The sequence below is a fragment of the Amphibalanus amphitrite genome, unplaced genomic scaffold, assembly GCF_019059575.1.
Source record: "Amphibalanus amphitrite isolate SeventyFive unplaced genomic scaffold, NRLGWU_Aamphi_draft 000264F_arrow, whole genome shotgun sequence".
Taxonomy (NCBI): domain Eukaryota; kingdom Metazoa; phylum Arthropoda; class Thecostraca; order Balanomorpha; family Balanidae; genus Amphibalanus; species Amphibalanus amphitrite.
Window position 1 is genome coordinate 241,572 of NW_024881759.1, and position 126,670 is coordinate 368,241.

Sequence of the window (126,670 nt, forward strand, 5' to 3'; positions counted from 1 at the left end):
TCCGCACTGTTCGAATTAACACTCTAGAAATTAGGCAAAACAACTATCCTCTGCACTCTCGTCTAAATATAGGCAATCCTTTTGTGACCTTGGGTCAACCTTGATCACGATCTGAGGACCAAAGTTTAAAAAATTGCACAGGGACTTCAGAGCCAATGACTCATTCCGTATGCAGACTCGTCTCCTTACCCCTTCTCTGCAGCCCATCATCTACTCTGTCGGAATGACTCCCACCAGTCTGATTTCCGTCACAGACCTCTCCGCCAGTCCGACTCACAGACCCAGAGCTGCAATTCCAGGACACGGCGCGGCCGGCTGGCGGGCGGTGACACAGCCGCTGCCGTGGACGCCCGTTTACAGAACTCCGGGAGAAGCACGCCTCAAGGCCCTGCTCGACCCTCCATCTCGAAGGGCGCGCTGGATTAATTTCAAACGGTCGCGTCGGTGAGGCCGGCGAGCGGCGTGGCTCCGACACCCGCCTCCGGCGACCGCCAGCTGGCCGCGTCGGTCCCAGTCGATCCCCAGTCGGTGGGGAGGGGTTCGGCAGAGGCATGGCACGGCCGGCAGCCGGGTACCCGAGCGGTGACGCGACGCTGACCGCACGGGCAGGGAGAGAGAGAGGGGGCGGCGCACCAGACGGGACGGCCCGCCGGCCACAGGCGGCCCCAGACGACGTGCTCTGCCCGAGTCGCCGCCAGTGGTGCGCTCAAAAACGGCCGTTGAAACGTAAACAGAACGCGGGCCATCTGGGCGCGTCGCGTCGTCCGGCGCTGGGGTGCCGGCCGGCCGGCCGGGCGCAGCGGTCCCGGCCGGCCGGCCGCTCGGAGGGACAGCCCGCGCTGCAGACTGCACCGGGTGGAACGGCAAGGGTAGATTCTCGACGAACAGAGCTCCTACCTACCAGAGCGCGGAGTGAACACGCAAGGAGAGGGGCTCAGTCAAGCAGGAAACTCAGCTAGTTGGTGACCTGGTGACATGTTTTACTTCCTCTGAAGGGATATGAAACAGATGCTCTCTGGTCTAAAGTCGAATGATTTGAATTTCAACTCCTGCAGAACTTCACTGGTTACGTCCCGTGCTTTCCACAAAAAAGCAGACGGATATACATAAACAGATAAGCGGCAACATACAAAGAAGGAGACTAGGCAGAGACGAGACTGAGGTCAATGTGACTTGTCATATTGAAACCCCTGATTGAAACGTAACGTAAGGACGGACCGTGAGAGACAAGGGCAAACGGACAGACGGACGAACAAACGGACGAAAGAAAGGGCCAACGGACGGACGAAAGGCCAACAGACGGACAAAGGGACGAACAGACGGACGAACAAACGAGAGGACGAAGGGCAAACGGACGGACGACGGGACGGACAGACGGACGAACAGACAGACGGACAGACGGACGGACGGACGGACGGGCGGGCCGACCGAGGCAGACGAATAGGCGGATAGACGGACAGAAGGACAGATGAAGGGTTTGGCATTCAAAAAGGGACAGACACACGGACGGATGAACAAACATCACAAGGACCAACGGACGGACCAACGGCTGAACGGTCGGACGGACGGACGAACGAACGAACGAGCGGTGGGAGTGAAGAACTGCCCCAGATCTACATGCTACGGCGGAGCTGACGAACAAACAGACAGTTCGTCTATGGCCCGACATACAGAGATACAGAATTACAGATGGAAAGAAAGACGATGCGTGTCCAGTCGAGGGAAAATACAAATGCCATTAGAACTTAAGTTCAGATTACGATTAAGCCCCGACCTTATCATTCGCAAGACATTTAAAACCGAAAATTGATGCAACTTCGGCAACTAAAGCAATGGTGGTGGAGCATTGGTATTTCAAAATTAACTCTCAAGATAGTCTCACTTACCTCCGATCGGCGAAGATCTTGTTCAGAGTGAAGACCTCATTGCCCAACAGTTGGTCGGCGGTTTCGCACCCCTCAGCGGAGGGGATGCCGGATATCTGTGTGCTGGAGATGCTGGAGAGGCCCTGCAGGCCACGTGGTGGTCTTCGGGCGCCGTCTTTCCTGGTGCTGCGGACGCCGCTCGGCCGGACGTGGCAGATAGAGGCCGGCCAGCCATCCGGCGCCGCCGACCCGAGGGTGACCGGCGCCGGCCGCCGCCGACTGGACCGGCGCCGGACGCACCACGCCGTCCACGACTGACCCGACATCTAGTGACGGCGTTTGGAGGATGTCTACCCTCCACCGAGCCACATCTCATACCGACGACTGGCGTGGCAGTAGCGTTTACACAGAGCACAGCGCAGTTTAATTTTGAAAAAGAGTAACGCTGAATGCACCATTTTGGTTAGATCGCCTTGCATCAATTTAATGCAAACTGCAAGACGTCGGCGGTCGGCACTGCATAATGTGTTAGGTATTTAGAATCCCACCCTCAGAGCTATCCAGATTTAGTCATAGTAGAGGCCGCACAGTGGAATTCATTGTTAGAACGCTCTTCAATAAAAAATAGTCGGTCCTCATGATATTCAGGATCAGTCCATTGTCATCTTTGAGATTTCTCGCTAAGTTAGCCTGAGTGCCATGTCATCCTACCAGGCAGCCGGTAAAACCGGTGAACATTAATATCCACGAAGTTAGGAAAAAAGTGTAAAATGTAGGTAGAGTTAATCAAGAATAACTCCTCGAAAGAGCCCACGTTAATGGCTACTTAACCTGATATATTTTCAAGTGGATATTATCGAATGGAATGGAATCGCATGACGCAACTTAACCCTCGCCCTGGCAGGGCATTTTTCATAACACGGCCTGGCAGGGGGGGTCGATGCGACCCCCCTCGCGATTGGCTCCTATGGCACCTAGAAACACCAAATTTGGTAGGTAGGTGGGCCCCCTGAAGTTCTCGCCCCTGTGCCAATTTGGTTGCTCTAGGTCAATATCTAGGGGGGTTTTGGGGGGTATAAATGTAAAAATTTCGCTAAAAACAGGTCAAAAGTTTTTCGCTTATAACTTTTGATCTAATTAAGATAGAGTAAAAAGAAAAGCACCAGTGAACTCAGCACGTCAAGGCGCGTCGAATGATATACTTTTTAGCTTGCTTAAGTGTACTTAAAGTTTTTCTTAAGTTTTAAGTAAACTTTAATTAGTTAATTAAGTTCAAGTTAACCAAATTGCATCATATCGCATCTCATTCGATTCGGCTGATCACCAGGAACACAATGATACCATTTTTAAGCTCTAGCGTCATTATGTGCCAAGTTATTGGCAAAAACGTCATTTGACCTCAGTTGACCTCATTTGACCTGACCCATGGATAAGTACACCAAACAAAGAAGCACCAAGTGACCTGCTGTTAAGTACTGTGGTTTCAAAGCACAAAAGTGATAGAACGAAGCGGATATCTCCAGTATTTTCCGAATTTAGTATTTTCCCATAGGCTTAACATTACGACGTAATGACCTCTAACTGACCTCAGGTCAGTGCCCTCAAAAAACCGAACTATATGTTATACAACTCGGTGAACTTAGCACATCCTGAAAGTTTGAAGGAAATCAGTCAAAAACTGTGAGTTGGACAAATGCAAAAATAAAATTGAAATTTGACCATGACCTTGTACCGGTTTTTCTGACCTGGTGACCTGACCCAAGGTCACCCGGACCTGAAATTTTCAGGTAATATGTAAAAAGGTTGCCCCATAGGTTGTGCCAAATTTGGCGGCGCTGCGCGCCGCCGTTTTTACGCTATCTTCGAAAAACCTTAGGGGGGGTCGCATCGACCCCCCTGCCAGGGCGAGGGTTAACCCTCGCATGTGTGCGGCGTTTGCAAGCTTCTAATGCATAGGCGTCGCCAGACATTTTCGGTTGGGGGGGCAAAATCAATTTTTGTGTTAAATCTTGCCTTTCCCCGGCCGTTATTCACTCGTTTTCCATATCATTCGACGCGCAATGGTGCGAGGAATCCGATGGTGACAGAGTTTTCCTTCTAGCTATGACATGTAATTTTATTAAACAAAAAAAAATCGAAATTTTGAAATTTCTGGACTAAAACGACCGGTAGAATTACAGTGGCTGCAATTGCCGACGCACTGCAGAGGGCCCCTGTGCAGACGCTCGTCGCTCATGATCATCACCCAGAAAAAGGTGAAAAACGCTCCATTTAATCGGATCACCCTGCTAAAACCTCCATTCACACATGCATGAAGAGGTTTTACATGAAATGCATGGGGCTTATTCCAGCCGCCGATTGTAGCTGATGTTGGGCATTCGGCGGAGAATGAATGTCGGAAGTGTGAATCGGAAGTAATTCATTTTTGCTCCAGTGAGAGGAAGTGTTTTGTTCACTCGAGTGTGAACAAAAAAAAAGTTTCTCGTTTTTCGTGTGAAGGGAAGCGCTGCAAACGCGACCAAAACATGTTTAACGGAACCAAAAGTTACGCACGAGATAGCGGCAAGGGATCCCTTAGAGATAGGCTTGGGACTTTCGGACCATTTCAGGCCACTCAGGGTCAATGTAGTCTCAGAAGCCTGCTTAGGATCCCGGAGATCGGCGTGGGTCACCCCAAATTTTTACGTGTATGTGGTGCTTTAGGGCATTCCGAGCCCAAGATGGGCCCTCGCAGAAGCCAGTGTGGGTGGCGGGCGCTAAGAGACTAGGCCCAGGGTGAGCCTGGAGCCCTCGGATAACAGCGTGAACCATCGGAGTCTGTTCCGAATCCCTAAGGACCTTACGTAAAGACAAAGAAACATGTGTTGCGGCCCTCAGAGGGACACGTGAGTTGTGACCCCTCAGATGCCGGCTTGGGGTTAGCAAGGTCTGTCGCCTCAAAAGTTCAGCTGGACTATCAGAGGCCAGTTGGTTCTCAGAAATTTTCTGAGGCATCCTCAAAGATTTGTGTGGCCCTTCAGAGGCCTAAGTATATATAAGGTCCTCAAAGGTTCCTGTATTGGCCCTCAGAGAACATGGACACCAGTGGGACTCTCAGAGGCCGGTTTGGGCCCTCTAAAAGCTTCTTAGAGCTCCGTGGAGCTCCTCAGGAGTCTGTGTGAAAAGCAAGCTCATGAGCCCTGCGACACTTGAACGGTACTTAGCCTGTCGCAGACATTTGACGAGAGTTGAGAAAGGCCCCGAAGATTTCGTGTCGCGCTTTGAACGAAAACTATGTGTCAGCACTCCAAAACTTATGAAAATCAGCTATAAAATGTAATAGTGAACCAACTGGGAACAGGGAATGAATCACAGTATTGACATTTCCGAGTCTGGAGTCGGAGTGTTTAAGATTTTGGCGACTGTGACTCCGACTCTGGTTTGAACGACACGCTCCAACCGAGTCTGACCTCACAGGCATTCTCAGAAAGGTACCCCCATTTTTTGCCGACCCCTAAATCTCATCGGATCTGTATCGATCTCAGGAGGTGCCCGGTCCGAGGTTGGGGGGGGGCAAGCTGCCCCGCTTGCCCCCCCCCCCCTGGCGACGCTAATGTTCTAATGTGTAGGGTGGGTCGGTTGGACCCCCCCCCCTTGCCGTTTGGCCCCTGATCGAGCTAGAGCTTCGCGGAAAAAAACGAGCGTGTTGCCCGTGACGAGAGGAAGCCGATGATACCCAATTTTAGCCCGCGCCCCAGTGGTGGTCTCAGCCAACTTCGCCCTAGTGGGGGGGGGGGGGGGGGGGGGCATATGTTACCACCCACCTCTAACTCAAAAACTAAGAGGGCTAGAAAGACGCAGTAAAAAGCAGTCGATAGCTCTTAATGCGTACGTTTGAAAGTATTTCAGTCATTTTTCACCTTAGAGCAATATTGGGGTCACCAGAGGTCATCAAAGGTCAAAATTTGCCAATTGTCATTATATTTTTCAGAAAACATGCCGCTATCCCAGGAACTATGGTGGCTAGAAAAACGCATCGAAAAGCAATCGATAGTTTTTTAACTCTTCTTTTGAAAAGGTCATTATCAATAATGACCTCAGGTCAACGGTTTGGCCTCCAGAGGGCAAAAACTCCAAAAATAGCTGTTTTTACGAAAAGTGTTTTTCGACAATAACTTTCGACTTCAAAAAGCCACGACATTTCTATTGCCAGAATCGTGTTCCCCTCGCCGAGACGCGTCGAATGAACTATAATTTGACCTGGAAAGGTCAACTTGAAAATTTGACCTCAGGTCAAGGTCATGACCTGACCGGAAAAGGTCATGTTGCATATCGGTCGATGCGTCTCAACAAGACAAACACAATGAGACCATCCCCAGCGTTCTATCTCTTTCCAATCGCGAGTTATTGGCAAAAAACTGTTTGTAGCCTCAAATGACCTCGGATGACCTTTCTAGAGACTATCAGCAAAAATGACACCCTGGTCATCACGAGTGGACTAAATCATTGTGATTCTGAAATATTTGGACTGTTCCTATGCGTACACACGGATCTAGAGGCATTTTCATTTTTCTCCATTGACTTGTAATGGAAAGGTCACGCCACTGACCTGACCTTAGGTCACGGATATAAAAAATCCGAGATATACAAATTGTAGGCGCCCATAACAGCATGCAATCCACCAAGTTTAAAACCTTTCTGACAAACACTGCAGGCTGGACATGATTGCAAACTTTTTTAGGCTTGGTCAGTTAACTTGACCTGGTGACCTGACCTGACATGACCTGGGGTCAAAAATTTCACACATTGTCCAAAATTGATGTACCAAAAGTTACCACAAGCGGCGCGGCGCTACGCGCCGCGGTTTTTTATTCACACGCAAAAAACGCGACAGGGTGGTAACATATGCCCCCCCCCCACTGGGGCGAAGGTTAAGGTCCTAGGTCATTGGTTGACCTTCCAGGTCAGGTCAATGACCCAAAGTCGGGAAAATCGGGACCTGTTAGAAAGTCGTAAAGTGTGGCTGCTAAGGAGTTTTTCGGGGTGCTGATCACGAATATCATTGTTAGCGAGCAAATAGGCATTTTTGATATCTTCGCAAAGACGGCCGGCGCTCGGAGCGCGGCGGTCGGTCCGCCGCGCCACGCCGCTCACATATGTGTCATCTGGCCCCTGTCCTGGTTCTCATGCCCACGTGTTGTGCGTACCACGAGGGCTGAGACGGGACGGGGGCCTGACAGTCTTCGACGGGACTCCACCGGTGCGCGACGGCCCGGTGCACGACGTGGCCGACGTGGCCTTACGTACGACGCGGCCGACGTGGCCCTACGAGAACGATTCAGTGAACCGCATTTGTGACCGCCGTATTTTGTGCATTTTAATCGTTTCCGTTTCATTCAATAATAGACTTTTACTTATATGAACAATAACTTTATGGTCCTCCGGGTGACGAAAGAGAACGAGTGAACGATCACGAGCACGCACGAACATTTCCGTATCGAACGGGTGAACTGAACGATTCTCACGAACATTCTGGTCCTCCGGGCCGGATATCAGTGAACTAGTGTGATGGTTTTACAGTGACGACGCGGTGTTGTGAACTGTGAGTACAATGTCTGACAAGCGGTCACGACATGCCAGTGATGCGAAATCACATCAAAGCCGCCGAAGCTCGTATCACACGAGGAGCGAGGCGAGCTTCAGCACGGCGTCCTCCGGTCTCAGTGAAGCCCGCCGCCGGGCTGCACTTAGCCAGCTCCAGGCGGAACAGGCCCAGCGCGCCGCCGCCGCCAAGGCTGAGCTGGCCCGGCGTCTGGCGGAGGCGGACGCGGAGCAGGCCCGACGACAGGCGGAGCAGGCCCGGCGTCAGGCGGAGGCGCAGGCGGAGCAAGCCCGACAACAGGCGGAGGCGCAGGCAGAGCAGTCCCGGCGGCAGGCGGAACAGGCGGAGGCGCAGGCAGCGCTGGAAGCTCAGGCGGCGAAGGATGAAGCAGAATGCCGCCAGCTGGAGTTGGAGCTGCTGGAGCAGGAGGAGCGGGGTTCGCAGCTCGCTCGTTCTTACGCTGCACCATCCGTCGCCGGCCTCCCGGTGGTTGCAACAGAGCCTCCGGTGCAGGTATGCGTGTCTCGACAGACGGACGAGTCGGTCACGCGCACCCGACAGTGGCTGACTCAGTCTCAGCTACACGTGCCACCAGTGGATACGGCTCCCGTCAGCGCTGTGCCTCCACCTGCAATGCGTCTGCAGCGCCCGTCCAGTGACGACACGCGAGCGGTCCCGCATCTGCCGCGCATTACGCTGGAGAAGTTCGGCGGCTCTGCCATCGAGTGGCCGCGGTGGATAGCCCTCTTCAAAGCGCTGGTGCACGACCGCGCTGATCTCACCGATGTGGAACGGCTAACCTACCTGCAGACTCACCTGACGGGGCCGGCGAAGGAGTCTGTGCGCGGCATGCTCTGCGACGCCAGTCTCTACAGCACCGCCCTGGGTGAGCTGGAACGAGAGTTTGGTGACCCGTCCGGTGTGATACACGCCACGATGAAAAGACTGCTCACAGCGCGGCCGGTGAAAGATGGCGACCTGTCAGCGCTGACAGAGCTGTCTCGTGAGCTCCACACCGCGGTGAACGTCCTACAGTGTCTGCACTACGAGCACGACCTCGCTGCCGCCACGAACGTCACCGCTGTGACTGGGAAGCTACCAGCCTCCCTCGCCTGGAGGTGGGGCGAACACATGGTGGAAAACGGCATCACTCGTCCGACGCTCGTCGATCTCGACGAATGGCTTCGCCGTCATGTGTCAGCTGGTCGGTTGGCCTTGAACGTGACCACCAAGCAGCTGATGAAGGTCGAGGCTAATGACTCTGAGTGCCGCCCGAGACGCGTGTTTACCACCGCGTCGGCGCGGCCCACGCCGGTGGCTGTAAAGCGGGAGAGGACAGCTGCCATAAAGTCATCAGCGGACGGACGCAGTGACTGGTGTACCATGTGTCAGCAAACACACGAGCTCCAGCACTGTGACGAATTTCTCGCGCTGACTGTGAGTGAGAAGGCAGAGTTCGTCGGCAGAAACGGACTGTGCTTTAACTGCCTGGGTCGCGATCACATCAGCGCCACGTGTCCCAGTGATGCACGATGTGACGCGGAGCACTGCGGCAGGCGTCATCACACGCTGTTACACAATGGAGGACGAGTGTTTCCGCTGCGCGATTCCGATGATAGTACGCCGTCATCTGCCAAACATGTCGGCACCGCATCGGCCGAGCCTCGCAGTGATATTCTCCTGCAGGTGGTGCCCATCACCGTAAATGGGCCGGCAGGTAGCCGCACCACGAACGCGCTCCTGGATCTCGGGAGTCAGATCACACTGATCACCGACGACCTGTGTGACCGACTCGGCATCTCGGGGCCCACCGACAAATTGGTGCTGAGTACGCTGAGTGGGACCCAAACGACGACGTCACGACGCGTATCCCTCGCCGTCGAGGCTGTGGGCGGCGACGGCAGGGCACATCGTATACGAAACGCCCAAACGACGCCGACGTTAAACGTGTCAGCCAAGGCCATGGTCTGCACAGTAGCAAAGGAGAAATGGCCGCACCTTGCCGATCTGGATCTCCCCAGCGCCACCCACGGCCCAGTGGAGGTGCTCCTGGGAACCGACGTCATCGAACTTATTGTGCCGCGGGAAGTGATTGAGGGACCGACGGGAACGCCGTGCGCCGTAAGAACGCTGTTGGGATGGACGGTGACCGGGCGGGCGTCGGAACGCTCGGTGCTCGATGGTGAACACGTTGTCAATCACGTTCGTGTCAGTGATAAAACGAGTGCAGTCGCTGACCTTCACACCCAGAAATCATCAGAGACGACCCAGTGGTGTCACGCAGCCGAGCCGCGGGGCCCGGCCGATATCTTCAGCAGAGGCGGCCCGGGGACGGACCTCGCCCCCGGCGGACCGTGGATACGAGGTCCAGCTGCGCGGTCCGGCCCGGCCGCCCTCTCCGACGACGAGACGAGGGTGACGGCGTGCGTCACCGAGCGAGCGGAGCCGGTCGTAAACGGCAGTGACTTCTCGTCCTGCCTCATGGACTCCGGCGGCCTGCTCAGAGTATGTGGCCGTCGCTGGAAGCGGAAGAACACGCAGCCGCAGGATCGCTCCTGGCGACGCCGGCGGCGAGAGTGTCTCCCCGCGCACGCCGACCGCACACTGCATGTCGATCATGGACCCGACCGAGGTCAGGGTTGGCGAACTAGTGCGACTGACCGACGTAAACGTACCACGGGGACATTGGTCGGTGAGATGAGCGGAGTGTGTGACCCTGGTGTGGGCGGTCTTATTCCCGCCGTTGACGTGACGACTGATACCGGCCAATACAGGCGGCCTGTCTCTCGTCTCTGCCGTCTTGAGTGCGACGGCGACGGACAGTAAATGGACTCGGAGAGATAATATGCGCGCACGTGGGACGGCTAAAGTGAGTCGTCTACGACCGCACTGTGCCGCCGACGAGCAGTGTGGAGATCGGAGCGTTTATTAGTGTTTCCTGCGCCCACCATTCGCGATGCCAACGTGTGTGTGTGTGCGTGTGAGAGTGAGCCGCTCACTCTGTCCGCGGTCAATGGTCATTTGTGTTTAGTGATCAGCCATTAGCTATCAACTGTGAGCCGTGTGACGATGCTACGCGTTCACTGTGACAGTGTCCCTCCCTGCCCACTTGGCCGGTCGGTCTACGAATGAGCTAGTTTACGACCTTAGAGTGCGCAGTGTTAGATTAGTCTATGGTACCACGCCCATGTTAGCGCTATAGTTCGTTTTTTTTCAAAAGGACGCTGGCTCCAAGTGCATTATCGAAGCACTCACGTGAGTTTTGGCAGCTTCAGCGTCTGGCCAAGAATTTCTTACCGAAAAAATATCCGATTTCAAATTGTGCAAGGTAAGTACCCGGAAATTGTGTCTTGAAAAATTAGCATACTATGATGACGTCACTGGTGGCAGCAGGCACCCAATGTCCGTACGATGGGACAAAGTTTTGACGAATTTGGGGGAGACTTCGTTTTTCACTGTTGCCGAGGTTATAATCGAGTAAGCGGTTTCGTCCATGATCGTTTACGTTACATTGCAATACAAGTTCGACAGCATGACGTCACATGTCTGGCTCCAAAACGAACGTATGGAAATTATCGGGAATACTTCACATGTTAAAATAAGGCGACGTTTGAGTTTCTCAGGTTCAGTTTTTGAACGTTTTGCTCGCTAAAACGCGTGCTTTTTCGGAAAACATACTTGGAGCCAGAGTCCTTTTGAAAAAAAAACGAACTATAGTTTCTGTTCGCGTCCGCTCCGTTCGGTAATGCAATGTGTGTTATGTGTTGTACGCTGGGTGCTGGGTGTTTGTGTGTCGGCAATGTGACGGCACTGTCACTGCCGCCAGTGCCTCTCGAGCGAGTGTTCGTAGTTAACGACATGCGTCAGTGCGTGACAACGGTGACAGTGACCGGCGGCCGGGACCGCGCCGTCGTATAGTTTTACGACTGGGCGCGTGATTGTTGTCAGGAATGACCTCCGCCCGGCCAGACTCTGTAGTGCGTAATGCGTATTGTATGTGAGTGTATGTATATCGCGCATGTTGAACGGATCGTTACGAGTGTGTGCGTGCGTACGAGACGCTTGAACGATTGCTCGCTAGTTGTTGGATTTTCCGCGGATGATCGCGAAAAACCGGGCCGGCTATGTTAGCGAGCAAATAGGCATTTTTGATATCTTCGCAAAGACGGCCGGCGCTCGGAGCGCGGCGGTCGGTCCGCCGCGCCACGCCGCTCACATATGTGTCATCTGGCCCCTGTCCTGGTTCTCATGCCCACGTGTTGTGCGTACCACGAGGGCTGAGACGGGACGGGGGCCTGACAGTCTTCGACGGGAATCCACCGGTGCGCGACGGCCCGGTGCACGACGTGGCCGACGTGGCCTTACGTACGACGCGGCCGACGTGGCCCTACGAGAACGATTCAGTGAACCGCATTTGTGACCGCCGTATTTTGTGCATTTTAATCGTTTCCGTTTCATTCAAGAATAGACTTTTACTTATATGAACAATAACTTTATGGTCCTCCGGGTGACGAAAGAGAACGAGTGAACGATCACGAGCACGCACGAACATTTCCGTATCGAACGGGTGAACTGAACGATTCTCACGAACAATCATGTTAGTTTTGATCACAGATGATGTCTTTAAGCATTTAGACCAGGTCGGGTCAGGTCAGGTCAGGTCAGCCAGTAGGGGTCGTGACGGGTATTCGTAGTACGTGTCAACCGCCTCTGACAGCTTCGTAACATGTTACGAAGTCACCAAAACTACTTCGTAAATGTTCAAATGGTTGCTAAATTCGAATTCAGCTCCAAAAACTAGCCTAGAAACATGTAAAACTCGAAAAAGTGAACCGAGGTCACCAAAGGTCAAAGACCTGACCTGACCTTCAGGTGACCTTGACACCCACCCTAATGCATGGGATCAAATCACATGTCTGAACGTTTGAAACCACGAAAAGCTGGCAAACGCGCGGCTAATGCGAGCCGACATACGCGGAATCGCGATTCCGGCCAAACATGGTCCCGCAAAAGAGGTCACAGGTCAAAGGTCATTTGGGTCAGGGTCATGAAATTTTCAGCGTAGGTGTAAAATTGAGCAATGCGAGGGTACTGAAAGTTTCGTCGCGATCGGCCGCTTTTTACGCGAGTTATTCGCGAAAAACCATGGGGGGTCCATCCCCCCTACACATGCGAGGGTTAAAGGTAATGAAGACATTGCTTTATAAATGATAACAATAACAAGTCAAATGTATTGTTATCATTTATATTATCATTATTATTTATATATTATAACAATATTACATTATTGTTATTGTTATCATTTATCCTAACTGTCGTGGATAAGTTACATTGCCTTATGATGACGTTCTGAGAACTTATACGGAGTTGCTGCTGAAATGTCAATAACATTTGGGCAAATAAATGTTCTTCTTACTAACTTGCTTCAAGCATGTTCGCTGTATATGTAGCTTTGACAAATAAAGCCGCAAATGAACACTAAAAGCATACTTTGTATTTCTGCATAAATAAGTTGTACAGTGAACACACTTCTCATGATCAGAGTCAAAAGCTCCGAGCAATGGCTGCTAATATTCGGCGAGAGCACGTGTCAGAGTGTCCAGCAGCCAGGGCGCCACCGCTGCCACCAGCAGCGGCACCAGCAGCGGCAGCAGCAGCACGCCCAGCAGCGCCACCAGCAGGCCGAACGCCGTGTCCAGCGTGCGCGAGTAGTGCGCCAGGTCGTTCCGCACGTTAGAGTAGTCGTACACGGCCAGCTGGTCGGCGCTGGTGCCGTCGGCGAACGCCGGAGCGCCGTAGACGGGCACGGCGGCCGGCGGCGGTGGAGGTGGTGGGGACAGACCCAGAAACCGGCCGGTCCGACCACCGAGACTGGCGGGCTGTCTGCGGGACGCCGCAGCGCTCCGTTCAGCTGGGTTAGCGCAGGTCACTGCCGGCACCAACAGTAGCAGCGCAGACAGGAGCAGGGGGGACTGCTGGGGCCGCATTCTGAAACAAACCGCCACACGTCGACCGCGTCACGCTACAAGTAACAGGATGAATCGTGACATCAGCTCAAGATTGAACCTAATTGGAACTGCATGAATGGCTAGATACCATAGGCGACGGAACGGGGAGGGCACCGGGGCACCGTGCCCCCTTTGTTTGGTATTTTAACATTAGCCCTATGGGCGTTGCATGGAAGGAATGGGACCAAAAGTCGGCAGTGCCCCCCCCCCCCCCCCTTAATTGAACGTGTTCCGCCGCTACTGCTAGATACTGTGAGCACGATGTGATAAACTACGCGCGTTATTGCAGAGTCAGAACCGTGTAGTGGTATTATCTACATGTCCATTGTTTATGCCATGAGACGAGATAGGCCATAGCGGGCTATACCAATAGGTATAAACCCAAATTTCAGGCTTCAGCTACCCAAAATAAACGGATTTGTGTCATATCATTTTTACCTATATCATAAAATAAAGCGTTGCAGCTTGCCGTGCGGCCGCTTCCATTCTTGTTATTAAATTCACGTTCACACGTATCATATCACAACAGTCTCAAGTCACGCCCTCGGTACAACTCCTGACCCCTCTCCGGTCCCTGATTCAGCAGCTCACCCTTCCAGAACTTCCCAGCATTCCCTGTTGAACCAAACCAGCAACTCACCCCTCGCGAGCTCCAGCCACTGCACCAAACCAGCAGCTCAGCCCTCGAGAGCTCCAAACACTCCCTGGTGCACCAAACTGCAGCAGCTCACCTGAACGGTCTTCTCAGCTCTCCTCCTCGACTGAAGCATCACGCCGTTCGTCCGTGTTGTTATTCCTGCGCGACCCCCGCACGCCGGTCTGTATTTGGGTCATCTAGAGGGACCGGATGGGGGGGGGGGACGGGGACGGTTTAGGGGGCTGGTGGAAGATTGACAGGACCAGGATGTCAATAAGGACGGGAACTGGGCGAGATTTTTATCTTCTTAGGCACGGTGTCTTCTCTGCCCATATATGCACCGCCGGGCCCAGTCGGGGCCGGGCCCCTCGCACTTATGGGGAAGGAGGGGACGAACCCCCCACGGTTTGTCGCGAATAACTCGCGCATAAAGCGGCCGATCGTGACAAAACTCTTAGATCCTTCGATTTCTATAACATTAACTTCACACCTACCCTGAAAATTTCATGACCCTGAGCCTGACTATAATGACCTGTGCGGCCTATTTCTTCTCGAAACCATGTTCGGCCGGAATCGCGATTCGTCGTCGGCTCGTATTATCCGCGTGTTTGCAGTCTTTTTGTGGTTTTAAGCATTCAAACATGTGAAATGATGTTGGTCCCATCACAATTGCATAATGGTGGGTGTCAAGGTCACGTGGAGGTCAGGTTAGGCCATTAACCTTTGATGACCTTGGTTCATTTTTTAGTCTTACATGTTTCTAGGCTAGTTTTGAAGCTGATTTCGAATTTATCAGCCATTTGAACATTTAAGAAGTAGTTTTAACCCGCGACCGCCTGGGGGTCGGATCCGACCCCCCCTCCGTTTTTCTTGAATAACTCAAGAACCGCTTACGCTATCAACTTGAAACGTGGCATACCTTCTCCCCCATCGATTTGACGTCTTCTGTGTAATTTTTAAGAAAAAAATTCCAATTTTTTTTTAGATATATCGATTTTAGTGATGTAACTACATGGCGTTTTTAGTCAAAAAGTGGTAAATGTTTAAAAAATCGCCAAAAATCAGGTTTTAAAGCAAATTGCAAATTAAGGACATGAATAGACGCAGCTGAACGAGTTCTTTAAAATAGCTATCTCGGATTTTCAATAAAATGCGTTTTTCACCCCTAAAAATTCAAAAAACTACATTTTTTGGAAAACAGCTAATAAAATCCAAAATTTTGAGAATTTCCAAAAAACCGGAATATATGTTATAGAGCTCTATTAGAACATTAGATGTCCCAAATTTCAACTTTCTATCTTGATTTTTGACCCCCAAATTGTAAAAAATAGCTCCAACATGCATAGGGCATGGTGACGTCATAAGCATTTTTGTGAATTAGAGGCACTTCTGAACATCGCATGTGAAAACAAATGGCACCACTAGATTCCTGGGACAAAGCTCGTCTAGAAAAGTGCATTTTTATGTCAAAAATAAAAAGTTGAAAAATTGACCTTTTTTTCTCAGCCCTCGTTTAGTTATGTATGGTAGGTATAAACGATTTTTATGCTTTCAATGCACACTTATCACCAGCACAGTGACTTGGGGTCACTTATAACCACTACCATCGGATTCGGCGTGAAAAATAAGCCATAAAACATGTGTCGCACGCCCATGTAGCAGAAAGTGAAAACCGTTTACCTTTCGTGACCTGACCAGTGACCTGACCTTGACCCGTACTTAGTATGACCCCTATACGCACATGGTACCTTCACTAGGCCTTTGAGGTCATTTTTGGTGAGTTTCGAGCAGCAGCTATCAATTCCGCTGTCCGTAAGCCTAATCATGCAAAACCCCAGAATTTGACCTTTGACCTGACCTTGACCCGAAAGTTGACCTCAATCTTAAAATCTTAAGAGTGCTTTGGGAAGGTCTCGTAGAGACCTTTCGAACGTCGCCTCGCGGGGCTCGATGAGACCATTGGTTCTCGAGATAACGGGGGGGGGGGTTGGATCCGACCCCCCCCCCCCAGGCTGTCGTGGCTACGGAAATAGCCCAGGCGGTGCCGGGTTAATGCCTTCGTAGCATATTATGAAGCTCTCAGCGGTGTTTGACACCTACTATGAATACCCGGCAGGACGCCTATTGGTTGACCGGACCTGATCTGACCCGACCTGGCCTAAATGCATGAAGACATCATGCATGATCAAAATTAACATTAAATTCGTGATCAGCGCCCCGAAAACCCAATGAAGCCTCACTACGAACTACGAAGTTCTGACAGGTCCGGATTTCCCCGACTTTTATGTCATGGACCTGACCTGGAAGGTCAACCAACCGGCCTTAAAATTGGGTATCATCGGCTTTCTGTCATCACGGGCAGCACGCTCGTTTTTTCCGCGAAGCTTTAGTTCGACCACAGGCCGAACGGCAAAGGTGTGGGGGGGGGGGGGGAGGGTCCAACGGACCCCCTCGGCCCTCCCCCTATACGTTCGCGGCTGGCAAAACATCAACACGGACGAGGGCAAGGGGAGGAGACAACCGCGAGAAGTTGGTCAGGTGTTCGCGGACTAGAACTGTAGGCAACCGGAACATTTATTCGCAAGATGATTGGAAATATATTTGTTTGAAAGGGGTCCTTTTCCAGACTCCCTATCACTCCCGATTGCAGGTATGTGTTGGTAGTCTATCACGTTTATGCCGTGACCCAAGCTGTCCATCACATTGTAGCAGATTATATAAATTAACTTTTAAGTATTTTTAAAGAACTTTTGTTGTGGAACAATGGCTTGTTGTTTTTATTTTTGGCATTACACTAGCTTTGAAAGGCACTGTTTTATATTGTTGAACACGTACTTTATTTTTGTGGTCGTGTTTTAATTGGTTTGCTGCAGTAAATTTGCGGCAGTTATTGTGAGACCGAGACAAAAGTGGTGAGCGAGGACAATGTAATTTCTGTATATTGCTATGCGCCCTAACCCAAACCCAACAAGTACAAGTAAGTAATTTCTGTATATTCTTTACTTTTTCGTAAGCTTTTCACATAAAACAATGGATACATAATTTATGAGTCGCACTGTAACGCATTTTCTGCATTAGGCACACATTTATTCACTGCCTGCCGCCTGGTCCTGATATCAATATTGATATGACAATTCAAATTGCAATGGGCAAGGACACCTAATGTGGATCGAGCCTCATCGAGGAGAAGGTAGGTAATATTTGGAAATACTGGATTGGGTTGTTATTTGTGCATTGCAAAATAATGGTAAGTAATTTTAATTTTCATTGTCTGTGTGAATCAGGTGTGTCTCATTTGCAACTTTTACTCTTCTGATGTTTTATTGAAAAAGGAAATAGGTATTGTTTAAGCCTGTCTTATTGTTTCAACTGCTTAAATGGTACATGAAGTCTCAATAGCTTTTATCCTGGCCAGCTGAAAATTGAACCGTGTCCTACTTTTCAGAAATACTACACAAAGAAACTAAGAAAGCTGAAAGAAGTTAACTCTGCCAAGCTAGATTTATTGTGTAATCATGATGTTCAATTTCGGTAAGTCCTATACACCAACACTAGAATGGATTCAAAAGTTAGCCAGGGCCCTGTTTCACCGGTTATAGCAGCACGCTGCTATCAAATTTCGCGAGCTGACGTAATGTGATGACGCCGCACTAATGATGTTTCATGTAATCCATGAGCTTTTTCATAGCTACTCACCTGGTTCACTCACCTGGTGGGGTTCCCAATCTCACGTCTGCAGACAGGAAGGAGTAGGCAAGGATACAGTAGGAACCCGCAGACACAAGGCGCACCAGTAGTTGCTGCTACCGGAGTGGAGCGCCTGCACATATGTTTGCGCGAAAACAGGCATGGTTCAAGATGCAAACAAGAGTAGTTATGTTGTACATAATTGATGCAGGAGAAAGACAAAGATGAAGACAATGCTACTTTAAATGTGTCCATGGTACAGTACATTTCGCAAGACGGAGAACAAAACAAGGCGGTTAGTGAAAGTCATACAGAGCATCGCCTAGGGCTTCCGCCAGCAAACCCTTAAAGGTTTTGTAGTTAGGTTCCATTACGACGTGCTCCGGGAGGGAGTTCCATAGTCTCACACCGCGCACCGAGAATGACCTACGCCTGACATCAGTCTGCGAACGGGAATGGAAAATCTTAAAGCAATGTCCGCGCATGCCTAACTGAGGAGGTAGAGTGAACAAGTCAGCGGGGGACACCGCACATTTGTCATGGAACACCTTCCAGTACTGAATCATATCAATCAGCCCTTAGCAGTCTGCCTTGACTCTTGAGTTGAGTACAAGTTCAGCGATGAGAGCCGGGACTGATAATCCAGACTCGACAGGCCAGCGATATGCTTGGTCCTGCGACGCTGGACCGACTCCAGAGCGCGCAGGTCCCCCAGGTACCCAGTGTGCCACACACACGAGCAGTACTCGATAACTGGTCTTATGTGAGTACGGAAAAGTGTCAGCATAAAGTCCGGAGATCGGCACACCGTGCTCCTCAGGAGGTTTTGAGAAAGACCTGCGGCCTTGTGGACAGTAGCGGATATGTGGTCGTGGAATTTGAGGCTCGAGTCCACCAGTACTCCGAGATCCGGATGGGAGGGGACAACTCGAATCGGGGAATTATCGATGTCATACACTGGAGGTGGAAGAGATTGAGATTGAGCCTTGCTCTGAAAACGTATGACCACACATTTGTCACGGTTCAGACGAAGGTCCCATGACGAAGAAATACGGTGCAGGGCAGTGATGTCCTGTTGACATAGCGAGGAGGCATGGTCATATGCGTCTGCTGAGCTGTGGGCAACTTTCATGTAAAGCTTCAGATCGTCAGCGAAAATCTTGTGACTAGATGCGAGACTGCTACCAATATGGTTAATGAAAACTAAAAACAAAATCGGACCAAGGACCGAGCCCTGTGGGACCCCACTGGACACGGGACGAGTTTTGCTCAGTACACCTTTCACTGACACAGACAGAGATCGACCAATCAGAAAATCTTCAATCCATTAGATGAGGGGCTCTGCAATGCCGATCATGCGAAGCTTGCGAAGAAGGATAGAGTGAGAGACAACATCAAATGCTTTGGCAAAGTCAACCATCACGAGGTCAGTAACACAGCCATCATCAAGCCACTTAGACACCTCGTCATATACAAGGATCAGCTGATCCTGAGTGGATCTCCCGGCTCTGAAACCAAATTGGTTATTTGTCAGCATAGAGTTCTCTCCCAGGCAGACATGTGCTTGGATCCGGAAAAATGGATCTGAGATCCAATCCCATGGATCCCGATCCGAGATCCATTCAGATCATAGATCCAACCCCTCAATTTTGTCGAGAGATCTACTGGGATCATAGATCTGACCCTTCAATTTTGTCGCTAGATACACTCGGATCATAGATCTGGCTCCCCAATTTTGTCGTGAGATCCATGGGGATCATAGCTCATAGGTGCTCAAAATGTTAACAACTTTCTTTCATAAGAAGTTATGAATACCCAAGTATGGTTAGAAACAAAAATTCTTATACAAAGGCCATATTAGTAAAGGCATCCAGTTACATTATACAGAATACAAAATAAAGGAGGCTCATGACGGCACAACTTGAGAGAATTGAGTGACATGAACATTGTTCACATACCAACAGAAAAGTTTGCATTAACAGTTAACATAGAGGTAAGTCAAAGTGATGACTAATGAACAATACATTACTAGGTACCTACCGGCTACCACATCACAATTCATGTTAGAATCTACATAATGATATTGATAAGACAATCTCAATCTTGCATTTGACAACCATGAGGCTTTCCAGTTTCCAGCTAACACAATTGATTGATAAACAATAAAAGATGATAGTGATACTGACACATGTGGCTTGGTTAGGTAAAGGTATTTCAATCTATTGAAAAGGAATATTTGATAAAATAAACTGAGATATAAACAAAAGTATAAAAATACTCAACAGCCTGCGGAAGCGATGGGAAGCGAAATATCAATTGTAATGGCCTTGGATATTTACCGTAAAATGATTATTCAGTATTTAAATAGAACTCGTGACGTCATTTCAAATAACAAATGAGCTAAGCGTTCTACCTTCGAGTATAATGAAAATAAATTAAAAATCAAACTGGAAATTCAAAAGTCTGGAGTTTTTTCAAAAGAATGTTCATTTTTTTCTGCCTCACGTAATTTCACGATACGATTGTTTGTGAATATCATCTTTGTAGCGTTGAATTTAATGACGTAAACGTAATCTGAAACGGTATTACATGGCCCTGACCCGGGTGTGCGACTTGCATCTTTATTTTATTCACTTTTCACAAGAATTACAATATCTTACGTCATTAGTTTGAAAGGCCTATTACGGGGAATCTTTTGGAATCATTGCGGTTTTAGTCAAATTGAGATTTTTCATTGGTCAAACGATAATGACGTAATAAAACAATATTACCAAAACGTGAGCTGTGAATTTCGTTTGTCTTTTTGAGAGGCTCTTTCATAACGAAAGCACAGCATGGCACCACACGCACCACACGTGTCATGATCACGGACGTATAAGTAAACTGGACTGACAATCCCAATGGACCTCCTATGGAAGATAGTGAAGCCGACAAGGCGCCATTTTACGTTGCCAAAAAACCGTGCTGTGAAAGGTCATCGAGCCAATACAATTGAAATTGCGTCTAAACGGATGATCGGATCAAGATGCTGGTGGTACCGTTCGACGCGTAATGCCTTGAGGAAGGTGATGATGCACGTCACAGGTCACCCGGTGTCACATGGCGCGTGCCACGTGCCGACAAACTTACAAAGGGCAAAAATCTTTAAGCGACGCTCCAAATCAAACGAAGGGCGGCACAGGTGCCAAACTCACAGGTCACATGTCCCAGTGTTCGACCACTAACATATGGTATGCTCGGCATCAGGGGGTGCGGAATGCACGCGCTAGGGGCGAAAAACATGTTTTGAGGAGGCATCCTCCGATTCCGGAGAACCTTTACCTAGGCACACCAAATTTGGCACACTGACACTACTGGACACGCGCTTTAAGGTGCTGTACAAATAGGTGTGCTGGGGAACACGGTGCACGTGCTGTGCACGTGCAAACCTTTTGATGTTGCACTCTGTTTCACATATGCGGGTAGGGCGGGTAGTGCTGGCAAGCTCAAAGTGCCAAATTTACACAGGCCACCCAGAATGCATTCCACCATAGTTATGAGCATATCCATCTCCTGGTGGACCTCAAAGTGCGCTCTGCACGTGCAAAAAAATTGTCCGCGCCGGGCGGTGGGGATGCTTGGACAATGGACACCCCGTGTGGATTTATGTAAATATCTCGAAAACGGCGTTGTGGAGCGCCGCCGTTTTTGGCACATCTTTTCATACATCCTTTTCACAAATGCTTCATAACTTTCAGACTTAGGTCGCTCAAGGTTAGGTCACCAGGTTATGTCCAAGTGGCCTTACCTTAGGAAAAATTATAATGCACGTCATAGCTACACAGACTAAACAATCGGTTTAAAATAGAGATGTCAATCGGATACCAACTTTTTGGTATACCGATACCAAACCGATACCAACTTGGTATTTGGTATTTCAATCGTAATGTGTTTGGTATTTTGTTGGTATCATAAGCCCTCACTAATGTATAAGAGGCTAATAAATCGGTAAAAAGTTGGTATTTCCCTCAGTTTCCCAAGTTGGTTTGGTTTCGGTATTTTCCCGTGGTTTTGGTTGGTATTTGGTTTGGTATCGGTATTCCGATTTTCCGTAATTGACATCACTAGTTTAAAAGGTGCAGCGATTGATAAGATCAACAGTATATACGTAGAGTACCTACCTCTACCTCGAAATTTCAATATCACTGACCTAGGGCTCTTTTGATTTTGCGACCTCAGACCACCAGCACGGCGAATCATTTATTTTGTCAAATTCGGGATCCTAAACTTTTTGCTACCCAGCAAGGCAAATTTACGCCTCAATCGCCGGCCAGCGCAGCATAGGCATCTTTGTTATCCACGTTGTTTGCGCCTGCAGTGATACTGTACCGCAATAACCATTATCTTCATCTTTCGCCCATAGATGGCAGTAGCCAAGCGCCTGCATCTATGCTGTGCCGCAGTGCTCTTACAATACGAGCTGAGCATTGAGCAAGCGCGGTGTAATACGATTACCTATGTGGTGGCCTGGACCGGTGACCGCGGCCAAGAAATGGTTCGAACTTGACTGAGCAGTGCACTGAGTAGCGGTAAATCAGTATTTGATATCTCACGAGACCGTGTTGGGTCAGAATCGTGATTCGGCGTAAGTCAGCCCACATTATCCGCGCGTTTCCAGTCTTTTTGTGGTTGTACGTTCGAACATGTGGAATGTTGTTGGTCCCATGCAATATGGTAGGTGTCAAGGTCACGTGAAGGGTAGGTGAAGGTCACTGACCTTTGATGACCTTGGTTCACCCTAGGAACTAACCCTAGGACATAAAGATAGGTCACAGGTGCAATTTCCCGATTAAGTTCGTCACGTTTCTCTGCCACCCGTGTCCAGTTATTTGAGTGCATTGTTTAGTATGTTTATATGAGTTTCGTGCACAGAAGCGCAGTTCAATTGTCCCCCATTGACAATTGACTGTAATAGAAAAATCGCGAAATCAACAGAACCCTAGGTCAGCGATATTGAAATTCCGAGGTAGAGGTACTCTACGTATATGCCTACTGTTGCTCTTATCAATCGCTGCACGTTTTAAACCGATTGTTCAGTCTGTGTAGCTATGACGGGCACTATAACTTTTCCTAAGGTAAGGTCACTTCTTGGACGTAACCTGATGACCTAACCTTGAGTGACCTAAGTCTGAAAGTTACGCAGCATGTGTGAAAAAGATGTATGAAAAGGTGTGTCAAAAAACGGCGGCGCTGCACAACGCCGTTTTCCAGATATTTACATAAATCCACATGGGGTGTCCATTGTCCAAGCATCCCCACCGCCCGGCGCGGACAATTTTTTTGCACGTGCAGAGCGCACCTTTGAGGTCCACCAGGAGATGGATATGCTCATAACTATGGTGGAATGCATTCTGGGTGGCCTGTGTAAATTTGGCACTTTGAGCTTGCCAGCACTACCCGCCCTACCCGCATATGTGACACAGAGTGCAACATCAAAAGGTTTGCACGTGCACAGCACGTGCACCGTGTTCCCCAGCACACCTATTTGTACAGCACCTTAAAGCGCGTGTCCAGTAGTGTCAGTGTGCCAAATTTGGTGTGCCTAGGTAAAGGTTCTCCGGAATTGGAGGATGCCTCCTCAAAACATGTTTTTCGCCCCTAGCGCGTGCATTCCGCACCCCCTGATGCCGAGCATACCATATGTTAGTGGTCGAACACTGGGACATGTGACCTGTGAGTTTGGCACCTGTGCCGCCCTTCGTTTGATTTGGAGCGTCGCTTAAAGATTTTTGCCCTTTGTAAGTTTGTCGGCACGTGGCACGCGCCATGTGACACCGGGTGACCTGTGACATGCATCATCACCTTCCTCAAGGCATTACGCGTCGAACGGTACCACCAGCATCTTGATCCGATCATCCGTTTAGACGCAATTTCAATTGTATTGGCTCAATGACCTTTCACAGCACGGTTTTTTGGCAACGTAAAATGGCGCCTTGTCGGCTTCACCTGAATGGAGGTGGTTGCTGGTCCAGTTTATTTATACGTCCGTGGTCATGATGCCAAAAGTAGGTAAGGTAATCTGAAGAAGTTGGTGCCATTTTTGAACTTGTAATTTTATTAGGAAAGTATTAGAGGTTGGTTGCTATTCTTACTAAATCGAAATTGTGTTGCACATACTAATAGCTCATACGAACATTCTGGATTGGAATTTCATACCTGGCAGAAGTGGATTGCTGGATTATTTTTTAACAAAACTGACCTATTTGGCTTCCAGGTTTGATTTCCTGACATCTGTCCATAGGTGGCGGAACAGGGGGGGGGGGGGGGGGAGTGGCACCAGGGTACAGTGCCCCCCCATAGATTTTGGCATTTTAACATTAGCCCTACTGGCGTTGCATGGAAAGAATGGGACCAAAATGAAAATCTGCAGTGCCCCGCTGCCACTGCATCTGTCTGTACTGTTTGTTCATTGAATTAACCCTATTAGTGGCAGGCTCCTGGCTACCCCTATTAGTGGCAGGGGGGGGGGGCTGTTTACGACCCCCCCTTGATATCTCGAGATCTAACGGGCCGATTTTCAAAATTCAAACGGCATTCGATTTCGCTCAACGTGATCTACATTTCTAAAAAATAAAAATTAAAAAATGTCAATGGGGGGGGGTAGAGGGGGGTAAAAACGGGCAAATTGCAGATACATTTTAGACTGTTTATCACGGCCAGGTTTCTGAACCAATCTTAACGCAACTTTTGCCGATCGATAGAGAATGAACCAGGAATTCACATGGATCCTAAAAATATGCATTTTCAAAAATCATAGGCGGATACAGATCATTGAGATTGGGGGTACACAAAAAGTATAGTACCTAAATAAGGTTTTTGTTGGTACTGTTTCTAAAAAGGGTGGTAATGGTCTTGTTATGTTACAATTTTCTTATGAGAGAACGACTACAATTGTATTGGTCATGCATAGGCGGTGTCAGGTCACCTATGTTGGGAGGTAAAACATAACCCCCCTTTTTGGACGCCTGGATCCGCCTATTATAGCAAAAACGTGTCAAAAAAGGATGCACAATAACTGTATATGGTATCACATGATACCTTTCATTCACCGTTCGTAAAACTGGTGCAGCATCGTGATCTTCGCCCAAATGACTCGCTTCACGAATAGGACCCCCAATTCCCAGTGCTCTGGAGCCGCCCCTGGTAAAGTTATGAACTTGAAATTTTCAGGGAATGTGCCCAATTTAGTTTTAGGAAAAGTCAGAAAATTTCAGCATCGTAGCTTCAGCGGTTTCGGAGATATTCCCGAAAAACCTGAGGGGTGGATGAAAACAACCCCCCCTGCCACTAATAGGGTTAAAGTGGCTGTAGCTTGTTGATAAGATTGTCATCAGTGCTGTAATGAAATTGTTACAATTGGTCACAAAAAGTAGCAATGTGCATGTTCTTGGTTTATTTTAAATGTACCGTAAAGTGGGGCTATTTGAGACAGTGGGGCTATTTGAGACAGTACGGCAGTGGCTTAGTAAAATTGCTGTAAAATTAAAACCGTTTGATATTTTTGATTAATTTTTGCTCAAGCTGATGTGGAATTTAACAATGAATTCCATGGATAGGGTTTTTTGAAAATTTTGAAAATTTTTGAAAGAAATTTGGCATTAAATGAGAAATACAGAAAAACCACAATTTAAGGTTTACGAAAAGCACCTCTACCTGGAGCTTAACATGGTTAAAGTTTTAAAAACTTTGCAACCGAATCTATCGTTACTATCGTTTTACTTATGGGCTAAGCACATTTTACATGAATACATTATATATTGTTAGCGATAGTGACAATTGTGTAACCCGGTGTCTCAGAATCCCGATGATACCCACCTCGTCAAACCTCAACGTATACCAAATGCAGCTGATGATTGTGATCCCAAGGCCCTAAAACAGGTGATATGATGCATCCTAAAGACTTACCGCATATGCCTAAGGTGTATCAAACGTTCGACCTAAGGAACACCGATGAATCGGCCATGGGTTCATGGTGCTTTTAGCAGCAAGCAATATTTACACATTGTAACTTAATACGACCATGTGACGATATTAGTCACCTTTATCATGAATATGTGCAGTGTGCATAAAATATGTTTCATCAGTCACTGACGTGGTCGGTAGTCGACCCATGTCTACTCTGGTTGACCATAAGCACCATTGAAGGTTATTTAACATACATACTTACTGTTAGGTGAGCCTTCAGTACACGTACGGTTCTCCAGGGTATTAGTCGTTGGTCGCTCAGCGAGCGGGAGGGCAACCAGTTCCGCCTCTGTATCGCGTGACCCTTTGCTCCGCCCAGTTACGCACGAGCGTACTCCACGCCGCGTAGTAGCGTGGGGAGGGGAGGGCTAGAGTGGTGGCATGTGTAGAGGCTAGAACCGGTTTCCACCGCCACGCCACCGCCCAGCGACATGGAGCGGGGTCAGTGAGCAGGGCACGGGGAAAGGTGATAGGTCAGATACAACGTAGAGCGCTGTGTCTTCCTCCCCTCCGCGTGTAACGATCGCACGACAGCGGCCGGCGGCCAATCCAGGCTTGACATGTCAAGGTCACCCGCAGTCACTGGGCTCAGAGGGTTGGTAGAGAGCGCGTCCGTGGCGAACGACAGTCTCGACCATGTGTTATGGTGCCGATAGACTAGCGCGGGTAACAAGTTTTTGTTCAATGCACAAGACTGTTCGGTTGCGTCATTTGTTTAAATGCCTTGTAATGTGCATTTAACCCAATTTAAACCTCGCCGGCCGAGAGGGGAAGAGGGGTGGGGGGAGGCGGTTGCCTCCTCCACATGTTTATATTTGTGATAGCTGCGAGAGCTGAAATTTGGAAAACCTGGCCTTTAATTCAAGCCGAATCTTGTAACAGCAACTGAATTTCAACCCTCGCCCTTCGTGGTGCTTTGCCAGCATCTAGCGTTTGTATAGAGGGATGGGGTCCTTTAGACCCCTCTTGCCGTTTGGCTCCTGATCGAGTTAGAGTTTTGCGAAAAAAACGAGCGTGTTTCCCTTGACGAGAGGAAGTCGATGATACCCAATTTTTAAGTTTTAGGTCATTAGTTGACAGGTCAATGACCCAAAAGTCGGGAAAAATTTGGACCTGCTAGAACTTTATAAAGTGAAGCTATTATGGACTTAGGGGGTGCTGATCACGAATTTCATGTTAGTTTTAATCACAGGAGATGTTTCCGTGAATTTAGGCCAGGTCGGGTCAGGTCAGGTTAAGTCAACCAGTAAGCGTCCTGTCAGCTCTATCCATTGTAGATGTCATTGTCAACCACCACAAACAACTTCGTAATATGTCACGAAGGAACCAAAACTGCTTGGTAAATGTTCATATGGTAGCTAAATGCAAAATCAACTCCAAGATCTACCCTAAGAAACATGTAAAACTCGAGAAAGTGAACCAAGGTTATCAAAGGTCAATGGCCTGACCTGACCTTCACGTTGCCTTGACACCCACCATAATCCATGGGATCAAAATTATTCCACATGTTTGAAGGTTTAAAGCAACGACAAGACTAGATACCCGCGCTTAATGTGAGCCAACATACGCCGAATCACGATTCTGGCCAAACATGGTGTCGAAAAAGATTAAAGGTCATTTGGGTCAAGGTCATTAAAGTTTTTATAGCAGGTGTAAAGTTGATTGACTCGAGGGTACTGAGAGTTCTGTCGCGATCAGCCGCTTTTTGCGCGAGTTATTCGCGAAAAAAACTGGGGGCTGGGGCATGGGGTCCGTCCGACACCCCACTCTGGGTGTCAAGGTTAAGGTCAGGTCAATGACATTTAACGTCAAAAGTGAGCCTCGGTAGGATCCTAAATTGTCGCGACTTCGCAACGCCCTTCGTTCCAAACACCTCCGGGGAATGAAGCTTATAGGATCTAGCACTATCTTCCAGAGGTCTCACAACTTGTGTGTGGTTATCTCGTATTTTTTTTTCTGAAGAGTCGCCTGGCGTCAGGTCGGTCGCGCGACCTCACAATTATTTATCAATGGAGAAATATGAAAATTGATTTTTTGGCGCCGGGAGAGATCTAAAACTGTCTAAAGTGCATTTATTTGTGATTTTTTACAATCCTTGCAAGCCCCAGTATTCACTTTTGCATTGTTGATCTTAGGCGACTTCATTCAAGATATCTCTAAGATCATAGGAGTTTTCACCAAAAAGTCCCGACCGAATTAAGGTAGCGAGTCGGGTAGCCACCAGTGGACTTACGAGGACCTACCGAATCGAATGATAAGCGGTATGACCTTGGACCAGCTTCGTGGCCTGAGTGGCTCTGCCCTGACCATGTCCTGAGGTGAACACCTTAACCTTTGACCGAGTGGGGGGAGGGGGACGTTTTTGGCTACACCTGCCAGTTTTTTGCGCATGTAAGGAAAACCGCGCCGTGAAACTTGGTATAGCCAAGTCATACATCAATATCGCATCGTATTTGAAATTTTTGACCCGTGGCGCGGGCATCACTTTCCGAAATTAATTGGTAGGGCTTTAAAAGTTAATTTTGGGACACAAAAGCCATTTTTACCATGCATCGCAATACGGTTAATGATAAAATAATGAAATCATTGGTAGGGCTCGGGCCCGACCAAGCCTATACAAAACGACACCCATGAACTTTTCCCAGGTCACATAAGGTCATGTCACTAGGTCAAGTTAAGTAACCATACCTCTAAAAAAACTTTGTGATTCTGTCACATCCCAGAAGTTTGAAACTCTGGCTTTTGCATGAGAAAGTTAGCATGAACAATTTGTTTATCTCGGAGTTTTCATATCTAAGTCATTAGGATGAAATTGAAATGCTCTTCTTTTGGCCGAAAATACCCTTAAATATCGTGATAGAAGTAAACATGACACACTGAACCGGAACTTGCACCTGTGACCCCTTTTATGCCGCTGAGGTCATCTCAGGTCATGAAACGTCTCCAACTGTTTTTACCATAGCCTTAGACAGAAACATGCTAGAGCGCTGAAAACACCATGAATGTGTTCAGCTCAACAATACGAATCGAATGACATGCAAACATGACCTTCTAAGTGACCTTGACCTGAGGTCAATTTTTTCATTTTACTTTTTAAAGTCAATTATAGTTTATTCGACGCGTCTCGACGAGACAAACGCAATACCGGTAAAATCAGCGTCATACAAGCTTGGAACAAAAAAAATATGATGCAAAAACCTTTCCCACAAAAACGTCAAATTTTGATAGTTCTTACACTCTGAAGGCTGAGCCGTTGACCTTAGGTCAAATCTGAGAACAATATTCAGAAAGGCCTTTAAAAGAGCTATCGAATTTACATTTCCGCAGCGCTGTAGCTCTATTGGTTCGCGGCTGATGCGCCGCTTTGTGAAAAGTTGTCAAAATCGGGAACAAAAGTTCGTGAAAATTTTACCTTTGGTGAACTCCAGTGACCTCAGCGATGACCTGATCAAAAAAATAACCTAGATGATTCTGAAAGATCTTGTATCGAGTTATCTATTTCTTTTTATCACGTCTTTATAGCTTGCTTACTTTCCGAGATAATCTGGTGTGGCCAAAAAGCCCCCCCCCCCACCATGACGAAACTGGCTGAGAGGCACACCCGGGCGCGGAGTAAGCTGACCTCAACGAAACAAAACGCATTCCATTCGACGCACTTGAGCATGAAGAACTTGATAGTGCCAATATCTTGGCTCTGTGACCATTTGTGGTGAAGTTATTAAAAAAAAACGATCCCGCGACATAGGGCACTTAGCCTGACCTCAGAATTTATCGGTTGACCTGAGACAATAAACTCGGGTGCCAGTTGCTGCACCTCATAACGATGCGCACGCTCATTCTTATCCGCAAGACGCTAAGGCTGGGGGGATCCGTGCTATCGTAAGATATATCGGACGTGGCTGCGAAACTTCTCTCGGTACGAAACTTCTCTTGGTCGGAAGAAAATCGGAGGGATGAAAAAGAAAGAGCGGCCCATCGGAGCTACGTTGTACGTAAGTTGTTTCGCAGCGTTTAAATGCCAGTTTTACTACGATTTAAATGCCAAGCAGATCAGCTGACCTCGTAGTACCATGTCGATAAGGTCGAATTCCCCATACGTCTATAGTGTAAAAGTGACCCCTATTGCAAATGGGCTGTCAGGGACATCTCCTCCTCTGTAAATTTGGAGGGATCATGTGTCGGCATTCCCACGTCCGTTTCGGAGTCCATCTGTTCCATTTGGAGCCCGTCAGTTGGCGTCAAGAGTTGGCGCAGCGAGCGCCCCGAAGACTGCGTCTGCGCACGAGGCTTCGCGATGGAGGAGTATTTTGACGAAATCGCCCTCGCTGCAGAAGAAATAGAGGGACTTGTTGAGAAAGAGGAGGCCGCAGTGTGCCGACGACTTTAAACTGTACGCCAACGCCAAGACCAAGGCAATCAGGGGGCGCTCAGATGATCGGGAGGTTTCAATTGATCAGGGACCCACCAGGTGACCAGGGAACCCTCTGATAACCAGGGGCCCTTCCAGTAACCAGGGACTCCTTCAATAACCAGGGGCCCCTCAGTAAACGTGGGCCACTCAGGTTACTGCAAGAGACAGGAGTCCCTTATAACCAGGGACCGGCAAGGTCTCTCAGGTCCGTTTTTGACAAAGCTGTTTTTGACGTCATATGCGAGCCCTTTGCCACCAGCAGAGGGCCCTTTCAAGCCTTTTTAGGGCCGTTTAACGTCTCTTGAGTTTCCTTTGAGGCTAAGGGCCTCTTCAGCAGCCGAGGGGTCTTTGAGGCCTTTTTGAGGGCCTCTTAACGTCAGCTGAGGACCGTTGGACGCCATCTGAGGACCGTTTGGGGCCTTCTGATGGCCAGTAGATGCCAACTGAGGGCTCTCTGACACCAGCTGAGGGCACGCTGACACCAACTGGGGGCCTCCTGACACCAGCTAAGGGCGCTTTTATATTTGACACGAGCTCAGGGCCCTTTGACGCCCTTCTGACCTGACCTTCTGAGGTCCGTTTGACGCCAGCAGAGGACCCTTTGGGGTCATATGAGGGCCTCTGAGGTCCGTTTGAAGCCAGCAGAGGACCCTTTGGGGTCATATGAGGGCCCTTTGCTGCCTTCTAAGCGGCCTTTGAGGCTTTTTGAGGGCCGCTTGACGCCACCTGAGGACCGTTGCGGCTGGACTCCAGTTACGGACCGTTTGAGGCCTTCTGATGGCCATTTTGCGCCAACTGAGGGCCCTCTGACACTAGCTGGGGGCCCTCTGACACCAGATAAGGGCCCTTTAAGGCCTTCTGAAGTCCGGTTAACGCTAGTGGAGGGCCTTTTGAGGCCAAATGAGGGCCCTTTGAGACCTTATAAGGGCTCCTTGAGGCTTTTGAGGGCCGCGTGACGGCATCTGAGGACCGTTGTACTCCAGCTGACGACCGTTTGATGCCTTCAGATGGACTTTTGGCGCCAGCTGAGGAGGGCTCACTGACACCAGCTGGGGGCCCTCTGACACAAGCTAAGGACTCTTTAAGGCCTTCGGAGGGTCGTTTGACGCGAGCTCAGGGCCCTCTGACGCAGGTTTAGGGCCCTTTGACGCCCTTTAAGGTCTTCTGAGGTAGGTTTAACGTTGGCTGAGAGCCCTTTGAACCCATCTGAGGGCCCTTTGAGGCCATCTTGTGACCCTTCATTTGGCCATCTGAGGGCCCTTTGACACCAGATGAGGGCCATTTGACGCTAACCGAGGGCCCTTCGAGACCATCTGAGGACCCGGTGACCCCATCTGTGGGCCCTTTGAGGTCTATTGAGGGCCATTGAAATTTCACCACAATACCCCTGGCTGCGCTACTGGGCATTTATGGACTCGTATGGGCCTGCTGGGGAACGAGATGGGCCCTCCCGGTCTTTTCAATCATTATTTCAGTTCATTTTACATGGTCTTCGGCGGTCTAAAGATTAGGGGCCCCAACTCGAATGGGGGGGGGGGGCGTGTGCCCTCTCCTGTGTGCGGCCTTGCCGACACTACACCGCTTCCCCTCCCTCCGCCATAAACGCACCGCTGCACTGTTAGGCGCCGACAAATACGGACCGGCGCCGCAACCGGCTCCCCCGCGGCCTGCCTCGCGTTGACATAGCCATTCCCGAACACCAGTGTAACTCCCACGCGGCCTAGGTATCGCCGTGCCCACCTGTCCGCGGCGCGGCCTCTGATGGCGTATCGGATCATTGATGGTGCGATACATGTTTTGGTCAGATTTTCGCAATTAACGCGAAAAATTGCCCAAAACACTTTTTAAATTTCATAATTGAAAAAAAAATAATTACAAAAATGACGTAAAAGTGACCGTTTTCAACGTGTAAATTTAAAACGCTCTAGCGCAGCCATTTTTGAAGAAATCGACTTCAAATTTTGCACACGTGTTCATCAACCATATTTGTTTAACAAATATTTCGGTTTTGTGAAAATTTTGAAAATTTCTTATATTTTTCTCTTGAGAAAGAGGTAAAGCTTCGCTACGATCGGCCTTCCGATCGACCGAGAAGATTCGTAAAGTTAGTTCGTATCTTCACCATTTGCGATACAACTTGCGTATCTACTTAGCCTACGATGTGATGGATCCCTCCAATATCTGTTCCGATTCAACTTACGTTTGATCGCAACTGCGAGGTGCCTTGCGATCACATGGATCCCCCCAGCCTAATAACTCAAATTGGAGCGATAAGTATATGCAGAAAACCAAAAGCAGGTCGAGGGTTAAGCATTGAAGCTATATATTATGATACGAGCAGGTAAGGTCAAAGCAGCATGCACACGAGCGGGTGTGAATAAAAATGTTAATGAAGCATGCCTTTTTTGTTATATATTATTATTCGATTTTCTATAGTTATTGGTAAGATCAAAGGCACAGGTAGAGCGCCCCTGAAGAAAACGTGACGCACCCGACGGGTACCCGATTTTAGGGTCTAAGGTCAATCAGAGCCGATCTCTAAGTTCAGGTCAAGTGACCTGAATGTTATGGGTGAAAAATGGTTGTAGGCTGCAGCGCCCAGATATTGACAGCATCGTGCTCGTCATGGTGTGTCACGGCACCCATCCACTCCCTAGGCCGAAAGTAAATTCAATTTTTTATGAGTTCTGGCATAATCCCGCACATTATACTGCATGCTGTTTCCAGCATTCCAGCAGCTGAAGATGCAATGCATCTTCAGCTGCGTTCTACGCGCCAACCTGATCACCGTCCCACCATCCACCAGCCCACCATCCCGTTCTGTGCTCCCCTTCCACTTCAAACGAATAAGCCGAGCTACTAGTCAGTCGGCTAGCGCTATCCTCCGTTCCTTCCTGGCTGCACAGCGCTAAAACCCAGAGCCGAGACTTCCCGAGTGCGACCTCTGACCCCACGCGGTCCGAAGGGTCAGCCGATGCCTAAGGGCGCGCCGCGCGCCGGCCACCCGGATAGCCTCTGCCGAGTCTTCCTTTCATTTGCCGGTTACTACGCGCTCGATTCATTCATGATTCTGTGTTTCCGCGTCCCTCTCGGTAGATGGCTCCACTTATGTCATAGGCGATCCCAGGAAGATTGCGGCCAGAATGCCCCAAACGGCTCAAAATGAGGCTTTTGTTCAATATCTCTGAAGGTATTTGGCACACAACGTTGCAATTTCACAGTCTCGTGGTAAATGTGCATACACATAATTCAGGTTGGTACTTATGGATCTGAACATTATATAGGACCAGATATATCCGAAAAAGCAAAACCAACAAGACTTTTACTGGAGAACCGTACTTGATGCAGTGCGGTAACCGGCCATTCGATACAGCATGCAGTGATCTAGCAAAATCGGTATAAAATCAAAACCATTTGACCTTTTTCTGTTATTTCTTGACAGGTAGATGTGCAATGGAGCAATCGATCATGCATATCATTCATTCAACCATTTTGGAAACTGCTTTCCCTTTTTTAATGCATTACGGTGCGTTTAATGCAGTAGCGAGCCTGTCTCAAATAGCCCCACCAACTTTCGGCCTATATGTTTTACGCCGCCAGATATAAACACAACAACTTTATTTGAAAATTTCACTATCGTTTGCTTAGAAATTATCCTAGATAATCATCCTGTGATTTTTAGAGCTTAGGATCACATCATATTATGACAGTCCTAGCATAAAGTAATGCAATTTTTAGCAGACCGAAATGGTATGTCCAACGAAAAACGAAAAATTTGATTACTAGGGTTATATAACTGTAGTTGAAAGAAATACTTTTTGCCATAAGTATCAAAATTTAATTTCCAATCGCATGGCTTTTAAAGAATTATCCCTAGCTTGACCAATTTTCTTCAATTTCCTTGCAACTAAAACTGTCTCAAATAGCCCCACACTATGGGGCTATTTGAAACAGGCTTCCATTAAAAAAATAAATTTATGCATGGTTACTAGCTGAACCAAAATTGACCTATCTGAAAGCGGTTACAGAGAACTACGTTTTTCCAATTTACATGCTCTGGGAAATATCAACCGTTTTGAAGGGAGAGGCCAAAAACAGTAAAATCCGTTTCAAATAGCCCCACTTTACGGTAGTACAAATGTTGTTGATTTAAATTCAAATTTAATGATGATACCTAATGATTACAACTGGTCTTAACCATGTCCACAAGTGACAATTCTCAATTGTATTGCACTGTAAGGTGTACAATTATGTAGGATAAGGGTTTCATTGGCTACATGTTGTCGTGAGATCCATACAGGTCATAGGTCCTCCACAAATTTTTGCCCGCTGGATCCACAGAGATCATAGATCCGACCCCTAAATTTTGTCGAGAGATCCATTCGGATCATAGATCCAACCCCTGAATTTTGTCGAGAGATCCACTCGGATCATAGATCCAACCCCTCTATTTTGTCGAGAGATCCACTGAGATCATAGATCCAGCTCTCGGATCCATGCACATGTCTGCTTCCAGGTAGGTTGTAAGCTGGTGGCAGATCAGGCGCTCTAGACATTTGCAAGACGTTTGGAACAGAATTGCTGTCTTGTTGAATGCGTTTGATACATTTGTTTGATCGCACGGCTGTGAAGATGTTAGCAGCAATATTTGATGACATCACACAGATTGAAGATGTAATGGTTTATTGATGTTTCCGTGGAAACCCAAATTGACACGTGTAATAGCAGCATGCTGCTATCACCGCTGAAACAGGGCCCAGGAAGGAGAGTCAACCAGCCAATATGAGTTGTGGATCAGCTGATTGTGAACCATCTGCTAGACAGGGAGGTCAGTTGGTTGGTTTGGGTTAGGCTCATATCCAGTGGACCAGGTGCTAACCAGAATGGCGGCAATGCCACATGCATTGCCCAGCAGGACAAGGGGGCACTGGCATTTGGTGTGAAATACTGAAGTTATTTAAGACTAGATTTTGCGATATACCTACCTATCATTGTAGTTCAACTTTTGCTACCATTTCAAAATTTATAGGCAAATTGTGCCCGCTATCTACTTTGATGGTAAACACTAAAGTAAACAGTCCATGAAAACTTGATTTATAGGTCTATTTTTTAAGCATAACTGTTTCTAACATAGATTCCTGTTTACTTTACAGTGCATTGAGGTCTATGCTGCCAAATATCAGAGTTTACATATCTTAGATAGGGACTGTCTTCAAAGATAGGTATAAGCCTTTAGCTACATGTGAGATAGGATGAAATAAGTAGGTACGCAATGCTCTTGTTCCTTTTTTACGTGTTTGTAGCTCGTTGATACTTTTGAGCGTACCTACAGACTAAGGTGTGCTTTTTAAATTGTGTGCTAATGAACTTTCCACGTTGATAGTGTTTGTTGCTGTTCACATGTTCGACCCATACATTATGTCCCGTTGACGTGCTATGTGTGATTTTATGTTCGAGGCTCGCGGTTCACTGTGCGGTTGTGCTGGCTGTATTTGTTACATTCCAGCACATAAACGAAACAAAGGATCGCAAGTTACTAGCGATTGTACAAATTGTTACCACTTTCCTTATTTGCAGCTTCGAGAAGTGTTTCTAGGAAGATGTTCTGCCACTACCAGCGGTCGTTGGAAGCCATCTCTGAGCTTCAACCTCTGCAACATTTGATGCAACGGTCGCCACTACCTGCGGCCGCCTCTACAAGTACTGACTGTACTTCACAAGTACTCCCCCCGATGGCTGCCCGACGACATACGCCTTCACCAATCGACAGCTGCGCCGGCGCCAGCAGCAAAGAGCGCTCCGGCCGCTGGCCTCGTCTACCGGTGCTGGCCACCGGCCTTCTGGCCAGCGTCTGGGCAGTTATGGACGACGAGTCCAGACTATTTATGGCAGCTCGTTTTGGTGACGCGCAGGAGATCCGACAGCTAGTGGCGGCGGGCGAGGACGTGAACCAGCGCCACCCACTGGGCTGGACGGCCCTGCACGTGGCTGCCGTCCGCGGTCACCTGGAGGCGGTCCAGGCGCTCCTCGACGTCGGCGCTCAGGTCGACAGTGGCGACGAATTCTGCAGTGTCTTCTCGACGGCCCGCGAGAAGAGAATCAACTCGTTGAACGTATTAGTACGCCGCGAAGACGAGTTCAGCGACCGACTCAACAACCGCGTGTCGTTCCGCGGATGCACGCCATTGCACTACGCCGTGCTGATGGATCGGCACGATGTGGCGGCGGTCCTCCTGCGCGCTGGCGCCTCACCGGTCGCGCGCAACGACAGCGGGCATTCACCGATCGACTACGCCAGAGATGAAGAAATGCGGCAGTTGTTGACCATTGCAGAGCAGAAACTAGTGGCCGAGCAGAAAGCCCGCGAAGCTGAGGAGCGGCGCCGCTTTCCGCTAGAGAAACGCATCAAGGAGAAGATTGTGGGCCAGGACGGTGCCATCGCCACTGTAGCGTCCGCTATTCGCCGCAAAGAAAATGGGTGGTACGACGAAGAACACCCGCTCGTGTTCCTCTTCCTCGGCTCGTCCGGTATCGGCAAAACAGAGCTAGCTAAACAGATAGCCGCATATCTCCACAAAAACAACAACAAGGGTTTTATCAGACTGGACATGTCCGAGTACCAGGAGAAACACGAGGTAGCCAAGCTGATCGGCTCGCCTCCCGGCTACATTGGACATGATGACGGCGGGCAGCTGACCAAGCGACTACGCAGCTGCCCTAACGCCGTGGTCCTATTTGACGAGGTTGACAAGGCGCATGCCGACGTTTTGACGGTCCTGCTACAGCTGTTTGACGAGGGCCGCCTCACTGACGGCAAGGGCCGCACCATCGAATGCAAAGACGCCATCTTCGTGATGACGTCAAACTTGGCCAGTAACGAGATCGCAGACCACGCCATGGAACTGCGCCGTGAGGCCGAGCGGCTCGCACGGGAACGCTACGAGGGCAAAATTGACGACGTGGAGTTCACAGAACGAGTCAACATCTCGCGGTGCTTCAAGGATTCTGTGGTGCAGCCGATCTTAAAGCGTCACTTTTTGCGTGATGAGTTCCTAGGTCGCATCAACGAGGTGGTATATTTTCTTCCGTTTTCGCGGCCCGAGCTGCGTCAGCTAGTCACCCGCGAGCTGCAATTCTGGGCGGACCGTGCCAAGAAGAAGCACGACATCGAGCTGAAATGGGACCGGCGCGTGCTGGACGTGCTGGTGGATGGCTACAACGTCTACTACGGCGCCAGATCGATCAAGCACGAGGTGGAGAGACAGGTGAGCTGCCAGGTATAACTCCTACGCAGAGCACGTTTGTTATAGGCATGAGCACCCAAGCCAGTGTAGACGTCAAACTGTTCGATGCCTCCTTTCGCACTTATCTTTGAATACGCTTACACAAGTCTATAAAAATTAGCTTGCCTTTTATAGAGTCCCTTTATAGTCATTGAGTCCCCCTTGTAGCATTTATCATTCTCGAAAAGGAATGTGCCGGACATACATTTTCTTGTGGTCCCTTATTCTGTCGAAAGGTTTGCTGAATTCATTCCTTCATAGTTTTGTTAAATGGCTGTTTAGCGACCCAACCAGTACGTTCCTCCTGATTTGTTCAGTTGTCGCTGATGAGATTGCAACTCAGTGGAATACCCGCAGTGATAGTTTTCGATACAAGTTCGAATATGTGAAAAGACGATTAAAGACATTGTCTGGTAGGATGCAGCTGTTCATGTACACCTTGCCGGAATTTCGCATGTCCGCCATCCTGGCATGTTCTGTCCAACCCGTTGAGACTGCCCCGTGTTCGGCCGTGTTCAGGTGGTGAACCAGCTGGCCGAGGCCCACGAACAGCAGAAGCTGCCTCCGGGCTGTGCCGTGTTTGTCACCGTCTCTGACCGGGCGGCCGAGCCCGGCGGCGGACGCTCCGTCAAAATCCAGCTGGGCTCCGGCACAGACCTGGAAGACTACGTTTCGCCCCTCAGATGAACAGGGGACTAGGGAAAGGGAACACGCCAAGTTGGTGGTGACTGGCGATACGTGAAAACGCGGAGTCGACCAATGTGATAAACAGCGCTGCTGTCTAAGACTAGCTTTGATGTAGTCTCAGGCTGCCTAGTGCATACAGTCTTCTTGTTGATTTGACACAATGTTGATGGGAAGGGCCGTTCGTGTTTCCATGGGCGCCAATGTCACCGTACAGCAGACACCAACCGGGGCCAACTGCAGGACTATGTTGGTTGCGATTTGGTGGCCAGTGTTCCGACCACGGTGTCAGCGATGTCTGGGTCGGTGTTCGAGTTTTTCACTCATATTGTAGTGGGTACTGGGTATCGTGCAGCATCATGTCTTTCCTTGTTGTTACGGTCATTGATTGCAACATCGTCGTTGCTGTTTAAACGGTGCTGTATTTATTGTGCCAGGACCCAAGTCGTTTTAACGCATAGGGTATCGTTTGGTTCTGCGCATGCTATTACGTTTGCATGTTTTACCCCATTCCCACAGTTGATAATAAATACAGAACGAAGTGTATACCGCTTTATGTTTGCATTTTTAATGCTTTTGAATATCTTTAAAAGGCATGGAGTTATTCTGTTTAGTTGCCCGAGGCACGCTGAGACTCGACACAGAACCAAGGGCTGGGAGGTGTCAGTCACGTGGCATATATTCACCGGTCGCCTGCCTCCATCTACGCAAAGGAAATAAACTTAGCACAACAGTAGCTGTTTGTGTTACTCTCGGCCATCACGGACTGCTGAGTGCACGGATCCATCTCGTTGTCCAGTTCCAGAAGAGGTCGCCTCGTTGCCTGGCTGTTCCCCATTCCGTCCATATGCCAATAGGCGATGGCTGATGATTACTGAAAAGCCTGTTGAGCATCGATCAACCAGCTATTTGTGAGGCGGAAGTGTGATCGCCTTCAAAATCAGCTAAAGAAACAAGAAACATAGTGCAATGCTTTATTCGTGACATTCAAAATAGATAACATATTCATAGGCATTTAATGACAAAATAAATAGTTGTACGAGAGAATCAATAAATTAACCCTCGCCCGTATAGAGGGGGGGTCGAACGAACCCCCCCCCCCATGGTTTTTCGCGAATAACTCGCGTAAATAGCGGCCGATCGCAACGAAACTTTCAGTACCCTCGCGCGTTCATCAATTTCACACCTACCCTGAAAATTTCATGACCCTGACCCAAATGACCTTTGACCTGTGACCTACTTTTCGAGACCATGTTTGGCTGGAATCGCGATTCGGCGTATGTCGGCTCGCATTAGCCGCGCGTTTGCAGTCTTTTCGTGGTTACAAGCGTTCAAACATGTGATATGATGTTGCCCCCATGCATTAGGGTGGGTGTCAAGGTCACCTGAAGGTCAGGTCAGGTCATTGACCTTTAATGACCTCGGTTCACTTTTTCGAGTTTTACATGTTTCTAGGTCAGTTTTTGGAGCTGAATTCGAATTTAGCAACCATATGAACATTTACGAAGTAGTTTTGGTGCCTTCGTAACATGTTACGAAGCTGTCAGAGGCGGTTGCCACCTACTACGAATACCCTTACTGGTTGACCTGACCTGACCTGACCCGACCTGGCCTAAATACATGAAGACATCATCTGTGGTCAAAACTAACATGATATTCGTGATCAGCACCCCGAAAAACCCCATAGCAGCCACACTTTACGACGTTCTAACAGGTCCCGATTTTCCCGCCTTTGGGGTCATTGACCTGACCTGCAAGGTCAACCAATGACCTAGGACCTTAAAATTGGGTATCATCGGCTTCCTCTCGTCACGGGCAACACGCTCGTTTTTTCCGCGAAGCTCTAGCTCGATCAGGGGCGAAACGGCAAGGGGGGGGTCCAACGGACCCCCCCCCCCCCCCCCTTATACGTTCGCGGCTGGAAAAACACCAATACGGGCGAGGGTTATGGCACAAAAAGTACACGGGCTTGCATATCCGCATGCACACGCGTACATAAACACACGGTTCGTCATATCCTGAGCATGTCCTGAGTCTGCATGATCGGTAGGCGTCAGCGTGAGGATCTCATATTCTGGCCACCTGCTCCTACTCATCAGATCGCTCCTGCGGGCGGTGCGACTTATGATCGTCACTGGATCCCTGGAAAAGAGAATGTCATAAGCATTGTGAAAAGGATTAACCCGCGCCCTGCTGGGGGGGGGTGTTTGAACACCCCCCCCCCCTGTGGTTTTTCGCGGATATCTCAAAAACGGCGGCGCGGAGCGCCGCCGTTTTTAGTACACCTTATCATACATCAATTCTACACATGTTGTGAAAATTTCAGACCAAGGTCATTCAAGGTCAGGTCACCAGGTCACTTGAAGTGACCTCACCTCATAAAAAGTTTCAATGTCTGCCATAGCTACACCGAGTGACCGATCGCTTTGAAACTTTCAGCGATTACTAAGAGCAATAGCATGTACAAAATGTATATCTCAGAATTTTTATATCGATGACCTAAGGTCAGGTCAATTTTGCGACCTCCCCATTATAAGTCAATGGGAGAAAATTGAAATGCGCCTCTTTTGGACGAAAAGCATTATAAACACTCCCAAACACTGAATTACAAGTGGTTTAGACACACTGAACATGAAAATGGTGTCCGTGACCCCTGGTTATGCCCCTGAGGTCATCTTAGGTCACGAATGGTATCTAACAGTTTTTCGCAAATAACTTTTGATAGAGGCATGCTAGAACGATGAAAACGCCTTAGATGTGTTCAGCTCGACGATACGAATCGACTGATATGCAACATGACCCTTTCCGGTCAGGTCATGACCTTGACCTGAGGTCAAATTTTGAAGTTGACCTTTCAAGGTCAAGTTATAGTTCATTCGATGCGTCTTGACGAGAGGAACACGATGCCGGTAAAAGTAAGCTCGCACAAGGTTTGGGTCAAAAGTTATTGCAGAAAAACTGTTTCCGAAAAAATCGGTTATTTTTGCAGTTTTTACCCCCTGCAGGCAAAACCGTTGACGCTAGGTCAAATCTGAGAGAATTACTCAGAAAGAGCGTTAATAGGGCTATCGAATGCACTTTTCCGCAGCGCTGTAGCTCTATTGGTTCCCGAGTTATGCGTTGGCTTCTTGGAAATTGTCGACATTCGACCTGGAAATCGGCGAAATTTTGCCTTCAATGACCTCTGGTGACCTGACCTTTGACCTGACCAAAAAATTGACCGAAGTGATTTCGTCATTATTTTTTACGCTCTTTCGAACGCCGCCTTTCGCGTATCGCTACGTGGCCCAGGAGCCGAGTTAGAAGGGGGGGTGTTTGAACACCCCCCCCCCCCCCCAGCAGGGCGTGGAAATCCAGGACCCCCAGCAGGGCGCGGGTTAAGAAATAGAAATGGGTCCAAAGAGGGGAGAACCATAATCTCCAAATATAGGTCAGGCATAAACTGAGGTCAGTAGACGTCATTAAAGCCCGTTATGCTGTGATCCTAACAGTTTTACAGAGTCCCGACAATGCGCGCAATGACTACCTGCATCCACCTGCCCACCTGCCTGCAACTACAAAGAGGCCAGAGGGCGTCTCGAAATCAAAACGTTCTCTGTACATCGATCAATGTCATGTGTGATTTTATTTCAAACGAGCGTTTTGGTCTGCTATGATCATATGCAAGACAGGTAAGTATTTCCATTACGGTTCGCAAGTTTTCATTATATTGACCAATACACTGGACCGAGGCTCCTCTGCGCTCAGTGGAGACTGCTTACCGAGAGCGTCTTCTTCAGCCAGGTCTTGTTGTTGAAGTTCATCTTGCCGTCGAAGTAGAAGTCGTTGACGTGGTTGAGTAGCTGGTCCACCTTCTCAGGAAACTGGGCCGATGGATCCTTGCCCTGCAAAATGGTAGATGAATTAGGCAGGATCACCTGACAGCTAGGATCCTTAAACGCTGACGGAGCGATCCGGAGAGGACATGACGATCGACTGAGTCACTGATCAGGCTCGACCTCAGACACTTTAGCTCCTCATGATCGCCGTACTCACCGCGTCTCCATCGCCGTCCGTTGCCGACAGCGGTCCGATGGCGTTGATTTTCGGCTTGCCGATGCCGGTCATCAGCTTCATACGGTTGACTAAGAAGTCGATGACCTCGTACTCGTTGCCCTGCTTCATCAGGTCGTTCTTCACCTGTGAACAGTCCATAACCATGTCGCCGTCTGGTCTGTGGTGTTTGAAGGGATCAGTAGGTAGTCGAGTTTGTGATGAGAATAACGTTGGCGGCTAGAAGATCCAAGTTAGTTATTCAAGTATCGTTGCCGCTGTTTGCTACTGAAGCATTTTACCGCGTTCGCGGTTCGCAAAGGAATAGGTACTGTGCGGAGTAGCCTTCTTACATTCCAAAGCCGGTAACTAATTGGGATTTTGCGACCTTTTCCAGCTAATATCATATTGTGGATTTTCTAGCAAATAGGTATCAGCAAAGACCATGCTCCTCTCATCCTCTGTAGTAATTAGGAGGCCAATCTTTCAACGCACGCGACATAATCCCGATAGAATTGTGGTTGATCGCTTGAGGCATTATGCAAGTGAAAACTCCATAATAGATGGCTACCGACACTCTACACACGCAACTACGCAGATAATTCATGTTGCATAATAACTCACGGCCTGGAAGCTCTTGATAATGATGGTGAGGAAGATGTTGATGAAGATGCATGTCATAGAAATGGTGAACGTGAAGAACATTACGGGTCCGAACACCGCATTCGCCTGCTGTATCTCCGCGAACTTGAACTTCCCTGAAATATTGTCCAATCAGTCAGAACTATCTTCGCAATATCAGTTATGGTATAGCGTGCATTGATCTGTCCCCATAAGTCATATCATGCAACAATGTTGCATTCTAACTAGATGGGATATAAGTACCTATGTCGTCGCCGATTAACGATAAGTAGTGCTGAGAAGTTAAAGTGCACGCACACTCACCTAGCATCATAGCGAAGGATGACTCAATGCTTATGATGACGTTCGCAAAATCTTCTGTGGCGAAGCCGAACAGGAGGAAGAATGTAAAGCTGAACGATGCAAACAGCTGCAAAGAAAAGTTGACAATGAAATGAAACGGTTGCAGGTAGGTGCATACAGCACTAAGTATACGTACTTGGGCCTACTTTATGGGTTTTTAGGATAGTAGTTTTAACGTCTTCGTGAAGAATGTGTGGGACATGAATTGCAAACGTCAGCGGCTATTTTTTTCTTTTAGCTTACCACAAAGAAGATAATGATGAATCCCCAGAGATCGCCAGCGCATTGTTTCAGTGTCGATGTCAGGAATCCCATTCGCTTGTTGAAGCGGAGCAGCTTGATGAACTTCAGTGTGCCGAAGAACACTAAGAAGCCGATGATGTAGCCGAAAGTCTATAACACAAACGGGCAGAGGTGTCAGTGTTGTGTGAAAAGATGCCGTCCTTCGCGCCATTTCGTGCTTTATGTTTCATGGAATCCGTGAAAGAGGTTTTATGATCACTTAGCGTTTTTTTTTTTGCTAATTAAATTTGGACGAATGTTCGTGAAAATGCTGGTTCCAACGCAATGATAGCACGAGCAGAAGAAAGGGATCAAAATAGGTCATCCCAAAGTGATAAAATGTCCTCAACGGTTTTCTCGTTTTCTAGATAACTTTGATCGAGGCCAAGTCCGAGACTTCGGTCCCGGCTTATCCGGGTAACAGTAGGTTAAAACTTTCCGTTCTGTGTCCACGTAGAAGAAATCCGTAAACATGTGTTCCTAATCACTTCATTTGTACCTCTTTTTGGGGAGTAAAAATGTAAATGAGGACAGCGAAATAATTACAATTTTTTCATCGCAAATTTCAACCAAACAGTTCAAAGAGAGACGTTTATAAATTAAGTTCTAAAGAGCTCGAGAGCCGGGAGCTCAAGCATAGCAAAGTGATATTGGCGTTTGTCATTGACATCCGATGGCATCTGTGAGTACGAAGCAGTCTTCAGCAAAAGACCTCGCCGGTGATCGTGATGATACAGTTGTCGACATGGGCAAGAGTTCTGGACAAGTGCGGCCGGCGGCCTCTGATCCTCCCCCAAACGTCGTCGGCAGCGACTCGGACGACCCGTTCACGATGGTGGTCGTTCTGGTGGCCTGGGTGCTGATCGTGGCCACGCTGCCCGTCTCCGTGTGGTTCTGCATCCACGTGGTGCAGGAGTACGAGCGGGCCGTGGTGTTCCGGCTGGGCCGGTTGCGCTCCGGCGGCGCCCTCGGGCCCGGCTGGTTCTTCCTCATCCCCTGGGTCGAAAGATACCGACTGGTGGACCTGCGCGTCGTCTCGTTCGACGTGCCGCCGCAGGAGCTGCTCACCCGGGACTCGGTCACCGTTTCCGTGGACGCCGTCGTCTTCTACCGCGTCTCCAAGCCAGTGATGGCTGTGGCCAACGTCACCGACTTCTCGCTGTCGACCCGTTTCCTGGCGGCCTCCACGCTGCGGAACACGCTGGGCACGCGCGCGCTGGCCAACATCCTCAGCGACCGGGAGGCGATCGCCGCTCACATGCAGGAGAGCTTGGACACGGCCACCGATCCGTGGGGCGTCAAGGTGGACCGGGTCGAGATCAAGGACGTGCGGCTGCCCGTGCAGCTGCAGCGCGCCATGGCTGCCGAGGCCGAGGCGGCCCGCGAGGCGCGCGCTAAGGTGATCGCCGCAGAGGGCGAGCTGACCGCGTCCCGAGCCCTGAAGGAGGCTGCCGAGGTGATGTCCAATAGCCCCAGTGCGCTTCAGCTGCGCTACCTGCAGACGCTAAACGCCATCGCTGCTGAAAAGAACTCTACAATAATTTTCCCGCTACCCATCGACATTGTCCAACATTTTGTCAAGAGGTGAATCACGAATGCGTGCCTTATCACCTTTGAAGAGTTGCAAACATAATCTCCAAACGATGAAAAGACGGGAAGTTGATAGAAATTTGAGGAAAGGTCGACAAAGGATAGAATTCGATTGTGCGGCAAGAGCGACAAGGATGACGGAATGAAAGCCTGAAGTAGAGAACTAGTGAGCGGAGCTATAACAGACCTATATGACCTGATATACGGTATGAGGCCTATGAGAGCGATGATGCTGAAAAGTGAAAGGCACTAGTTCAGTTTGCGTTAAGTTTGTTCAGTTTGTTTGCGTCTTGTTAAGTTGTTTTAAACATTCAATCACTCACATTGAAATATACATTTAACGCGGAGCTCGTACTGACATGAATCACTAGGCATTAATTCATCTGCATCGCTGTTTTCCCAGTACCAAAAAATATAAGGCAAGCCTGTATGGTTATAATTATAAGTATCGTTGAGTACCAATTACCATGTCCACGGTTCATCGACCTTACACGTTCCTCAATTTCAAACAGCAACTCTCACTAATTCTCACCTCGTCAAGATACGACACTTGCTGCAGCTTGATGTAGCCTCTTCCTTTCGTTTTATCGTAGGTGTCCACGATTCCGTTCGCAAGGAACATCCTGAAAATCAAATTATGCTGGTAAGATGTACAGTGGGTCTATTTAAGATCTCCAGAGCCACCACGTGGCGCTACGGTCGGGGTAGGGCGAGTCCAAATCCCGAGGGAAGTGAGGTCACCGGTCATTGTGGGGGAAGGAGGGAGGGGGAGTGACGCGGTATCACGGCGCATGGGGCGTGCGTAGCGCCGGGAGTGGACCGCCCAGGGCCGCCCGCCACTGCGCCGAGGCTGAGGGGAGGGGATGATGGTTGCGGGTGCGTTCACTCCGGTATGGTGGTATCCTGTTCATGTGGAACCGGCAAGAACGCGACTGAAGGGAATCATTATCTCAAACAAACGGGCAAGCCAGAGGCAGCGTCAGTTCCAGCCAAAATGTTGAACAATGATAATTGAAATCTAGGACGTATTCATAGCATGCAACTTTTCAGTCGATAGTTGCATGATGCTTTTCATGATGCATGATGAGGCTTTTCTAAACTGTTATTTGAGTTCGATATTTTTCATTTGGCACGTTCAGTTTTGGTGGGTTTTATCGGGTCGAAAGAATCAGAAAAGAAAAAAGAGTTGAAATGGCTCCAGACAAATGACCAAAAATATTTTCCTGAAAAATGAAACTTAGCTAAACGTTTATAAGCGATAATTTTGACTTTTGGGGAGGATATTGGGGAAAGATGTCATCGTGCTTAGCTGTGTTGCAGTAGAAGGAAAGGGTTTGGTTGTGTCTAGATAAAACCAGACCCGGGAGTGGGGCTCGAACTCACGACATCGCGTTCAGCTCACAGGTTACCCAACCTCAACGCTACGAGCACCTATCGCCCTGCGCAGCTTGCTCAGTATTTCGGCTAAAGTTCGGCCAAAGTGTCTGACGTCTGTCAATGTCACGAGGCGAAACCCCGAGGTAAATGTCCGTCCCGGTAGCTCGGTCGGTAGAGCGTTGGACTCCATGTGCCATGTGGTGAAGGCGCACGTCCCGGTTGCAAAAGTCCGGGTTCGAAACACGACGTGTGCTTGACGTTTTTTTTTAGCCTCCTGACGGGTATGGTTGTGGTTGGTGACATGCCGCTGCCAGGCGACGTCAGTGAGGGGACCGGCCGCGCGCGGCTTTGTGCGCACGTTAAAATTTGAACTCTAAACCATAGACCATTTTGCCATAGACTAAACCTCAAAACCATAGTCTGCAATAGACCAGGAATTGCTTGATCGGAGGGTAGATGGCAGGGTCAACGCTTAACAAGCTCAGCTTAGCGGGGACTCTGTCCTTGTGATTCCTTCCATTCAAAAGGTTCGGGCCAAATTTATATTAAAAAGGGGGGAGCCGAACCAGGTTGGGCCGAGTTGAACCAGGCTGGACCGGGGTCATACATGCAATCATGGTCAGACAATACAGAAGTTTATTTCGGGTCAAATATTTTTATTAACTGATCTTATTGTTTTTTTAGCTTACACGTATAATAACTTTTAGCTTTTTATAACTCGAGACTTCATGCACAGAAATGTGGCGTTCGTCCACTTTTCCTCATCGTCTCTTAGCGACTTGATTTCATGTGGTGGCGGAACGGTGGGGGGGGGGGGGGGGGCATCGGGGCACCGTGCCCCCGTTTGATTTTTGGCATTTTAACATTAGCCCTATGGGCGTTGCTTGGAAAGAATGGGACCAAAAGTCGGCAGTGCCCCCACTTCATTAAAGGTGTTCCGCCGCCACTGCTTGATTTGACCCTAAAGGCGTCTTACCAGCAAAAAAAAAAAAAATCACCTGCGTTATACCTAAATATTTGCCCAAGGGCGCTCTACGCAAGAAACGCCAGCCGGTCAAAAAACTGGCGAACGAATACGATCTTTCTAGTGCTTTAATTATATTCAATGAAAATTTCAGGAGACATAGATAATATTAATCCTTATTCCTTATAGCTAGGCGCTCGGAGCATTCGCTAGCATTCCATTGCCAGCTGCATTATCAACGCCACATTTGCATTACTCTGGGTGCATCATAAGTAACAGTAGGTGAACCGGCCACAGCAAAACCATGCCTCATTATCCTTTCCTTCCAAGCTGCCAAGCTAACCGGCCGCCCGGCCCACCACCGCGATATGGAACAACACTGGAGCGCGCCATTTGCCTACGGCAGTGCCCCACCGCGCCGGGGCTGTTTGACAGGTCACCCGCACCGTGACCTCGCCACCCCCCCCCCCCCCTCCCCGCCCACCTCCCCATCGGGCCCAGCTCGGTAGTGACCTCTCCTTGAATTTGACATGGACTCGACTAAGGCTCAACGCCATCTAGTTACGTCTGGAGATCCTAATAAGATCCACTGTACATACACATGCGAAACAATTTGTTAACAAATATGTTTAGTTCAGTCGAACAGTGACTTTTATAAACATTGATACTTTCTTAAAAATGATTATTTCAGTCAAACAGCGACTTTTATAAATATTGATACTTTCTTAAAAATGATTATTTGTGAAGAACGAATACGTGCAATTTATGTCAGGGTGATTAAGCGCTCTCATTTTCTTCCATGGGGAATGCCTTATAGTTGAGGTTATCTTTTCTGCCCTTACCTACATATATAGTAAAAATGCTGGAAACCATTTACCTGTACAGGTAGAATACGATAGCCGTGTAGCCCAGAACTGTAACCGTCAGCTCTAGGTAGTTCCACGGGTCGTTCAGATACTCGCCCTTCTGCTTTTTAGCCCTCTTCACTTCACGCACCGTGTAGTATATGATGAAGATAACAAACGACACCTAGAACGACAGGTGGCGGTTATCACACATCCGTGACCCAAGATGCATAGGTAATGGAAATTACCGTGAATATGAGATAAGATTTAAAAAGCGACGTAAAGATACTAAAACAATTTATGGTGATTAATGCGATAAGAGTGCATAATTACAAGTCGCTACTTGGGAAGCGTGAGTCATACAAGAGTGCAACTTGGAGCCTTCAGAATTGACTTACGTCGCAGATTAGGACAAAGAGACCGAAGCCGGAGTTGTAATTCAGCAGTCTCAGTGGCTTGAACTTGAAGAAGGGAGTTATTCCACCTGAAATCGGCAAGTCATAAATGTCAAAGAAATACTGTCCTCGTCATTGAAATTAGTAAGTATATCAATTTCATAATCTATCAGGGAACTGACAAATGGCTCGATTACTCCAGGATGGGGTCACATCGCAGGTCATGTCTTCCTGTTGCGGAACCGTAAACCACTGGCTTGCTAGTGAGTATGAAATATCCCTCGCCCTGGTTGGGCCCGCGTTCTGCGCACGTACCGTCCGGGCTGAACTCGGCCACGATGGTGCAGTCCACGAACAGGTTGACCTGCGGGTTGAATAGCGAGAACTCGATGAACACGGCGCGCGTCTTCTCGTCGATCCAGCGCTGCTCCTGGAGACGCCACATCTCGCTGATGAGACGAGCTCGGCTGCCCTTCAGGTCCACCACGTATCTGAAAACACACATTTGCACACACAGTGAGATGTGCTGCTTTTGAATTTCATTACGCCGTAAAACACATTCCCTCTGCTGCTTCCTCTGTAACACGGAGTCGCACGGCTAAGGAGAATCTATCCATATTTCATAGTCCCTCTTCGTACCCCTGTCCAGTCTGCTTCAGAGTACTTACCCTCCTCCGCCGTACCAGCCGAGGTCGCCCCAGAACGGGTACGAGTCCAGGCTGGAGGCGCTCCTGTGACGGTACTCCTTCAGGTTGAACGGCCGCTTTTTGGCCAGAGAGGCGTTCCAGCCGAGGCCGAAGTCTCCGCTCTCCTCATATAATAAGTTGCTGAACTTGTGGCAGTCGCGGGTAACGTTTCGCATCACTTTGGGCACACGGCATGTATCTGAAATCATGGGAGTAGTCGTGAGACAGAGTTTGCTGACTCAAGCTTCTGCCATCATGGAAAAATCCCGTTTTACATGCCCGTTTCTAACACTCGGGCATTACCGTAGCATTAATGGCACACTCTCGGATTATCTGTCCGTGGAATGAGCCTGATAGAACGTCCGACAGTACTTACTCTTCTCTCTGATGCGGACCTGGCGCATCACGCCATTACCGAGCAGAAGATGCACCCTATCGCTGATGAGTTTCTTCTCTTTGCCCTTCGGCTTTCCTCCAGCATAGTCGACATCGATTTTCAGCTCTGGAACCATCACTGAACGCGTCCAGTTCCAGAAACGTGTCTCATTACGGACCTGAAAGGGAAAAATGTTTTGTTTTTTAACTACATAGGCAACCGGTTTAACCGATACGGTCGCTTTTCCCTTTCCACAGGAGCGCACGCAAATTCCGGTAGATGCGCACATACCTCCCGTCCCGGTAATATCGTTCATCCTCCCGATAGGAGTTTACATACCTCGTGTGAACTCGAAAGGAGTACACATGCCTCGCATATGCTCCTCGTCAGGCTTTCTGTTCCCTCCCGATAGGAGCACTCATATTTACCTTGCTAAAGTTCACATATCTACGGGTAAGAGCACACGTACCATCCGGTAGGAGAGCCACGGATCCGCCGGCTGCAGGAAGTGGTTCTCCAGCGACTCGCGGATCAGGTAGCAGTTGGGGTCGCGCGAGCCGTAGCTGATGGTGAGCAGAATCCACAGGAAGAAGGCGTAGGCGGCCATCTCTTGCAGGATGTCCCACATCTTCACCTCCTTCTGACGCTCGCGCTTGGCCGCCTCGATTTTGGCTGGATCCACCGGCTTGTATTCAATCTTTCGTTCCTTCTTCTTTTTGCCAGTTGCTGCGGGTCATGGAAGGATGAGAGATCCTGATCATAATAATATATAACATTGTTAAATTTTCGATGGACCATTGAGATATTTATATGTGCCATGTGGTTTGTGCTAACGCGCAATATGACTGATAAAGACCAACGTAAGTATTTGACCATCTGCCTGTTTGCAGCCCTCTGACTTGTGGTTAACACAACTCACGTGCGGCGTGCAGCCATTCCTCGTCGTTGCTCAGCGCTGGCTCCTGTTCGTCGTCGTCCAGGTCGTCGTGGCCGTCATCCAGTTTCTTACAGACGGCCGAGACCAGAACAGCCGTGAGCAGCACCTGGGGGTGGATAGGAATCGGTGAAGTCCTTCCGAGAGACGGACGGTCAATATGTCCCGTCGGCAGTGCCATATATTTAGCAGTTGGCCCATTCTCGCATTGCTCATTATATATTTGTCCGTAGTACTTAACGCTGAGATCAATTTAAAACAAACCTTATGAATTGGGAGTCAAGTACTCAGATGCATACCTTGATTGGCTGCGTGAGTAGAACCGACGAGAAGAAAGAGATGATCAGTGAGGTCAGCCACTTGGTGGTCTTCTCGTTGCCAAAGGTGATGCCGTACGCCCACAGGAAGAAGATGGAGGCGCCCATGCTGGCGAACGTCAGGAACCAGGCGAAGAACACGCACCACCTGACGAGGAGAGCGACAGTTCAGCATCGTCGTTCAGAATCGTCTAATCGTCGTTTGCTTATATTGATGTTTGGGAACCCAGGGAGTTAAGTTGGCTTGGCTCTATGGACTGTGGTCTGTGGTAAACCTTTTTCAGCAGTTATCTTTGGAGATCTTTTTTTTGAAAATCTCAAACCGCTATAATGCACCTCAAATCAACTGTAAACCTACAATCGTCGATTTTATCAAGCAGATTTAAGAGACTCCTGTCGTCGCCATTTCGCGCTCAAGAGGAGACTGTTGACTACTGCTGACCATGGCAGGGTGAAGGGCTTCTTTTTCTTGGCGGCGGTGTCGGCCAGAGACTCGCTGCCCACACTGCGCGTGTCGCTGTCTGTGCTGCGAGCCGCGCTGCGGGGCGTTCCAGTCGACTCCGGCGCGTCCGGGAACTTGCCCGACTCGCGCTGCTCTTTTCCTGCGGTATAGGAAGGGCGGTTGAGTAACTGGTAGGGAAGGGTGCTATGAGGCGCAAAGGGGCGACTAAGTCGCTAGGGCGGAATACAGTGGGACAACTGTGTCGCTGCAGCGAAGTGCAATACGGCTAGGGACAGCGGTGCTTAGTTGAAAGCACCGGAAAACAGCATGCATCCTGAGTAGTATAGAAACAGAATGCAAAGGTGGTAGAAGAACGGAAATCAAGGAGGCTCTCAACAAGCTCAAAACGGAAGAAATGTCATAGGTAAATCAATGGTTCGTGCAGGCTCAACATCGAGATACGGCTATAGTACAGCTCTACAAAACTAGCTGCAACATCGAGATCGAACGTTATAGTTTATGAATACTCACGCTGACTTTCGATGGCCTTCTCGATTCGGTTCTCTTTGAGGTGGCGCGGGCGTGACTTTCTGAAGAGCAGAATAATTAGGAAGGACGGCGGGAACACGATCAGGTTGGACATGACGCCGACTCCAATCTGCTCCGGACTGAGCGAGAACGGTCCGAACGAGATGGAGCCGGTGCCCGGCTGCTGCGGCACCAGGCCGTACCACATGGCGTTCACCAGCATCGACAGGTACAGCAGCGCCATGCAGGCCGAGACGCGCTGCACGCGCGTGAACCGGCTGCGCGGCGGCCGCATGAAGACCGAGAACCACAGGTGGCCGTCAGAGAGGTTCCTGCGAGAGGTCGTGTTGAAGAGGTGCTGGAACTGCAGCATCTGCTCCCGGCCGGCCACCGGCAGCAGGCGGTCGATCTGGAACGGAACCACAGTCCCAGTGACAGGATGCGCCCATAGCTGCGGCTTGTCTGACGTTAAATCCATGTCATGATTATTCCGCTGAAATTATTTCCACCTAGTCAGTAAGCGGTGGCGCCAATTGTAAGCCCACAAAGCCTCCGCGCAAATTTGTAATTTGTCGCCCTCCTCCACCATACATCCACTCCTTAGTCCCACAGTTAACTTACCACACCCTCCCCTGCTCACCTGACCGTCTCCCTCCTCCACGGCGAACCACTTGTTGGCGATGAACTGCCACTTCTCTCCGGTCTGCACGTCGCGCACCACCATGAAGTTGAGGTACCAGGAGGCGGCCCCGCCCTTGCCCGAGTTGTCGTGCCAGATGCGCAGGTAGCTGAGCTGGCCCAGCGGACGCGCCGTAGCCATCACGAAACTGTCGGTGGCCGAGCGGCGCAGGATCGGTCGCTGCGGGTCGGCCAGCGTGCGCACGTCCGTCTCGTCCCGCTCGCCGGACAGAATGAACTGCACCTTGCTGTCACACTCCGAGTTGGTCTTGTTGCCGGTAATGATGAGTATCTCGTACAGGTACTGCCAAAGTAAAAGAGCATCAGACCCAGACCAGATAGTTATTATCAAGGTCAGTTTTCCCGTAACTGCTCTTTCCGTACGAACAAGACACTGCTTCACTATGATATCAGTCGTACTTTGCCGTCCAGCGATAAATATGAAGTTCCAGCAACGCTTTTAGCCAGATAAAATCGGCGTGAAAGTGACCAGTTAGTTCAACGAATCTAACCACGTCCACTGCCCCACGAGAGGCACGACTTTCAACGTTCGTCACGTTAGGTAACGGACAATTCTATTATGTGCTGCATTGATCTTGAGATGCCAATGACTCATGTTAGCAAATTGGTTATTGGCGGCCGCTTTGTCGGTATGCCGTGCTCACCTTGTGGTTAGGGTTATTATCAGGCAGTGGTGTGGCGCCGACCTGCTGAACATCCTTCTTATCTTTCCATCTCGCCCAGAACATCAGAATCAGGTAGATGGCGAACGATATAATCAGAGTGAGATAAATTGAAAGATTGTCGGCGAAACCTGTAAGAGAGAAAAGCGTCACGATAAGCGTCTTAGCAAACATCGACAGCATGATCGTCATCTGTCCTGCTGAAAGACGCAGCTCATAGCGCACTAGACTCACGAGAATACAACAAAAACTTACTGGCGTTGGCGAACACGTAGTCGAAGTCAATGGCGTTAGGCATGACGAAGAAGCCTGATCCGAACGAAGTCAGATGGTTGCAGGAGCACATAGTCGCCTTGTGGTTGGCGTCGGTTACCTGGCGACACGAAGGCTAAGATTGCAACCACAGACATAGGCGAGGCACCACAAACGACGCGCAACGTCAGTTTGTTAGCCCTTTTCGTCCTCCAATTATTCATTCATTAATTCATTCATTCATTCATTTATTCATTCATTGAATCATTTTTAGCTACGGGTCATAAAAATACATAGTCGATACCTTGATTTTCTTAGAGGCGCTTAGCAATTAACAACGAGCATCGGAACCTCCAGCGTAATGTGTGTAATTGTATCTGCCCGCGTTTGGCACACTATCTCACCGTGCATCCGTCGCTATCCCATGTGTCGCTGAGCGTGTTGTAGAACAGGCAGCCCGAGGTGTACACCCGTACCGTGTAGTTGGTCGAGTAGATGTGCGTCATGTTGGACATGGTCAGGTTCACCGAGGTCGGGTCGTCGAAGAACATCTGAGGACAGTCGTGCGACATTGATTAGGCATACGATAAATGCTGATGATATTAGCGGGTTAGGATACGCCCAGTCTGCTGCTTATCTCAGCGTCTTTTTATCTTTACGTTTTCGTAAGAGAGATAACTAAATGCAATCAGATCACAGCAAGTAATGTCATCCACCGTTATAGTGTTTTCATGTCATCGCAGTTCCTCAGAGCTCGTGTGTCATGCAGAGATCCCTCCTCACCACTCCGTACTTCCCGATTTAATGTGTTTTTTGCGTAGGGCTCCGCGACTTCAGGCTGCCGTGCCTTGGTCCGATGTTCCATTCCTCACTCCCATGTTGTGCCGCTGAACTCACCTCGTCGTCTGTGGTGTTGGAGAACTCTGCCACGCCGATCCAGTATTCACCAGTCATGTTGTCCACGTACCAGTCCGGTACGAATATGTCGTACAGCGGGAACGAGTAAAGCAGCGAGTCGTTACCGTACGGGTCGTACGGCTCCAGCGCGCGGTTCGGCACTGAGGACGAGCGCAAGACGGATCGTTAACAAAGGGGTCACACGGGTCGGCTTGGTTCCGAAAATGAATATATTAGCGAGTTGTAAATGTTTCAGTCACTTGACTTCATAACCCGGTTCAGCGCAGTCAACTCTGCCACTTGGAGTTCAGCAGATGCAACACTGTTAAAAAAGATTAGCAGTTTAGTGCTAAATCGTGCGCTATTCATTTGCTATTCAGGTTGTATTTGCACCCTAATGAGAGACTATAAGAGCGCTAGGAGGACCTTAAATGAACGCTTAGGGTGCACGTAACATGTTTACATCCTCTTTTGAGATGGGTATTGCGACTATCCACCTTGCTCCCAACACCTTGGTACCAATTGCTGGCCGTGCCGGCCACTACCGGGTCCGCAGGTTGACTCACCGACCCGCAGCCGGACGTATTCCGAGATGTAGTTGGTGGGCTCCACCGGCTCTGCGTCGGGCAGCGATCCGTCAGTGGGTGTGGGCGTCACCAGCACGGGCGTGCACTGCGCGTCCGTCTGCTGCGTGGTCGGGTCCTCCGTGGTGGACGTGACGTCCTGACTGCCGCCTCCATTCCCCTGCCCTTGTCCGTTTCCCCGCATACGGGCCAGCATGGGCTCGGCTGTGGTCGTCGGCGCCGGTGTGGTGGAGCCGACCGTGATGAGGTCCTCCTCACACATCACAGAGGCTGGAGGGATACCGACACAGTTTATACATCACTGACGATCGAGAGGCGACGTCAAAGCTCACACAGCTGACCATAGATAGATACCGACACAGTTCAAACAAAACGGACACTGGAGACTGAAGAGGCGGCACATTTCGCACATCACTGACGGCGGAGAGACACCAACATCGACACTGGAGAAGCAGGGATGCGAGCTCACAGTTCAGCGCATCTAACTGCAGCAAATCATTAATCCATCGTTTAACGTTCTAAATATTCGATGTGCCAGGGCTGGTTGGTGTACGTACGCTCGGTGACCGCTCCGGGAATGCAGGTCTGGTTGGTACCCCGTGTGGCGTTCACACCCTCCAGTTCCTCACAGGTGGGCACTGTGAACAACCAAAGATCCACATCAGTTAGTAAGCGTGGAGTATAAGCGCAAAGTTGGGTTATAAATAGGTGCTTTTAATAATCCTGTTTTTTTTTCGGGTAGATTTGCCTGGAAGCACACGTTATACATATATAGAAAGACAATATTTTGCTAATTTATCTAACCAAACACATACCTACAAGTGCCGGATATAAAATACTGAATGAAAATGTCTATTTATTCTGCAATTGTATTGCAACATTTCGACAGCCATTATTTATGGGGGGCCGGGGCGTTGTACATTCCCTATCTGAACAGATAATTTTTGAACGGAGACGGAAGCATAACGGCATACGAAGTCTCTCAAAATCTTAATTGAAAAGATTTTCTTAATAAACTTAAATGCTTATAATCTGTATTGTGTTCAAGCTCGGCGACAGCTGTAACTTCGCTAGAAGTGGCAGAAGTGGCCAACGCCTGAAGGTATACTGCACCGCATGATGGTGCAGCTTAAAACTCCCGTTAGATGGCAGCAGTGATATGCGCCTGCTGTTACTTGAACCCGGTTTACATAGCATTTTTGACGAGGCTCTAGCTCGTTAATTTGGCGATAATTTCGATGCAGTGGTCTTCAAATATTTAGAGGGGATCATTTTGTAAATTGTTAAGCACCATTGGCATCTTTTGCAACATCACGGACGGAGATATAAGCTTGCAACAAACCCTATGTAAACACGTCTATTGTGCCGCATAATGCAGTTTCAAACTCTCCCGCTAGATGGCAGTAACACTCTACGCATGAAGTTATGCTTTACCGCATGGCGCATAGCAGACTACACCTTTGATCTTTCCCGCCAGATGGCAGCAGGGGTATGCGCCTGCAGAGTTGGCCTACGTTACGTTATTTTGAAGTTTTCGGTAACCCGTAGCTGTCAGTACCGTTTCGTAGCTTAATTGGGATGTTTCGGTAGCGTAGTACGGAAAATAATAGAATAACGTAGGAACTACGAAATGGATTCCGTAGCAATTACAGGTCAGCTGTATTTGTATAAGGTACATAATTTTTTTTCGGTTTACTCATATCGTATATGCCTGATACGCGACGCAATGATGAATTCACTGGCCCAATCAAAATTGTGCGCGTGTATGACTGACTACACTATTATATATATATATATATATATATATATATATATATATATATATATATATATATATATGAATGCAGAATGGGTATATAATTGTCAAAGAATAGATTAAGGTGATGATGCATACAATATATATTGGTGTCCCAAGATCCGGTTTGAATCAAAGGTCAGGTATGTCAAGTTTCAGCTCTATCACCAGCGTATTCGGAGCTATCGCGAAAAAAAAACCTTAGGGGGCGCGGCACTCCCCCCGGCCGGCGAGGGTTGAGAGACGATTGATGGATAAAGGAGGGGAGCTACTGGGTAGTGGATGATGACATATTGCATAACGTAGTACGATAAAATAATTTGCTGCGTTAATTAACAAATACCGTAATTCAGTAACGTAGCAATATATAACGTATCGTAATTCGGTATCGTAGTTTTGGCCAAAAAAGCAAACGTAGCGTAACGTAGTGCGTAACGTAACGTAGCGCAGGCCAACTCTGTGCGCCTGCACCTATGCTGCACCGCACACGGCACAGCACACTGTAGATTCGAAACTTTCCGCTAGATGGCAGGAGGTAACTACGCCTGAAGTTAGATTGCACCGCATGACATACTGCTTCTAAAACCTCCCGCTAGATGGCAGGAATGGTCAACGCCTAAAGCTGCACTGCACCGCACAACAGAATACAGCTTTGAACGCTCTCGCTAGATGGCAGCAGTGGACTGCGCCTGAAGCTATGCTGCGACGCAATGTCGCATACTGGCCGCCCGGTCGTTAGATGCGCGTAAACAGAAAATATGCAACACCGCATTGTATTTGATATGTATCATGGAATGTCGGTGCTGTTTAAGTGTTTACACAAAGCTAGGCTTATCTGTATACCTACAACGGTGACCTATCTTCGCTACGTCTGTCGCAAGGAGGTAGTGCAAAAAAAAGAGCAGTAGCGGCATCAACTCCCCTTTGGCTGATGGACGAGTCAGCACATACCTCTTATGGTGGTCATTGGAACTGCTGTCGTGATTGGAATCGGCTCTTCCATTGGCTCCTGGGAAACTGAAAAAGAAAAATATTGATATAGTTGATTCATGAAAGCAGTCGGCTGTGATCAGTAAATTATAATTTGTCAGACTTACAACTTGCATTTTGCTAAATCAGGAAAATAGAAGCATAGGAATGAGGACTGCTGCGCCACGGCTCCTCACTCTCCAGGACAGAACTTTTTTCATCCATTCCCAGAGGCAATATTAAAAGTGTTATTCAATTAAGACCTGCAAGGAGAATGTTGTTGTAAGTTTTATAAGTTTAAAGCGCATACCATGTTACACTTGCGTTACTCAGTCAGAGAGACCCGAGCCAGCCCAGGGAGGAGTCGAGCACTGATCAATGACCATTGCCTACAAAGTTGATGGGCAGCTGTCCATTACCGTGCCGTTTGAACCCATCCTCACTACTCACTGTCCACGGTGAAGTTGATGGGCAGCTGCCCATTCCCGTGCCGTTTGAACCCATCCTCACTACTCACTGTCCACGGTGAAGTTGATGGGCAGCTGCCCATTCCCGTGCTGTTTGAACCCATCCTCACTACTCACTATCCACGGTGAAGTTGATAAGTAGCTGTCCATTACCGTGCCGTTTGAACCCATCCTCACTACTCACTATCCACGGTGAAGTTGACGGGCAGCTGCACCTTCCAGACCCAGTCGTAGTGCGTCAGGTTGGGCTTGTTGCCGCGCTTCATGAAGACGACTAACTGCGCGTCCGGCCGCGACACGGACACCTCCACGTTGATGGCCACGTACGGGTGGGTGACGTTGAACGAGTGATATACCATGATCTCCTTGGGGTTCGGCTGCGGCTCCACGAACGTCGGGTCTGCCGATACATGACACAAATGTAGGATGAACATAATGGTGAGATCGTCTGATGGCAAACTTGTTGGATAAAATATTGCTTCAGGTGTCAATTATTATGAATAATCTTTCATGAACAAGACGTTTGATGATCCTTTGATATGCGCCACTTGCGTAGCTAGTGACAGCCACCATAGCATTTATTGCTAGTGTGCACTGTGCAAGGAACGTTATAAAAATCTATCAGCATGAATGCTCTTTTCTAAACTTCACGCTCACACCGGCTCCATTTCTAGTGAAAATAATTAATGCTGTCACGCATATTGGTGAGAACTGAAAAATCTAGTGCAACGGCACCGGTCCGTGCCGGTCGTCACTCACCTGGCAGCACGGGTTTCTCGCCCTTCTTCCCTCGCGGCACGGTGATGCGCACCCGCTGGTGGCTGGGCAGATCGTACACGGGCACCTGCTCCAGGTCCGTGGTGCCCGGCAGCTGCTGCACCAGCTTCAGCTGCAGGTTCGACGAGTCCTTGCTGACGGCGTCCGTTCCATCGCCGTACGACTGGCGGCGTAGGGAACCGAGGTCAACAGGGTCAACTCAGGTCAATCGACCTCAACTGGGTTTCCTCACCAAGTAAAGTCACCGTTTCGTTCCCCATACCATCATACTGAGCAAGTAAACAGCGCTGGTATATCTGCATTTTGCTTTATTTGTGGTAGATAGTTAGAAAAGACGATTGCTCCACTAACGGGAAAGATGGGGATTTGCAGACCAAATAATTCAAACAAGTAAGTGATTGGGAACGGTCAACTCCGATATGACGAACGGCTTCCACTCACATAGAGTAGTGTGGGCCAGTTGATGGCTTGCAGGCCGACGGTCATGTTGTAGGCAGCGCTGCAGTTGGCCTCCTCGTGCAGGACGGCGCACAGGCTGGGGAACTGATACTCGGCCTCTCCCAGACGCATACGGTAGCCGGCCAGCGCCCAGCCCTCCATCCTGAGGACGCACCATGCCACACGTGAGAATTGGGATGGTCAGTACTCGACAGTGGTAGGCATATTCTTTTGCTTTACAAAACAGGCAGGAGCAATACGAAGTGCCTGCAACGTCCGGTCGGATACGTCAGTAGCGTTTGACGGAAACTCCGATAGAAGACAGAAGAAACATCTTCGGCAGAGGCCGCGGTGCAGCGGCTTCTGTTATCGTCTCTGAGCGCAGTGGCTACTCACATGACCAGAGTCATCTCCAGACCGTCCGGGGTCTTCAGCGTGAACGGGTCTTCGCCAGGCAGCGCGATCGACATCAGCTTGTCCTGCATCTGCTTCACCGACTCCAGCATCGTCGGCACCTGGCTCGCCGCTTTGCGTTTCTGGTCCTGTAGGTGGAGTAATATGAAGGGTCAGCGCTGCGCTCGTGCTTCTTTCACTGCTCAAGTACAAACGAATTATGAAATTAAATTGGCGCGAATAGTTACAAAGTTTTTCAAGCAAAACCATTAACCAAGCGAAAAACAAGTAGGAAAAAGGTGCAGGCAGACAACAAATATCAACAACAGAGCTTTAACAGATTCATCGCCAATAAACGATACGGAAGCGCCATCCGCTCCACCACCTCTTCTATCTTCCCCGCTACCACCGGTTCGCTAGCAAACTGGCGAGTGGCGTTACACATCCCCTTACCAGCAGCGCCAGTTCTTTGGCCGTCTTGCAGGGCAGGGCGTCAGGGTCGTCCGGGTCGGGCGTGGTGGGTTCCGCCTCCTCGTCCTCCTCACAGAGCGGGTAGTCGGGAATGTCGAGACTGCGCCGACGCCGCGCCGCCGCCATGTCCGACGGCACCAGCTCGCCGTTCAGGTTCGTGTTGTCGATACCCTGAGGTGGAAGGCGGGGAGGTCTGAACAGTGACTCGCGACGACCCTGGTATGCGTCGTTGTGTGCGTAACTCCTAAAGGGAGTAATTAGGTAAAATAATCCATTGCGCAGCTTTGCATGGCAACGCAAATAATTTTTCGAAAGCTGTATATGGAAGCAACTAGCAGAGTCATAACTAGGCATATTTGCCAATTACTTCACTAGAACCTTTTTCTTCATGAAAGTTACATTTTCGGCGTTTCGAGTCAACAAGCGGGCTCACATGCACTAAACGGTTTCCGTGTGTTAACTAGCGGAGGACACATACCTTGCCCACGGCGGTGACACTGCCCAGGCTGCTGGTGACCATGCCTCCCGCCTGCTGCGGGTCGTTCAGCGTGCCGTTCAGCAGCACCGACTGCAGGCACGTGCCACCGATCGCTCCGATGGCCGCGTCCTTACCTGTGGCACGGGTGACAGCGAACGGGCTAACGTCTCTGACACAGACTGGTGACAGTAGAGTGCGTATTTATAACATTGCATCCGAGATATAACGGAAATTACATCGAACGACGATATCAGGCTGAGCAGTGAGCATGGGATTGCAAAAAATATAGGCATTGTCTTCCAATGAACAGGAAAATAAAACCGATCAAATATTGGGAGTAAGATGTATGTACACAGTTACAAAGTTGAAACTTGCACCGCGCAAAAAGCTCATCGGAGGCACCGAGGTACCAGCGCCCAATTTCAGGATTCACGCAATGCACTCTTCCCGCCCGTGGTATTTATAATGTGTATCACCGTCAAATATCCCAAAATGCTCGCCACTTCGAGCCTCACCAGCCGAGTCGAGGGCCTTCCCGTCACCGACGATGGCTCCGGTGGTGCCCAGCACCATGGTGCAGTCATCCAGCGTGTTCTGGTTCAGGTTGTCCAGCTGACTCAGCATCTCACGGTTCTCCTGCACACAGAAAAATCCACACAATCAACATTTGATGATCAGTTCACCCTGCTTATGAAAACGGCATCCATATATCATAATCGTTATGTGCACACTTTTCTGCTTGTGTAGACGTCATACTGAGCAACGCATTTCTTCTAGCCCACGACTTCCCTACTCACATTGGGATCGTTCTTAGCGCCTCACTATAATCGCTCTTACTTGACCAGTAATCCCAGCACCTACAAAAATGTCATTCTTACATGGCGGCTTTATAAACGGGGTCACCGATAGAATAATTAGGTAAAATTACAATCCCTGCACAAGGTTTGGACCGAATGGGATGGCAGGTCTGGAACGATAGAGTTGGTCCGAAATGGTCATATGGTCAAATGGTCCGAAATGGTCCTAGACAGTATTCAGTAGTCCACTATCCTAGTCAGTGGACTGTTATCACCACGCCCCGTGTGGATTGTCCATGATGGTAATACAATACAATACATACATACATACATACATATACTGAATTGTACATACAGCCGGGGCTGTTTAGGATAGTCCGGACCGGTCGAGTTTTTTTATCCAATGCTCTACATCTCTCGACGCATCTTACCAATGCCTTGTTGTCGAGTGCCTCGAGCCGTTTCCGCTCCTGTTCGGCCTGTATCTCCAGAAGCTCTTCGGGATCCATGGTCTCCGTCTCGACCGACTCGTCGTAGTAGTCATAGGCCGGAGTGGTGGTGGCCTCCGTCTGTCAGCCACGGCCAGGGATCATCGTTTTCATTTCATTTAGTTGAGAAGGTGCTTCGGCCCTTACGGACCATTGCGCACTGTATGTGTTCATTGCCAGGGATCGGTCAGGCTTTTGTAGACACAGTTCTACAGGGTCTCAAAGAAAATACTATCAACAGACAGCAGTGCTCCAGGATTTACAATATAGAGCTTTTATAGCTCGTTGCAGTTACTACCATTACCCAACATTCGATTGTAAAATGTCAGCACTATGCAGTGAGGAGCCCCTCCCGGCCCCCTGCCAGTCAGGTGCCGCTCCCGGCACCCACCGGGTCGTCAGGCAGCTCGATATCGGCCAGAGACGTGCGGGCCTGCAGCAACTGGCTCAGTCGCGGCTGGTCGCCCTCGCCCATGGCCCGAGGCACGTCCTTTTTCAGCTCCCAGGTGGCGTACTCGCCCTTAGTCGGCAGCGAGGTCTGGGGAGAGGGGCGAGAAGTAGGACTTCGACCACATTTCAACGTGTGAGGAAATAATATCAGCGCAATCCTAACTAAAATTCAGAGCATCAAACAAATTATTGTGATGATCAAAGTAAGCTTACTTTTGTTAATTGCATTATCTGATCTTACCGTTATATGATCGATGAAGATGTCACGGGAAGCGTCATAGTTATCAGATATGGTCATCCATAACTCCCAATCGCCATATGGAAAGACGAACTTGCCCTTCCGGTCTTTTCCGAACTTCATGATGATAATATATCCTTCGATCGGATGTTTAACTAGAAAGAAACAGACGAAAAAAAGTAAGAAAATGCTTACAAATAATGTTGAAATATTGACATTCGCTAACCTGAATTCTTGGCCACATAATGACATACGGACAAAATTAGAGCTCACATAATTAGTTAGCATAATTAAAGCACGTTAATTTAAGTAACATAAAACGCATAATTTGAGTTCGTTTGCCTTCTACCAAGTGCAGCAACAAAAGTCAAACATTTCTCTTTTGGAGCTGATGGTTGATTAAGGTAATGATGCCTCGTTGCATTGCAGCTAGTTGTTGCTCATTTTCACCAACTTACTGAAGAATACGTATTTTCCGATTTTGTCCTTGTCCGGATCTTTGAAGTCGATGCATTCAACATACCAATCTTCGGTCAGAGCTCTACCAGGCGTCGGAAGATTCGCCAATGCAACATCTGCAACAAGTATGTAAAGCAGTGGATTGAAAAGAGCACCGAGTTCCAGGGAAATATAAATTAGTTCCACCACAGTAAGATCGGCCGCAAAATTGCTTTCAACCCTTTCAACGATTAATCTATAGTATATTCGTACCTTTGAAGTCAATTTGAACTTGACACCTCTCATTTCTCGCCCACTCTCATTTCTCTATCCCTCCCCCTCCCAGGCTCACAACTGACCGGCACTGGTGCCGTTGGCCGCCTGTGCCGAGTCCTCTGCGGCCACCACGCCGTGCGCTCGCAGGTTCACCACGCGCCCCTCGGGCGGCGTGACGGTGCACGTGCCACCCATGGGCGCCTGGTTGAGCAGCAGGTACATGGTGGCCACCCCAGTCTCTCCGTCCTGACGGCCCAACGATCGGTTAGAAAGCATCGCACACATAGAATATCCAACTAATTATGATGCATTTAGTAGGCGGAATAAAGCCGACGTCTATGCAAGAACAATTCTGTAGGCGTGGTATTTATGTAGGCATGATTATAATTATAACCAAAATATCTGTGACAATCATGGTTTATGGGGGATACAGCACTTCTTCTTCATAAATGTAAAGTGAAACAGCAAAAATACGTGGCAATAACCAAGAAATCCCATCAACTTTATTCTACATACATGATTGTGTAAGACGTCGGAGACAGGCGGCAAGTAGGTATACATAGCAATGCCTTTCCTATCACTCGTATCCAACACTCACATTGAGTCGGGTGACGCTGACTTTAACCCTGAATTCGACGATATCCGGGTAATCAGAGTAGAGGTCCTTCTTCACGGCCACCGACGGCTTCCCGGCACCGATGATGTACTTATCGCCGTCTTGAATTCGATACTCTGCAACGCAGGAAACAGCGGCGTAAAACCGTGTAGCCCTTTAATGCGCCCAGCACTTAACAAACTGTGTGTGACTTGTATTGCACCCGGCACTCAGCAGACACCATCTAACCTGTATTGCACCCGGCACTCATTGTAGCGACCTGCCCACTCACCTGTGAAGTTTCGTACGTAGAAGACGCGCCAGGCCCAGGTGAGTCGACCGTCGCAGAGCTCCTGACACGTGCCAACCAGCGCTACTCGCGAACTGGGGTTGATGATGGAGCCGCTCTCGGTGACGCGACACATATCGGCTACCTGACACCTGGAATTGACATATGGCCGTCACCTGACACCGGACACCTGTCTGCTACCTGACACCTGTCGATATAAGGCCGTCATCTGACACATGTCGGCTACCTGACACCTGTCGAAATAAGGCCGTCACCTACACCGGACACATGTCGGCTACCTGACACATGTCAACACATGACCGTCATCTGACACCAGACACCTGTCCACATACGACCGTCACCTGTCACCTGACACCTGTCGACATATGACCGTCATCTGTCACCTAGTCGACATAAGACTATCACCTGACAACTGTCGAAATATGACCGTCACCTGACACTTGCCGAAATAAGGCCGACCTATCGACATATAACGTCATGTGCTTCGCTACATATACTGGCTACACTTGACACCAACTAAATATGACACGTTTGCCATCGAACATCACCCAACACCAGCTAGCACCTGCCGACACATTTTCTTCATCTGGCACTCGAAACATGTCCGTCATTCAACACCTCATTCCTGTCTGCTACCTTGGTGCCTCTTATACGGCCTTGGTCTGCCACCTGAATTCGCTCTCTGCGAACTCCCGCCACTGTGTGTGTGCTCCAAATCACGTGCGCCGACTCACATGACGCTGACGATTGGCGGCGATCCGGCCACCACCTCCACCAGCGTGGTGCCGGTGGCCAGGCGCGGGTCGGTCGGGTCCGCCTTCCGCATCTGCACGCTGATCTCGTACGTGGCGTTGTTGGTGCGAAACTGGAGCGTGTTCAGCTCCAGCCGGCCGCCGGTGATGTTCAGCATTCCTACCGGCCAGCAACGCGAGTGCTTATGGCAACAGATTATTAGATTATTGCCCTACGCTGGATGAAATGATTCTGCAGGTCATCATTTGGAAGCCCGAACCACCCTCTGACCTGCTCCCTTATTAGGGTCCCAGTCAGCCCTGGGACCGCCCTCTGACCTGGACCCTATCCCTCGGTAGCTAAGTTCCGCTTTCTGACCTGGTCCCTGTCCGAAGCAGCCGCCCAGGTCGGGCCGTTCCACCTCGTAAGTGGCGTTGGTGACGTTGTCGTACACCCAGTCGTACAATTCGACGGTGGCGTTCATGATGGGGTTCTGAAGCGGCTCCGTGTGCTTTAGCCAGCCGGCCTTGGTGCGCGGTAACTTCTCATCCGGCAGACGGCGACAGAACCACGAGTAGACCAGGTTCTGCGAATCCGAACATAACTCTGTGTAAGGCGCTGTCACTCCAGGGATCCAGTTTTGGTCCTATCAACCCGCATTTATGTTGGCATTCGGAACACTGGTGGCGTTATTCATGTAAACGAGCGTTTCTCAGAAGAAAAAAAACAGCAACACTCGGCAACGGAGAATGAGGAAATATTTGGTGAAAGCACTTCCTAGTGACAACAGTACAACGCAGGGTCACGTCAACCATCCATCAAGAACGATTAATGGCGCCATTTTAGACAGCTGGGGCATTCCACGATAGATCGTACCTGGCCCGTCACCCTCATCTCTCAGATTTTAATGAAAATCGGTCCTAGGGGTAATCATATGCCCCAAAGACGCCTGGCAAAATATCAGACTTCTCAGATTAAAACTTTTTGAGTTATATCGCTTTACATTTTTTTAACTTCGGTTTGTAACGGTGAGTTTGATGGCCTATAGCTCAAGAACGGGTTAAGCAACCAACAAACGGTTAACAACACTAAGCTTGCGATGAATCAAAAATTAATATTACTTTTAAAAATTCAAAAGAAAAATTTTCATTGCTAAACAAAAACCTTAATCTTTTTTTCATTTGCCTCTAATGACTTTTGGGACCAAAATTTTTCACATTTTTATTTTTTCAAAATGAACTTCATGTCATTGCAAATCGACATGCAAAAAAATTAGAAAGGTGTCCTTTCTATAAGTTCCTCATTTTCCCGCAAACAAAATGGGTTTCGGAGGGTTGATACGACCCCAGCACGCCGTTTCGCTTCTAATAGAGCTAGAGCCTCGCGGAAAAAAACGAGCGTGTGTGCCGTTACAAGTCGCAGCGATTGGTACCCAATTTTAAGGTCTCAAGTTAACCGGTAGCATCTGAGGTCAGGTCAAGTGACTGAAGTTACGGGTTCGGTTTTTAGTAAATAACTTCGCAAAAAAAATGGTCGCAGAGCCGCGATTTTGGCATCATTGTGTTCGCCTAGCTCAGGTGCGTCGAATGGTATACTTTTTGTTCGGGTGAGATCAACTTGGGGTGTTGACCTCAGGTCACGGTCAGGTCAGCGCCCCCAGGTCACGAAGCTGGTCGAAAGAGGTCATGTTGCATATCATTTGATTCGGCAGGTCTTCCCGAGTCCATTGGTGGCTTTCCCGACTCTCTAGCTCAATTTGATCGGGAGTTATTGACAAAAAACTAGTACGACCCTAGTGACGTCATAAATGACGTCACGCAAGGTAAACAATACAAAAGTGAAGCATTGGACTTTGCAAGGAGTGCATGAAATCACGATATGATGTACGTGAGGTAGTTTTAGATCATTCTCGGCGCCAAAATAACAGTTTTTATATTTCCCCATTGACTTATAACAGTGATGTCACGTGACCGACCTGACCTCATGTAACCTTAAATAATTCCCAGATATACAAGTTGTGAGACCTCTGGAGGACACCTGTATGCGTCCTGTAACTTTCATCTCGGACAGCTATGGTCATTGGCGTCCAAAACAATGTCAGAACCAAACAGCCTTTTTCACTCTCGCGCTTTTAGGAAAGAGGGTTGGATGAACCCTCTTTTCATTTTTTTCAGATGACTCAGACTTCAATTGAAATTTCAGTAACCCGTGGTGTCACTAGGCAGCTTTACCACGCCATTTGTAAGCTCCCCTCCCGAAATCACTATTCGAAACCGCTATCGTGACGTAATATAAATACATTTATAGAAGGAACACCTTTCTAATTTTTTGAATACTTCTTAACAATAAGCCAAATATTTTTTTAAAGAAATAAAAAATTTAAAAAATTTGGTCCCAAAGTCCAAAAAATACAAATGAAAGAAAACTTGATATGTCATATATAAAAAAGCGTATTTTTCGAAATTTTAAAAATACATATTAATCTCTGTTTCATTGCAAGTTCAATGTTATGAAACATTTGGCATTTGAATAATCCGTCAATGTTATGAAACATGGTATAACATTTGGCATTTGAATAATCCGTCTTAGAGTTACAGCCCGCCAAACTTAGCGCTGCAAAGGAAGATAAAAAAAATGTTATACACCATAACTCATAAAATACTTATCTGATAAGCCTGAAATTGTTACAGGTAGATTCAGAGCCCCTGATTACCCCTGAGACGAAATCTCGTCAAATTCCGAGAGATGAGGGTGTCCAATTGGAAAAAAGTGGTACGATATATCGTGGAATGCCCCAGCTGTATTCACTGCCACTCTCTTTCACAGGCGGCATAATATTTCTCTTTTTTTTAGACAAAGAAGCATGTGCAGCCTCGCCACATATGCGACATCGGATTCACTGTGCTATCCATCCAAGTCTGCAGGGACATGATCATATGCGACATCCCTCCGACTCACGGTGTCGTCCGGGTAGTCAGGGTCCTTGGAGAACCTTTCTGGCTCCAGCACCACCATCTGGTTGTAGCCGCGCTGAATGGCCGAGCTGCCGCCTGACAGCATCGTCACCAGCAGCGGCGACCGATTGATCCTAACGTAGGTGAACACCCGCTTGACGAACGGCTGGGTCGGGTCCATTCCTTCGCCTGAGGGCAACAGTCGGTTACGGTTAGAGGGCAATGGTTTGTGAATTCAATGAGTGTACTGCATAGCTTCGGGACATGGATCGAATCACACATTGAGCTGTGTTTGTTCATGCCGTTGTATATAAATCACCGTAACGTAACTATGTGACACTAGAACGTGACGGCGTCCGCTGCTAACCTGATATCTGAAGAGAGTACGTCATCTTGTAAGTGCCGTACTCCATGAATCGTGAAGGAACGAACAGAGTTGACTTCATATACGAGCTGAGTGACGTCAGATCCACGGAGCCGGTGATATTGCCCCAGCTGAAACAGAAATAGGTCACATGATGTGGACACTTCCATCACAATGAAAACGGAAACACAAAATCGAAGCTAGTAAAAACAAGCAGCATCGTAGAAATTCACTCGTATGATATATCTGCAGTGATGATTAGCCAAAATGACGCATGCAAGAGTCGTCCTGGACCCTAACCATGCCATCTTATAACTGGCATTGAGAATTCTCATTTTGCAGGCAAATTACAGACCTATTAGTATCTGTGGAGCGTATTGCGTTGGTTCATAGATGGAACATTTTCCCATGTCAATACTTACGACTCGTCGATCGCCTGCGCCGTCCACGTCTTGGTTGTGTCCAGAGAGGCGTTGCAGTCAATGCTGCACACCGTGAACAGCTCGAAAGAGTCTTTCCGGAAATATGGCTGAAATGCATTGACATAAATCAAACACAAAGAAATCTGTCACCAAGGACAATCGATGTCGTCGATCAAAGGGCAACACATATGCCTCGCTCAGATGTAAGTACGTCAGAACTCAGATTATGCCATGTCAGTTTACCAGCAAACATGTAATTAGCATCACCACTTAGCTCTCAACCCCAGCCCCGCTCTCAGAACTCACCTTCGGCATCCAGAAGGCAGTCGAGCTATCCCGAATCATCAGGTCCGGCGGCCGGCACGGAATTGACGACACGGTGAAACCGAGCTCGTAGCGGGACTCGGCCAAAAAGTTGAACGCGTGAACACTCATCTTGTACTGCCCCTTCTTCATATATGTCCACTGAAGACGTAGAGCAGAACACCGCGAATTAGAGCGTATCATTTTATGCATATATAAGCATTAAACGAACGTGAGTGTCACGTCTATCCCAACCACATGCTATGTGCAATATACAAATGCATTGATTTATCTGCCATTCGTCATGTAAAGAAGTGAAAGAAGGGAGCGCCTTATGACGCAGGTGACAGAAAGTCAAGCGATAGAGCCCACGCAGCATGCGTCCGATCGCATTCCACGACATGTCACATGAATGTCAGCAAAAAAGTCTTAACTTTGGCAGCGTGACACACTTTACTACTGGATGATTACACAAGTCACAATATTTTAGTAAGCTCGTCACTCGTCAGACCAAGCAGTTCAGCCTTCCTTCGTCAGCTAAGCCAGCTCACCGTCATTTTCAGAGGGTTCTCGATGACCGCGCCCTGATAAATGTAGGGGATCGGTGGATTCACGCTGTCACACGTGTCGCGGTCGCCCCAGCCTTGAATCTCTGAAATAAATTGATGACGCGTCACCCACAGCAAATGGAAAATACCATATTGATCAAATAAATATAACTGTTTCCGTTAATTTAATCTAATTTTATTTAATAATTTAATTTAATAATTAAATCACGGTTTCCCATTGACCACCTCATAAAACTGTATGATGCATTTTGCAATTGCAGAATCTCGATCTGAGGGATGCTCTTCAGTGAAAGGCCGACTTACTAGATCCGTCACCGGGAGTCCACATTAGGCAGGTGTACGTTCCCACCGAGTCCATGCGGATTTCGAACTCCTTGGCTGACTTGGCTTCCGACACGAGCAGGTAGTCGTCTATGATGACGTTGACCGGCGACTCGAGCACTGCGGGAGTGGCGACGGTCAGCGGACGGTGGGCTCGGTACCAATGGGGCGACAGAAATCAGCATCAGTGTGCAACAGGGTTCAAACTATGGTCCATATTACAAAGCCGCTACACTGGGGAAGTTACTGTGCCTCTCGCCAGTTGGCGGGTCCGTGTTTTCTCTCACCTTTGACGGTAATATTGACGGGAATGGAGCGGCCCTGCAGAGGATTCCAGCCGTACAGGCTCACACTGTATGTTCCCGGCTGTGAAACACGTCCGAAATTATACAACAATTCCGAAATTATCATCAGAAATTATACAACAATAAGAAATCAAAAAAAGAAATGCAACTCTACCAAAAACAGATTGTGCTATGTTGCTTTTATATTCTCACAGACATTCATGATTCATTCAACAGTTATCTATCATGACTTTGGCGACAAATTTTACGTACAATATGACTTGAATGTATGTATTAGCGTTAAACACCCTTCTATCTAGCAGGAAATAATGCAGGAGCTGCTTTCAAGAGACATAGGAGAATCATAAACACATCGAAACAGAGGAATGGTTAGTTAAAAATGTATAAAAGATTTAGCTGTTTCGTTTACCTCGGGGAAGATGTAGTTCACAGGCGATGTGGACGAGTTTGTCAGGAAGGTTCCGTTGTCCATCTCCAAAATGTATTGGAAAATCATGCCTTGTGTCATGTTCAGGAAAAATGATACGTTTCGCTCGATCGGAAAAGAGTCGTATTCGGGGCCATGGCCGGTAAGATACGTGTCGCCGCCTGAAAATCGATAGGTGACTTTAGGACTTGTTCAGCAAACAGCAGCTGGATATAACGTAGAACAAGACGCGTATGAATGTTCAGAAACTAGAAAGACACTGAAAAAATATGACATTGACCCCGTTTCCATGGGCATCACTGATCCGGATCAGCAAATTTAAATCGTATTATATTTCTCGAACTCTTCGTTACATGATATCATTCGATATGGATTAGGCTTATATAATCAGTTAATCCCTTATTTTCATTTTCATATATTGACTAACTATACTGTATTTAGCTAATCCATTTTTACTGATCCGGATCAGTGAGCCCATGGAAACGTGGTCATAGCCACACTACAAAGGTATCTACGTGGGAGTTGCGCAATCAAATACTGGTTGTCAATTGTTATTTGGACATCAATCGACAATCTGATCCGTATATAGGTACCGGAGGAGGCATGCATATCTTTATGAATTAAATGGAAGCGTAGAATGCGTGCATACAGGTCATCATGCATAACGATGTAAAGGACTTACCTATTGGCAGAAAAGGCAAGTAGTAGGCCATCGTCGTTAGATTTTGAATTTCTGCCCACACCGGTACCCTGTTTGTCATCTCGAACTCTGATGCCAGGTTAAAAATGCGGAGTTTAGCACGGTACGACCCCTGGATGTCGTAGGATCTGCAACAAATACGAAACAGTGACAATCGCATCCACTTCCGCTCTCATTCTACAAATAAGGATCATTTCCGAAAAACATACTGAAAGTGTCCCGTAAGCGTAAATATATACAGCGCTTATAAACAACACTTTCACCTGCACTCTTGATTTAGAAGGTAAAACATTTTGTTAACAAACTAAGACGGCCATAGGCGGCGGAACCAGGGGGAGGGGCACCGGGACACCGTGCCCCCTTGATTTTGCCATTTTAACATTAGCCCAATGAGCGTTGCATGGAAAGAATGGTACCAGTAAAACGCCTTTTGGGCGCAGAACGAGCGAGCGAGATAGTGAGCCCTGCACGTGCGGAAGGGCGAGAGGGTACTTCCAACGGGCTTGTGCAAAGCACCCTTCTAACCGGTCGCTAGCGGTGTGCCAAATTTGAACGCAATCGGCCCAGCCGTTCCTGAGATCTGGAAGCGGCATTCTGCACGTGCGCACGTGCAAACGGGGTCTAAAATGACTTTTGCACGGCACCCTACTAACCGGTCCCCAACCGTGTACCAAATTTGAGCGCAATCGGCCCAGCCGTTCTCGAGATCTGGAAACGCCCCCTGCACGTGCGCACGTGCAGTAGCACCCTAACCGCAACACATGGGAATGCATTGCCTGGTGGGTGCCTACCTGTATGCCAAGTTTCAGGGAAATCGCCCCAGTAATTACCGAGTTACTGAAATGGGAACAAATTTGGCACCTCTTCTTTTTGTATTTTGCACGTGCAGTGGGGGTCACTCACATAGTTCAAGAGTATTCGACCTTTGGTAGAAGGGATGCAGCTACCCTATAAAAATTACTGCAAGACAATTGCCCAAGCGGCTGCTGAGATATGTGCCTCTCAAAAACACTACTTTTGCAAAACAGCTTGAACACCCCTGACTTTTCGTGCCACGACGGTCACTGAGATGTATCAAAAGTAGTCAATTACGGGGTAGAAGGGATGGGGCTACCCAACAAAAAAGACCGCAGGCCAATCGGTCCAGCGGTTACTGAGATATAAGCCTCTCAAAAGCGTTACAGGCCGGGCCGGGCCGGGCCGGGCCGGGCCGGGCCGCTCATACTGAGATTTTTCCGTTATATTGAAAAGACTTCGCTTCGCTCGCTGCGCTCGCTCGCTCGTAACCAAAAGTCGGCAGTGCCGGCCCCCCCCCCCCCCTGTAATTGAATTGGTGTTTCGCCGCTACTGAAGACGGCAACGAATGTAGAGTAAGTAGCACTGTATGCCGACCTGTTGAAGCCGATCTCGTATATTTCTCCTGCCTCGCGCTCCTCGGGAATCTCCCACTCGAACACGTAACCGTCGCCGGTGTACAGCTCGGCAGAGGCCATGGTGGGCAGCGGCAGCCCCGCCGGGTACACCACCGTGAAATTGACGTCACCTGCGGGAAAAAACAACACCGTGAACTTTAAGTCACCCAGCTCAGTAAAACAACAACATTAAACTGATGTCACCCAAGGAAAAACACCAGCGTGAAACTGGCATCACCTGGGACAAAACACCGAACTGAAACTGACGCCACCGAGGCCTAGAGGAAGTTGACATGAAGCTTATGTCACGTGTGGCAAATATCACCGTAAAAGTGGCAGCCACTTCCCTGAGGACATAGGATCTCTCTCCAGAGGTCGGATGGACACTCACTAACGAGATTTGTAGCCGCTCCCCTGAGGAGAGAAGACCTCTCTCCAGAGAAGGTCAGATGATGTAGACACTCACCGGGAATGGGCCAGAGGACGGGCGCGTTGTCCACCAGGTACCATTTGTCGGTGACGGCCCGCTGCACGTACAGCGTGTGTCGGTACGTCTCCCGACCCCACTTGTTCTCAGCAGTAATGATGACGTAGCGCGGCCCGGGGTCTCCCCGCTTGTACCAGTAGATCTGCGACCAGCCGTCGTTCTCGATCGCTGAAATAGTGGACAGAGTTAACCCTCGCCCCGTTGGGGGGGGGCCATTTTGGCCCCCCCTGTGGTTTTTCCTAAATAGCAAGAAAACGGCCGCGCGCAGCGCCGCCAAATTTTCAGTACCTTCCCGGGCATCAATTTGACACCTTCACACAAAATTTCAAGTCTTAGGTCACCTTAGGTCAGGAGTTATTGAGGTCAAACTGAGGTCATGTTCGAGCAAAAATGAGCAAAAAACATGCAATCTTGAAACGCTCACCAAATCTACAGTTATCAAGCAATTTTAAAGTTCTTTATATGGTCTAGTAGACAAAAAGCGGCGCTACAAAACTGCCATCTCGGATTTTCAAAATTTTGGGTTTTTGACCCCCAAAAATTTAAAAAATTGATTTTTTTTAGAAAAACTAAAGAAAAATCCAAAATTTTCCGAATTTCGAAAAAACCGGAATATGTGTGATAGTCCCTGCGCTCTTCTATATACATACCAAATTTCAGATCGATATCTCGTTTTTTGGCCAAGTTATAGCAAAAAAACTGTTCAAAAATGATGACGTCAAATTTTTGAACTCAATTTTTAGCGATTCTAGACCACGTACGGCAAAACAAAGACCACCATTGAACTCCCCGTGAGGAGCTGCATCGATTCGATACCCATTTTATGCAAAAATATCAACTTTGAAATTTGACCTAATTTGACCTGACCTTGACCTGACCTTGACCTGACCTTGACCAAAACGTGACCTAGGCTGGCCCCAAAGGCTGCCTGACCCACATAATCGCATTTGTCATGTGAAATGGACCATAAAACATGTATCACACGACACTTTCATATTGTGACCCCCCAGTGACCTGACCTCTGTGACCTGACCTGGTATCAGTGACCTCAAATAGCAAAATATGTGTTTGAAGAACATTTCCCCATCGATGATTTTCAATGAAATGCATTTTACTCGATTTTACAACGCATTTCTTGAAATGCCTATAAACGGTGAAAATTGGACCTTTGACCTGACCTGTGACGTCATCGGTTTGACCTAGGTCAATAAAATTGGGTCACAAGGTAGTTCCCTGATAGGGCTATCCAACACCGTTTGCCGCTTGTCGCTAGGTTGCGTGGTTCTCGAGATCTTAGGGGGGGGGCCAAAATGCCCCCCCCCCAACGGGGCGCGTTGCTCGGCAGAGCCCAACGGGGCGCGGGTTAAAGATATTGGTTTGGCACGTGCATATGTTCTACTCTTTTATTTCAATAAGGAATGAGTTTTTGAGCACGCTGTCTGGATCACTAAGATGGCAATTATAAGATGCAATAATTAAGCTGACAACCTCGACAACCAGATGAGAGATGCCGCTGAAGTAGGTAAAAGCTAGATGCAGCAGAATGTCAAAATAAGAACGTAATACTGATTTCGGCGGATGTGTTTCACCCCACTTACTGTCTGCCTCCTCGATAACATTCGCTGCGCCCAGGTGAGTCTCGCCGAAGTCAAACGTGATCTTGACGAAGCTGCCCGTCTTGATGAGGACGGTGGCATTGGTCTTGTTGTTGGTGGTCACGTGTTCAGGATCCAAAGTAACCTTGAAGCCAGTGATGGGAACCTGAAAGCGCGGGGCTGGGTCAATTATATATCCAAGTCGAGTTGCTGACATTGCCTTTTACGTCATGCTGATTACAATAAACAGCCACTGAATAGGTAAGGTAGCAATTTTAAACTGCTGCTGCTGGCCACCTGCTGACCACCTGCTGACTCAACTACGGCATTAAGAATGTGGTCATGGCTCTGTATTCGAGAGGACATACTCGAGAGGATGAGTTAGCTCCGTGCCCGTGGCCACCATGCCGTGTCGGGCTGTCGCCTCCAACCACCTAGCTAACCCGCTGGTCGATGCCCGCTGACCTGCACGTCGATGCCCCGCTGACCTGCACGTCGATGCCCCGCTGACCTGCACGTCGATGCCCCGCTGACCCGCTGGTCGATGCCCCGCTGACCTGCACGTCGATGCCCCGCTGACCTGCATGTCGATGCCCCGCTGACCCGCACGTCGATGCCCCGCTGACCTGCACGTCGATGCCCCGCTGACCTGCATGTCGATGCCCCGCTGACCCGCACGTCGATGCCCCGCTGACCTGTACGTCGATGGCCTGTCCGGCGCTGGTCGATGCCCCGCTGACCTGCACGTCGATGCCCCGCTGACCTGCACGTCGATGGCCTGTCCGGCGCTGGTCTCGGACACGATGTCGCCCGTGGTGGAGACGGTGGCGAACGCCTGGTAAGCGCCCACCACGTCGTACGTGTGGTTGATAGTCAGCTGCAGCGGCGACGACACGATGGCGCGCAGGTAGTGACGCGAGTCCAGAGACCCCGAGGAGTCGTCATCCAGCCACTGCGGCCCCAGCGCCGCCAGCTCCGGGGCTGAGAGGTACCAGCGTGTCAGGACAATAGCGAGACACTTCACCCGCACAAACTAACCGACAAGCCGCAATGTTCGGAAATTTTATCACGGGAAGAAAGGCATAAACTGAGGCAAGTACAAATCAACCGATTTCAATGTGTTCGGTGCTATTTATGGCCAGAGCAGTTCTTACTGTTTACTTTCACTGATAATTCCCACAAAAATGCGACAACTTCGCTCCCGTTTAACACAGTTTAACTAAAAACTAAAAATAACTAATACAACACTAAAATAACTAGTTTGGCATAAAAATGCATGATCGTTATCGTTCAACGATATTCTGCACCAATAAGTTCGAAACATTCTTATCGGAACTTCTCCCTCGCTCACCATCCTGCTCCTGGCCCGGGCGGGCGGGTCTCCAGCCAATGACGGCGCCGTCGCTCTCATATCCGATCACGTCGCCGGGTTGCAGCCAGGTGGCCGTCTCCAGACTGGTGTCCACCAGCAGTTTACCGTAGCCGACAGCGGCCACCTGCTCCGTGACCGAGTACACGGCGCTGTAGCCGGGCCGGCCAGCCGGCAGAGACGTGCTGTTGCCGTCGGAAGAGACGGTCGGAGAGGCGGTAGGTCCGGCGGTGCACAGCGACTGTGGGACGAGAGGGATAGCGGTCAGAAGACCTGCGGTCACCGCTGCTTAGGTGAGGCTGGCATGGGCAATTTCATCAATCCATGCATCCATTCATTCATCCCCTTCATGCAATTTTGATCAATTTCATCTTTGGTTGATATCATAAGGCAAAATTACAGCAAGCAGTATCTGCCACAGATACACTTACATGGACTTCCATACACTTCGCGGGATCGTTTTACATTTCACCCGCCACTGCTGTCATCACTCTGTGGTTGTGTTCGCGGCGATAGGGTTATTTCTTACCTGCTGGCACTGCCGCATTGGAGCGTAGAGCGGGTTAGAGTCCGGACATGACACGGCGCTGTGTTCGATATCGTTACAGAGCCCGTCGTCGCAGGTGCCGGTCGAGTGGCAGTACGAGCCGCCGGGACAGGTGGGACGAAATACCTGACGACGAGCACACGCGACGTCAAGGGTCACGGCGAAGGCGAATGGCGCCGCTGCAGGAGCATCAGTCAGGGCAAAGGCACGGCACACGTTGTCTGGGACGTTACGTCGTGTTTTTGGCACTTCGTTTTGATTTATTGGAACTTGCGCATGTCACATATCGGTTCACAGTAATGAGTTCGGGATTACCATCAGTTTCAGATTTCCTGCTTTGGTGGCGTAGTACTCAAAGCCGACCAGGACGACGGCATCCGTGACTTTGGCCCAGGGCATAACCACTGTTGTCGCCTCGTAGGTATCCCCTGCGAAATCGCATAGAATCAGGTTTTTCTGGCGACATGAAATCAACAGACTCAAGACAGCTGTCGAGACTCGGGATATCAAATCCACGTGGTCCCACAGTTGCCCTCCATTCTGTTGTACCATGACCATGCTTAATGCTCTTGCCGGACCGAATGGATCTAAAAAAAGACTCAAACCAACAGTCAAATAAACGCCTTCTCTTCTCTTCTAACTACCTCTCAGCTTAGATGACCATTTGTCGAGCCAGTCTGAGCATGGTTCCACCCGGGCTTTGGTGGTGGCGTACCCACCTTGCACGCCGCCGACGGCAGCGCCGGAGGACAATGCGTTCACAGCGACACCGACGTCCTGTGCACTGCTGTGTGCAGAGCTGTCTACCGGATTTCCGTAACGGATTCTGTAAGGTAGCAAGCACACCATGAAGTCGCCAGCCACTCGTGCGCTACTCCTGTTCACTGCTACGTCATTATTTACAAAGGTAGGTAGAGTGCCAAGTGCTATCATAACGTTACTGCTAACATGCTACCATAATACCTCTTAGCTCATCATAGAAAAGTTGAAAGTGATGATGACAAAGGCTTGATGACAAAGTGAACGTGTGTCCTGTTCCATAGCTTTCCGATTGGCATATCACAGCAAATGATTAAGGACTGATCGGTAGCTGAGCGACGTACTCTCTGCGCCTCCGGCTGTGTGTTGTGCCGGTGGTGGTCGTCCCGTGCTGGCCCAGTCTGAACGAAGGCAGGGCCGACTGTAGCTCCTCTGTGGGGTGCTGCGGAGGCGGCAGGCCCAGCGCTGACACCACCGGGTCTGTCGCCAAGCGGTACCACAACAGTCAGCTCAACAGCTGAACGCCACAAATGGGCAGCGAAAAACATATGCCTTCTGAGTTCTGATCGGTAATAGACAGGTCATAAAAAGGCAGGCGGCGCATTCAGGTAGTTGGCTCTTCATGCCCGAAAAAGCAAATGGGATTGCTTCGCTGGACAGCGACTTTATTCGTTGCGTGGCAACAAAACGGTCCTCTGAATTAGCTAGGCTTATTTTAGGCTAGGCTAGGCTTCTTGCCAATTCAGCAGGGCAAACCGTACATTCACCAACATTCATTGGAGCTGCACTCCCCAGCCTTGCAACTGACCCGGAATCGTGTACTCCTTTCCATCGACGAAGCCCTTGTCCATCTCGAGAGTGAGTTTGAGGTGGGCCCCGGTGACGAGCCACAGCTGGCAGCTGATCTCGTCTCCGGGCTCGGTGAGATCGGGACAGTCGAACTCGACCTGTCCCACCTCCTCGCCCACCGTCACAGTGGTCTGGTCGTACCGCGGCTGGAGGGACAGTGAGGGAGTGTGTTATTTGGCCGTTACTGGTCTGGTCGTACCGCGGCTGAGGGACAGAGAGCGAGTGTGTTATTGGCCGTTACTGGTCTGGTCGTACCGCGGCTGGGGGACAGTGAGGGAGTGTGTTATTTGGCCGTTACTGGTCTGGTCGTACCGCGGCTGGAGGACAGAGAGCGAGTGTGTTATTGGCCGTTACTGGTCTGGTCGTACCGCGGCTGAGGGACATGGGAGGGAGTGTGTTATTTGGCCGTTACTGGTCTGGTCGTACCGCGGCTGGGGACAGGAAGGATGTTACTGGCCGCCAAAGTGGTTTGTTAACTTGGTCACTTGGTCAGTGGTCACCGGCAAAGTGGTTTACCGCTGACGATTTATCGATAATAACCGCAAAACCGAAGACTACAAGATGAACTGATGAAGATGCAACAGTCGAGCCCGCACTGATAAAGATAACGAAAACAGCATTTTGCTAATGTAAATAAGAACTTTTTCGGAAGTGTGGAACTGAAAGGACAAAATACGTAAAATTGCGTCGTATAAAAGTGAGCCGCTACGTTTCTACAGCATGACCGTCTCCCACCTTGGCGACGCCCGGGACGTCGGTGAAGATGGCCGTGACCGTATATTCTCCCGGCAGGCTGTACTGGTGGGTGATGGCAGTGGCCTCTTCAGAAGGCAGCGTGGCGTCACTGCCGTCGCCCAAATCGTAACTGGCGGGAACGGCGAGGGACGGGACGTTACGTTACCAACCACGCTAACGGCTCCAGTCAGGATGCTGCCGGCCCCAAGAAACGTTACAAGAAATTCTCGCACTGTGGTAATTTATAAGGAGATGAAGAGTAGGTTCTCCGCCAGCAATACTCACGAGATGAGGACCTGCTCGCCGACCTCCACGCTGGCAGTGAAGCTGAACAGGGTGTCCACGGGCTGGATGGTGGTCTGTTCCACGGCTATGGAGGCGCCCTGGATCTCCGCCTGCGGCCGAGACCGGCATCTCAGTGTCAGTGATTGCAGGTCACCGCATTAGCATACAGTCGGCGAAAATGACGGAAGAGGCACCTTCGGGATTCGAAAACAGGTCTGTAGATATATTGTTTCGGAATATTTGAAACCTTGCCCTTATGTATAAACAAAATCGTTCCAAGTATTTCAATTACATCTTCATTCATGCTAACTACCCAAACTGTTAATTCGATGCTTCAACACAGATACAGAGGCTATAGCTCCCACTCCAGGGTGACAGAGTCAGTGGAGTACAAGTGTGGAATGTCCCGTCCAGACCGATCTGTCCGCCGGTGGGGACGGGTGGGTAGACTGAAGCATTAATCAACTGACCTGTCCGCCGGTGCGGTACACCTGCACGTACTCGTCGATACCGCCACAGGTCAGGCTCGGGTCACCGGTGCACGGCTCGCTGCAGAGGCTAGCATCTGCCCGCTCAATGCCTGTGGGCGAATAAATCGTGTTAGCTACAGATAGGGAGAGGTCGTGGCGGTCAGAACCGCTCGACTCCTTAGGCCGGGGTCAGTGATGGCTGCTGATTAGTGACTGGCCACATACCCTGTCACCATGGCAGCTTCAAGCTACATATACGACAGCTCGCAAAGTCGGTAACCACCCGCTTAGCTATAGCGACTCTCTCGGTACTGGTGGTCATGCACTGAAAGTAACTCTCAGCATTGTTGGGCTCTGGTCTGGTATCTCACGGCCACTCACGCAGAACGCTGCTGCAGAAGCAGAACATGCCGTTCTTGAGCCCGGCATACATGAAGCGCAGCGACTGGCAGCGTGCCGAGCACATGTCTGGGGTCAGCTTGGTCGGCTCGTAGTCGCCCGGCGACACTGCAGACGGCGGGTTCTCGGTCAGCAGAGAAACTACTAATAATTTAAACAAAAAAAAAAAATATCTGACAATTATTGTACATGTGTTACACATCAGGTCTAGAAAGGTCAGAACAGAGGCCTCTTGCACCAAAATCCCCTTGCACCAATGCTTGGATTATTTTGCATCGTACATATACCCAATCTAAGACTCAAATGTGACAATTTGCGTGTAAAATTTACCAAGCACCTGTAGGATTATGTATTGGGCTATTGCCAACAAATTTACCACCGCTTGATTAGCTTATTCTGAAACCGGTTTTTCGATTTTACCTAGCTAGGTATGTTTGGTGCAAGAGGCCTCAGCTTATAATTTCTTATCGATTGCTTTCCCTTGCGGTCACCGAAAAGTCACATTAAATCGTCCCGTAAACACATAGCTCATACCACATTTATGCTAAAAGTAAAAAAAAAAATGAATAGAGAAGTCTAAGGCAGACTACAATCGGCAGATTCGATGCTCACCTCGGAAGTCTGGGTCCTCCGGGTAGGGCATGTCCAAGAAGCAGGCGCCGTCGGGGCTCATGGCTGGGATGGCGTCGTTCATCATATCTGAGAGAGAAGACACGATCTGGTCAGAGACGGGGCTCAGAGCCAATCTGCTCGGCCTGGTCTGAGTTATATCTGTGAGAATCTTGGTCTGAGCAACACATCAATGGATAGTTCCGCGTCCTGAAGAATAAGTCTACCTCTATTTGTAGGTTCTAATTCATGTTGTCTTGATGGACAGACTTTTTACTGACCTGGCTGCCACTCGCAGATGAATTTGTAAGATGCGGTGCACGCTACGGGGCTGAGCAGCCGGTTTCCTGTCGACTTGGCCAGCACGGCGCAATCCTGGCCCGTGGGCTGTGTGTCCCACACACTCTGCAGTAGTGAGAACGCATGCACACGGCAACGCGTCTGGTTATATGAGGTAGGCATGAATCATTTGACAGTTCAGATTATCCTTTAGGATGATGGATTACCTACATGCGCTAAGCAACCATCATCAATTGTTACGTAGGCAAAATGTGTTTAATAATTTATAATGTCGTAAGGTAAATATGTCGAATATTTATACACCTAAATATGCGCATTCATAAACAATTGCATAATTATTTAGGTAATAACTATCGTATAGCTTCTCGTCTTCCCTTTAACAGGTTTAGACGTCAGCCTGGCTAGCTTTATACCAGCAACTCTATAGACGAAACAACTCACTGAACACGCTATGCGCGACAGTATGGTCATTGGTCAATGAATTCAAACAGGAAAAAGGATCAAAAAAGAAATTTTCCTGAGGATTATGACCATCCGACGCAACCTGACTGAGAATTATTTCTTACGGAATCGGGAGTCGACTGGTCGTAGTTTTGCCAAACACCGGTGTCGGCGTTGAGTTTCAGCCCGACGAACCAGCTGAATGACGGTTTGTCCCACAACTCAATGGATGAGAGCAGAAGCTGCAACAGGACGCGCCACAGTCAGTCAGCAATGCATGCGGCATTATCACTCATTATATTTTGTTGACATACAACAATGTTCTAATCGAATATCGGGAGACCAGGATTAGAAGTAAATACATACTACATAATGATTTTGACACGTTCAACTATTCGTACTTTGTTGTGAAAAGACCAGTTTAAATAGCCACCTATAACTAATCAGATCTTGCTGCCGGCGTTTCTTCACGTCAATCAGTTTACCTATACCCAGGCCCCCCAATTGACCCCCCCCCCCCCTGCCACCCACCCACGGTCTTACCGCCGTTTCGGCTGAGTCTATGGTCGCCAGGGACGAGGACAGCTTCTGGCACTCGCTGGTGGCCGCCGTGTAGGTAGCCGCGGTAGGTGAAAAGCGGTAACAGCGGCCCGCCAGCTCCAGGAACCCCGACGGACAGTGGCCGACCGCTGTAGGCAACGGGCAAAGCGTCTCAGGTTCACACCTTCCTCAACCAGCTGATCGGGATTGCTACATCGGGATTGCTAGTCGAACGCTGCCCTTGTAACACAAAACGTCTGGACTGTGTTTTATGTGTGCTCAAGGAGAAACTCCCGATCAGGCTACGCCTCGACCCAACACAAGGACCGCCGCACATCGCACCTGGAGAGTGGACGCACAGGTAGCCGTCGGCGGCGCTGCTCTCGCAGGTGGAGTCGGCGACCACGTTCCTGTCCAGAGAGGTGCAGCCCAGAGAGGTGTCGCCGCCCTGGCCGGTGCCCCACGGCAGCAGGGTTGGGACCAGACCGTCGGACGTCGTGAACTTGTTGTTCTGCCGGCAGACATTGAAGTTTGGTATGTGTATAAGTCGGAGATGATGTCATGGAGGTGCGCACATTGTCTGTCGCAATTCGGTGAATGATCATGATCAGTGGAACAAAGGAATGATCAGAAGAGGTTTGTGGTGTTCAAAATTATCAACAGGAAGCTGTGCCCAACTGTACATTTCCAGTAACATCGAAATATCTTGCGCTCACCTCGGCCAGGTCGGTGACACCGGTCCAAAGACGGCTGGCGGTGTTGCCGTGCCAGGTGCGGAAGCTGTTCAGCGTGTCCGTCTCTCGGATCTCTCCGAGCGCGGCACCGAGCGCGGCGCAGCGCGCCTGGGCGCCACTCCGCTCCGCCGAGCCCACCATGTGGTAGAAGCAGTCCGACGTCTCTCCGAATGAGACGAACCCGGCCGGGCACAGAGGTCCTAGGAGGTATCAAATATAGGGTTTGGTATAATTATATCGACAGAGTTGCATTGGCGCTTGAACACGTGATTGGTGACTGAAATGACGAGGTATACATACATGGGACTGTATGACACTTGCCAGCGGCAGGTTCATGCTGGCACAAGGGAGACAATTGTTAACAATTGGACATCAAGTCCTCTTAGGTGAATTCAGTAGCGCCTAAATAAACTCCTCAACCGTGCAGCCCTAGCCCGAACTTAATTAAGCAGTTGGAAATGACTATATGACGGACAGCACTGCCAGCAATGTTTTGAAACGTTAGTTGACTATTTGGTGTTGAGGTTGCAGTAATCGAAATTGAAAACAATAAAATAGAGAGTGGGCCGATATTTTGAAGCCGGCAAAACGCAGCGACTGGGACAGGGCTTTCAGGCCCGATATGGAGATCATGCTAATAATTTTTTCCTTACTTGGCTTGTAGAGGCAGATGAAGTGTTTCTGGTCATCGCAGTCGGCCGATCCGAGCTGGCCGTTGGTAGCCATCTTCACACATGGCCCGGAGGAACTACCGTCGTTGATCGGACCGACGCCCGACGACTCGTCGAAGAACGAGAACAGGGGCGAGCTGTGGTCCGAGACGAACCGGAAGTCGCCCGGGTACTGCGGCAAAGGAGGACGGGACGGGCAGGGAAGAATTTAGATATAATGCTTAACATGAGCTTTGAAGCATAAATAAGATGAGCGGAAATTCGTTCTGAATCTCTGAAACCATAAAAATTATAGTTTCGGTTGTTTGTACCATTTTTATTCGTTTTGTTTATTTTGAAATAAGTTATCGCACTTTTGCCTGATTGTTATTCCCGCACAGAAACAAAAATTGGTATTTCATAGGTTTTTTTTTGTACGGACTATGCGGCAGCAGAGCTCGCACTTGGCGCCTGTCAGCGGCTTCCTCACCTTCTCCTCCAGTCCGATCCAGTGGTCACCGCTGTTGATCGTCGCCACCAGACTCCGCACGTGCAGCATCAGGCCCGGCTCGCGCGGCTCGTACAGCTCCGACATCAGACTAGCGCACGAGGCACGTGCCGCCGAGAACGTCGCCGGCGCCATGGAGGCGTACACACAGGCCGAGCCCGAGCGCAGGAAACCGGCCGGGCAGCCGGCGTCTGGCGGCCCCGCCGAACGCATACATAAGTCAGTGGATGGAGCAGCCCTCAGAGATTAACGATATCCACCGAACGTAGCTTAGTAGACGGCACCCACAGAACGCAGCTCAGTCGCAGGTGAAAATAACTTCAAAGTAACATTATATTTTAATGTTTAACTAAAAAAATATCTTGCAAAATATCGTCTACTATCTATTGAATTACTTGAATACTTAGAATCCTATAGAAATACTTATAATGATTCCTTATTTTCAAACGGGTAAGAAAAATAAGGAAGAAAACTGTAAAGCACGTAATTGTACAGCTAATGTAAAAAAAACTATCCCGTGTTGAAATCAAGACTAACCTAAACTATGCTATACTTTGATTGTACTGTGCTATCGAACTTAGTCGTGACATTTGTACTTATTGATAATATCTAGCATACGTTAAGTGCCCCTGCTGTAACAAATATGACATAGGTACTGTTACCACGGAATATATAGGAGGTACGATAGTGTCCTATACTTTATTCCGTGCTGTGACTGATGTCATGTGTGCCTGAACTGTGGCTGCACTGTGCCTGAACTACTAAGCTGCGGTGCTGGAAGCCTCACTCAGTATACCCTGAGCCGCGCGGGTTCACGTTACCTGCCGCCTTGACGCACAGCGCTCGTTTGTTGGTGCTGCACGAGGCTGGAGTGAGGCTCGGCAGCGACAAACAGTCGTAGCCAGACTGTCTCTGCAGCATCGTCGAGTTGGCCCATTCAGAGATAGGTCCGTTAGTGAGCGCGTTAACTCCTCCGAGGGTCGACTTCAGCGGGCGCCACTGCATGGGCGCATCTGTGAACAGGTAGGTAAAGCACATGCTGCTGACGAAATCTGACACCTTCAGATCAGATAAGGTGCAACGAAGTAATTGAATGCAAAGTGCTGCAGGTAGGTACAAGCCAGGTGAGTTGGCAAAATTTGAGTTAGTGTGTTGGCGTTTTCATATTGAAATGATTGATGTAAATATTAAATATGGGTAGGTATATAAAAAGTAGGTGTAGATATTAAGTGGGTAGGTATAAAAAGTTTGTGTGTAAGCTATTATATTTTGCTTCAAACGTAACAGATAAGTACCTAGGTACTGTATCATCTATTCTGTATGGACTCTGCCCCATGAACGACACAAGAAACGTCCGAAACTGGACCTGAAAGCATGCATGCATCAGGCACAATCAGATGTAATAAACCATATTTCTTGACAGACGCACTTACTCACGGTAATAGGAATTGCACCTATACTCAGTACTCACCTACTGATGACGCTCTACCGCCCAGCCAGACTGCTGCGCCGCCCGTGATCTCAGAGAACGCAACCAGCTCAGTCTGTGCACCAATGGGAGAATGGAACGGGAGTCAAAGTTCGCCACACGTTCGAGCATCGCACTTCCGCAATGCTCTAGCTCAGTCTGGGGCCGAAGGGCTGGGGAAGGGAGTCTCCTCGCCCCCCCCCCCCCCCATTGGCTGCTGTGAAAACGGTAATATGTTCGAGGGCTAATGTAACATAACCACAGTTAGGTACACTATGCAAAAGATATCGAATATCTGACCACGTGATCTGAAACAATAGCTATATGTGTAAAAGAAGAATAAGGTATATAGGAAAACAATGTGTCATTAGGCCTACCTAAGATATCAACATCGCCCTTTCGGTCAGAGAGGCAATTTGAATTCTACCCAAAAGCCAATTCTTACTTTGACACTCTGGCGCTATTTGAAAGAAAAAAATATCGGTCGAAATCGCTCTGCAGATATTGGATATAATGTTACAAGACATTGGTGATTGGCATGGCATGTACATAAAAAATACTTTTTCCCTCATACCACAGTGTCTGAATCACTGCCTGTGTAGTGTGTATGTTACGGACCGTTTGAGAACTCGGCCCGTATTGATACTGCCCGGCCCGTATTAATACCGACCGGAGGGCCGGCCCGTATTAATACGGGCCGGTCAGTATCAATGCGGGCCGCCTCGCCGGTCGGTATTAATGCGGCCAATTTAGGTGGGCAGTATCAATTCTGCCCACCTTTTATTTCAAAACTTCTCTGTTTCCTGCAATGTCAATTATTAAGCTCTGAATACATGCTCATGTATGTGGCTACTGGCTAACTGATAAAATTTGTACGCCCGCCACATCTAAAAGGATATTAGCCATCCACGCCTCGAACCCACAACCATCCGATTACAAGACCGAAACAGTACCCAGAGACTACCGAAGCGAGCGAAATAGACAATATGAACAACGAATATGACACGATGTTGAACTAATGTTCGGGAGTAATACATATATGACAAAACTGCTCGATCAAATACATAGATGTTATTTAAGATTACTAATATAGTTCAAAACGCCATTTAGAGAAAACGAGGGCAAGTCATATTTATGTGGAGACAACCAGCAACATTCACCTAGACGTTGCCCAAGAGAATAAAAGCAGGTCTAACACATCACCCAAGGTCACCGCGTCCATTTTGACTCTTACCGCTGGAGTAGCGATGCAGTGAGTATCGGCGGCCGGCGCATCACAGCCGCCTCGTTATATGATCATAACTCGCTTAACGACGGGGGTCCGCGCCAACTTCGCACCGACGGGGGGCGCGGATGACCGCCCCCCCCCCCCCCCCCTAAGATCTCGAAAACGGAGCAAGCTAGCGACAAGTGGTAAACGGTAAGGGATAAATATGTAGAAGGTCCAAAATTTTTACTGTGGTCATTTTCAGGTCAGGTCAAAATGACGTCATAGGGGTAAAAAAGTCAAAATTGCGGTGACAGAGTTAAGGACAGTTTTCACGAATAATGATTGAAATAATAAAGCCAAGCCAAAAGTAATAGCTGATCCTCTCGTCAATCCAAATAGAAACATAAATATGTTGACCTCGAAAGGTCGAGGTCAAAGGTTGACCTCAGTTCACGTGACCTCAAGGTCATCATGTACATCATCCGATGCGCCTTGACGAGCTGAACACAATGAGACCATTCACGAAGCTGTATCTCTTTTCTGTAAAGAGTTAATAGCAAAACACCGTTGTTGACCGTTGATGACCTTACAGTTGTCCAATAGCAATTACTATATCAAGGTAGTCAAGGTTGGTCATAAATGATGATGATTTGGTGTTTTAGGGCGCACCAGCAACGAGGCTATTTATGGCGCACATGGTCATAAATGTAATCATGTGTGGCATAACAGGCCATTACTAGTTTCGGTGCAAAAAAAAAATCAGGCTGCTCATTTTCCCCCCATTGACCTATAATGGGGAGGTCACGAAATAGACCTGACCTTAGGCCATCGATATAAAAAATTCCCAGATATACCTATACAATGGTTTATGTAGGTATCTGGCCTATTGATGGCCTCATTAAATCCTGCAACTTCCAAGGCGCTCCGTCATCTAGTGTAGCTCTGACACGGTAGCAAAGTTGCAAAAAAGTGATTTGAGGTCGGGTCATTCAAAGTGACCTGGTGACCTGACCTTGAAGGGTAAGAGGTACAAACTTGTACACACACAGAAATATTGAGCGGAAAAACGTGTAATTGAAAGTACCAAAAAGAACATTTTTTTTTGGTGTAAAATTACTCTGTTTTCTGGGTAAAAGAACACTTATATGTGTGTTTTGCTAGCTTCGGAGTGCTTCACTATTGTGTAGGAGAACCGCTTTCAGTGTAACTTTACCGCGGATCTCGCGTTACATTTACGCACAAATATGTGTTTTTGGTAAAAAGTACCAAAAGGAACACTCGCGTGGTAATCGTACACAAATTCATGGCGGTAAATTTACACAAATATGACGGTTATTATAACAATTTTTTCCTGGTAAAGCTAATGTTGGGCCCGCAAAATTTGTAACGCAAGCGACACGCGGCGGGACGTTGTCGCCAGCCGCGAGCCTAGCTAATGCAACGAAACATTGTGATGCTCAATGCCTACCCCATGCTGCAAACACGTTTGTTTGTTTGTCGTTTATTGTTAAGAATCGACATCACATCCGACGGAAATAAAAGTTAGATTATCGTATATACCTTATCATGTATATAAGCTGATATTTCACAACGCATGGGCGCCGCTACAGGCTGCAGCCACCGCCCGTCTCCCGTCAACTGCCCGTAATTAATAAATAAAAAAAAAATATGTCATCTGTACGCACTACTTCACTGTGCCAAAATTATCGTTCATTTAATTAGCCATCGGCTTTCTGTTACCTATCTGGCAAAATATTAGCATACCTATGCCTAATTAACCCTAGGAAAGCATGAAAGTGCATCCATTATTTTCATAACATGACAGCAGTTCAGTTGAAAAATTACAAGCCCACCTTAGCACTCCAACAAATCTGGATAATTTCCAGCAGCTCCTCCCATGTCGCTCCGCTTCAGATTTCAGACTCGGTCTTGATTGCAGTTATCAGACGATGACCACAATGCAGTATTTCACTTATTATTCACTTATTCACTCATTACTCAACTTATTATCGAACTAGATAAACACCACAGCACTGTTTTACCTCACTGATCGCACAAGAATGGGCAAACCCACTCTGCGCACTGCAGCCACAACACTCTCCCGCCGGCCCCCGCGGTCCCCGGCGCACAACTGACAGATTGCGAAAATGGCGCCGCCGCCGTCAGCATTTAGCTCGAATTTTCGCTAAATTTACACGGGTTGACGTAAACGAACGGTGCTCTGGATGTGTACCGCAATTACCAGTGCGACACAACACTCATTCGCGTATGGATACACTTGCTTTGCATGGAAACATATCATTTAGGTATTTGAACATCTGTTATGCTGTTACATTATCCTGTTTTGCGTAAAGATGCTTGTGTGGTGTAATAAAACTGCCGATGTTTGTTAGCTAACCAATAAACGTCGTATAAAAACAAACTTATTCTTGATGCCTTTACTTATTATGACGTTGTGCGACGGATACCTTGCTTATTTATCACGAAAATAGGGTAGCCTGGGGCAAGACGCCCCAGATAATTTATTTTGCTATATAACTTTTGTCCCACATCACCTGGAAGGGCAAATTTGTGCTCAATGCGTTTTTTGGACATTTTACTTTAAATTGCACCCCTTAAATTCACTCTCTCTTATGATCGGACTCCAAGCTAGGAAGTGATTTGTGAAGCAACTGCAAATGGGGCATTTTGCCCCAACCCCAGGGCAAAACGCCCCACGGCCTGGGGCAAGTAGCCCCATACTTTAGATTAAAGGTTAAACATGGTAGTTGGCTAAATCGTATGTGAGAGGTCCGTTAGACCTCTGGAGGCACGGCACTGAGCTTAGCACATTCCATCCTATCAGGTGTTCAGCTATGACACTATATGAGCAGGTTTTTCACCTGCCTCATAAAGCCAAATAATAAATTAATGCAATGCAAATGTTAACAAAATACTTCCTTTGTCATCCAGTTGCTGAGAAAAATACATATAAGGGCATAGAAACTTACTGTTCGCCAGCTACCGAACATTAGAAAGTGGGTAGTCCGAACAACGCATGAGGTAAAACGCCCCAGGGGCTTTTTGCCCCACGACCTACTGGGGCGTTTTACCCCATCACGTAGTTCGGTCAGAGAACAACGCCTTGCGCTCCAGCAAGACATAATTTAACACGAACCAACCCGGCATTATAAACGTTAGACAAAAGTTGTTCAACATACATAAAAGTCGTTAACCTGATGTGGACCATAAAAGAACGCCATGATGCATAATCAGACAACAAATCATAAAAATCACTCCAAAAACACATTTTTGGTTATATATCCCTAACGAGATATCACAATTTCTTTCCAGTCTGCTCATATAATTATCATATAGTGTACGTTTTATAGAAGAGATGATGTTTTCCCAGAACCTTGCCAGTTCCGAGAAACATCGGTGAGGCGTTTTACCTCGGCGGGGCGACTTGCCCCGGTCTACCCTACTTACATTAAGGATATTTTACTAAGTGAAGCAGAACTTTGAAGCTATTTGAACTATTTACGAGTATATTGAACTTGACATCGCTCAATATTTCTGTGTGTGTATAATTGATGTGGGCGTCCACTGCAGGCCTACGTTGCTAATGCATGGAATAGAGACTGACTTTTTGCTTAGTTTGGATGTGGCCCGAGTTTTGATATGGCCGTGAGGAAAAAAGTGGGTTGTATTGATGCTGCCCGGCCGGTATTAAAACTGCCCGGTCCGTATTAATACCGACCGGTGAGGCGGCCCGCATTGATATACTGCCCGGCCCGTATTAATACGGGCCGGCCCTCCGGTCAGTATTAATACGGACCGGGCAGTATCAATACCGGACGAGTTTTCAAACAGGCCATACATGTACACTACTTACCGAGTCTCTTGTGGCCGCCATGTCGCCGCTGGCCAGACCGGAGCAGTAGCTGTTTGTGTTTGTGAAGGTGCGGCCGCTGGTGTTATAGACATAACAGGTGGAGCCGCGCCGCTGATAGCCTTTCGAACAGAACGGATTGGGAACCAGGCTGCCGGCTGAAACACAATAAACAACGCAGTTACTGACGGCGGAAACACAGTGCGGAGCAATTATTGACGGCTGGAACACATTGGACAATGGACAGCACAGTTACTGACGGGCCACAGTGCGGACTGCAGAGCACAGTTATACCTAACTGTCATTATCCGTCAGTATACTGACGGATAGAATACAGTGAACAGCTTACAGCACAGTTACTGACGGCGGGAACACAGTGCGGATAATGTACCGACGGCTGGAACACAGTGGACAGCACAGCTACTGATGGTTGCAACGCAGTGCGGAGCAGTTACTGACAGTGGGAACACAGTTGGAGCGCAGTTACTGAAGGCGGGAACACAGTGCGGAGCACGGCCAACTTGCCTGAAACAAGGCGGTGGTCGAACGTGACCGTGAACGTGAGCTTGACCTTATACCCTTCCAGGCAGTGGGGGGGGGGGATTTTTTACCCCCTTCCCCTTAGTTTTTTCGATATACCTCGAACCGCTGCGCCAAGCGTCACGAAACTTTCAGCACCCTCCCGTGAATAGCTTTTGCACACAAGCCGTTTTCACGACGGGCTATCCGGCGAGTGCCCATAGTTTGACCAAATCTGCACCTAATCTCTTTTACAGCAAATATCTTTATTTTATGAAGTTATTTACGTGTTTTAATCGATGATACTCTCTGATAATATGACAAAGCAGGCATATAAGCAATTAGTGCAACCCTAGCTGATCGCTACTAAGAGACACACTGAACCTGATTTGACAAATCTGCACCTAATCTGCACCAGATGTGCACCAAATGTGTACCAGATGGCCGTCGTGAAAACGGCTAATGTGACCAAACATTTTCCAAAGGCTATGATAGTTGGCCGCTAATGACGTCGGAGTGACGTCAATTCTGCCATTTTCGACCCAAAAAAAGGTTTCGCGCGAAGAGCTGTCAGGCCTACAGCTTTTGAGATAAAGGAAAATGTTTCAGACCTAGAAGGTGTGGAATTAACAGGGCTACAAAACTGCAATCTCGGATTCTCGATTTTTTGGTTTTGACCCCCAAAAATAAAAAAATAGATTTTTTGAATATAATTAGCCGAAACATAAACAAAAATGGAATTTCGAAAAAAAAATGGAATATATGTGATAGTACCTACCGCCTTCTATCCACGACCACATACCAAATTTGAGATCGATACCTCTTTTTTGGCCAAGTTATAGCGAAAATACTGTTCAAAATTGATGACGTCAAACTCTCAAACTCAATTTTTAGTAATTCTAGACCTCGTAGCCCAAAACGAAGACCACCATTAGACTCCCAGTGACAAGCTGCATCGAATCAATGCCCATTTTATGCAAAACTATCAACTTTGAAATTTGATCTAAGTTGACCTGACCTTGACCTGACCTCCACAAGAAAGTGACCTTAACCGTACCTGATGGTCTTATAACCAACACCATTGAGTTGGAAATGAAAAATTGTCCATAAAACATGCATCGCAGAACTTCAGTAAAGTTGGGCTCATGTGCTGACCCTTGGTGACCTGACCTGTGACCTGACCTGTATTATCAGTGACCTCTAATAGCAACATATGTACTAGGCAACGGACGCCCTATCGCTGATTTTCGACAAAAATGCGTTTTACTCGGTGTTATAGCGCATTCCCTAGAAAACCCGTGACCGGTGAAACATTTTATCTTTGACCTGGCCTGTGACGTCATCGGTGACCCCGAGGTCAATGAATTTTTGCTCCCCTTGACAAATTTGACAGGGCTATCGTCTCGAACGCCGTTTGAATTTTACGGATCCGTCCAGTAGTTTCGAAAATACGGGGGGGGGGGCAAAAAAATCCCCCCTACCGCGCGGAAGGTGGCCGGGAGGCCCACCGCCTGCCGGGTTAATGTTATATTCATTGCTGTCCTTTTTATAAGGTTATGGACTTGACCATAGATCAAATTTTAGGATAAGCTCTTAAACGTAGATTGAAAAAAAAACTCAAATATGAAAATCCTTAACGTATTTTCATTTGACGCTTCTTGGTAACAGAAACGCGAAGGTATGAAATCGAGGACAAACAACCAATATTTCAAAGGTTGTATCGAGAGTACATGAACCTCCAAGCTCCATGAATCAAACTATTAAAACAGTTACATTAACCCGGCAGGCGGTGGGCCTACCAGCCACCTTCCGCGCGGTGGGGGGGGGGGCACTTTTTTGCCCCCCCCCCCCCCCGTATCTCCGAAACTACCGGACGGATCCGGAAAATTGAAACGGCGTTCGATAGCCCTGTCAAATTTGTCGAGGGAAACCAAATTTCATTGACCTCGGGGTCACCGAGACGTCACAGGTCAGGTCAAAGATAAAATGTTTCACCGTTCACGGGGCTTCTAGGGAAAGCGCTATAACACCGAGTAAAACGCATTTTGTCGAAAATCAGCGATAAGGCGTCAGTTGTCTAGTACATATGTTGCTATTAGAGGTTACTGGTCATACCTGGTCAGGTCACAGGTCAGGTCACCAAAGGTCACCAAGGGTCACCACATGAGCCCAACTTTACTAAGGTTATGCGATGCATGTTTTATGGCCAGTTTTTCATTTCCAACTCAATGGTGTTGGTTATAAGACCATCAGGTACGGTTTAGGTCACTTTCTGGTGGAGGTCAGGTCAAGGTCAGGTCAAAAAAGATCAAATTTTAAAGTTGATATTTTTGCATAAAATGGGTATCGATTCGATGCAGCTCGTCACGGGGAGTCTAATGGTGGTCTTTGTTTTGCGCTACGAGGTCTAGAATTGCTAAAAATTAAGTTTGAAAATTTGACGTCATCAATTTTGAACAGTTTTTTCGCTATAACTTGGCCAAAAAAAGAGGTATCGATCTCAAATTTGGTATGTAGATAGAAGGCGGTAGGGGCTATCACATATATTCCGTTTTTTTGAAATTCAAAAAACTTTTTGGATTTTTAGGCTATTATATTCAAAAAATCTATTTTTTGATTTTTTTGGGGTCAAAATCCAAAAAATTCGAAAAACCGAAATAGCAGTTTTGTAGCCCCCTTAATTCCACACCTTTTATGTCTGAAACATTTTTCTGTATCTCTAAAGCTGTAGGCCTGACAGCTCTTCCCGCGAAACCTTTTTTTGGGTCGAAAATGGCAAAAATGACGTCACTCTGACGTCAATAGCGGCCAACCTATCATAGCCTTTGGAAAAATTTTTGGTCACCATGTGCGCTAGCTGCTCCCGGGAGGGTACTGAAAGTTTGGTGACGATCGGCGCAGCGGTTCTCGAGATATATCGAAAAAACTAAAGGGGGGGCAAAAAAATGCCCCCCCCCCCACCGCCTGGAATGTTAAAGGTGTACCGGTTTCGTCTATTGACTTCTTCAGCGCCGTTGTATGAAACAAACAAGAAAACAAGAAAACGAGCACAACATTAATCGTTTGAAATAAATAGCACGTATTTCTGAGAACAGTCAGAGTAGTCGGGTACCTCCTAAATAAAACGAAATCATGCATATTTCCGTGAACACTTATAACAATCTATTCGCAACATGATATTACAATAGCTAAATAGTATTAAATCAATTGACGGTGCATATAATATGTTTTCACTTCTCTCACTTTCTCTCTCTCTCTCTCCCTCTCTCTCTCTCTCTCTCTCTCTCTCTCTCTCTCTCTCTCTCTCTCTCTCTCTCTCTCTCTCTCTCTCATTTTTAATTTTCATCTAGATCAATGATGCTCAATTGTGCTGCAGATTTCGCCCATTTTATAAACCCACCGTTCGTGTTGATCGTTTCGTTAGTTGCGATGTACGCTGCTTCGGCTGCTTTTCTAATCGTCTATTGACTTCTTTGCTGAAGAAGTCAATAGACGAAACCGGTACGCCTTTAATGTAACTGTTTTAATAGTTTGATTCGTGGAGCCTGGAGGTTCATGTACTCTCGATACAATACTTGTCCATTTATAACTACATTTCAAAGGTTCTTGCCGAAAAGATCCCCGTAAAAAGGATATTTTATTAGTGGTGTTAATCGGAACTCGGACCATCGGAATTCCGATTTTGTGCAATTTCCGATTCGGAATTCGGTTGGACAAAGGTACCAGGCCATGGACATTGGACAACATTCGACAATCAGTTGCTACAACTCAGCATTTTTTTTTTAAGTAATCGTGTATCTACATACATACAGCATCGATTAGCGTATAGAAAGCTGAGCTCTCGATATGATAACACATTTTTTGGACTGGTAATAATGCCTACATTAAAAGCAAAAAAGTTGTCAGTTTGGGTTACGCAGATGCGCAGATGCTTATTAGGTGCATTCGCTGCAGATTGCCATTTTTCACATTACCAGACCTTGTTTTTCATTAGAACACTGAAATAAATACATGATATGAAGATATTTGTTGTAAAGGAGATTTGATGCAGATTTGTTCTAATTACGTGCATTCGCCAGATAGCCCGTCGTAAGAGCGACTATTATTGTGTATTTTTGGACATCTTACCGGACGAAGTCGACAAAAATACCGGACCTTGGACGGACATTGGTCATCCATTTACTGAAAATGGTACTTACCACCACTAATTCCGACGGTTTTTATCCTCTGATCTCGGCGAAACAGTTGAACCATTTCCGACAACATGGCGGAAAAAGAGCCATCGAAGATTTTTGGAAGGATGAACTATAAACATTAAGAAATATTCATATCACCCAATTTACAATTAATGTTGGTGAGCTCGCCGGTGCTGTGACCTTTCGCCCGGCGCCCAAAATGACCCATTAAGTGCTTTTGTTATCTTTTGGCGACCTTTTTATCGCCGTTTACGTCTTGTCCGAATTCGGCCAAGGAGCCTAATTCAAGCTTCCCATAGGGGTGACTTTTCATATTAGCCGTTTTCACGACGGAACTTTCGCAGAGGAACCTATTTGATACCTGAAAAGTACCTTCTCTTTGAGGCCTTAACATCCCTCTAACTGAAATATTTTATGTTCAAAATAATTTTAGAAGTTTAAATCCGGGCATTCTTTGCCCTCAAATCACTTATTTATTTACAAACACAGCAATTTTCGGTTCTAGTAGCCCACCTTTCGACTATGAGGTATCAAATCAGCGTGGCAACTTGCTCCCTCTTTAACCCGGTTTACATAGCATATTTGACGAGGCTCTAGCTCGTTAATTTGGCGATAATTTCGTTGCAGTGGTCTTCAAATATTTAGAGGGGATCATTTTGTAAATTGTTAAGCACCATTGGCATCTTTTGCAACATCACGGACGGAGATATAAGCTTGCAACAAACCCTATGTAAACGCGTCTTTTGCTCCCTCGGGTATCTAATTCCGGAATTCTTAAAAACAAGGAAAGTACATATCGAGTTCTCTTTTATACCTATTCAGTTATGTTTTAATAGTGATTAAAATATGGCAAATTTTTTAATTACATTTCATATAAGAAAAACACGCAAAACAATGAAACAAAAATAACTACGGCGGATAATTACCTTCAGGTATCTAATTCCGACCAATCAGCACCGCAGTAGGATATGACGTCATACAAGAATGGTGTTGAAGGCCGTTTGCAGTCCCGGCCGGTAGGTCACGTGACCGCCGGGGGCCTCGGGTCACGCAGCGGTCGGGAGTCGGACGCGGGACGTGGTCGCGGGCGGACGCGCGGGGCATCATGCTTTGCTTTGCTTGCTTTGTCAACTTAATATAACTTACGATCGCATACGTGTGAAACCCAAACACTGCTCAGTGCCCTTAGAAATTGAGTTTTGGAAAGCTCAAGTCCCTATAGCTCCTCAGGTCGGCAACAGTTGAAGCCTCATCTGAACCCATGTGAAAAAAGCGAGGGTAAGGAACCTTGTGTTGCTTTTTCTTTTACCGTCATAATTATCTCAAACCATCACAATTTTGAGTTGCCACATTGTCTGGTTCACTACATTCGTGTAAAACTTGGGTGAAGGCTGGTGGCTCAAAGAAAGGTGAAGATATTTCTTTAACCCGCGCGTGACTGGGGGGGGGGGCTCTACAGAGCCCCCCTCATGTTTTTCAGCAATATCTTCTAAACCGTTTGACGGATCAACACGAAACTTGCGGTACCCTCAGAGGCATCAATTTGACACCTTGTGTTAAAATTTCAACTTTCTAGCTACCATAGTTTAGCCGAGAATGACGTCAGAGTGACGTCATGTCGGCCGATTTTCATGCAAAATACTGAAATACGGCAAACGCTCTCAAGAGCTCAGTTTTAAAGCTAGATCCATTTTCTTTGCATGAGTGGACTACAAATACACGTAGCTATCGAACTGCTATCTCGAATTTTCGAAATTTTGAAAATTTTGAAAAATATTTATTTACAATTACAAAAATATATTTTTTGATTTTTTTCAAAAAGTTTTTCACTTTTCGCAAAAACCGGAAAATATGTGATAGAACACACACTGATGAACTACATTTGCAAGTTTTAGCCCAATATCTTCAAAAATAGCCAAGTTATTCGCATTATTGTCAAAATTTTACAATTTTATGTTTTTTTCAAATCCATTTTTCAGTACGTTTTTGACGTTGTACAGCAATATAAATGGCACCATCGTGTTCCTGAGCTCAAACTGCATCTGATAGGCACCTTTTTTGTTGAAAAATTTCATTTTCAAAATTTGACCTTTTCTGACCTGCAAGTGACCTGACCTCCGGTAAATTCAGCTGAAAATGACCTCAAATGACACAGACGACACTATTTTCGAAATCTACGAGTAAAATGGACCATAAAACATGCGTCACGTGACCGATACATGATATACAATTTTCGTGACCTAGGATGACCTGGCGTTGGCCTTAAAAATTCGAATTAAAAGTTCGGTACCCTCAGGGTATCTAAGGCATCCGTCAAGGAGTGGGTAAACAAAAAATGAGCCTGATCAGACCGGCGGTCCGGCGGTCAAAGCCTAAATTGTGAACTAACAAAAATGTCGATAATTTTTACTTTGACCTGACCTGTGACGTCATCGGTGACCTCGAGGTCAATGAAAATAGGTTTCGCTCGACAGTTTTTCCCGGGCTATCAGACGCCGTTTGAATTTTGACGATCAGCCCAGTAGTTTCGGAGATAGGAGGGGGGCTCTGGAGAGCCCCCCCCCCCCCCCAGTCACTCGCGTTATGGAAAATACCCCAGTCATGCGCGGGTTAAGTGCCTAATCCGTGAAATATCCCGGCTTTACAAATCTACACTTATTTTCTCCACGATACATTTGTTAAAATTGTTCAAATTTTGTCTACATTTGTTAAAATCGGGGCTTTGGTTTTGTGTAAACTAGATCATAAAGTTTACTATAGTTTTGTGTAAAACCTGGTGGCTGAAGAAAATAGAGATTTTGCTAACACGATGTGCGGAAATTTGTTGCTTTCCAAATCAAATTACTTATACCTATATTTCATTCAAAATTAGGAGGCATTATTACTGTTTTTTCTTGTAACATGAACTGAGTTTGGGTACAGTGCTCCGGAAACGTCGTGGAACTTTAAGCTAGCTAGAGCAGTTTCCATAAAAATTGTTTAGATAGTTGACATGGCTTGTTGACAACTGTTTTGCTGTTTCTAAAAAGTGAAAAAAATATTTTGCATGTTATTCTCATAAGCTATCGAATGTGTGTGCGTGCGTGTGTTTTTTTAAGCTGTCAATTGTAACTTCAGTTACTTCACTTTAGAACATATTGCCCAGAATGCGTCACTGATCATGAGCTGGTATATCATATCATATGTAGCAAATACATAAATGAGAATAACGAATATGAGAATAAAGAATAAAGTGCCTAATCCGTGAAATATCCCGGCTTTACAAATCTACACTTTTTATTTTCTCCACGATATACATTTGTTAAAATTGTTAAAATTTTACCTACATTTGTTAAAATCGGGGCTTTGGTTTTGTGTAAACTAGATCATAAAGTTTACTATAGTTTTGTGTAAAAGCTGGTGGCTGAAGAAAATAGTGATTTTGCTAACATGATGTGCGGAAATTTGTTGCTTTCCAAATCAAATTACTTATAACTATATTTCATTCAAAATTAGGAGGCATTATTACTGTTTTTTCTTGTAACATGAACTGAGTTTGGGTACAGTGCTCCGGAAACGTTGTGGAACTTTAAGCTAGCTTGAGCAGTTTCCATAAAAATTGTTTAGATAGTTGACATGGCTTGTTGACAACTGTTTTGCTGTTCCTAAAAAGTGAAAAAATATTTTCCTGCATTAAACAGACAAGGCATGTTATTCTCATAAGCTATCGAATGTGTGTGCGTGTGTGTGTGTGTGTGTTTTTAAGCTGTCAATTGTAACTTCAGTTACTTCACTTTAGAACATATTGCCCAGAATGCGTCACTGATCATGAGCTGGTATATCATATCATATGTAGCAAATACATAAATGAGAACAGTGTGTCATGAATTTTTGTGCACGCTTCTGGATCATCTGTAATTACATCAAAGGCTCGGCTCAAGAGTGTCCTGCCGACCAGCTTATGCCCAACCCTTTCTGTCCTCAGAACGTCTTCCGTCGCCTGCGACTCCCGCACGCCGTTTGCGCCGTCCGTACCGGTCTTCGCGATGCGAGCCGCGCTGCTGGAGTTCGCGGCGGCGTCGTGGAGCTCCCATCGGGACGGCGTGTGATGCCCGCGTCGAGCTTATAAGCCGTGAGCTTCGATTGGCGGCTCACGCGGTCACCAGCTGTATGTAAAGCCTCGGCCCCGACGACCCCGCTAATGGCCGAGACCGGCATACCCCCGGCATGGGTCCGCTGTCCGGCGCAGCGCTGGCCGCCCGCATGTTACGTTTGGCTGTATCGAGCCCAGCGGGAGCGCGCTCCACGCTGCGGTAGAGGTACACGTTGCGACCCGACTGAGGACCGCAACCGGATGGTGAGACGTCGGCCTCTGCGCCCTGGCCGGGGCAGGCGTGACCGACGTCACAGTGGAGGAACGCCCAAACAAGACCAGCCCACCATCGGAGCAGCATGGAAATATCATGTTCTGCCTGGACGTCGGACCCGGCGGCCGCAGAGCACCTGCACACGTGCGGAGAGGGGCGCTGGAGGCTACTCTGGAGCTTCTGCCATCCCGCGGCGCGGCTGCTGGCAACACCTGACAACGGCGGCAATGGAGGCGGTTGGGAACAGCTGCAGCAATGGTGATGGCGGTGATGGCGACATGGCGGTTTGGGACTTCATCTCAGCGCGGCCGCCGCCCAGGCGCCGCTGCGCCCGGCTGCTCAGCCACCTACCGGATGGCGGGGTGGCCCTTACGGCCCTCACGCCCGTTCGGTCTGCGGCCACGTTCTGGGGTGGCGGTCGCGGGGTTAGCGGCGTTAGACTTCGTCCTTTATCCAGACTGCACCGTACCATCTGAACGGATGGATCTGCCAAGAAAGATGACATCCAAGGCGGCTATGAGGCGATCACAAAGCTTCAACAAGAGCTTCTCCTTCATGGGACCGGCCGGCCGTTAAGTCGCAACACCGGCTGCCGAGTGCCAACAGCTGCGTGCGCTGGCGCCGACGCGTTGTGGGTCGCGGTGCTGACGCCCAAGCTGCGATATCAACCATCTATGAATAAGTGGCAGCGGTGGCGGCTTGTCAGTTGTTAACGTGCCTTTGCAGACGTTGTGAATAGCCCGCGTTGGAATCGCATGGTTGGCAACACCACGCAAGCTAAAATGGGCTTCCTTGATGAACCTACTTTTTAAGCATTGTTGCCTTTGTAATTTTGGATGTTTTGCTGTAGGCATTATTTTCTACATATATACTATATAGGCACTCAGGCGTGCTTTGAATCGCGCAATGCAATTGGACCATGGTTAAGACAATGATAAATGGACTGAGAGCTGACATGCCCCATGCTTTGTGTGTGTGTGTGTGTGTTTTTTTTTTTTTTTTGGCGAGTCGATAAAAGTGGTTTTGGACACTGGATGAGTTTTTAGGGGTGTGGTGAGGGGGGGTGTAATTCCACAGACCTTTTGTCAGATTCACTAATGCAGTAGGTCTGTGCGGTATTTAGTTATCAGAGCATTCTTTGAAAGTCGTGAATAGGGCCACTGAGTACCTATATAGCCGTGATATCCCCCTACAAAAACTTCTTTTAAATAACCGGGGATAGGTACATGAGCAGAGTAAATGCTATTACGAACGCCTACCACAATGCTGAGCGAATAGGAAAATCCATAGATGGAGAATTGTGCCGCGTTACGGGAGCTCGGGCGCAGCCAATCCACCGTTGCCGCAGCGGTGACCTTGACCCGCATCGTCTGTCTCGGCTCCAGAGCCAAACCGGCGTGGAATTGGGAGCGCTCGAGCACTCATGGTCCAGCGCAATTCTCCACCTAAATCCATTCCTGATACACATTTGCTTGCTCATAGTCATGTAACCCCGGTAAATTCACCCAACTTTCATATTGGTCGCTCCATAGACAGATGGCCACAGAGATCAACTTAAAAGGCCATTGCTGCATTCATTTAGTGGAGATCATTAAAGAGCCGTGATAGGCCACAAGTCGCGTGACATCATACGTGTAACAACCATTAACGTCGGCCTGCAAAACCCAATGGAAGCGGCTAGCAGCGTGCAATAAAACAGGGCGCTGCTTTCTAAATGTCTGTCGTGCGCCATAAATGAATATATTCTTTGTAGCGTGGCAACTCAGTATCTTTTTTTAACTATTGTACTAGTATTTAATAATTTCATAATTTTATAACTGTGCTTACGTTTTATGTTGATATTAGTGATAAATCCTTAGATAAAGCAAATCGATGTGATATTTAATAGAAAAATAGCAAACTAACGCACCATTTATTCGAAAGCTGGGAAAGCTACTAAAAAGAACTACTAAAATTCCTGAGGAACCAAAGGATCAAACAGGTATCAAATAGATGCCTGCTATTCCGTCGTGAAAACGGCCTATGTAATGCTGATTTAACACCATGTTAAGTGTTTATTTAGCTTATGTCTCCTATAGTTACATCTGATAGACGGGTACCAGCACCTGACCTGGGTTGGCAATGAGCAGCAGCAGCAGCAGTGGCAGCAGCGGCCCGCTGGACCAGCCGGTGCCGCGGGCCCGCGGTGGTCCGCTGACCCGGACCATGGCGTAGCGGTGGCGGAGCCTGCCTGGCCAGCCGCCCGCTCTCAACTGACTAACCCAGTGTCCCCGCCGGAACGGCACTCACTCACCGAGCGCTCCCACGCTGTCCTAACGACCACAAGACAATACAAACTCAGGGCGTCACCGGGACACCAGGCGAGTGGTCAGGAAATTGGCAGGTGTGGGTTCTACTGATAAATGAGCTTCTTCAGTATGACCCTGAATTTTATTAGGGATGTTTTTTTTATATATAATTTGTGTGACTGTGGACTTCGTGTAGCAAAAGTATGTTCGCTTATTTTCGAGGAGTCAATTTTTCGAAAAGTTGTCGTCTATTTAAGCCTAAAATGTAGACAAAACACAACACAACGTAATCATGATCTCGTTTTCGCCACCATCGTGTCGCTTCGTGTGGATATGCAGAGAAACCTACTTTTTTTGTAGTGAGCACCAATGAAATTTTTCCGTGTTTAACCCGCGCCCGGGTGGGCCTCTCAGCCAACTTCACCATGCTAGGGGGGGTCGTATTTGGCCACACCAGCTTACCTCGGAAAATAAGAAATCTAGAAAGACACGGAAAAGGCAACAGATGGCTCGCTCTAAGTTCCTTCAGAATCATTCACGTCATTTTTTATTAGGTTATGGCCAAGGTCACTGGATAGCCAAAAGTAAAATTATCACGAATTTTGGTTCCCTAATTTGACAACTTTTCACAACTCGGCGCGTAAGCCAGGAAGAGATAGAGTTATAGAGCGCCGCGGAAAAGCGCAATTCGATAGCTCTTTCAAAGTTCTTTCTGAATTAAGCTGTCAGATGGGGTAGATCGACCAAAGCCGACACCCTCATATTTTATTTTTTGCTTAAAATTGGTCTAATGGGTTGTTATGGGCGGGGAAGCCAGCTGTGCCAAGGATTTTTTTCTTCGAACAACGGTTTCCGAGATATAGCCTCAGGCAATTCCTGGAGGTCACGCTGCAACCCTATGTTTGGCGGCTTATAACTCAGAAACTGTTGGTTTTCTATGGTAAAAACTTTATATAGTTCAACTCGCAATCAACCAGCAAACGTTTTGGCTATCTCGGATTTTCGATTTTTGAAAATTTTAATCACGTGACATCTTGATCTTTTTTTCGAAGAGTGACCTTGATATTAACCCAACTGAAAGTCGCAATTTTGTCTGATGATGACGATTAAAGCCCTATCAATTGTTATTCATATGCGACAATAAAAAAGTGGCTTTCGGCCTGCATTGACCTGAGATCAGGTCATTTTTTACCTGTCCTTTATAAGTCAATGGCAGAAATATCGGCTACCACCGAAACGCATCTTACCGGTTCAAATACTTTTGAATCATGTTGAGTTAGGCTATTATTGATGGCACTGGTGCAGCTTTGTATCAGTGACCCGCTGAAAGGTCATCCAAGGTCACGCGTTGAACACACAATAATTTTCCGTTTTTGGCTGTACCTTTTGATCTAATAAAGAAAGAGACGTAGAATACGCACCAATCCGTTTGCTTTCGCCTAGCGCCAGTTCGTTTTGAATTTCGATACCGATGACCTGAGGTCAGGTCAATTTCTTGACCACCCCATTATAAGTCAATTGGGGGAAAAATCAGCTCCATTATTTTTACACTAAAACGCGTCGGAATTGCCTAATATACCATGAATTACTCCATATGCGACTAACTTTGACTACCTTGAGACCTTTTTTGCTCTTGGTCAACTGTGACGTTGCTCAGTCTTGGGTCATGTGACGTCATTAAAGGTCACCAAATGTTTTTTTGCTAATAACTCCTTAAAGGTTTGAGATACAGCCGCGCGGATAGGCTCATTGTGTTCAGCTCGTCAAGGCCCATTGAATGATATGCATGATGACCTTAAGGTCACGTGACCTAAGGTCAACTTTTGACCTTGACCTTTCGAGGTCAACATACACATGTTTCGATGCGGATCGACGAGAGGATCATGATGGTGCTATTAGTTTGTTCCTAGCTGGGATACTTCGAAAGTTATTCGAGAAAAACTTCATATATATGTAGTGCCGCCATTTAGACTTTCTTTTTACCCCTGTGACGTCATCTTTGACCTGACCTGAAAATGACCTGAGAAAAAATTGTAGACCTTATCCTTGTGTACCCTGTGCCGTTTACCGCTTCTCGCTATCTTGCTTTGATCTCGAGATCTCGCTGTCGCTCCCGCTCGTAATAATGGGAAGGTCATAAAAATGACCTGACCTGAGGTCAACGCAGGCCGAAAGCCACTTTTTTATTATCGCATATGAATGACAATTGATAAGGCTTTAATCGTCATCAGACAAAATTGCGACTTTCAGTTAGGAAAATATCAAGGTCACTTTTCGAAAAAAAAGGTCAAGATGTCACGTGATCAAAATTTTCAAACATCGAAAATCCGAGATAGCCAAAACGTTTGTTAGTTGATTGCAAGTTGAACCATATCAAGTTTCTACCATAGAAAACCAATAGTTTCTGAGTTATAAGCCGCCAAACATAGGGTTGCAGCGTGACCTCCAGGAATTGCCCGAGGCTATATCTCGGAAACCGTTGTTCGAAGAAAAAAATCCTTGCCACAGCTGGGTTCCCCGCCCATCACAACCCATTAGACCAATTTTAAGCAAAAAAAAAATATGCGGGTGTAAATTTTAAGTTTTTTTGGTCGATCTATCGTGGAATGCCCCAGATGTGATTTTAGGCCTCCGGAGGGCAAAAAATCAAAATTTGACGTCTTCGCGGAAAACGCTTTTCTGTAATAACTTTTGACACCAAGCTTGTACATATTACGTTGATTTTACCCGCATCACATTTCTCTCGTCGATGCGCGTCGAAACAACTATAATTTGACCGTTTCAGGCCAACTTAAAAAATTAACCTCAGGCCAAGGTCACAGAAAAGGTGATGTTCCATATAATTCAATTTGTATCGCTGAGCTGAAAGCATCCATGGTGTTTTCAGAGCTCTAACATGTTTCTATCTGAAGTCATAGTAAACAAAAAAAAAACTGTTGGAGACGTTTAATGACCTGAAATGACCTCAGGGGAATAAACGGGATCCCGGATGCAAGTTTCCGATTCAGTGTGTCTGTTTGATTATATTCCGATGTTTGAGAGTGTTTTCGTTCAACAGAAGAGCATTTCAATTTTCTCCGTTTGACTTACCTATAAAGGGGAGGTTGCAAACATGACCTGAGCCTGACCATAGGTCACCGATAATCAAAATTCCGTGTTTAACAAATTGCTGGTACTGATTTCCTTATACATTAGCCTAAGTTTCAAATTTCTAGGACGTAAACTGTAGGAATGACAGGATCACAAATTTTAGAGGCATGGTCACTAAACTTGACCTGGTGATCTGACCTAATGTGACCTGGGTTAAAAATTTACACGCAATGCGAAATTGATGTATTGTGAGCTGCACCATGTTTCGCTGTGTCGTGCGTCACGTGCTTTTTTATACACGCAAAAAAAACTGGCAGGTGTGGCCAACCCCCCCCCCCTACCCTGGCGAAGGTCAACCCTCGTCGGCCGCCGCCCCCATGTTTTTTTGCGATAGCTCCAAACACGCTGGCGATAGAGCTGAAACTTGTCATACGTGACCCTTGATTCAAGACGGATCTTGTGACACCAAGCCCATTTCCAGGTCAGGTCAGGTACTAACCTATGACGTCATGAGTGAACCTCTGCATGGTCTTCAGATGTCGCTAATTCGCAACGCCTTCAGTGACAGAGGAGCTTTCACAGTGAGATGAAACTTACAGGACCTAGTATTCTTCAGAGTTCTCACAGCTTGTATATCTCGAATTTTTCCTAAAGGTCACATCAGGTCAGGTCGGTCACGTGACCTCATCACCTCACCATTATAAGTTAATGGGAAAAATGAAAACTGCTATTTTGGCGCTGAGAACGATCTCAAACCATTTCAACCACACGGAATCGTGGTTTCATGCACTCCTTGCAAGATTTGATGCTTCACTTTTGCATTGCTGATCTTGCGTGACGTCATTTATGACGTCACTAGGGTCCTAAGAGTTTTTCGTCAATAACTCCTGATCAAATTGAGGTAGCGGGTTGGGAAAGCCACCAATGGACTTGGGGAGACCTGCCGAATCGAATGATATGCAACATGACCTCATTCGCCTAACTTCGGGACCTGGAAGGGTCTGATCTGACCGTGACCCGAGGTCAACACCTTAAGTTGACTTCACCTAATTAAAAAGTATACCATTCGACGTACCTGTGCGAGGCAAACACGATGATGCCGAAATCGCGGCTCTACGGACGTTTGTTGCGAAGTAATTTATCGAAAACCGAACCCTTACCTTGGGCCACTTGACCTGACCTCCGAGGTCATCGGTTGACCTGAGACCTTTAAATCGGGTACCAGTCGCTGCGTCTCATAACGGCGGTCGCTCGTTCCGCGAGGCTCTAGCTCCATCAAGGGCGAAACGGCGAGGGCGGTCGTACCCCCTCCCCCTTTCGGATGGCGCTAAAAAACCAATAGGTCCGGCGAAATAAACCGGGACTGATGTTGCATTTGGGTGAAAGCTCTGCATCAAGTGACATATTAAAACTTCGACCTGTCGAATTCTACGACCTTTTCAAGGCAATATAATAAATATGTCATTCTATATTGATTCATTTCCATTTACTAGTGCACAAATTCACATTCTGAATTTGTCAGCTATAGTGCGTAGGTATGATTTTAATTCCTCTACCATATATATCTTTTTGATTTTGTGTACGCGTTGCCAATGAGCATCGGTCCAATCAAGCGCCTCTGCCTTACATAACGACCGCGGTGTTCACACGATCCCTATGATCATTGATCGGCCCCCTCCCACGGCCGTGTCGGTTTTCCATCCGTGTTGTTCCTGTTGTCGTGCCAGCGGTCGAGGGCGCTGAATGACGAATGATCGCCCCTGAAGCAGTGACTCGCACGGTACGCCAGGCACGCCGTCTTTTCCACCTGCATCTGTAATTGTGGGAGACGGCGGCCGGGCTAATCGCGCGCGACCATCGGCACGACAGTATTGCGGTCTGCACCGAGACCGATATTGGGGCGTCACGATATCGGAGCCTTTCGGCGGTGCTCTTTGGTGGAGGTGTGCTGTACTGCTATTAAACGCCTTGGCTGTGCTGTATTTTCTCGACAATATAAATTGCTTGATTATTTGCAACAATAAGAGAAGGAGGGTGAATTGCGCCACCTTAACCCGCGCCCCAGTGGCGGTCTCGGCCAACTTCGCCCTAGTGGGGGGGGGGCATATGTTACCACCCACCTCTAACTCAAAAACTAAGAGGGCTAGAAAGACGCGGTAAAAAGCAATCGATAGCTCTCAATGCGTACGTTTGAAAGTATTTCAGTCATTTTTCATCTTAGAGCAATATTGGGGTCACTGGAGGTCATCAAAGGTCAAAATTTGCCAAAAATCATTATATTTTTCCGAAAACATGCATTTATCTCAGGAACTATGATAGTTAGAACAACGCATTGAAGAGCAATTGATAGCTCTTGAACTCTTCTTTCGATAAGGTCATCATCAAAATTGACCTCAGGTCAACGGTTTAGCCTCCAGAGGGCAAAAACTCCCAAAATAGCTGTTTTTACGAAAAGTGTTTTTCGACAATAACTTTTGACTAAAAAACTCCACGACATTTCTATTGTCAGAATCGTGTTCCTCTCGCCGAGACGCATCGAATGAACTATAATTTGACCTTGCAAGGTCAACTTGAAAATTTGACCTCAGGTCAAGGTCATGACCTGACCGGAAAAGGTCATGTTGCATATCAGTCGATGCGTCTCGGCAAGACAAACACAATGAGACCATCCCCAGCGTTCTATCTCTTTCCAATCGAGAGTTATTGGCAAAAAGCTGTTTGTAGCCTCAAATGACCTCGGATGACCTTTCTAGAAGCTATCAGCAAAAACGACACCTTGGTCGTCACGGGTGGTCCAAATCATTGTGATTCTGAAATATTTGGACTGTTCCTATGCCTACACACGGATCTAGAGGCATTTTCATTTTTCTCCATTGACTTATAATGGTAAGGTCACGCCACTGACCTGACCTTAAGTCACGGATATAAAAAATCCGAGATATACAAATTGTAGGCGCCCATAACATCATGCAATCCACCAAGTTTAAAACCTTTTTGACAAACACCGCAGGCTGGACATGATTGCAAACTTTTTTTTAGGCTTGGTCAGTTAACTTGACCTGGTGACCTGACCTGACATGACCTGGGGTCAAAAATTTCACACATTGTCCAAAATTGATGTGCGAAAAGCTACCCAAAGCGGCGCGGCGCTACGCGCCGCGGTTTTTTATTCACACGCGAAAAACGCGACAGGGTGGTAACATATGCCCCCCCACTGGGGCGAAGGTTAAAAATAGTTCACTTTTAACATGGGGTTTTGAACTGAAATAGCAGTCTTGTAGCTTGCGCTGAGACTAGCACAAATCATAAGCTTTTACGGCCCAACGATCACCCTAAGCTAAAAAATATTCAATTTCCCGTTCCAAAAAGAGTGTCTTACGCAGGAATGTGGTGTCTTAGAAAGGAATGCAGTCACACCAACGTCAGCCAATCAGCATGCTGCTTACAGCCAAAGCAGCATGCGTAGGTTTGGACTACGCAATGTGATTGGTCAACGCGTAATAAGCTTCCGCGTCAAAACATCATTCTACATAGAATATAGTTCTTCCTATATTAAAATATAGAAAATAATTGTTTTTATAGAAAGGTTTTATTTTATTTTCTGATCATTTTGAGGATAAAAAATCATAAATCCAAAGCAAAATACTAATTTCAGGAAAGTGAATTATTTCCTTTAAGGAAAACGCTAATTGTAAGAAAACCGCTGGAGATATAAGCATGCACTGTTAACCATTTCAAAGAGGAACTCATTGGCTACGATTTAAAAGCCTCCCGATCAATTAAGAATGTTTCGTTTGCTTCTGACAGCTGCTTTTCAGAAACATGCAAAAGGGCGCATTTACAAACAACTGCTGTAAATTGCGCCATGGGGATGGCGCAATTAGAATCCAATTGCGCCCTATACTTTAACCCGCGCACCGACGGGGGTCTGCGCCAACTTCGTACCGACGGGGGGGCGGATGACCGCCCCCCCCCCCCCTGAGATCTCGAGAACGGAGCAGGATAGCGACAAGCGGTAAACGGCATCGGATACGCACGGTCAAGGTCTACAATTTTTACAAAGGTCATTTTCAGGTCAGGTCAAAGATGACGTCACAGGGGTCGAAAAAGTCAAAATGGCGGCGCTAGATATGGAGAGTTTTTCTCGAATAACTTTCGAATTAGTCAGGATAGGAACAAACTAAGGGATCATCGTGATCCTCTCGTCAATCCGCATCGAATGATATATATGTTGACCTCGAAAGGTCAAGGTCAAAGGTTGACCTCAGGTCACGTGACCTCGAGGTCATCATGTATATCATTCGATGCGTCTTGACGAGCTGAACACAATGAGACCATCCGCGCGGCTGTATCTTGTTCCTGTACGGAGTTATTGGCAAAAAACCGCTGGTGACCTTTGATGACGTCACATGACCTTACAGCTGCCCAACAGCAAAACAGACCTCAAGGTAGTGAAGGTTGATCGTATATGAAGTCATGTATGATATATGGGGCCAGTCCGACCCGTTTTAGTGGTAAAAACAGGGAGTTGATTTTTCCCCATTGACTTATAATAGGGAGGTCGCGAAATTGACCTGACCTTAGGTCACCGATATCAAAATTCCGAGATATACAAATTGTAGCTACTAATGACCTAATAACATTCTGCGACTTTCAAATGCCTCCGACATCTACTGTAGCTCTGGCACGGTGACAAAGTTGCAAAAAAGTGACTTGAGGTTGGGTCATTCAAAGTGACCTGGTGACCTGACCTTTAACCCTATAAGTGGCAGGGGGGTTGTTTTCATCCACCCCTCAGGTTTTTCGGGAATATCTCCGAAACCGCTGAAGCTACGATGCTGAAATTTTCTGACTTTTCCTAAAACTAAATTGGGCACATTCCCTGAAAATTTCAAGTTCATAACTTTACCAGAGGCGGCTCCAGAGCATTGGGAATTGGGAAGTCCTATTCGTGAAGCGAGTCATTTGGGCGAAGATCACGATGCTGATGTATTATAACTGTATGCACCAGTTTTACGAACAGTGAATGAAAGGTATCATGTGATAACATATACAAAGTTATTGTGCATCCTCTTTTGACACGTTTTTGCTATAATAGGCGGATCCAGGCGTCCAAAAAGTGGGGTTATGTTTTACCTCCCAACATAGGTGCCCTGACACCGCCTATGCATGACCAATACAATTGTAGTCGTTCTCTCATAAGAAAATTGTAACATAACAAGACCATTACCACCCTTTTTAGAAACAGTACCAACAAAAACCTTATTTACTATACTTTTTGTGTATCCCCAATCTCAATGATCTGTATCCGCCTATGATTTTTGAAAATGCATATTTTTAGGATCCATGTGAATTCCTGGTTCATTCTCTATCGATCGGCAAAAGTTGCGTTAAGATTGGTTCAGAAACCTGGCCGTGATAAACAGTCTAAAATGTATCTGCAATTTGCCCGTTTTTACCCCCCTCTGCCCCCTATTGACATTTTTTAATTTTTATTTTTTAGAAATGTAGATCACGTTGAGCGAAATCGAATGCCGTTTGAATTTTGAAAATCGGCCCGTTAGATCTCGAGATATCAGGGGGGGGGTCGTAAACAGCCCCCCCCCCCCCCTGCCACTAATAGGGGTAGCCAGGAGCCTGCCACTAATAGGGTTAAAGTTAGGAGGTTCAAACTTGCACACCATGTGTAAAATTGATGAGGGAATAGTCGGACCAAATTTCGCGGCGCTACGCGCCGCGGTTTTCCCGCTATTCGCGAAAAACCTCAGGGGGGGCGGATCAAGATTACTTTGGGGCGGATATCCGCCCCCCCCCCGTCGGTGCGCGTGTTAACATGGCTAAGCAAATGAGACGGAAAGCATACACCCCGGCAGGATATGCCATTGCGGCTTGCTTAAATATATATGGGTAATGTTAATCAGGCTGGATAAATAATAAATGTAGATATAAATCGCGATGTTTTAAATGTGTACAACCTTATACAACTTTTAATGTGTCCGTATGCTTGTGAAAGTGCAACGAAAACGTTTAATGCAACCGGCTAGATATATATATATATATATATATATATATATATATATATATATATATATATATATATATATGAACGTATGCGCCGATACAGTTATATTTTCAATCGTGTCTCTGAAAATTAATAATTTTTTATCGTTTCGACAACTTTTTGACATCAGTTTTTACTTGTTATCATAGCTGTCACCTCTCACGCCTGATTTTATTCGGTACATATAAAACGCGCTGCCTTTAGGTGCCTGTATAACACATCAATGTATGGTCGAGCTTACGATGGCCACTTACGACGCGAACACAGAAATTGATAAGCTTTGTATGCGCTGGAGCTGGGTTGCACCATGTGAATACCATATTTTGATTGTACGATCTTTATCTCATACGATCATTTGGTGTGCGATCATTTACCTTGACGATCTTTTGCGAATACGTTGTTTCGTCCACAGGAACTGTATACTGTACGATCTTAATCACATACGATCTTTTGGCATACGATCATTTACACTGGCGATCTTTTGCGCATACGATCTTTTGTCCATACGATCATTATGCCGGTTGATACCTATCCCATGCGACTTTTGACATACGATCATTTACCTTGACGATATTTAGCGAAAACGATATTTTGCCCATACGAACATTATATCGTACGATCTTTATCCATTACGATCTTTTGCATACGATCAACTTCCTACGATCTTCATTATCTGTGATCAAAACTAACATGAAGTTCGTGATCAGCATTCCGAAAAATTTACCAACCTCAATTTACAAAGTTCTAGCAGGTCCTAACCCGATATTTGGTCATTGACCTGACTTAGAAGATGACCTAAGACATTAAAATTAGGTATCATCACCTTCCTCTCATCACGGGCAGCACCTTCTTTTTCTTTAGTTCGATCAAGGACAGAACGGCAGAGGTCCAACGCCTCCCCCCTTATTCTTTAGACGCTGGCAAAACACTTATAACGGACAAGGGACAAATCACTGAAAAGAGTAGCGCAGTACGAAATGTGAATGCTCGTAAATCCGTGCTAGGAGGGTAACCGGACAAAATATCGTAAAGCAGAAGATCCTAAGGCAGAAGATCGGAGGAAGTTGATCGTATCACTGGCGGTCGCAGCCGCTAGCAAAAGGGGGGGCCAAAGTCACACTCGCGGGACATAACATTTATCCGTCATCGGGAGGGGGGGGGGGATCGGCTAATTTTTTACGTCCACGAGGCGCCGCGCAGTTGGCATTACTTATGCTTCATCCATCTCATTCTTGCGTGAAATCTTTAAGCTCAATTTAAGGCAAAATCACCAGTTCCATTTCCTGTCCCACGGTGTTTCCACCGGTCGGGCCACTGCACCATGACGACGGATCGGTGTGGCATAGGTATACTGGAAGGTCAGGCACGCGGATTCATGACCTTTTTTTCTCTACACCTTACCACCATAAAACAATTCTGACCTTACCACTATAAAACAATTCGGAGAAGTACAGATAACTCTTGCTTTGAACAAGCATGTGAAACGCAGAGAGCATTTTCAGACTATGACATTTACCCATATAGGTACCTAGTTGTGTGACGGCGGAAGAGAGTAGGTACACCGACCGGAGACCCCACACAGGTTCCGAGCTTTTAAAATTGGCATCTGAGGGCCGCGCGCGACTCCTGCGGGGCTTCGCAACGGCTCTATTGGGGCTCACTCAACCTGCCTAGTCCTACTGCTAAAAAGACTGGCCCTGAGCCCTAAGGACTTCATCAGTCTCTGCCAGCCCCAGGACTCGCACAGGCTCATGGGGTCCCGACGTCGAAATATGAGGGAATCTGCGCGGGACCATCAGGACGTAAAGTAATCTCGATCAGGACCAACGTAAGGCTGTGCCGGAGTCTGCGTGAGCCCTCTGATCTTCAGAAACCTACCCATGTATGTTTTCACGTATAGGCCAGTTCAGGGCCCTCAGAGACCAGTACAGGGCCTGCAAACTACAAAGGCCAGTAGTTTGAGACCATCAGAGACCGAGTTGGGCTCTCAGAGGCTAATGTGGGTCCTTACTCATTACAGGCCAACATGGGCCCTCAGAGGTTAGCGTGGGGCCCTAAAAGACCGGCATGAGCCGTTGTTGGACCCCAGAGGCCAGCAGAGGACACTCAAAGGCCAAGATGGGCCCTCCTCAGAGGCCAATGCAGGCCCTTAGAGGCCGGCATCGGGTCTTCAGCAGCCAGTGCGGGCCCTCATTGGCACCTAAGGGTTCGTCTTGGGACACCAGAGACAGAAATAAGGCCACCAAAGACCGGTGTGAAACCCTCAGACGCCGGTTGGAGCCCCTGAGGCCGGTTAGGGGCCCTCATAGGCCAGATGTGGGGCCTCAGAGGTTGATGTAGGCTCTTAGCGGTCAACGTGGGCGCTTGACCGCCACTGAAGTTCCCTCAGAGGTCAGTGTAGGACGCTCAAAAACCGGTGTGGGAGCTATATTAATAGCTGGGCGTCGGTTGTTTGAGCCTCGTGACGATCGAATAATTACCAGGGCCCCATACACCTATATGGGGGCCCATTGGTTGTTTGAGGGGGGGCAGATGATATGATCATGATGGCCCCCTTTATTGACCTTTGGGGGGGGCATGGCCCGGATGCCCCCCCCCCCCCGCGACCGCCACTGTGTACACATTACACACATGCCTCTGAGATTACATACTACTTACTAGCTCATGCAAACTCTATGCAGGCCCCGGAGGTAGTCCTTAAGAAACCAAGCCGGCATACGGCGTCACCACCGGACTTCTGAGGTACACAGCACCAACCCATGAGGTCTTACTTGTAGTGTCTTAGAGCCAATCTCCTTTAGCAGGGCCCACCCGCCACTGCCGAAGAGGGTCTCATGCCAGCCATTGCTGGGCCTACGAGAGCCTCAAGTAAACCCACGCTGATATTCCATATAAGATCCGGCCATACTCGTGAACCGGTGCCAGCGACGCTGACCGCCAAATTGACAGAATGCGAAACTGAGCCCACTCATGAGTGAAATTGACGTCCTTTGATGGCGCAAGAAAGAAAATGAAACATACGAAAAGCTTTTCTAGGACTTTTGTTCGATCTGAAAGGTGGGGCCAAAAGATAGTATGGCCCCACCTTTCAGCACCAAAGGGGGGGCCATGGCCCCCGTGCCCCCCCCTGGGACCGCCAATGGATCGTATGCAAAATATCGTACTGGATAAATACCGCACGATATAATGTTCGTATGGGCAAAAGATCGTTTTCGCTAAAGATCGTCCAGGTAAATGATCGTATGTCAAAAGTCGCATGGGATAAGTATCGTGTGGCATAATGATCGCATGGACAAAAGATTGTATGCGCAAAAGATCGCCAGTGTAAATGATCGTATGCCAAAAGATTGTATGTGATAAAGATCGTACAGTATAAAGTTCCTATGGACGAAACATCGCATTCGCAAAAGATCGTCAAATGATCATATGAGATAAAGATCGTACAGTCAAGATATGGTATTCACATGGTGCAACCCAACTCCAGCGCATACAAAGCTTATCAATTTCTGTGCTCGCGTCGTAAGTGGCCGTCGTAAGCTCGACCATACATTGATGTTGTGTTATACCTAAAGCACCTAAAAGCACCTAAAAGCAGCGTGTTTTATATGTACCGAGTAAAAGGATGTAGGTATTTGCGGCCGTTTTCATGGCCGAAAGGACGCATCTGATTTGTTGCCAAGTTTTGTTATTGCATCGGTATTTTCTAAAGCAAGGAAATGGAAAATGAAGAGGAATGAAGTCAGAAACCGATGTTCATATGCAAACCGTTCCATGATAATCATGTTTATTAGCCATAAATTCACTTCGGATCACCATTGCGGTAGCTTTGCGGGGGACGTCCCCCGCACTTTTCCCAGCGGGGGGATGTGTCCCCCTTCCCGTCCCCCCGCTTTCGACGCCCATGGTAGTCACTCATAATTGTGAATTTCTTGTTATTATTGTGGGCATGACACGTTTGAAAGTTGGTGGTCAAAGGGTACTCATAAATATCTCTAATTTGTATATCTCGGATTTTTTACGCGTGACCTAAGCATGAGTGTGGGATCGTGACCTAAGCATGGGTGTGGATTTGTATATCACCCAGCACCCCCAATGCTAGTTTGAGCACCCCCACAGGGGCACCCCCACAGGCCACAGGGGCTCACGCACGTGGCGGTTTTCCGTAAAATATTTTGCGACTAACGCTCTTTATACTACCATCATTTACCCACAATATAATTCTATACGATTATTTACTTTACGAATTTCGCGTTACGATCTTTTGTCGTAAGATATTTTACAACATAATTATTTATCTTACTATAATTTCCCCACGATCTTTTTCGTTCGATCCTTTGCTTTACGATCTTTGGCTTACGATCTTTGGTCGTACGATCTTTTGCGACACACTATATTTATGTTACGACCTTTTTCCTGCGATATTTTCCATACTATCTTTTGCTATACGATCCTTTGCTAACGACCTTCAGTCGTACGATCTTTTGCGACATACGATCTTTATCTTACGATTATTTTACTACGATCTCCTTTCACACGATCATTTTCTTTACGATCTTTTGCATGCGATCTTTTGTCGTACGATCTTTTACAGCATATGATCTTCATTTGTAGCGATCATTTTCCTACGATCTTTTCCATACGATCTTTTGTCTTACAATGTTTTGTCGCGTAATCGCTAGGGATTTTAGGACTAAAGTACGTATCGCTAAAGTACGTAGGACAAAAGTACGTATGCAAATGTTCGTACGCAAATATACGTAGGCGATAAAGTTCGTATGCCAAAAGTACGTACGCAAATGTTCGTACGCAAAAGTGCGTATGCAAAAGTACGTAGTGCATAAAGTACGCATGCCAAAAGTACGTACGCAAATGTTCGTACGCAAAAGTACGTATGAAAAAGTACGTAGTGCATAAAGTACGTATGCCAAAAGTACGTACGCAAATGTTCGTACGCAAAAGTTCGTATGCAAGAGTACGTAGTGTAAAAAGTACGTATGCCAAAAGTACGTACGGTTCGTATGCCAAAGTACGTAGTGTATAAAGTACGTATGCTAGAAGTAGGGTATAGTAGTGTAAGTTGGGCCACTTTTTCTTTATTGCTGCTCTGTTGCCATACTACAGGGAACTGATGATAAATTCATATACCAAATAATATAGCTTTGTCCATTTCGCCCATTTACTCATCGAGAAATTTTGCTATGCCTTGTAACAAATGCTCTTTAAATAAAGAATAAGAAAGGTTTTACACATTGATCAACTTAACCCAAGGGTTTGGTTACGGAGCGAGCGAAGCAAGCGGAGTCTCATACTGAATTAACCCGGCAGGCGGTGGGCCTACCAGCCACCTTCCGCGCGGTGGGGGGCACTTTTTTGCCCCCCCCCCGTATCTCCGAAACTACTGGACGGATCCGGAAAATTCAAACGGCGTTCGATAGCCCTGTCAAATTTGTCGAAGGAAACCAAATTTCATTGACCTCGGGGTCACCGATGACGTCACAGGTCAGGTCAAAGATAAAATGTTTCACCGTTCACGGGGCTTCTAGGGAAAGCGCTATAACACCGAGTAAAACGCATCTTGTCGAAAATCAGCGATAAGGCGTCAGTTGTCTAGTACATATGTTGCTATTAGAGGTCACTGGTCATACCAGGTCAGGTCACAGGTCAGGTCACCAAAGGTCACCAAGGGTCACCACATGAGCCCAACTTTACTAAGGTTATGCGATGCATGTTTTATGGCCAGTTTTTCATTTCCAACTCAATGGTGTTGGTTATAAGACCATCAGGTACGGTTAAGGTCACTTTCTGGTGGAGGTCAGGTCAAGGTCAGGTCAAAAAAGGTCAAATTTCGAAGTTGATATTTTTGCATAAAATGGGTATCGATTCGATGCAGCTCGTCACGGGGAGTCTAATGGTGGTCTTTGTTTTGCGCTACGAGGTCTAGAATTGCTAAAAATTGAGTTTGAAAATTTGACGTCATCAATTTTGAACAGTTTTTTCGCTATAACTTAGCCAAAAAAAGAGGTATCGATCTCAAATTTGGTATGTAGATAGAAGGCGGTAGGGGCTATCACATATATTCCGGTTTTTTCGAAATTCCAAAAACTTTTTGGATTTTTAGGCTATTATATTCGAAAAATCTATTTTTTTGATTTTTGGGGGTCAAAATCCAAAAAATTCGAAAAACCGAAATAGCAGTTTTGTAGCCCTCCTAATTCCACACCTTTTATTTTCGAAACAGTTTTCTGTATCTCTAAAGCTGTAGGCCTGACAGCTCTTCCCGCGAAACCTTTTTTTGGGTCGAAAATGGCAAAAATGACGTCACTCTGACGTCATTAGCGGCCAACCTATCATAGCCTTTGAAAAATTTTTGGTCACCATGTGCGCTAGCTGCTCCCGGGAGGGTACTGAAAGTTTGGTGACGATCGGCGCAGCGGCTCTCGAGATATATCGAAAAAACTAAAGGGGGGGGGGGCAAAAAGATGCCCCCCCCCCCCACCGCCTGGAAGGTTAAGGGAAAATCCTGAGTATGAGCGGCCGGCCGGCCGGCCGGCCGGCCGTGGGGACGCTCTTCAAAAGCTAATATCTTAGGAACGGGACATCCGATTGACAAGCGGTCTTCTTTACTGAATGTCACTTGGACGTAAAAGTTCTGTGGTGTGATGGCCACCATGCGTTCTTGCCAACCACCGCACGTGGCGCGTGGTAAAGTTGGACATTTTTTAAGAACCCCCAAAATTGCAACCTCAATAACGGCACAACGGTTGGGCCGATTGAATTGAAACTCGGTACACAGTTAGGTCTCCATCAGATAATTCATCTGCATGTGTTAAGGTTGGGGTACTACAGCACGTGCGCACGTGCAGGGGGCGCTCCCAGATCTCGAGAACGGCTGGGCCGATTGCGCTCAAATTTGGTACACGGTTGGGGACCAGTTAGTAGGGTGCCGTGCAAAAGTCAGTTTGGACCCCGCTTGCACGTGCGCACGTGCAGTGTGCCGCTTCCAGATCTCGAGAACGGCTAGGCCGATTGCGCTGAAATTTGGCACATCGTTAAAGACCGGTTAGTAGGGTGCAGTGCACAAGTTAGTTGGAGGTACCCCCTCGCAATTTCGCACGTGCAAGGCCCATCCTCTCGCTCGCTCCGTTGGTCGCCCAAAAGGCGTTTTACTGGTACGTACTTAATACCCTACGTACATTTGCTATACGTACTTTTGTCCGTGACTACTTTTGTCCACACGTAGGGTAGACCGGGGCAAGTCGCCCCGCCGAGGTAAAACGCCTCACCGATGTTTCTCGGAACTGGCAGGGTTCTGGGGAAAGATCCTCTCTTCTGTTAACCCGGCCGGGCCCGGGGGTAATTCCAACCACCGCAGCCCGCGGAGGGGCGTTTTCGCCCCCCCCCGTCTAACTCCGTAAATGAGGGAGCTACGCACACAAAAGCGATACCAAACGAAAGGTCCTTACGAGACGATTCTAAAGCACCCAAAATTTTTTTACCTCAGGTCAATTTTCAAGGTCAGAGGTCAAGGTCAAAGCCAAAAACCGGCACAGTTGTAGTGATCTCAAAGTGAGCGTTCTAGAGGACGGCAGGATGCATAAAACCGGCAAAATTGGTTGTCAAACGAAAGAAAAGAATCTGAGAATTCCGAAAATGTGCTCAACATCACAGGTCAAGGTAAAGGTCATGCTCAAAATTGACCTCAAACTTTGCACTTTTTCGTACATCTTGCGTGTCAACTTCCAAGATGTTTTGAAATGTTTTGAGGCTTATCAGGTCCCTATTTGTGGTTCATCTTACGATACAAGGCTGCTCAAAGGTCAAGGTCACAGAAGAGAGTCCTTGCTAGAGGCTATTTCACTGATTCAAGTTAGTAATAATAAATAAGACAATTTTGCCATCCGAAGGCTCTAAATAAAGGCTTAGAGGAAAATAGATGCCAGATTCGTGATCAGCGGGTACGAATCCATCATAAACGACTTTTGATGTGTCAAGGTCAACCAAAGGTCATTCGAGGTCACATGAGATCAACATAAAACTTGCCCGTTTCCAAACAAAATATATATCATTCGACGCGGCTTGACAAGGCAAATGCGATGGCACCACTGCCGTAGCTCTAGGACCATTTTTGTCGAAGTTATTTGCGAAAAACTAAAACCACACCTCGGGGTCGTTGACCTGACCTCTGACCTCAGGTCACTAAAACTATTTTTGTATTTTTCTCTAGGTCAAACGCTACACAGCCGTGCTCGTAATTTGTCTTTATCTCTAAAACTCTATTTTTAGCAGCTATTTGAAGTTCGCGTTTGTGACACCGAAGTTTGCCGTGCAGGGGTCTAGAAAAATCGACTTTGTGACGTCATCAATAAGGCTAGGTCCAAATTTTTTACTTCAGAAGATGTCAAATTGATGGGAGAAAAGGTACTGAAAGTTTCGTTTTCCTAGCCCTAAGCGTTCGGGAGCTATCGCAAATATTCGCCAGGGGGGGCGAAAAACGCCCCCCCGGGCCCGCAAGGGTTAATCTAGTGTATGGGGCTCCTTGCCTCAGGCCGTGGGGCGTTTTGCCCTGGGGTTGGGGCAAAATGCCCCATTTGCAGTTGCTTCACAAAGCACTTCCTAGCTGGGAGTCCGATCATAAGTGAATGAATTTGAGGGGTGAATTTAAAGTAAAACGCCCAAAGAACACATTGAGCACAAATTTGGCCTTTCAGGTGATGTGAGACAAAAGTAGGTACAGGGACCCGCAGTTGCTTCTGTACACACTAGTATTTCAGCGTATTCTTGGCCTGTGACACCGTTGAAGGCGAATTGGGAAATGATTGTGTGCTTATTAAAACCACTATCTGAAGGGCTTTAAACTGATGTGCTGCTCTCCTAATTCAATGAACATTTTATGGCTATATCAGCAAAACATTGTTTTCAGCGCTTTTTCCTACCCCATTCCTTCTGAAACCTGGCATTGCTTATTCCATTCACTCCTGCCATCTGACGATGGTCGTGTTGATTACTAGTTCCGGCGCTAGTAACTGCCCCAGTTTTGCACCCGGCACAAACTCAGGCGGCACCGTGGCTCGACCAGTGAGGGTCGGACCGAGCCGACTGCCTGGGGCGCGGTTAGATCGAGGCCCTGCTGGGGAAGGGGACGGGAATGAAGGGGAGGGCAGGAGGTGGTCACGTGGTCCGTCCAGGCTCGCACAGGACCTGTCCCGCGCCCAGCCATGTTCCGTGATACAAAATGGCACTAGATAGAGCTGTGGAATTCGTGGAGGAGACGCTTCGAAAGTGAACTTCAGCAGCACTACTTTAACATATTCTGTGGAGATAAATGAATATTGTCTTGTTGCAGAAAAAATCATATGCCTAAGCTGTATAACCTGAATCTTTTTAAAAGCTCTAAATAGGATTATTTTTAGGGACTTATAGGTTTCGTATACGCAGTGAAGTGTTACATTTAGCCGTTTCACTCTTATGGTAAGAACTGAAGAGTTATACTTTTTTCTCACAAGGAATGGTTTATACACTAACAATACGAATAAAACTAGACGTTTCGCACAACAAAGTGCCTTCGTCAGTGGCAAGAAATAAGTCACTAGGCATATAGGTGCTATCTTTCGGTAAAATCGATGAAGTAGTTATTTTATTTTTTTTAAGATATATTTTCAGCATTTTTTAAAGCACATAATGAAAGCATATAAACATTTGTGTATTTTATCGGCGACCCGGCTGTCCAGACCGAGACGGTGCCGCATATATTTATCATCGATGTTAAACCTACACTTATTTTTCTCCACTGACGAAGGCACGTTGTTTGTCCGAAACGTCTGGTTTTATTCGCATTGTTATTGTGAGAAAAACATGCTCAAGTGGACTGGGCTCAGTTCATGTAGAAATTGTCGCGCATTCATCAACACAGATAAAATGAAATTTTAACCCTTACCAGTCACATACAAGTAGGTAAAGGTAACCCGCCCTCTGTTTTTCACCAATTACCTAAATCGCGGAGAACCTAAGGATTGCAACGATTCTTTGGTGCCCTGTAGCTAATCAGTTTTACAACTTCCCGTAAAATTAAAAAGCCCTTATTATTTTTGCACCTCCCCGAGAATTTGAAATCCCTGAACCAAATTATCTTTTGCCTGTGATTAGTTTTTCTCAAGATCATGTCAGGCCAGAAGAGCGATTGAAAGTCAGTCAGCGCACATCTTCTGTGTGTTTCCAGTCTTTTCGTGATTAGGGACGTGACAACATGTGAAATGTAATATTTAATGTTTGTCTCATTGATTGTTGTGGGTGCCAAGGTCACGTGAAACTCAGATTAAGGTCGTTTACTTGAAATGATCTCGGTTAACTTCCTTAAACTTACACCTTTTTACTGTGGTTTTTAGGTAATGTTGGACGTTGGTTTGAAATTTAGCATCAATTTTAGCATTTGAAAACTAGGTATAGTTTGTTATCAATTATAGTGCCTATGCAACATGTCGCAAGGCCGTTAGTGCTGGTTAACATTCTATGGATAGCCGGCAGAACGCCTACGGCCTAATGGATGATCTGGCGTGACCCGTCCTACCCGAAATGCTTTGATACATCATCTTTGAACAAAGCAAGTGCAAATTCGAAGTCAGGAGCAAGCCAAGTCTCAGCAAACTTCGCAAATTCTATAAATTCTATAAAATTCTCAGCAACTTTTAGCAGGACCCAATTTTCCGTGATTTTGGGTTACCTTAAATACCTATTAACCTGATCTGGGAGGTCGACCTAGGATCTCAACATTGACCAGGACATAAAGATAATTGGCTTTCTCTCGTTCGTCAGTGATGACCAGGGCCCTAAAATCATTGGATTTCTCTCACGAGCAGCACGCTCTTTTTTCTTTTTCAGCGAAGCTCTGGCTCTATTATCAAGGGCCGAACAACTGAATGTTTCTACGCCCCTCCGCTACATGTTAGACGCTGAAAAATGCCTAGATTGGTGAGGTTAAATATCGATTGTTTTTTAAGTGCCGAAACACTTTAACCCTCGCCCGCACCCCCCCCCCCCCCCCCAGGTAGTCTTTCTGCTCTGCACACAACATTTTTAGAGTTAGAAGGCTGATTTTTCGTATAGCTGCTCCTCTATCCTTTCTTGATGTCAACTGAAAATTTCAAGTTTCTGTGATTTTTGGTTTCGGAGATATGACCTTGTTTTTCAGGTCATGTCATGACCCAAATGGCCAATTCTCAACATCTTGCGTTTGCCATGGGCCTTGTGGGCTTTTGACACCTTGATTTCGGCCTTTTTTGCCAGTCTTACCTCCTACCTATCATGGAACATGTTGTTCGACGATGTACAGGTGTCAAGGTCAAGGTCAAGGTCAGCCTAGGTCATCTAAGATAATCGCGTTTTAGGCAAGGTGAATTTACTTTTTGTGAAGTTTTTTGACTGCATTTTTGGTAAAAGCTTCTCAGATCATGATTTCATGTAATATGGACACAAAAACAATCGGTGCACACATCAGTATACACACAGACACACACAGACATACAAACACATATAATTGACCTTGACCTAACTTGACCTGAGATGACCTCAGCAGCAACAATCTGGTCAGGTAGTGTGACAAAGAGGTTCTAGCTGGCTTGGCACCAGAAAACAGCATCGTCATCGGTATATGATAAGCAGCGCACTCATAGGTGTAGCAACGTATCTCTTTGGTGAAGGATACCTTTCACCAAAGTTTTAGATTGGTGAAGGATCCTTCACCAATCTTGAGCAATGCAGGTGAGGGTCTTCACCAATGCTAGAACGACTGGGTTCGACGGTCGATCTAATGTTAAAAAAAGAAAAGCAATGCCGAATGGGATGAACAAAAAGGCTAAAACGGCAACAGGTACCCAATTACCCCATCCTTTCAGTTATGAAGTGTTATGCCCACCTTCTATCTTCACAATTCACGCCATTTAATAAATGATAGGTAAAGCCGAAAACTGTATTGAAGTTGGTAAACGTGTAAATGTGTCTCAGTAAATGCCGTGAATATCAAAATAAATTGGCTTGTTTTTACTCGTGGGAAAGTTGTAAGACTTTGGTCACGAAAAAAGAGCAGTGGAGCATACCTTTAGGTTCCAAAGGTATGCTTGGATAGTGGATACCTTTGGTAGGTATCCAAAGGTATGCTTGGATACCTAAAAATTCAATTTTAGGCACGTACTGAAAAGTTGGCGTTAATTAGATGATAATGGCGTGAGACATTTGCGAGAAAAAAAAACAGGAGTTAGCGAAATTCCCCCCCCCCCTCCACTGCGGTAAGGTCCTGCACCTTCTCCGAAGGTTCAGGTGACTTCTCCGAAGGTTCAGGTGACATCCTTCACCAATATTTTTGGCGCTCCTACACCCATGAGCGCACTTGATATCCAACGGTGACCCAAAACAGCAACATTATTTAGTTTGACCTGACCTGGAAGGTCAATGACTGACCTGAGAAGGTAAAACTGGGTATCATTGGATTCGTCTCCTCCCAAAGAATCTTTTTGGTCTTTACCGCTAAGCTCTATCTCCAACAGGAACGAAATGGCGCGGGGGGGGGGGCAACCCCCCCCCCCCCATGTGCGTTCTAGGATGGGAAAATGGCATGTGCGGGCGAGGGTTAAGTTACTTCGATAGCAGTTTTTAAGACCAACGAGCTCGAAAACAACAACTTCTTGAATAATGTAAGCATAATATAAAATGAATCGTGAGAGAAGCGGCTCAAGATTGAGGAGCTATGAGACACTTAATAAAAAAACGGCATAGATTAGAACCAGCACTTAACTTGCACTGCCGTTTTTAAACCTTTCCGCTGCAGACTGGTAGATCAAATTTTAGGATTGATTTCATCTGACGCTCAAATGATGTAGAGCTTTTCATTCGTTCATTCATGCGACCATCCATTCATAAAAGAACTAAATCAAAGTTGAGAGCCCCAAATACGTAACACAATTGAGGGCATTTTAGGCCATCACATCACAGTATTTGTCAACAATTGTTGTTGGGGGAGGGGGGGGGGGTACTGGGGAGGGTGGTTGCTGGCTCATAAACTGTAAAAAACCGAACCGATCATCCGCGAATGAACTATTGAGCTCGAACCGAGCTGACGAATCGATTTATAGGTATGCAACATGACTCACGATGCCACTTTTTGACTTCTTGTGTCGGTATAAATTCCATCATCTGGATAGCACGTCAACATTCTATTTGAAATTTTGCAATAAACGTATACTAATTGGCGCGATTAGCCTCAGAAATGTTCTGAAACTAAAACTGTTACTTTGCAACTAACTTTGCCCACGTCATCCCAGCTTATGCACGACAAAAATAAAATAATGCTTCAGGGTCACTGGCCTGAATTCCAATGCTTAAGGTTTACTTAAAACCGGTGTGCCTGAGGCACTATTCGCTACACCTCGTGACGGCCACCATTGTGTTGCATCTTTTCGGTAACTGGTAAGCTATAACTTAATAAGGAAAGGATTGTGAGTGTGTTGAAAACAGCCCTCCCCCCTCCTTCTTCTGGAAACATAAGTATTCGAAAGATCAGGCGGCAATGGTTTATCCACCTCGTCTGCCGCCGCGCTGCGAGGCCTCGATTCGTTCAGTATGTGGCTTCCTGAGCGGTCCCCCCGGAGGCAAGGTGAAAGGGCATGGCCTATATCATAAATTTACACGTTTCTGAATACGTTTTACAGTTCTTCCAAGGCCTTGGACACCGTTTTATTATATCGGATAAGCATTGCACTTTCTTGTTAATCAATAAATTTAAAGAAAACTTTATCATAATCTCATACTGCGGCAATTGTAGTTCTGCTTACGGTTGCCTTTTTATGATACGGGCCACCACCACCTCCACTGCGGCGGAGCTCTGGCGTTCTACCCCTCCCCGCTACGGACCGGCCCTCGGGCTAGGTGTGTTAGTACTGAGCGCAAACGTGTAGTAGTCACGTGACTTTCATTCACGTAGCGGGAGCGGGAGCTAGTGGCGATACCAATTACCAAGGACGGGCTCTGGGGAGGCAACCGGCACAGAAAAATAGCACGATTGTAGTTTCGGAAGAATATCTGTTGCGGTAAGAGGAATTATGCAAAACATTTGTCCTAGAAGCAAACATGTGTTATTCCTCCATAATTTGCGCTACATTTGCCTTCTCCAATGGCCAGCACTTGGCAAATAATAGCACAATTCTAATTTGGTAATATATGTGTACAGTAGCAACTGCGGGTCCCTGTACCTATGTAGCAAAATAAATTCACTAATCACTGGGGCGTCTTGCCCAAGGCTACACTACTTTAAACCCCACGTACATTTGCTATACGTAGGCTTTTGTACGTGACGTACCTACTTTTGTCCATACGTACTTTATACCCTACGTACTTCTGCAATACGTACTTTTGTCCGTGACGTACTTTTGTCCATGCGTACTTTTTACCCTACGTACATTAGCTATACGTACTTTTGTCCGTGACGTACTTTTGTCCATACGTACTTTATACCCTACGTACTTCTGCGATACGTACTTTTGTCCCTGACGTACTTTTGTCCATACGTACTTTATACAGTACGTACTTCTGCGATACGTACTTTTGTCCCTGACGTACTTTTGTCCATACGTACTTTATACTGTACGTACTTCTGCGATACGTACTTTTGTCCTTGACGTACTTTTGTCCATACGTACTTTATATTGGACGCCATTTAATCGGGTCCTAAAAAAAAGCTATTCCTGGCACTAAATAGCTGTTCCAGCCTAAAATTGGTCGGCAGCACCTATTTGGCTAGAACCAGCACCTACGGCCAAAATTGACCCAATTTAGCTGTTTCTGGCACTAATTCTTCGGTATTTCTGCCCTGAATGCTGAACGTAGGACCTAAATGCTGAACGTAGCACCTATCTAGGAGGAAAACAGATGGCAGCACAGTCGAGTCGAGCTTTTTGGCATAATATTCCATGAAATCTAGTCTATATAGTTGCCAGTCCAGTTGTATTCCAAGGCATGACTCGGACGCGCTGGCTGGAGGAGCCCGGCGGCTGACAGCGCGTGGGAGCGGAGGATTCCCTCTGTCGGCCGGCCGGCAGATCCCGCGCGAGGAAGAGTCGAGAGAGGGGCAGTTGAGTGGATAGCCGTACGGGACTGGGACGAGATCGTGATATTGTGGATATTGTCATTGTGGTATTGCGTGCACGGGTGCATGGCAGTGGCATTTCTTCGTCCGCAACTTATCCTACCTTTCTTACCATCTTACCTAGCCTAAAGGAAAATGTAATATAATTGTTAATCGAAGTGTAGCGTGTGTTTGTGTTTTTGCTGGGGGACTGCATTTGGGGCTGGGCAGAGGTAGAGCTGCCGGTTCGATGGCCGGAGATGTGATATCGCGCGTTCGGATGGCCGGAGTCCGGCGCCGGCGGCGGGCACAGACAGTTGGGACTTGGGTTTACCATTCA

At 47.6% G+C, this 126,670-nt stretch overlaps 5 protein-coding genes and 1 long non-coding RNA gene across 8 annotated transcripts; 2 read left to right on the forward strand and 4 right to left on the reverse strand.

Moving 5' to 3' along the window:
* Positions 1 to 12,925: 12,925 nt before the first annotated feature.
* LOC122386855 lies at positions 12,926 to 14,249 on the reverse strand. Of its 2 annotated transcripts, none has more exons than XM_043376530.1 (2): positions 14,095 to 14,249; positions 12,926 to 13,434 (listed from the first exon to the last, which is right to left on the reverse strand). In XM_043376530.1, exon 2 carries the CDS (start codon positions 13,431 to 13,433, stop codon positions 13,014 to 13,016), a length of 420 nt encoding a protein of 139 aa, XP_043232465.1. In that variant the 5' UTR covers position 13,434; positions 14,095 to 14,249; the 3' UTR covers positions 12,926 to 13,013. The 2 variants fall into 2 exon arrangements, with proteins under 2 accessions (XP_043232465.1, XP_043232466.1); XM_043376531.1 differs by having other exon boundaries at positions 14,186 to 14,241.
* Positions 14,250 to 16,806: 2,557 nt separating this feature from the next.
* On the forward strand, positions 16,807 to 38,706 carry LOC122386853 (caseinolytic peptidase B protein homolog). 2 transcript variants are annotated; one of them, XM_043376527.1, is made up of 4 exons: positions 16,807 to 17,068; positions 17,537 to 17,622; positions 35,771 to 37,458; positions 37,996 to 38,706. In XM_043376527.1, exons 2-4 carry the CDS (start codon positions 17,607 to 17,609, stop codon positions 38,161 to 38,163), a joined length of 1,872 nt encoding a protein of 623 aa, XP_043232462.1. In that variant the 5' UTR covers positions 16,807 to 17,068; positions 17,537 to 17,606; the 3' UTR covers positions 38,164 to 38,706. The 2 variants fall into 2 exon arrangements, with proteins under 2 accessions (XP_043232462.1, XP_043232463.1); XM_043376528.1 differs by having other exon boundaries at positions 17,032 to 17,281.
* A 1,405-nt stretch (positions 38,707 to 40,111) lies between these two features.
* LOC122386825 (polycystic kidney disease protein 1-like 2) lies at positions 40,112 to 62,100 on the reverse strand. Its single transcript, XM_043376462.1, has 33 exons — positions 62,023 to 62,100; positions 61,310 to 61,430; positions 60,795 to 60,928; positions 60,299 to 60,487; positions 59,849 to 59,994; positions 59,456 to 59,615; positions 58,997 to 59,177; positions 58,422 to 58,637; positions 57,753 to 57,818; positions 55,564 to 55,644; positions 54,989 to 55,276; positions 54,423 to 54,583; positions 53,930 to 54,076; positions 53,529 to 53,646; positions 53,256 to 53,404; positions 52,553 to 52,894; positions 51,916 to 52,321; positions 51,385 to 51,544; positions 50,925 to 51,090; positions 50,611 to 50,734; positions 50,161 to 50,417; positions 49,692 to 49,869; positions 49,298 to 49,514; positions 48,945 to 49,120; positions 48,633 to 48,718; positions 48,267 to 48,418; positions 45,581 to 45,671; positions 43,420 to 43,569; positions 43,138 to 43,243; positions 42,817 to 42,950; positions 42,196 to 42,339; positions 41,922 to 42,044; positions 40,112 to 40,302 (listed from the first exon to the last, which is right to left on the reverse strand). The coding sequence occupies exons 1-33, from the start codon at positions 62,098 to 62,100 to the stop codon at positions 40,249 to 40,251; spliced, it is 5,301 nt and encodes a 1,766-aa protein (XP_043232397.1). The 3' UTR covers positions 40,112 to 40,248.
* Positions 43,777 to 45,395, forward strand: LOC122386854 (band 7 protein AGAP004871-like). The gene has a single exon (XM_043376529.1). The coding sequence runs from the start codon at positions 44,132 to 44,134 to the stop codon at positions 45,044 to 45,046; it is 915 nt and encodes a 304-aa protein (XP_043232464.1). The 5' UTR covers positions 43,777 to 44,131; the 3' UTR covers positions 45,047 to 45,395.
* A 417-nt stretch (positions 62,101 to 62,517) lies between the features above and the next one.
* On the reverse strand, positions 62,518 to 63,337 carry LOC122386857. The gene is made up of 3 exons (XR_006257441.1): positions 63,226 to 63,337; positions 62,771 to 62,922; positions 62,518 to 62,617 (listed from the first exon to the last, which is right to left on the reverse strand). It is a non-coding gene; the product is annotated as an uncharacterized LOC122386857 (long non-coding RNA).
* A 216-nt stretch (positions 63,338 to 63,553) lies between these two features.
* On the reverse strand, positions 63,554 to 85,210 carry LOC122386826. The gene is made up of 37 exons (XM_043376463.1): positions 84,994 to 85,210; positions 84,155 to 84,363; positions 83,668 to 83,857; positions 82,997 to 83,214; positions 82,623 to 82,791; positions 82,284 to 82,429; positions 81,866 to 81,982; positions 81,281 to 81,404; positions 81,003 to 81,089; positions 80,373 to 80,498; positions 79,992 to 80,101; positions 79,522 to 79,631; positions 79,237 to 79,366; positions 78,461 to 78,647; positions 77,997 to 78,132; positions 77,613 to 77,719; positions 77,209 to 77,321; positions 76,876 to 77,019; positions 76,329 to 76,587; positions 75,741 to 75,958; positions 74,981 to 75,143; positions 73,362 to 73,550; positions 72,876 to 73,026; positions 71,466 to 71,611; positions 70,766 to 70,944; positions 70,339 to 70,417; positions 70,034 to 70,171; positions 69,713 to 69,813; positions 69,165 to 69,323; positions 68,859 to 68,965; positions 68,440 to 68,567; positions 68,077 to 68,261; positions 65,497 to 65,704; positions 65,121 to 65,298; positions 64,369 to 64,517; positions 64,080 to 64,213; positions 63,554 to 63,727 (listed from the first exon to the last, which is right to left on the reverse strand). The coding sequence occupies exons 1-37, from the start codon at positions 85,208 to 85,210 to the stop codon at positions 63,554 to 63,556; spliced, it is 5,685 nt and encodes a 1,894-aa protein (XP_043232398.1).
* Between the last annotated feature and the right edge of the window lie 41,460 nt (positions 85,211 to 126,670).

What these genes read in the sequence shown, in the direction of transcription:
- LOC122386855 (XM_043376530.1), bottom strand. Translation starts at nt 13,433, where the DNA reads ATGCGGCCCCAGCAGTCCCCCCTGCTCCTGTCTGCGCTGCTACTGTTG.
- LOC122386826 (XM_043376463.1), bottom strand. Translation starts at nt 85,210, where the DNA reads ATGTGCTTTACCTACCTGTTCACAGATGCGCCCATGCAGTGGCGCCCG. An exon ending in CTTGCCTTTTCTGCCAATAG is followed by an intron (nt 70,945 to 71,465) that starts GTAAGTCCTTTA and finishes ATCGATTTTCAG; the next exon opens with GCGGCGACACGTATCTTACC. An exon ending in CCGCCAATCGTCAGCGTCAT is followed by an intron (nt 64,518 to 65,120) that starts GTGAGTCGGCGC and finishes TGTCAATTCCAG; the next exon opens with GTGTCAGGTAGCCGATATGT.
- LOC122386854 (XM_043376529.1), top strand. Translation starts at nt 44,132, where the DNA reads ATGGCATCTGTGAGTACGAAGCAGTCTTCAGCAAAAGACCTCGCCGGT.
- LOC122386825 (XM_043376462.1), bottom strand. Translation starts at nt 62,100, where the DNA reads ATGGATCCCGAAGAGCTTCTGGAGATACAGGCCGAACAGGAGCGGAAA. An exon ending in GGCTGGTACGGCGGAGGAGG is followed by an intron (nt 49,121 to 49,297) that starts GTAAGTACTCTG and finishes GTGTGTTTTCAG; the next exon opens with ATACGTGGTGGACCTGAAGG. An exon ending in TCTTTGTCCTAATCTGCGAC is followed by an intron (nt 48,419 to 48,632) that starts GTAAGTCAATTC and finishes CTGTCGTTCTAG; the next exon opens with GTGTCGTTTGTTATCTTCAT.
- LOC122386853 (XM_043376527.1), top strand. An exon ending in AGCACGAGGTGGAGAGACAG is followed by an intron (nt 37,459 to 37,995) that starts GTGAGCTGCCAG and finishes GGCCGTGTTCAG; the next exon opens with GTGGTGAACCAGCTGGCCGA.